Below are 144,179 nucleotides of genomic sequence, written 5' to 3'. Positions count from 1 at the left end.
GTATATAATCTATTATTCTCTTCTATTTTATGACTGAGCTCATCACATTCATGTTCACAATAATGATTGTTATTTATTTCTCTCCATCTTATTCTATTACATATATTCTCTTTTTTTTTACCCTGTCCCTCCCATTATTTTACTTCTGAATATTTCCTCTTGATATACTTTATCTCTTCCCCTCCCCTTTCTCTTAGCCCTTTACTATTAAGATGAATTTCTGTACTCAATTGCATGTTTATAGGTTTTATTTTTCTCCTTGAGTGAGGACAAATGAGAGCAAGATTCAAATATCTTCCACCCTGCCTATACATTTTCCCTTCCATTATTTTAACTTCCATTGTATAAACTCTTCCTTGTACATCTCTTATATGTGAAATAATTTCCCAGTTTTTCTATTCACCATATTTATCCATCTTTCTCACCCTTCCAGTCTTTTAAAATCATCCTAACAGAAAAACCTCAAAAACTACCTCTGTCTAAGTAGTCTGTTTCTAATGGCCCTAATGATGATAAACTTCTTAGGGCATCATGTGTATTATCTTCCCATATAAGAACATAAATAGTGTAACTTTGTTTTGTCCCTTATGACTTCTCTTTCATTTTTACCTTTTTATGCTTCTCTTGACTGTTATATTTGAATGCTAAATTTTCTACTCATTTCTTATCTTTTTATTAAGAATGTTTGAAAGTTCTCTATTTCATTAAATTTCAATTTTTCCCTCTGAATTATTATACTCAATTTTTCTTGGTAGGTTATTCTTGCTTGTAATCCTAGCTCTTTTGTTTTTTGGAATGACTAGCCTTGGCTTTAGTCGGTCTGCTATTTTTATAACTCAGCACTGTAAGTTTTCAGTGTTTCCAAAGTGGTATGATTTGGGGAAAAGATTTTCACTGCCCTCCTGATCTGCCTTCTGGGTCTTACAAAGGTAGAACCTTTTTTTCTCTTGTAATTGCTACTTCTCTCTGCGATGGAACTGCAACACAGAACTGATAATAGGTAAAATATCTACTAAATAGACATTTATGCTACACCCAGTGCTAGTATAGGGGGGTGCTGGGAGCTCTTTCTTTCCAACGTTTCAATGTCCTTACTATCCCTGAGCTCTTGTCTGTTCCCTAGTATTACTGTAGCCCAGTGCTCCAACTACCAACACTGTGGTGGTTCTTCCATCTTGATGCACTCCTGACCTGCTGCTAATCCAGTATCTACAAATCACTGTTTGTGTCTTCCACAGAGGACCTAGGTTGGAAAAAAATTACTCACTGTGACTTTTTCATGACTTTCCTGCTCCGAAGTCTGTTTGGCGCACATTTTGGAAGATGTTTTGGGAGAATTTTGGCACCTCTGACCTCTCAAATCACCATCTTAACTCTACTTGAGAACAAGTTTTAAAGTACTTGTTATCATTTTCTTTCCTTCTCATACCCTATCACTTTAATCTAATATTCTTCCCTCACATATCCAGTTCTTCAACAAATGGTTGTAATGATTAAATCTCTACAGGTCTCATCATTCTTTTCTGAGTATTCACCAATCTGTTGATGACCTCATTGAAATGTGTTTATTCTGTACTTCATATGTAATCTGACTAAGGTAGCATATAGATTAACTTCCTTGTTCCAGATGCAGTTCCTTAAGAAGCTTGAATTTTGTGGCTATCATTTCAGGTTGACTTTTTGAATTAACAGTTTTCTAAACCATAAGTTCTTTCTCTCTTCTTTTTCCTCCAGATATATTTGTGTAGTCACATTCTATACTTGTAGAGAAGATCATACTTGGAACTTTATTAGATTTCTTATTCAATATAGTCCATTCTTCTGGTTCTATCATTCAAAATCTTAACCACAAGATCTCAGATTACGTAATTCTAACTATTTTGGGAAAAGGTGTGACACAGTTTCAATTATGTCACTAATATTAACTGATTATTCTTGAGTAATTGAACCATTATTGTGAATTTTGTGATAAGCAACAATGTCAAAGTGAGGGTGGATGGTAGGGAATTAAAGGACTTATTGTTTAGAATGAAGCCAAGAAAGAAGGTATCAGAAAAAGAAAATGGAGCAGAGTTTCATGGGGTCAGTGCTGGTGCAAGAGTCAACAACACTTGGATTGAAAACATGTCTCTGTCACATATGAGCTATGTGACTGAGAAAATCATTTTACTATTCTGAGCCTCAGCTTTCTCATCTACATAGGACACCTCATAGATGATAAGCATCAAATAAGCTAATATACGTAAATACTTTGTATACTTTAAAACACTGTATAAATATCCTTTCAAAGTAACAACTTAAATTATACAATGCACAGTTTACAAAACATTTTAAAGCATCTCTCTATATTTACCTTTATTTCCAAAATTCATAACTTTTAAATAATTTTATTTTTCCTTTGAAATATGTGATCGCTTTTCTTCATAATGTAAAACAGAGATTAAGGAAATTCACAATGTTGTGTTCAATAGTATATTCTTCTGTCCAGAAGCAGTATGTGTTACCTTTGTTATCAGGAGGCTGCTTTTGCTACAAGCTAGGTGGTGTAGTTCTGGATCAAGAGTTAGGAAGATTTGAGTTCAAATTTGGCATCAAGCACTTACTGTGTGACCATGGACAATTCATTTACCCTTTGGTTACTTCCGTATCTTTAAAATTTAGGTAATAATAATAACTAGCTTACAGGATCATTGCATCAGTGAGTTTTTTGTAAAGTATTTTTTAAACGTTAATGTGCCATATAAATGTTGTTATTATTTGCTTCTGTTATCATTATTGTTATTTCAGTGCATAAAATGTATATCATTCGTATTAGATCTGAGCACTCAGAGTTATAATCCCCCATCATTATCTTAGGCTCCAATCCTCTCCGGGTGTTTTTATAGGTCATAAGAGTATATTTGAAACTTATAGGTCAAGATCAGGTCTCTAGACCAATAGTTTTCTAAGTGTGGTTTTAAAAATTGTAATTGTTAGGCAATTAACTTTTCTGACAACTTTTTCAAGAGGTGACTAATTTCTTAAATCTATGTGTTGACCATATTGGCTAAGTTTATCAGGATTGAACATCTCAATAGCCATGTATATTCTGGAGCAATTTTATTCAAAAATATTTTTCATTTGGTAAAAATGAAGTGATGATCATGATAACAGTAACAACAACCATAATAATTACAACAAAAAAAAAACATTAAATATATTTACTTTAAGCCTGAAGTTTCCAAACTCTTCTTGTCAGAAGCCTAGGGAACCAAAGGAAACTCCTAGGATATTTTAAATTTTTGGAAGAAGCAGAGTGATACTCTGACATTTCAATACCTTTCCAACTAAGCTTAAAGTAGTACATAGTGTCAACATTAAGTTTTTAGAATCTTTTAGATGGTGTTGTCTTTGAAATATTTGAGATATGTTTTTGTTCGTTGTACTTTAGGCTACCCTAGAAACATTGTGAATTTTCTCTTTTACAATGTCATGGTTTTGCAAAGCTAGGTTTTCAGTTGTCAATGTGATATTGCAAAAATTAATGTGGAAGAGAAAATGAGGGTCTGATTCTAGTGTTTGAGAAGTAGTTCAGTGTCCTAAAGGAGCATACATCCAATTAATAAGTCATTTTAAGTATTGAAAATGTAGAAAATATTATTTTATTTCAATTTGTGTGCATTATTTTTGTCAAATGTTGCTAAGCTGTTAGTACATACATATTTATTGATTTGCTTTAACCCTTCTGCTTAACCAAAAGAGATTTTTGATATTTCTTTTGAACTAAGGGAGCTCAGCCAATAATCTTACTGAGACTCTAAGGATGCAATGAACCAACAATGTTTGGGAATCACTTTTAAAATGCATTCCTTTCTTTCAGGATATAAGCCATTCTTACAAAGCAGAATTTCATAATTCACACATACAAACACACACATAGACACACATTTCAAAATAAAAGGATCTTTTATCTACATAGGTTCTATTTTCTGCATTTAAAAGCATCATTCTGAGGAGTGCATAGATTTCACCAGAATTTTAAAGGAGTTAAAGGCATAACCACAAAAATTGTTGCTTTTTAGTTAGGTGTGTGCTACGGTTTTTTTTTTTTTTGTACAACACACTTTCAATGAAAATATAACCATGGTACACTTCAAAGATTAATGTGCATCATCACTATTTTCTCTATCGCTTTCTCAAGACTAGACAATCAATAAAGCAATAAATGAAGCTCTTGCTTGTGACCATTTGACAATTTGCATATTGAAAATTTAATAATGGATTCTTGCAAGCCAGTTGGAGTCAGCTTTTGAATTTCTGTTTCCAGCCCTAATTCCTATTATATAATAAGCTGTATCTTACAAGAAACCAGTACATTATAACTTCTCCAGTTTACTAATAAATAGACAAATGAATATCAAAATAATTCTGGGGGTCTAATTTTTCTCTATCAGACTGGTAAAGAAGACACACACAAAATGAAAATTATAAATTTTGGAGGGGCTTTGTGAAAATAGATACATTGATCTACTATTGGTGGAACTGTGAAATGGATTACAACCCTTCTGGCAATTAATTTGGAATTATACTAAAAAAAAAAAAAAAAGCTTCTAAGCAGTGCACATCCTTTCATCCAGCTGTGTCACTACTAGGCCTATATCCCAAATGATCCAAGGAGAAAAGTTGCTATTTAAACAAAAATATTTAAAACAGTTATTTTTGTGGTGGTAAGAAAAAAAATTTTAAGGTATCATATCAATTGGGAATGATTGGACAAATCTGTGGTTCATAATAATGTGATGTAATACTATTTTGCTTTAAGAAATTAGGGGAAAACATAATTTCAAAGGGATGTACAAAAACTTGTATGAACTGCTGAGAAGAGAGGGAAGTGAACAGAACTAGAAAAATAAGTTATAAATTAACAACAATATTGTGAAAATGAGCTATTTTGAAGATTTATAAATTCTACATGAGCAAAACTAATAGAATATATTATATAATAACAACAGTGATGTAAAGACAAACAATGTTCAAAGTTAGAGCTCTGATCATTGCAATAACAATTAATAATTCTAGAGGACTTTTGATGAAACATGCAATCCACCTCTAGATTAAAAAAAAGTTGTGGACTAAGAGAACAAAATGAGACATCTTTTCAAATTTGTCCAATAATGGGATTTATTTTATTTGACTATGCTTTTTTACTACAACTCTTTAATTCTTTTTTTTTCTTTCCAGTGGGGTGTAGAAAAGAAGAGAACATGATTCTGTTGATTAAAACATAAAATATAACTAAAAAGAAACAACTCATACAAGTCTAATTTTTCATTAAAATTGTTTTTTTACAAATGTCACTTCACTATTTCATATTTAATAGAGGAGAAGACATTAAATTAAAAAACAACTCCTTCTAAATTTTATCATCTTTATACTCAGTATGGTGGCCCATCATTTATTTTTTCTCCTGATTTACTAACAATCAATTGCAATGGTGTAGATTGAGATAGAATTGGATAAAACTCATCATTGTAAAATTTCATCAGTAATAGAGAACATTTGAAAAATAGTTGTAGGATCTCTTTCCATGATTTTTTTTTCCCACACAAGTAGTAATGCAAAGCCTTCTTGAGCAAAGAAATGCCAAGGAGCAGAGTTGGCCTTATATGTGAAGAAAGTGGCTTCTCAGATTCTGTGTTGTGAAGAAAACTAGGAACTGCTCTTTGTCCCTAAATATCTCCCTCACCAAGTGCAATGGTGCCACATACATACATACATACATACATACATACATACATACATACACAGGTTCATGTGTGTATGTATGTGTGTGTGTTTAAGTCTTTAAATAGTCCCTAATTAAAACACTCTTAGGAGGGTGTTCATATCATAACTATTACCAGTCCTTAATAACATGCAAGGTTTTTCTTGGCAAGGAACTAAGACCATGTGGTTTCAACACAATACTCATAACAGCCACTATGGATATGCATGTGTATTTATATTTTAAGTTCACAAAATATAAACTTTCTTCCTCAAAGATAAAACCAAAATATTTATTCAGATACCAGAAAGCCAATTTTACTATGGTAACAAGGAACTTTGTATATATTATCAATAAAAGGAGGATGGCCATCCACACACCTTCCCTCAAACAGGCCTCCCCACAGACAAACTCCCTTAGAGAAAAATCACTCCCTCTCTTATGCTAGCTGTTCTACTCTGCTCTGCCTGCTCTCTCAGCTCTGCCTCAACTCTCTCTTCCTGCTCCACCCATTCGGCAAGCGCTTCCTACCATGGACTTCATGTGACTCAAGATGTTATCTGGGCCAAAGCTCAAAGCAGGTCACATGGGTCTATTAAGAGTCAGGGAAGATCTTCAAATTCCCTTACCATAACAGACAAAGGCATCTTTGAAATGGGACTCAGTTGATATAGGTTAGCCTGGGGGATGTAAGGGAGTGTAGAGTCTGGAGATGGTAACCAAAAGGTAAGTATGTCTCATAAGATATATATTTGTTTTTCACCTTAGAGTTGACCAGGATGAGGAAGACTCTTGATTTCCCTTCTAAAACTTAGGAATATCAAAATGTTTTGAAGTAGTAAGTACGTAGGAAAATTTGGTAGATTGTAAAGTAAAAAAACAAGAAATAACAATTATAATCCTATACACTAATCACTATGAGTCTAAAGATTCTAGACAACCATCCTGTATGCAAAGTAAATTGTCATTTAGAAATGTTATCAAAGCCTCAGGGGATTTCTTTACTAAATTGATTAGATGTTATTATGTAAAAGTGAATAATTTCACCATTTCCTCTATTTAAATCAGCCATTTTTTGCATCATTATTTAGAATCATGTTTCTATATAGTAGTTTTAATCTGCAAGCATCTTATCCACTTTACAGAATCTGTACACAAATAACTAGCTTTAGACAAGAATCAGTTCAACTTTCCTTGAAATGGACCTGGCTCTGGTACTAAAATGTAAGAGCAAATCTCAACAATCCAAAGCAGGATGAATATAACAATATGACAACTACCACCCACAAATAGCAACAACAATGATAATAATGATATTTCATTAAAATATTGCTCCCTTTTCTCCTCATGGAGATAAAAATATGTAATCCTGTTAAAATGAGATTGAGGCAACATTCAATTTTCAAATGTTGTGTTAACTAATCACCTGATTTTGTCAGATTCTCCCAAGCTAGGAAAAACAAAATAAAACAACATTTTGGTCATGTGTCCATCAATGTCTGGTGTACCTTTCATTTAAGAATACGCATGACTAAGTTTAATGAAGCCCATGACCAGAAGACTAACCGTCAGGAAAGGACATTTTCTCCATAGGAACTCATTAAGAATGATCTGTAAAGACATGGATAAACCAGTTCCTCGAAATCTTCACTGGTAAAAGAAGTAAACACTTGTAAAACATACTCCATGGATCACTGCTCTCCTCATTGTAAATACTCCTCTAAACAAAGCAAACCACAGCCCATCCATTTCTGTCTGTCTTGTGCAGTTTCATCCTTCCTCACTTTCTCCTTAGGGCATATGGAGGCTAATGGGTTCCCCCAGCTGCCTACTGTCTGCTTCAAGCTCTTGCTACATCACTGAGTGAATAAGTATTTATTAAACTCTTACTATGGCCTAGGAGCTTTGTTAAGTACTGGTAATACAAAGAAAAAACAAAAAAATAGTCCCTGCCCTCAAGGAGCTTGTGATTCCTATAGGGAAGGCTACATGCAGAAAAGTAGATATTTTTCTTGTTGGTCAGTTGTTTTTCAATCATGTCCAACTCTTCATGACCCCATTTGGTTTTCTTGACAAAGATACTGGAGTGTTTTACATTTTCTTTTCTTGCTCGTTTTATAGATTTGCCTCAGTCAAATAAGATTAAGTTACTTGCTCAGTATCATACAGCTAGTAATTGTCTGAAGTCAGATTTGAACTCAAGAAGAGAAGTCTTCCTGACTCCAGGCCTGGCAGTCTATCTATTGTGCCACCTAGCTGACCAAGTAGATATATAGAACATATATAATCAATCAATAAACATTTATTATCTACTATATGCCAGGTACTTTGCTAAGACACTTCCTACTCTCAAGGAATTATATCTAATGAGGGATATAGCATGACAATAAATGTATTCAAATAAAGCTATATGTAGGACAAATAGAAGATAATTAACCCTAATGAGGCACCGGAATGGACAGGGATTGAAGAAGGCTTCCTGCATAAGGTGAGATTTTTAGATATGATTTGAAGAAAGCTAATGGGGTCAGTAGTCAGAGACGATGGGGAAGAACATTCCAGGTTTGGAAGACGGGTAGGAAAAATACCAAGATCTCAGAGATGCAGAATCTGTGGAATATCCAAGAGAGCAGTGTCACTGGATCAAAGAGTACCTGTCTGGGAATAAGGTGTCAATAGCCTGGAAAGATGAGAGGGGGCTAGGTTATGAAAGGCTTTGAATACCAAGCAGAGCATTTTGTCTTTGATCTTAGAGAGTAATGCTTACTTTTCCCTAGTCATATCATTCTTTCTCTGATGACATTTTTCATACCACTTCACATAATTCTTCATCAGTTATTCATTGCAACCTACTGTTATCGGCTATATGGCTCTCCATTGTTATTTGAGAGATTCTCAACTTCGATTCTTTAGCTATTGTCATAGTCCATGACTCATAGCTTTAAATCATAATTTTCATGCCTATCTCCTAAGGTGCTCATAACTATAATAGAAATATTCATAGCAAAGTTAATGCCTGGGGTAAGAAATCTATGGAATAATAATATAATCCAATAATATTGTATCATGAGAAATAATGAATAATGATTAATACGATGAATTTAGAGTATCATTTAAGCAGGATGACATATTTTTAGCTGAAAGGAACTTCAGAAGTGATCTAGTTAATCTATCCTTACACTTTAAAGTTAAAGAAAACTGATATCCATGAAGGTTAAGTCATTTGCCTAGTGTCACTAAAGTAGTAATAATTAGAACTAGGATTTGAATTCCTAGTCCTTTGATTGCAAAGTTCTTGTTTTCCCATGGCACTAGGTTTCTTCCATTAACTGGTGCATAAAAATGTAACAAAAAATTCCCCCATAACATATATAAAAATAGCACTAATATAATTTAAAAATCATTAAATTAGTTGAAGTGTGAGCAAATGAAAAAATGAATATCTTTGAAAATACGTAATGAAACATTTCTCTCTCCCCTGCATAAGTGAATGGATATGCTGTAAACATATTATATACTTTTGCTCAATTTTGAATCTTTTGAACACAGGAGAGTGGTCATTCAATGGCTGGGGAGGTGAGTTGTCCCAACTAAGAAATTTATATGATATAGAGATAAAAGCATCAAATTATTTTTAAAAGCTAAAATATTAACATACAAAATATTGCATATACTATTTGTGATTTCACAAATGGGTGTATTTTTCTTACTCTCTGCAACCCAGTATAAAATAGAAGAAGTAGAATACATAGTTTGCTAAGTTCATGGAGTCAAGAAGATTTGATTTAGAATCTATCTCAAATATACCCTAGTTTTACCCTAGTTTTGCCAGGTTTTACCTTAAGCAAGTTTCTTAATCTACCTCAGTTTCCTCATATAGAAAATTTGAGTGATTGACTCCACACAACTGAATATTCCTTCTAGTTCTAAAATAATGATCATATGATTAAATCACCAATATTTTTATGTAACATGATGTCAAAGCCTAATTATTTCTATTGCTCCCCAAAGCCATCATTTCAGGTAGTTTACAGTAGTGGGAGGAGAGGGAAAGTGTATTATACAAAAACTAAGACAAGAAAACTTGACTCAGAGACTTGCCCAAGATGGCCTAGCTAGGATTCAATGGAAATAAAAGTTAAGTTGAGGTCTTTAAACTCTGTGTTCTAGTGTTCTATTATTTGCTATTCTGATGGCCTTTAAATGGCCAAATGTAGTTAATTTCTAATCTTTCAGGATTTAAAAAAAATGATTTCAGGTAAAAATTGCTTCAAAACAAAAAAAAAACTAAATGATCTCTCAAGGTTTCTTTTCTATCTCTAAATTTTCTCCTTTCTTCCTCTTCCCCTTCTTCCTGCTGTTCTTCCTCTTCTTGTTGCTACTTCTGCTCCTCCTGTAAATGTTTTAAGGTTTAAAGGCTCAAAATGGATGACTTAACACTAAAGAAATCATTAGAAATCTCTCTATTCCTGTACTACTCAATTATCAGCCACCTAGAACTACAGTTATCGCTTTCACATCACAGCTTGCCCCATTGTGGTTTCAATGTTTCGTGTGCCAGCATAAGAAATTAAATGGGAATTTGCAGGGGGCAGTTTTGTGGAAACCACAGATGACACACAAAGGTCAGGAGATGATGCAGAAAATGTTTAGAAACTCAAAAATGCATTAAATATATGTACAGTATTGTATAATATCAACATATTTTGTCTTTTAACATGATAATTTAGATTTCTTCTCTGTTACAAAAAGGACCAAAAATTCGTATGAAGATTTATCAGATTGTGGGGGCATTGTGCTCCTAAACCCCATGCTATAGGAAGGATATTTATAGTCTAGCTTCAGTACCTGCACCCTATTCTCATCCCCATCTTCCCCACTCTACTCCATGCGTGTCAGACAGGGGTGGAGAACCTGTAGCCTCCAGGTCACATGTGGAAGTCCTCAAGTACAGCCCTCTGACTGAATCCAAACTTCACAGAACAAATTTCTTAAGTAAAATTTTTTATCCTATGCAAAACATTGTGCCCATTGTTTTCCAACCCCTTCAACATCTTGCCCACTATCTTCATCTTCCCAAGTCTACTCTTTTCTTAGGAGAAATCAATGTTATGTTGATGATCTCTCATATTTGCTAACCTTCCAACTCTTTAATTTCCTTATGCGACATTTGTACCTCTTTGGGTATGAGGTTGTGAGTAAAGTCAAATAGTAATATCCATTTGGTTTCTGTTCTTTCTGAAACTTCAAATGTAGGCCTGCTTACAGTTGGTGAGTTGCCTCCCTGTTTGGCATGTTTCTAGAAATGGACAGGACAGGCCTGTGTTATAGCTCCCATCATGAGCTGAGAAATTAAAAAAAAAAATGTTTTTCTACCAAGAATAGTCATTGTACCTACTAAGTTTCCTACTATCTGACCCTAAGACTCACCCCCTTTGTTTTTCTCCTAAAACCCAAAATGTAAAGAATGATTTGGGAAGTCTCCACCCTCACACTGTTGTCTCTAGGTTCCGTCTGTGTTTGTGTTTCATGGTATTGACTGCATTAATAATAAGCTATTTACTCTACTCACAAAATTCTTAATTCTATTTTTCTATCAGAGCGTCTCCTTTGCCCCATTTTGACTTTATTCATTACTTCTTTGCATTATAATCTGCTTTGGTCTCCAGTGTGTAAAGTTTTGAAAGTCAAACCTTTTGTTTTGGGGGGGGAGGTGGAATTTTTGGGTGCTTTTCTTAAAACCCTTTCCCTTTTGCCAGCTACCTGTATCATTATGGCACAGACTCATATCCTTATCTCCATACAATCCCCTTGTTTTTAGTGGTGAATTGGATATCTAAGCCCTGGAATTCCACCTTGATCCCCCCTGTCTCTTATTGATACTTACATTAGGGACATCCCCTTCTATCACCTTTGCCTTGAGAACCTAGGTTCTATACTAAAGAAAGGAACTGTGTCTCCTTTTCACTTGATGAAATGAAAGGAAAATCTGAGGATGCGATAATGATCAACTGTTCCCCCAACAAAAAATATAGGCCTGTTAGGTGGTGCAATGGGTAGAATTCTGGACTCCCAACTTTGGCTCCCACTTTTATAATGTGGCTACTGACACGTACACCTTCTAATCTCCCTGAACACTGCACTGTTTATCTTTATGCAGAAAGTCTTATCAACACCCACATGGGTAAAAAGGGGTAAATGAGTGTAGTCACAATGAACCTGGTAGTCTAGTTTGTTTCAGACAGAATAAATAGTACTTTGATTAGTTTTCACCTGGGAGGCAGAAGACAAGCTACAGGTTAATTTTGCCTTTTCAAAATTTTATCCAAAAATCAGTAAATAAAATGAATATGATCCTCTTGACTTATCTCTTAGATTTTTTCACTTAAAGAAGGCATAGCAGTTTGGATCCTTGATCTAATCCTTTGTCTTCCCATTATACATAAGTGTTCCATTTCCTTTGCCAACAGCTATGATATTATTTGACCTGGCTATAATTTTTTATCATTCCACTTTTCTTCTCCCTTCCTAAACCTATATTTCACTTTCATCATGACCTCCAATCTATCCACCTATCAATACTTTCTCAGGAGATTGACTCTGTTCTAAATTCATTTTTCTCCCTTCTCAAAATCAAAAATATAATCTATGAATTCAATTTTAAATTGCCATCAGTTTTTCTCCCTTTCTTTTATCTCTGCTCATCTTTTCCCAAGTCACTGCCCTGGATTACTTTCACCATCCTCTTCTGGGTCTGCTCACATTCTGGTGACTGAGGTTGGATGTTGGTACTTGCTGACCAGGTACAGTATAAATACCTAATTATCCAATATCATCTGGGACCTCAGTCAGCAAGACAACTCTTTCATTCATAATTCATTCCCTCATCTCACTCTCATTAGTGGCTAAATGGTGCAATCAGTAGAGTACCAGATCTGCAGTCTGAAAGGCTTGAACTCAAATCCAGCAATAGGCATTTACTAATTATCTGATGCAAGGCAAGTCATTTAAGCTCTGTTTGCCTCAATTTCCTCAATTGTAGAATTGTAGTCTTGTTGTAAGACAAAGTACAATATTTGTAAAGTGCACAGCATAGTGCCTGGCACGTAATAGACATACAAATGGTTATTTCCTTTTTTTCTTTCCCCATTGAAGCCTCTCTTATGTACTGAAGCTTCCTATTACCACCAATCCCCTTCACTGTCTCCTGAAAGAAGACTTTGCATCTTACTTTACTGATAAAATTAAGCCTATTCACCGTGAACCCAATACTCCCATCTTGTCCTCATATCAAAACCCTTGATAACATGTCCCACTCTATTCTTCTTCCTTAGCTCTTGATAATGAGTTCTACATCCTCCTTGCCAATACCAGAGTGTCTGAGGCAGGATTTTGACTCAGATTTCCTGACTCTAGTTGGAATACATGTATCATTGCCTGACCTAGATGCTTAACCACTAGCTAACATTATTACCTCAAGTTACCATTTTGTACATATCTCTCTTTCTGAGCCAAACCTTGAAAATGCTGCTCTTTTTTAAACTATTTCCTCTGCCCTCAGTGACTTCACAAATTTTGTTTTCTGTCCTCAAATTTCACCATGTAATTGAAACTAACTCCAAAGTTACCAATAATCTTTTAATTTTCAAATCTAATGGTATGTTGTTTGGTCTAATTCTTCTTTTCCAGTTTTTTTGTACTAGACATTTGAATAATTTATCTCCTTTCTGAATTTTTGTGACTCTGCCCTTACCTGGTATTCCTTCTACATGACTGCCTGTGCTTTTTCAGCCACTTTATGCATATCATACTCTCTAATTGTGTCTTCTCCTAAAGTTCTATCCTGAGTCCTTGTCACTTCTCACTATTCTCTCACTATTCTCTCTCTCTCTCTCTCTCTCTCTCTCTCTCTCTCTCTCTCTCTCTCTCTCTCTCTCTCTCTCTCTCTCTCGCACACACACACACACACACACACACACACACAGTTTACACATACTACCAGATCTCCTCAATTCAAATGTCACATTTATAAATGTAGATTATAGAACTCTATATCCATGTCGAAGCTCAATCATGACATTCAGTCTCAAATGACAAAGTCCCACCCAGACATTTCAAACACAGAGGTGTTGCAGAATAAACACGTGCAAAACTGACTATATCTTTCTCACCATATCTGTCTTACTTCTAGACTTCTTTATTTATTCCAATGTACTGCTTTTTCTCATCATATATTCAATAAGCTGCCACATCTTTTTACCACCACTTTTCTTGCACCCCTTTACTCTATTCTCACCACCAGAATCTTAGTTCAAACCCTCATCACTTGTCTCCTCTATTATTGTAATAATCTTATAATTGGTATCTCTGTCTCAAATCTCCCTTCATGCCAATGTCTACTCTATAAAAGTACTAAAAATTATTTTCCATAAGGGAAGGTCTGACTATGTCCCTTCCTCATTCAATAAGCTCCAAAGTCTGCCTATGACCTCTAAGATGAAACAGCAACCTTTTTTTTTTTACTTTAAATGTTTATCATAACCTGCCACCTTCTTACTTCACTGTATCTTACTCTATCTCCTATACTCTTTTATATAGGAAAACTACTTTTCAACTCCTTGATGGAGCCCCTATCATTTAATGTCTGCCCAAGAAATCTCTTAATGGTGGCAAAAGAAGGGAGTGTTAAAGCTGGATGGAAGCTTAACGTAAACAACAAAAACAACAAAAAACAAAACTTAAGATCTAGGCAACTGATTCTATCACCTCCTGGCAAATAAAGGGAGAAGAAATGGAAGCAGTGGCAGATTTTATATTATTGGGCTTTAAGCTCACTGCAGATAGCATCTGCAGTTATGAAATTAAAAGATGCTTATCCTTGGCATGCAAGCTTTAAAAAATCTCTACAGTATAGTAAAAAGCAGAGGCATCACCATATTGACAATAATCTGTACAATCCAACTATGATTTTTTCCAGCAACAATGTATGACTGTGAGATTTGGACTGTAAGAAATACTGAGCACAATACAATCAATGATTTTGAACTGTGGTGCTGAAGAATACTTTTGTGAGTTCCTTGGACAACGAGGAGGTCAAATCAGTCAATACTTACATAATTTCATGGAAGATCAAATACTGAAGTTAAAGCTTAAATACTTTGACCATAAAATGAGAACATAGGACTTATTGGAAAACACCTTGATGTTGAGAACAATTGAAGGCAAAAAGAAAAGAGGATAGCTGAAGACAAGGTATTTCCCTCCATTCTACTTTCCCCCACCTCCATTATCCTTCCCTCTCCATTCACCCTGTTCTTTCTAAAAACTGCTCTGCTTCTGACCACTGCCTCCCCCAATCCAGTCTTCTTTTTCTTATCCCCCCTTTTCACATTCCCCTACATTTTTACTTCCCTGTAGAGTAAGACAGATGTCTGTACTCAACTGTGTGTATATATTATTCCTTCTTTGAGCCACTTTTGATGACAGAAGTTTCAAGAATCAATGCTCACATCTACCCATTTACTGTAAAAGTTTTTTTATGCCTCTCCCCCTGTCTCCCAGTGTATCTCCTTTTCTCACATCTTAATTTTATTATTTGGATATCATTATATCATAGCATGAATTTAGCTATGTCCTCTGCCTATGTATACTCTTTCTAACTGCCCAATAATGATAAAAGTTCTTAGGAGTTACAAATATCATCTTCTCATGTAGGAATGCAAATAGTTTTACCTTTTCGTATCCGTTCTGATTTCTCTTTTTTGTTTATCTTTTTATGCTTCCCTTTATTCTTGTACTTTAAAATCAATTTTTCTATTCAGCTGTGGTCTCATCAGAAATGCTTCAATTGCCTCAATTTCGTTAAATATCCTTTTTTTCCTGAAAAAAAAATGTTTTGCCTAATAAGTGATTCTAATTTGTAGGCCTAGCTCCTTTGCTTTTTGGAATATCATATTCCAAACTCTTCAGTACTTTAATGTAGAAGTTGTTAAAATTTTGTGTTATCCTGAGTATAGTTCCACAATATTTGAATTGTTCTTTATGGCTACTTGCAATATTTTTCTTCACCTGGTAGCACTGGAATTTGGCTATAGTATTACTGAAAATTTTCATTTTGTGATCTCTTTCAGGAGGTGATTGTTGAATTCTTTCAATGTCCATTTGACCCTATGAATCTGGGATATCAGAGAAGTTTTTTTTTTTTTGGATAATTTCTTGAAAGATGATAGGATTCAGTTGATGAACTACTTTGACATTTTTATTATTGCATCTTGGAGAAACTAAGAATGTCAAGAAAAATCACGGAATCAGTATACTTTTATTTCCTCAAAAGCAAGCATTTTACTGGAGATTGCTAAAAGAATAAGACGGACTTACATTAATAAGAATAAAAATTGGTTTGGGGAAGGATATAAATAGAAATTTACAGCATGGTAGTAAAAGGAGTTGGAAGTGGGTTGCTTTTGTTTTCTATATGTGCTTAGTGCTAATTTATGCCAGCAGGTATTTCCAATCATTGGTTTTGTTCTATATTCTGATAATTCAATTTTGCTTTTTCCTTTGGTCTGATTAGCCAACTGAAAAATGTAAAAAATGAACCTCTGAAAAGATGTTCTCTTTTCTCTCTATTCTCCCAACATTGGCCATGTTGGAGATCATAGAGATGATCAAGAGAGATTAAAAATAATTAAAAATTAACTTGTTATAAAAAGGGTAATTTATTAGAAATTTCTAAATTATTATTTGAACACTATAAGTATTTTGATGGGGTTTGAGGGGTACCAATAAAGTTTGTAAAGTTTGATGACAACAAAAATTGATAGCCTAGGTTACATAGAAAATATTACATTTGCCATTTAACATCAATTTAATATGATGGAGAATTAAAGAGTGAAATTAGATCTCCACTCAAGTCCACTTTCCCAAAGTAGTTTCAGTTTTTCAGATATACTTCAAAACTGTAGTTAAAGAGAATGACAACTTTATTGCAAAATGGAAAGATGATTTTTTAAAATTAATAGACTGAACAGGAAAATTCAAAAGAACAGTAGTAAGTAATATTGGAATTTATTTACCCTTATGCTGCTTGCTGATGTATAAAAAATAACATCCTGAAGACATCAAAGAAGACCTGTTCTTAGCCCCTACATAGGATTCCCAGATTGAAGGTGAATCCCATAATATTCTCAGAAGGAGAAAAATCTTGTTTTAAAATCAGAAAGCAATGGAAAAGTGAATAATATTTGATGTTTTTCTATGAAGGCTACAACAAATTAGGGTAAGAGTTACTGAGGAGTGATTTAGAAGGAAACAGAGAAAAAAGTTTCACCTTGAGTCCTTTAGAAAGTCTCCATCAGAATTTTTTTTTCCTTTTAAGTGCAAATCCTTCTAACTTTACCTTATGAATCATAATTGTGGGGTTTTTAAAAATAAAAAGTAGATACTTTAGATCAAGAAATTATGTTAAAAATCAGGAGATATTCCTAATGCAAATCACTGATGATCATTTGTCAGAGGCAAATTTTATTAAATGCATATAATCTGCTTTACTATTAAAGAACTGGTGAGAGTGGCATGAAGTCATTAGGGAATATATATCAAAACTATATCAGTCTCTTAAAATGTCAAAGAATTTGTATGTTTACTGTCAAAAGATATAGTTGTTTAATTTACATTTAGTTATTTTGACTAGAACCAATTTGATGCTCACAATTACATCTCAACAATTGTAGTGTCACCATCACTTTTCAACATGAATTGATTTTCTTTTTAAAATCAAAACAAACACTGATTACTAATCATGGGCTTTAAAATTTGAGATCTTGGAAGTTAATGGTCCTTGTGAAAAATGAGATGTTAAATTGTTAACATTACTGATTATACAGTTATTTTTGATTTATTGAAATTCAATATTAAATTAGTTTGATAAAGATTTCTTTTATTTTGCAATTATTAGATAATTAACTCCCTTTTTATGAAAGACAAACCTAAAACCTCCATCAGCTTAATCATATACAATAATTTCATAATCCAGAGTATTAGAAAATGCCACAAACTTAGTAAAAAGGAGGAAACAATTAAGAACTAACATCTTTCACAGTTAAAGAAAAAATGCTTATGGATTTTAATACACATTTAAGTACCAGCACCAAAATGAAAGTTTTTTTTATACAATTGCTTATAAATGGAGTAAAGAAAACATTTTAAATGTAAACACACCTGTTAAACATATTATTTAGAGTATGTAATAAAGTAAAGAGAAATAAATACTTACTGTTGTGAGAGGGGTAGCAGAGAGCCTTTAAGTTACTAATTTCTGTGAGGCTCCTGTGCCATAACTGGACTCTTGCCAATTCCTCTGATCATTGCTAAGTTTTGACACAGGTGGATGAATGCTACTCTAGCATAACTCTGAGAAGAGAGACTACATTTTCTCTGAAGTCATCATACTTAGTGAAATCTATGACACTCTACAGTTACAAAGTAGGAGGGATCTTAAACTTTGCATTCGTGCTAGATATATTGGTCTATCTATTAGACTGTCAATTATTAAAAACAATGTGATTGTAACCAGTTCTAATGGCCCCAAAGAACAGTTTAACTCCTAAACACACTAAACATTGCAAGTATTAAAAAAAAAAAGTTCCTCCCAAAAGGATGAGAAAACATGTACTTTTACTTGGTTATTAACTTTATCACCTAAAGTTTTCACTATTTCATTTTGTAGAAATGATTCTCCAGGTCCTTCTTGTATCTTTCTTATTTAAAAATAGAGAACAGATGCTGAAAGGTTTTGTTGGAATCCTAAAAGAGGGATTCAGACAGATAGTGCTTTCCCCTTCCTATAAGTATAAAATATTATAATGGGAATTTTAAATGGAAAGATCTTTTCCATTTGTTAATAGGCCCATGTGATGGGCTTAAATCACATGGAAGCCTAAGTCACATGTGGTGGGAGGAGCTTGCTGAATAGGTGGAACAATAAAGGTGGAACAGTATTGGGAGGAAGTTGGTGAGAGTGGTTGGGGGAAGAGGGGAGAGGACCCAGGCAGACAGGCACAGCAAAATCTTGTGAGTGTTTGTTTGTGGGAAGGCCTCAGCGGGGGATGGGAATGGCTTTGTCCCCTGCAGTGCTAATGTGTACTGACTTTTTGGTTACTATGACGAATTTGGCTTTCTGGTATTGGGATTGGGTTTTCTAGTATCTGAATAATTTGGTTCTGTCTTTCATGTGGAGCATTTGTTGTATTTTGTGATTCAGAATTGTGCCAGCCTCTTCATAGGTGCTGTAAGTGCAATAAATACAGCACTAGTGCTACAAATGGTGATGAGTATGGGATTGTGAAAGAACAGATATCTATTTGGAAACAGAAAGTCTTTAGAGGAAGAAATGGATATCCTGTGGTGAGAAGATTTACTTTATTCCTCCTTAGCAAGCATATAGGCTAAAAGCACAGGGATTTGTGAAAATTGAGAACCAAGGCTACAGAAGAGAGGATCCAGAGATTTAGAAAGATGTTTGAAAGGACTACCAATGGAATCAGAGAATGAACTGGCAGGAGTATGTAGGAGACAATGGGTCTTGCTAACAAGTTATTGACTTATGTGTTAAAGCAGAGACAAGCTGCTGGAAGAGAAAGTTCAAGATGGAATGGGAGTTAGCTGGTTTGCATTAGAAGCTTTTTATACTTCAGCATTCAAACTCTCCTTTAGAAGAGCAAGCTAGAAAGCCTCAGGTGGCAGGAAAAAAAGTAGTTAGTTTAGCTCACAAAAAGATGCAAAAGGTGAATGCAACCCTTGCACAGGCTGGGCTTGATTAGGGCCCAAACACCTGCCAGGAGGATGTTTGAGATGAGAATGAAACAAAGTTAAATGAGGAAGCTGAATTTCACCCAATAGAGCAGGAGAATTGGGGGTGGGGGCACACAGTGTTTGGGAAGGTAATTGGGTATTTTACTCAGCAGATAGTCACAGATATTTTGAGTCAGTTCACTCAAAGAATGGGGGAATCACTGGTGTTTTGGATGGTGAGAATCAGTGAAAGATAAAATTCAAGAGAGAAGAGTAAATAGCAGATTCAAAGTCAGAATAGACTGACAAAAAAAGAATTATTTTCTGCTCTATTGAGAATAGGCATAGATTTTGGAAAGAATAGATAGCATTCCAACTAATGAACCATACAGAAATGTATTGAGAAAAGGGGCTTGATATTAGACTAATCAGAGAAATAAGAATGACCCCTACAGTTCTTCCTGAAACATTGCATTCAAGTTCATCACACCTGCAGTGAGAATTGGAAACTGGCCAGGCCCCAGTTCAGATTAAAGAAGGTATACCTCTAAGTCAGAGTAGTGACCCCAAAATAGCAAATTAGAGTACAGTAAACAACAGTTAATGAGGCTATGATAGTGAGTTCATAGACTCCAGAAGCATGGTTGACCCTATACCTATGCTGTTTCTGGTTATTCTTTCCTTGTTTCTTTTTGTCTGTTCACCTTGTTTATCAGATATATTTTCTGCAGGCTTAGTATCCTCCTGCAGATGCCTGATCACTTATGCTGGATGTCACTCTCTGTCCAATGTGCTCTGTCACCCCTGGACTTTGGTGATGACCAAGCTCTAGATGCCAGTTAAAGAACTGACCTTTCAAATGGAAACTCTTTGGGCAGGGACAGTTCTATGTCCAATTTCAGCAGAATGTAGCTATGGAAGAATAGAACTTTGCCCCTTACTCCAAGGGATTTTGAGCTACATTTGTGCAAGAGGGGAAAGACAGGGTCCTTTTGCTCAAGCCCTACCCTAAGATATTATTTTGTGTGTTCATTTTTTGTGATACCTCATATTGTTGTAAAGTTCTATTGACAACAGTTGCCTAAGATATTGTTTTGTATGCATATTTTCTGTTATCCCTATGACAGTTCTGTTGACAACAGTTGCCCAACCAACTTATGTAATGGATACAAAAGATCTTGAGGCCACATGTAATGGTAATTTAAATTTGAAGATATTTCCCATCCATTTCCCATCCCATGTAACCTGCTTAAATCAAATGGAAGACTAAGTCACATGTGATGGGAGGAGCTTGCTGAAGGGGTAGAACAGAAAGAGGTGGAGCTGGATCAGAGCTGAGAGGAAATCCATCAGATCAGTCAGAACTGAAGAGAGAAATGCAGACAGCTAGGCCTGTGAGTGTTTGTGGGAAGGTCTGATTATCTATATAGACTTATTCATTACTCTGACGGATTTCTTTGATACTATGATGTATTTGGCTTTCTGGTGTCTGAATAAATGCTTTGGTTCTGTCTTACATGTGAAGAATCTGCTGTGTTTCATGAATCAAAATTGTGCCAACATATTAATGGCAGCTGTACGTGCTGTGAATAGCATTTTGTTACTACAAGTACTTAACAGTATCTGTCATGTGATGAGGATTACATAATTGTTACCTTGTTACTGAGTTACTTTAAGGTTCTAAAATTAATTAACTTTTAGTAGAGCAATGTGGAAATGTGTTCATTTGAAACTGATGTCACCCAAATTTAAGACATCGTTTCATGTTTCACAATACATGGGGTTACATAAAATTTTCTCTAAAGTATTGAGCAATACTACTGGAGAGGCAACTTATCTTTTCATTATGCATCGGGCTGTCCAGTTTTTTCTAAACAATTTGTGCTAATTATTGAATGATATGTTCATTATTTAAAATGATTAATTATGATAAATTGTTGTGGGCATGCAAACTGTATACAGGTTTTAAGCCCCTTAGACTTTCTACTCAACAAACGTTATGAGATCTTATCAGTCCTACCGCTAAAGTAAAACTGGATTCTAAGAAACTAAATCAAGATGGAAAACCTTATTTAAAAAAAAAAAGTTTCATCTGGCAAGATCTTTGCCCATCACTTCTGAAAATTATTGAAGTGACATCTTTAAGCCTACCTAATAACAACAGACCTTAAATTTAAAGATTTTATTTTCCCCTTAGGAGCTAATAAACCATAAAAATGTCTGTCAATTTAGAAATCCTTTGTGGAGTTATTCAAGTCTTGATAATATGATGACAATAACCTAGTCCAAAGCAGTAATTAGTGAAATTTGACTGTTTGAGGAAAAGTCTCTTGAGACTTTAATCAGATGCTTTTCTCAGTTTTGATTTCAGGTATAAGTGCCTGACCTCTCAACAGGCCATTAGTTCATTATTCAAGGGAAATGCCCTGTACTCTTCAAGTTTGAGGACTGCTACAGGTGCATGTCTGTCTCTGGGAAAGCTGAGGAATGATCTTGCAAAGGTGACAGTAAGACTGTCTTGGTTTATTTTCCCCAACATGGCAAACAAGACATTTTCTCACTAGGTATACCTGAATCTGGCTCTGATAGCCTGTGGCTCATGGTGAGACTTTCTGTGTGACAAGCTATTGATTATGACTCACATCCAAAATTAAATTGAACTAAGCAAGAGTACTGATATTGCAATGCCTTTCTCTTTTTCCATGTATAGCAAATTTAATTGATAAGGATGAAAGAACAATGATAGCTAACTTTTTTTTTTCATTTTAGTAAATATGAGAAAAACTGTTTGATGACTTTTGACTGAATAACACATGGTATTATAGTATCACTGTTGTATAGTGAGAATTCATTTTAAGTTGTCATTTGAATTACAAATAATAGTGACCATGAGGTCTTAAAATTGACAGGGTGTTTAGGTTATAGGAGATTAATGCTACAACAATCCTTCATTATATTAAAAATAATGGCACCTACCCCTAAAGGATGTTGTGAGGATCAAATGAAATAATATTTGCAAAGTGCTTAGCAGGTGTCTGGCACAGAAGGAGCTTAATAAATGCTTGTTCTTTTCCATCTTTGACTCTGGCCACAGAGCCCCCTTTCCCTCTATGGAGTAGGATCTACTGGGTCCTGAAGTCTTGAATCAAGCTTGGTGATGGACTGTTTCTTCTCTAGGAGCTACATCCTAGGCTGAAATACCTGCAATTGTGTCTTTGGTGGTGGTGGTGATGATACCTCACCAGGGCCTTGGGCTTGATTATATTCTCTTTTTAAAATTAATTTATTTGTTTTCAGTTTTCTACAATCATTTCCACATATCTTAGATTTTTACCCCTCACTTCCCATACTTCTCCTCTTCCCTTCACCCTCCCTCCCTGAGACAGTGTGCAATCTTATATAGGTTTTACACATACATTCTTATTAGTCCTGTTGCATAGAAGAATTAAAATGAATGGGAGAAACCATGGAAACAAAACAAAGCATAACACAAGAGAAAATGGTCTGCTTCATTCCATGATCCAGTTCCATAGTTCTTTCTCTGGATGTGGAAGGCATTTTGCCCCAAGAGTCCTTTGGGGATATTTTTAGGTCCTTGCATTGCTGTGAAGTGCTAAGTCCACCAGAAAAATCCCTTGCACACTGTGGTTGTTCCTGTGTACAAAGTTCTCCTGGTTCTGCTCCTTTACTCAGCATCAGTTCCTATAAGTCCTTCTAGGCCTCTCTGAAGTGTCCCTGTTCCTCATTTATTATGTCATAATAGTATTCCATTACATTCATGTATTACAACTTGTTCAGCCATTCCCCATTTGATGAGCATCCCCTTGATTTCCAATTTTTGGCCACCACAAAAAGAGCTGCTATAAAAATTTTTGTACATATGTTACCTTTTTGCCTTTTTAGATCTCTGTGGAATACAGTCTTAGAAGCAATATAGCTGGGTCAAAGGATATGCACATTTTTGTAACCCTTTGGGCATAGTTCCAAATTGCTTTCCAGATCAGCTCACAGTCCACCAACACTGAATTACTGTTCCAACTCTCCCACATCCTCTCCAACATTTATCATCTTTCTGTTTTGTCATGTTAGCCAATCTGATGGGTGTGATGTGGTACCTCAGAGTTGTTTTGATATGAATCTCTCTAATCAGTAGTGATTTAGAGCATTTTTCATGACTATAGATAGTTTTAATTTCTTCCTCTGAAAAACTCCCTATTCATATCCTTTGACCATTTATCAATGGGGTAATGACTTGTATTGCTCTACATTTGACTAAGTTCTCCATATATTTTAGAAATGAAGACTCTATCACAGAAACTAGTTGCAAAAATTCTTTCCCAGTTTTCTGCTTCCTTCTTAATGTTGGTTGCATTGGGGTAGTGTGTGTAAAAACTTTCCAATTTAATGTAATCAAAATTATTCATTTCGTACTTCATAATATTCTCTATCTCTTGTTTATTAACATAAATCTGACAAATACAGTCTTCCTTGCTCCCCTAATTTTTTTATAGTATCAGTCTTTATACCTTGATCATGTATCCATTTGGACTGTATTCTGGGACACATTATCAATGTGTCAGGCATTGGTCTATGGGCAGTTTCCATCACACTGTTATCCAGCTTTTCCTAGCAATTTTTAACAAACAGTGAGTTCTTATCCCAGAGACTGAAGTCCTTGGGTTTATCAAACTGTAGATTGCTATATTCATGAACTATTGTCTCTAGAGTACCTAACCTATTCCACTGGTCTACCACCTCTATTTCTTAGCAAACATCAAGTGTTTTTCATGATTGCTGCTTTATAATGTGATTTGAGACCTCATCGGGCTAGGCCACCTTCCCTAGCATTACATTTCATTAGTTCCCTTGATATTCTGGACCTTTTGTCCTTCCAGATATATTGTGATATTTTTCTAGCTCTAGAAAATAATTATCTGGTAGTTTGATTGGTATCTCACTGAATAAATAAATTAATTTAGGTGGAATTGTCATTTTTATATTATATTTTGAATTATTTATTATATATTAAATTAATATGTAATCAATTTCATATTATTAAATTTTATATTTATTAATCTCTTCATTGGTTTTCAATATTTCTAATTTGGTATTTACTTGAGAATTTTCAATCAGTTCTTTCTCTAGCTTTTTCAGCTGCATGCCCAATTCATTGATCTTGTCTTTCTCTTATTTTCTTCATGTAGATATTCAATGACACAAAATTTCCCTTAAAAACTGCTTTTGCAATATCCCATAAATTTTGGTAGTTGTCTCATTTTTGTCATTCTCTTGAATGAAGTTGTTGATTGTTTCTATGGTTTCTTGCCTAACCCACTCATTCTTTAGAATTGGATGATTTAGTTTCCAGTTAATTTTAGTTTATCTTTCCATGACCTTTTATTACATATAATTTTTATTGCATTATGATCAGAGAAGGGTATATTGACTATCTCAGCCTTTCTGCATTAGATTGTGAGGCTTTTTTCCCCTAGTACATGGTCAATTTTTGTATATGTGCCATGAATCACTTATAAAAAGGTATATTTCTTTGTATCCCCATTCAATTTTCTCCATATATCTAGTATATCTACCTTATGTAGAGTTTTAGTCACCTTCTTAACTTCTTTTTTGCTTACTTTGAGGTTAGATTTATCAAGTTCAGAGAGGGGGAGATTGAGGTCCCCCATTCATATAGTTTTGTTGTCTCTTTCTGTAACTCTTTTAACTTCTCCTCTAAGAATTTGGATGCTATACTACTTGAAGCATATATGTTTAGTAATCATATTGTTTCATTTTCTACAGTATCTTTTAACTGGATGTAGTTCCCTTCCTTATCTCTTTTGATTAGATCTATTTCTGCCTTTTCTTTGTCTCAGATTAGGATTGCTATTCTTGCTTTTTTTTTTTTTTTTTGCATCAGCTGAAGCTCAATATATTCTCCTCCAACCTTTTACCTTTACCCTGTGTGTATCCCCATTTCAAATGTGTTTCTTGTAAACAGCATATTATTGGATTATGGTTTTTAATCCATTTTGCTATCCACCTCCATTTTATGGGAGAGTTCATCCAATTCATAGTTATGATTACTATCTGTGTCTTTCCCTCCATCCTTCTTTCCTCCATTTATGCTTTCAGCTCTCCCTTCTCCCTTTCCCTCCATAATAGTTTTAATTTTTGACTATTGTCTCCCTCAGTTTTCCCTCTCATCTTTCAGCACCCCTCCCCTTTACTCTCTTTTTTCTTTACTATTTCCCTCCCTTTTAGCCTCCCCTCCCTTTTCTTTTCCCTTTCTTGTCCTCCTGCATATAGAGCTAGTTAGATTTCTACACTTAACTGAGTTTGTTGTTCCCTCCTTGAACGAAGTCACATGAGAGTTAATCTCAAATAATCCTCATCTCCCTCTCCTGTTTCGCTCTGCTTTAATATGTTTTTTGTCTCATCCTGTGATGTAATTTACCTTTTTCTGCCTCCTCCTTTTCACATCTTCCGTTACAGTCTCTTTGCACCCTTAAATCACATTTTTATCATCACATCATTTAATTTATACTCTCCCTCTATCTATGTATATCCCATTTATGTATCATAATAAATATACAATTCTCAAGATTAACAAGTATATCTTCCCTTATGGATATAAATAATTTGTCCCTATTGAATAATATATTTTTCCCCTGTTTTCCTTTTTATGCTTCTCTCGAGACTTGTGTTTGAAGATCAAATTTTCTATCAAGCCCTGGCCTTTTCGTTAGGAAGGTCTGTATATCCCTTATTTCACTGAATGTCACTCTCCTTGTCTGAAATATTATGCTCAATTTTGCTGGGTAACTCATCCTTGGTTGTAGTCCCAGTTTCTTTTCCTTAAGGAATATCATATTCTAATCCCTCAGATATTCTAATATAGAACCTGCAAGATCCTGTGTGATCCTGACTGTAGCTCCTTGATATTTGAATTGCTTCTTTCTGGCTGCAGTATTTTCTCCTTCACTAGATGCTTCTGGAATTTGGCAACAATACTCCTTGGTGTTTTTTCAGGAAGTGAAGAGTGGATTCTTTCCATGATTATTTTTCCTTCTGAATCTAGGACCTCTAGGCAGTTTTCCATGGTGATTTCTTGAAAGATTTGTCCAGGCTCTTTTTTTTATCCTGGTTTTCTGGTATGCAATAATTCTTAGATTGTCACTCCTGAATCTGTTTTCCAGGTCAGTTGTTTTTCCAACGAGATGTTTATATTTTCATTCTTTAGATTGTATTTGACTTGTTCTTGATGTCTTATAGAGTCATTAGGTTCTACTTACCAAATTTTAATTTTTAATTGATTGTTTTCTTCTGTTAACTTTTGCATTTCCTTTTCCATCTGTCTAATTGTTCCTTTTAAGGAGTTATTTCTTCCTGTTAGTTTTTGTACTTCCTTTTCAATTTGTCTAATTTTCCCAGTTACATTTTATGCTTCTTTTTCCATTTATCCAATCTTCCTTGGAGGGTAGAGCCAAGATGGTGCTGTAGAAAGATGCACATACTCGATCTCTTCCCCCACAGCCCATAAAATACCTGTAAAGAGAGACTGTCAACAAATTCTAGAGCAGCAGAAGCCACAGAACGATGGAGTAAAGGAAGTTTCCAGCCCAGGGTGACCTGAAAGATGGATGGGAAAGGTCTGTTGCACAGAGACATGGAGCAGAGCCCAGCCCAACCTTGGCAGTGTAGCACCAGGAGGAGAATGGGTGCAGGCCTCAGGGGCAGAATCCCCAGGAGCAGCTGCATTTCACAGATCCTTCAACCCACAGGCACCAAAGGCAGCTTCAAAGGTCAGGGAAAGAGCTTTTATACCTTGGTGACAAGGGAGCAGGGTTCTCCCCCAGCCCAGGCTCTAGGCAGTGGCCCCAGTGGTGGCAGCAGCAGCAAGTCATGACTACACTGGCCAGGGCAGGCAGAGGAAGGCTTCCATTGTTGGATAAAGCCCCAGAGGAAATTGAGCTGCTGATCTGAATCTCACAGTGAGTGGGGGCTTTGCCCCCACCTAAATCCCCTGAAGCTTTAGCTGATTTGAATCTCAGCCACTAGCCAAACCAGGGATTAAATTCCTCTCCCTTGATTGTACCACTTTGGAGGAACTGAGAACTTATAGGCTCCCAGAATATATCCTATTCTTGACAAAGGATCCAAAAGTCAAGTAACTGGTTGGGAAAACGCCCTCCAAAAAGGAAAAAAAAAAACTCTATAGAAGGTTACTTTCTTGGTGAACAGGTATTCTCTCTCATCCTTTCAGATGAGGAAGAACAATGTTTACCATCAGGGGATGACGTAAAAGTCAAGGCTTCTGCATTCAAAACTTCCAAAATAAATATGCAATGATCCTAGGCCATGGAAGAGCTCAAAAAAGACTTTGAAAATCAAGTAAGAGAGGTGGAGGGAAAACTGGGAAGAGAAATGAGAGCCATGCAAGAAAATCATGAAAAACGAGGCAACAGCTTGCAAAAGGAGACCCAAAAAATGCTGAAGGAAATAACACCTTTTAAAATAGGCTAATTCAATTGATAAAAAGGTCTAACAAAAAAACAATGAGGAGACAAATGATTTAAAAAGCAGAATTAGCCAAATGGAAAAGGAGGCTCAAAAGCTCACTGAAGAAAACAGTTCTTTAGAAATTAGAATGGAACAGATGGAAGCTAATGACTTTATGAGAAACCAAGAAATTACAAAACAAAACCAAAAGAATGAAAAAATAGAAGATACTGTGAAATATGTCACTGGAAAAACAACTGACCTGGAAAATAGATCCAGGAGAGACAATTTAAAAATTATGAGACTACCTGAAAGCCATGATCAACAAAACAGCTTAGACATCCTCTTTCATGAAAATTATCAAGGAAAACTTCCCTGATATTCTAGAACTAGAGGGTAAAATATTGAAAGAATCCACTGATCACCTCCTGAAAGAGACACAAAAAGACAAGTTCCTAGGAATATTGTAGCCAAATTCTAGTTCCCAGGTCAAGGAGAAAATGTTACAAGCAGCTAGAAAGAAACAATTCAAGTATTGTGGAAATACAATCAGGATAGCAAAAGGCCTAGCAGCATCTCCATTAAGGGATTGAAAGACTTACCTAATTTGGCTTTTAAAATCCTTCTTCAACTCTTCCATGAATGCTTTTTGGGTTTGAGACCAGTTCATATTCTCTTCTGAAGTTTCAGATAGGAGTAGAATCTCAATGCTGACTTCTTCAGTATTCATGTATCCTTGTCCCCATAGAAAAATTCCATGGTCTTTTCTTTTCTGATTTGCTTTTTGCTCATGATGATCAGCCTTTTCCTGGATTTTAAAATGGATCTCTGCTTCTGGGGCACAGGGGGCTGTGTCCCACAGTTCCTGTACTTAGAACTTGAGACTTTGTGTATTGTGGCCTTTGTTTTTTTCAAAAGAAGCTAAAATGCTACAGCTTACTTGATACTGAGCTCCCTGCTGTGCCAAAGCATAAGCTAAGTTAAATCTTTCTGAGTTTTCCACAGTAACCCTGGAGGTATCTGTGTTAAGTGTGGGGAAGGGGTGGTCTGGCTAAAGTGTGTTCTGGCCACAAGAGGTCCAATCTCTTGAGGTAGTGCTTAGGCAAACTCCCTATCTGTGCTAGTGTCTTCCAGATTCTCCTTACTGAGGTGAGGCACACTTGGGGTCCTACTATTGGAGACTATGGACTCCACACCCCCCTGGGTCTCAGGACCTCCTCCTGCTTTGCTAAAGTGGGGCTTTATGGGACAATTCTGGTCTTGCACTGGTTCCCCTCAGCCACAGCAAGAGGAACTCACCTTTGCAATTTTCCTAGCCTCACTGGTGAAGAGATTGTTTACCCCATCAGCCAATCCCACTGCTCCAGGATTTTTCCTGGGAAAATATTCTCTGGGTTTTTCAAGGTGAATAAGGGGAGGGGGACAGCATTTACCAATCACTCTGCCATCTTGATTCCTGGAAGTTTAAGTAGATGACTTACAGACATTTAATCTGTGGGTGGATAATATCAGGACAGGTTCCTGCATTTCTCTAGGGTTATGCAGTTCTCTCTCATTCACTTTCACTGGACTCCTATTCTGGGCTGATATATAACTTGCCAAATTTCTAAGTTAACTCGGTCTGGAAAATTGTTTTACACCATTCTTATGTTGGCACTCCTATTTCAAAATTAGCTTTTAGATGCTACTTTAACATTGTTTGGAGGGGGATTTGGGACAGTTCAGGAGAAGTCAAGTCTTTACTCTGCCATCTTGTCTCCACCCCCCTTTTTTCCCTTCTCTGTATATGAAGCAGTTACTACAGTGCCTGGCACAGATTAAATACATAATACTTTATGACTGGCTGTTTTCAAGTTGAAAGAGACTTGAGAAATTATCTATTCCAATTCTCACATTCCAATTTGTGGCAGACAATGATCTGTTAAGTCTTATCTCAGACCATGACCAGGGTCTTATCCCAGAAATGCTGACATCAGTTGGAGGCATAGCAGGGGTGATCACAGATTTCATTTCCAAAATGAGATTCTGTTCTTTCTCCCAGGAATGTTGTGATTAGGTCACAATATGCAGATGACTTTCCTTAATGAATACACTCATTATGAAAGAGTTCATGTGGCTAAACAATCACAGGCAGTTATTAATGTTTTAATTTGAGACACTGAGCTAAGTTGCATAAAATGAAATCCCAACTGAAAGAAAATTAAAAAAAATCAGGACAGAATTATTTTTATAATGTTATTACATAAAGGTTCTCCATTAGGCTAAAACTGCTTGGTTTTAAGTGGTATGTTTTTTAGACTTTTTAATAACTAACATACGATAATATGCATTCATATAAATTACAATTTTATTGGAAATGAATACAGTGATTGATAATGGTTGATAGGTACCAGTGGAGTAGTGATTGGGAACAGATATGTACAGGAATTGAATCAAGGTGAAAGGGTGGTAGAAATTACATGTTTTTCATTAGGGAATATCAAAAACAGCTTAAATTTATGTTGCATCTAAATAATGTAAAGGTATCCTAGTATAGTGTAAAGAACATGGGGGCTCCCTGAAAAGATGGCTACCTGAAAGGGAGGCAGGCTGCCCAACTCCCTTATTTCTCTTCTACTAAAACACAATTCTCACAAAATTCAGTAACAAAAAATCTAATTAGAAACAATAGCAGTCAACTTTATCCACTCCTGAAATGTACAAAAATCATCTTGCAACCCAGAGAAAAGGAGAGAGCCCTCAAAAAATACTAATGCCAACATGACTAGCAACAGGGCACATATAGGTTGAAAGGTTCTGCATGGAGGGAGCAAAACACAGTAATCCCTTGAGAGTGCCCTGGAATATTCAGAAAGCCAAAGGGTTGGGATTGTGGAAGCCTAGGGGAAGAACAGTGGGCAGTGATTACATAGGGCCAGTAGCAACCAGCATGGTGCTGGATGTTGCAGAACTTATATCAAGACAGATCTGGGCTAAGGGACTCTGCAGTCTGCAATACTCTTCACCTGATTTGTGAATTTGAACCAAAATGTACATCTGAGTAAGCCCTCAATTCAACCAACTTCACTCAAAGTCAGTTCAGCCCATGACTCCTGGGACTACGTATAGATCATAACCCTTCAAAGGTCAGGTCTTCTTTACTGCCAAGATTTTTTAGCTCCATTTTATGGAGTCTCTTCTACACTAAAATATATGATTCTTGAGGGCAAGGACCACCTATCATTTGTTTTTATTTTTATTATGAGTGCTTAGCAAAATTCATGGAGAATTGTAAATCCTTAATATCTCTCTCTCTCTCTCTCTCTCTCTCTCTCTCTCTCTCTCTCTCTCTCTCTCTCTCTCTCTCTCTCTCTCTCTCTCTCTCTCTCAATGCTCTCTCATGATATGCCAGAGAGAGCCTTAAAGATCCAGTACTCTAAACTTCAAAAATCAAAGGGAGTGCCTAATTTAGGGAGCCAGAAGCCAGTGTAATAAACCCAGAGGATTCCTGGGGATATGAAGCAGGTTCAATCACCCCACCCAAAAGTGCAGCAGGGGACAGAATCTGACCTTTACAGAAACCAAAATTCAGACATTAGAGCTTGAGAGATGAGTGCATGAAAAAAAAGAAATATAAAGCAGTTTTAAATAATTGCAAATCTAAAAATCCCTCAAAAAGATCAAGCTAGTGACTCTGTAATATTCCTAACAGAGATTCCAAAGGGGGAAAATATTTTCCATCAGAACTACAAGAACACTTGAAAGAAATGAAGTAGATATAAATGAAATAAAATTTCACGAGCAAAGATTTGGAAATGGAACAAATGACATAAAGGAGAAAATGCTAAACCTTAACTAAGAAAGCAGTACCCTGAAAACTAGGATAAGCTAAATAAAATCAATGACTCCAACAGACAACAAGAAATATTAGAAGAAAATTAAAAGAACGAAGTCATAGAAAAAATGTAAAATATCAAGTATTAAAAAATAAATTGTCCCGGAAAATAGGTTCAAGGAAAATAAATTGAGAATACTGGACTCCCTGAAAACCATGATATAAAAAAAAAGAAACTCATTGATACCTTATTTCAAGAAATCATAAATAAAAATTACACAGATTTTTAGAATTAGGGTATAGGCCAAAGGAACCCAACCAGAAGATTAAAATATTAGGGATTCATACTCCAAATTCAAAGCTCTCACATCAGAAGAATTACAAAGAAGTAGGAGAGAGAAAACTAAATATTTACTAACTTATGATGTAGTAGGCAGTGACTTACTAGTTGATGAGCAGATTTTAGGACAGTCATCCCATAAACAGGCAAGACATTGGGTGTAAATATGAAACATTTGAAGAGGGAGAGAAAGGAGCACAAAAGGCCTGGCAAATTCTATCACAAACCAAAGTACATCTTGGCATAAAAGCAAGATCTAAGAGAGAAAAGAACCAGGTTTATAGTCAGAAATATGTATCCTCAAAGCTAAACATCATCCTATAAACAAAAGGAAAAAAAAACAATAACAATAATAGACTTTTCGTAAAATTGAAAATTTCCGTGTTTCTTTTAAATATAATATGAATAAATATCAGCTTTTAAATGCAAACACAAGCTTACCACAAGTTTGTTTAAGCAATTGTAAGGAGCTGTGTGATGACCTTGAGAAAATTAAATATTGATTTACTACTTTATATTTGGTCCCATTCTGTAATTGATTTTATTCTGTTAACTGCCTTAGCCATGTTTATTTTTCTTTAAGTTAAGTGAAGAAATCCAGGAGTTCAGAAATTTAGTTTTCTTTTCTGAAACAGTGATACCTGTTATTTTACTAATGAGCCTTGCATACCCATGTATAATAAATAGAAATCTGTTATCTCATTAATAGGTCTTGTTTGACTGTATTGATAACACATTTTTGGTTATTCTCAATGTAATTTTGCTTCTTAATGAGAAAATCTTTACCATTCTTTAATAAGCCCATGTGACCTACTTGAGTCATATGGAAGCCTGAGGTACATGAGTCTGTGGTGGGAAAAAACTTTCTGAATAGGTGGTGTAGGAAGGGTGGAGCAGGAAGTGTGGAGCTCAGCTGACAAGAAGTTGGTCAGAGAGTCATCAGAGCTGGAAAAGGCAGCAACTAGAGTGAGAGGGAAAGGTTGTCTGCAATTTTGCTTAAGGGAGCCTGTTTTTTATTTGTTTATGGGAGCTGGTATATGGGAAGTCTAATAGAGGCAAGACTTGGAGCTAGTGTTGCCATCTGTATTGTTATTGTATGTAGATGTCCTTGTTACTATGATGGATTTGGCTGTCTGGTGTTGGGATCTGGCTTTCTGGTGTTTGAATAAATGTTTTGATTCTGTCTTCCATGTAGAGGGTCAGTTGTATTTCATTATTAAGAACTGTGCTGGAATATTCATGGCCATCGTAGGCATTGTGAATACTGCATTTGTGCTACAAAGACACAGGTAGGCTCCAGGAAGTCTGCTACTTCAACACTGGCTGTCTTTCAAAAAAAAAATCTGTTTTTTGTGTTATTATTGTGTTGTTGTGTTATTACTGTGACACTCACCAGCCATGCAGGTGGACACCACCAATGAACTTTCCATAGTAAGGAGATGGAAACACGAATTGTTGCTAGACTTGAATTCCAGACTTCCATCCAGTTATATTGTTCTCAATTTGTGAGGCTTCCTATTGTTCTTTAGTCTCTTGCATTTCTCAAAGCCATATGAAGGATATAGTAGACCTTACCTCTTGGTCTTTTAAGTGAAGATCCAAGAGAACTATTATTGAGTAATTGGCTATCCTTACCACTAAATTGAATGTTCTCAGAACTTTGTACCTCTATTTATCTTAATTTCAATTTTGGCAGCCTAATACAAACACTCCACTATGGAGAGAATAAATAAGTATTAAGAGGGAGGATAACCCCAAGAAAAGAGTGTTGTTGTTGTTATTGTTCAGTCATTTCAGTCATGTATAACTCTTTATGACCCAATTTGGCATTTTCTTCCGAAGATACTGGAGTGGTTTGCCATTTCCTTCTCTAGCTTATTTTGACACATGAGAAAACTGAGACAAGCAGGATTAAATGACTTGCCCAAGGTCACAAAGATAGTAAGTGTCTGAGGCCTGATGTGAACCCAGGTCTCCCTGACTTGAGGCCTGATGCTCTATCAAACTGCAGTAGTCACCAGCAAAATAAAATTTAAGTTGTGAAGAGGGAATTAAAAGGAAATAAAGTGATCAAGTAACTAAGGCAATGTTTTTCAGTTGCCTTTTAGAAGATTTGAGATAGTTGAAGAAATTTTGGTATGTGAATATTGTTGTTGCTGTCATTGTTGTGTTCATCCTTCATTTCCAAAGAAGATCATGCCATCAGAGAAATGATGACGTGACTTGCACTTGACTTTGTTCTGAGTGAGAGAGGGCTGTGCAAGGTCACCAGCCTCACTTTTTCCTCCTGAGTCATCTGCATCCAGTGACTAGAATAATGACATACCATAAGAAATAACGTGTTTAAAATGGCAAAAGAAGGCTGAAATAGAAGTCCACTCTAGTACTTCTACATCTACATATTATGATCATCTACAAAAAACATGTGAATGAAATGTCAGAATAGCTGGAATGATTTGATGGTTAACAAGCTGATCTGGAAATATCTTGTAGAACACTAGAGTTCAAATAACTCATCAATTTATTGAAATTCTTTAAAAAAAACTCTTAGAAGTTAACGCCACTCGTATACCATTTCACAACTGTTTAATTTTGTGAAGATTATTTTTTCTATTATTTATTTATTTATTAAAGGAATAGACAATCCCTTCTATTGGTAGACACCTAAAAGAAGGCTTGAAACTCCATGTATGGGCATGGTTTTCTAACATTGCTTCTTTCCCCATTTCAACAATCTATTTCATTTCTTTATTACATCCTTCAGAGTTGAAGTGTAAGTCAGGTGATTTTAAATCACAGTACTTTGTGGAGCTGCTTTCAACTCAAGTTCATATGCACAGGATCTACTTTGAACAAGTAGTATTCAAGCATTTAAGTATAAACTTAAGGAACGTTATTATTTCCTGCTTAAATCTGTATTGTTAATCTTTATCTGCTTTATAGAAGCCAGTAGGGAATGCGTAGAGAGTGATTGGAAGTCTGGAAGAGTTCCTGAATAGAACTCTGTGCTGTCTACCTCTGAAGCAATAATAAACATTTACCTTTTAGAAAGAGTTGAAGTCTTGGGAGGAAAATGAAGCTATAATGAGCTCTTGTTGGTGATGGAGGGTCTAATGATACATAATAGCAATCATGAAGACAATAATAATGATAAATCCTGATCCGATGAAGGGTTAGAAATAGAAAGTGATGGGCTTTAGATGAAAAAATGAGACAGTTTAGAATGTTCTGAGAAACGCAGGTGCTCTGTGCTTCCGTCTGTTTCCTGGGCCTATATTGAAACATCAAGTAAAAAGTGACAGATGTTGCCTTTTTCCTGCTGCTTTTTGAGAACTCACTTTTTCTCTATTATGCAATGATGAGCTGAGGCACTTGCCCAGAATAATGGAGACCTTCTATTAAAACTCAATTTAAAAATAAAATGCTGACAAAGTTATCTCTAGAAATTTTACTGTCCCAGCCACTATGTTACTGTCAATGGTCTTGACCCTGAATCACCCTTAAATTTTACTTCCATCATACCATCAAACCATGTCAAGAATCCTGGCCTTTTTGCTTTTGTCTTTCTTCGTTATTCTTATTCTTATTCTCTCTCTCTTTCTCTCTCCCCCTCTCTCCTTCTCTCTCTTTCCTTTCCTCTGTCTATTTTTATTAAAATGGCTTTGTATCCTCTCCTACTGTTTTATTTTTCTGCTTTCATACTCATGAATCCCTTCTTGGTAATCTCTGTATCTAGGAGAGTTTTCTGTGAAGTATATCCAAAAATTTCCTCACTACTGAATGGCTCAGTACTCACTTTTGGACAGCCCTGCACCATTCATATTTGGTTTTCCAGAAAATATTTTATTCAATATTAGTAAACATTTTCAAGGTACTACTTGTCTCCTCTCTCAAGTTCAAAGTTCAATAATCCTCAATTGTGATTATGTCTGTTTTTGTATAACTCTTAGGATACCATGTATACTCCAGAATTGTGAATGAGTAAAAATAAATTCTTCTGTTTTACTTACAGCCATGTTAAACAGAAGCACAAAATCTTCCATGGAGAAGCTGTCCTTTGATCTCTTTCTAACTTGGTCACAGATGGCTCTGGAGAAGAGGACAACAACATTTTTTCTTTCCATTTTTATTTTGTAACCTTTCAAACAATTTTGAGCAAGAGGAGATAATATTGTGGAGAATCTTGTAATGAGAGACAATAATTTACTTATAAAATATTTTGTGGAATTTAAGATTTCAAATACTTAATCATTCATATTCACAATTAGTTGAGAAAAGTGTTCAGTGAACAGTGGATCCAGCAAAAAAGTTTTTGGAAAACAGATGTGATATAATGTAGACCAATATCCCAGATGTACAAAAATAAAATGAAATCTAGGTGGAGGCTGATTCAAAAGAATAAGCTTTTGTCATTTTTGATGTCATAAACATAGAAAAATGAACATAATATCATTATCAAAAGCAAGTTGGAAATAACTTTATAGGCTTATTTTTTCTTTTACATAAAATAGCATGAATCCAAGGCAACTAGGTGACACAGTGAATAGAACACTAGTCCTGGAGTCAGGAAGACCTGAGTTCAAAATTGACCTCAGACACTTACTATGTATGCAACTCTGGGCTCATCACTTTATCCTTTTTCCCTCAATTTTCATTCATAAAATGAGCTGGAGAAAGACTTGGCAAACCAGTATCTTTGCCAAGAAAAAGCCAAATAAGGTCACGAGGAATTGGACACAACTGAAATAACTCAACAAACAATCATAAATCCAAAGGATCATTAATGAAGGCTATGAAGATATCCACACCATGTTTCAAATAAAGAGAATTAGAAAGAGAGCTTGTATGTCACTAGTATATAAAATAGCACTTAGAATGGCTTAAATGATTGACATGTAACCACTGCAAACACAAAAAAAGTGAGGACTGGCTTATAGGTGACTGGGTAAATACTCAATATACTCAAGGTCCTTGATTAGTCTATTTCTAAACATACAGTATCTTAGAAATAAAAGTGGCATAAGGTACATTATTTATTGCCATTCTCTTATTTAAGATACAGGAAAACATGATGCCTGCAGAGTTTACATAATTTGCCCAAGGTTGCAAAGCATACATAGGTGGCTATTTTTCAATAGAGTGCTGGCCATGGAGCCAGGAAGACCTAAGTTCAAAACAGGCTTTCATTTGCTGTGTGATTCTGGACAAGTCACTTAAACTTTCCTTTTCTCCTCAACTGAAAAGTAGGATCAATAATAGCAAATGACATAATATTTATAAAATACTTAGCACAGTGGCTAGTATATATTCTGCTGCTCAATAATTTTCATTTGTGTTCAACTCTTCATAACTAAATTTGAGGTTTTCTTGCCAAAGGTACTTGAGTGCTTTACCAGTTCCATCTCCAGTTCATTTTACAGATGAGGAAATTAGACAAATAGGGTTAAGGGACTTGCCCAGGGTCACACAGCAGGAAGATGAGTCTTTCTGACTTCAGGCCTGGTAACTATGGTAACACCACCGTCCTGTCTGGTATGTTTTCTTTCTTCTTTCTTTCCTTCCTTCCTTCCTTCTTTCCTTCCTTCCTTCCCTCCTCTTTTAACAATGGGTCATTCCTTCTGATTTAATCGTTGTAAGGGAATACAAACATGCACATGTACATTCCTTTATACATGTATATATGTGTATTTATACTGCACATACATACATACAGGTGTCTGCTAATGCCTGAGTGTTTTACATATAAACTAATGGTAAAACCAATTTGTTCTCTCCTTAGTTGTTTGATGGATATGGGGTTATATTGATATAGGTATATTTACTAGGAGTGTATATATGAAAACCACCCATGTTTTCTCATTCCATGTTGCTCTTGTTCATATCCTCTTTATATTTCCTAAATTTGTGGGGGAAGCTGTCCACTCAATGGGACCTCTTCCTCTAGATCATTTTCTTGGATATCAACATATCATACTGTTCCTCTTCCCAATTTACTAACAGCCCATTTCTTTCTTTGTCATATAGCTTCTTTATGTTTATCCCTGATGAAATAGAGTTCTTCATATAGCTCCTACTCTCTAATTCTTTGTTAGTGAGTATAGAATTCCTGGATTTCTTAAAAATTCATATGAAGCTTCAACTTCTTCAGGAGTCCCTTTTTATTCCTCCAGGATGCTAATGCCATCTCTTCTAGTTTTATCTTGATAGATTTGTATATATTTTGTCTTTGCCATTAGAATGGAAATGCCTTGAAGGCAGAGATTATTTTTACTCTAATTTTGTATCCCTAGTCCTTAGCATGGTAACTGGTTCATAGTATGAACTTTCTAAATGATTGTTGATTAATTAATTGCGTGATCTGGTACAAATTATTTTGTTCTAAAATATGAAATGTTTAGAGCAGATGATAGCTAAGTTTTCATTCTGATGTATATATTATTTTTCTATGCAGCCAGGTCTTTTGACTAATAGTCTATATTTCTTTCAATTTTATTATAGCTAATACTATCTACTCCAAGAAATACAAAGGAAACTATATCACTTTTCCCTTTGTATAAACATATGAACCTGATTATTTTCACATTTGCCATATGTTATTATTATAGCTTGCAAACACAGCTGCCTATAGGAAAACATGATTCCCTCTACTGATTTTATCTTAAAAGAAGAAGAAATGGGAGGAAAGAAGGGAAACAGAGGGAGAGAGAGAAAGAAAGGAGATAGACAGAGAAAGACAGAGAGAGAAAAAAATAGCAAGATTTGGGGTCTTTAAAATCAATTTTTAATAGAAGACATACCAAGCAGATGAATTATTCTACTCTTATTGTTAATTCAGGATGCTTTAAAGAGATAGAATCGTGATATTTGGCAGAGACAGATATCTCTAGCTTGTAGTTTATTCATTAACCAATTCATAGTACATAAATTGTCTTAAAATATCTAACACAAGTAAAGAAGAAGATACAGGGACCTTTACTTAAAGCGTTTCACAAATCTATGTCATGACCATTGCACTTCCCAAAAACAATGATCTGAATCAACTACTGAGAGGTATATCAGACACCAGGGACTACATTACTTCAGTGTAAAATAGCATAGAATGATTTCCACACCCAAAAGTTTCAATTTAAGCTTTTTAAATCATGTACTTTAAGATATTGAATGAAAAGAAGAAGATATGAAAGCTTTCCTTTTCTTTCCTACTGTGTGCTCCTTCATAGTTCTGGGTCACCAAAGGTGTGGAAAAATAAAAGAGGAACAGAAAATAAACCTGAGTTGTTTTGAGTAGTTTATATTCAGTAGTACTGAAAAGCCTTTTTAAGGTGTATTTCTCACCTTCCTTGCACCCACCAAGAAAGCAAAAGCAATAAAAAAGGTAAAAATAGCACCAATAAGTTAATCTTTTGCACTTAAACATAACCTTTTGTCCCAATTTTAGAGGCATTAATTACACCTTATAATGACTCTGGGTGGTATTTAGCAGGACTATCATTAAGTCTGCTTCAGCGACAAGGAAATGGAACTATAATGCCCCATGTTCCTTACTTTACCAGTTCAAAGGACAGCACTAATATTGAAGTGAAACAGAGAATCCAATAATCAATATGCCCACAGGTAGCAGACATTGGATTTTCTAAATCTAGTTACAAAGAAAGTTGGTTTAAAGTTAAGACAAATAAAAATGTGTTTTTTATGATTATGAAGAGTCACAAATTCACTCAGTTGCAATGTAGCTTTCTTTTCTCTTAAATATCTGTGAAAGACCTCAATATATATTATTAAGTGGTCTCCAGGTTAAAACAAATAGACTGAAAAGAGATATAAACTTGTTCCTTTAGATTTTTTGAATCAAGGTAATTGTGTTTATTAATAAACAATATACTCAGAAGATCATTCTGGATCTAGATGGCATACCAGAGTTCAGCCATCCAACAACCTCATTTTACAGATGAACTGAGGCCAAATTAAGTAATCTACTCAAAATCACAGAAGTAGCATTTAAATTCAGATCCCATGCCTCCCAGTTAAATATTCTTTTCATGATAGCATGTCTCTTTTTGATACAATTTAATATTTAGAAGGTAGTTGGTGGCACAGTAGATACAGCACTATGTCTAGAAGCATGAAGACCTCAATTAAATCTTGGTTTTAGACAGCTAGGGCAGGTAAGTAGCTTAGTGAATAGAGCCTCAGATCTGGAGTCAGTAAAGACTCATCTTCATGAGTTAAAATCTTTTCTCAGACACTTACTAGCTGGGTGACCCTGGCCAAGTCACTTAACCCCTGTTTGGCTTAGTTCCTCATCTATAAAATGAGGTGGAGAAAGAAATGGCAAACCCCTCCAGTGTCTCTGCCCAAATGCAGTCAAAGAGTTGGGCATGACTGAAAATGACTCAACAACAACTCAGAGACTTAATAGCTGTGTGTACCTGAAGCAGTTATGTAACCTCTTGTTCTCTCAGATTTCTCAACTGTTAAATGGGGATAATAATAGCACCTAACTCACAAGGTTGTGGTAAGAGATCAAATAAGATAATTAGCTACTCACACTTCAGTCAACTACAAAGTCCCAGGCATAAATACATCGTTGACATTCTTTCTATCATCCCAATCATTTTATATCTCTTTACAGGCTGAAAAAAAATTTAGTGAAATTTTATTTATAAATTAAAATAAAATACAATAAAAAGTAAGTTATCGACAAATTCCTCACTTAACCTAGAGACCTACTTGCCTAGTCTGAGCTATTTTTAATGAATTCACAAGCAGTTCTAAGTGATGTCTTTACAGAGCTCATTCACTTATTCAACAAGCATTTCTTAATTATCTATCAGGTGTAAGGTACCATATTAGGTACTAGAGATATAAATGTAAAATTAATGAGTCCTTTTGGAAACATCATGAGCATAAAAAGATCAATGTAAAATGAATACAAAATTATGTTTTAAAAGGTTTTTCTTAGGGGTGGTGACTAAAAAAAAGAACATCAACTTAGTCCTCTTATAGGAAATGGTTCTTAAGTCTTGAGGGAATTTGGGGATTATAGAAAGGTAGAGCAATTTTCCAGTTTGGAGAACAAATTCCTTAGCAAAGGCACTGGAATGGGATATCAAATGCCATTTTGTAGGGAAGAACAAGAAGTCACATTTGTCTGAAATGTAGAATGTGTGAGGGGGTATAATAAGAATTAACCTGGAAAGATAGGTTGAATTTGAGGTTGTGATGGGTTTTATAGATAGGGTTCTATGTTTTATCTAAGAGTCAAAAAGAGAAAAATTGAAGATGATATTGTGCTATATCAATGTGGCTACTGAGAATAGAGAGGTCTTCAGAGAGGGGGAGCATTTAGAGGTTAAGAAACAGTGTTGGAGGCTATTGCAGTAGTAGAGGAGAGAAATAATGACAGACTGAATTAAGGAGGTAGCCATGTGGATATTTTGAAGCAGAGAGATTTGATAGTCATAGCAAAATCCCTCAAATGTCTTCTCCCTCTTCCTTGGTTACTGCCATCACCCTGTTACAGGCCCTCATCCCCTCATGCCTGGGGAATTGTGATGGCCTGCTCATTTTGCTGCCTGTCATATGTCTCTCCCTACTGCAATCCATCCTATATTCAACCACCAAAGTGATTTTTTCAAAATATAGGTCTGCCAATGTTACTCGTTCACTTAGTAAACTCCAGTGACTCCCAATCACCTCCAGCATCAAATATGAAATTCTCTAGTGTTCAAAGCCCTTCACAAACTAGTTCCTCCTACCTCCTTATCTCCCTAAGCCTCTTATACCTTATACTTTACCTACATATTCTTTGATCCAGAGACAGTGTCGTCCTTGCTATTTGTTTCCATAGGATTCTTTCTCTCTGACTCAGGCATTTTCCTTGTCTGTCTCCCATGCTTGGAATTCTTCCCTTCTCACTTCTGCCTCCAGGCTTCCCTGGCTTCCTCTAAGTATTAGCTAAAATTTAACTCTCTCCTGGAAGCTTTCTCATTTTTTTTTCTGAATTCCAGCCACTTCCGTCTGTTAAATATTTCCTGTTTATCTTGTACATAGCTTGTTTGTACATTGTTTATATACTGTCTTCCATTGGTCAGGATTTTCTTGGCTTTCTTTATATCTCCATTACTTAGCACAGTAATAGTTCATTGACTGAATGAGGTAAAGAGTCAAAAAGTATTTACTAAATATCTGCTATGTGCCATGCACTATGCTCTATGCTAAGGCTTACAGAAACAAAAAAGGGAGTAAAAAATAGGTCCTACTCTCATCAGACTCACCATGTAATAGGGCATATAATATGTAAACAATGTATGAACAATCAAGATTTAGACAGGCTATACTGGACATAATCACAAGAGGGAAAGCAAAGGGTTTGAGAAAAACGTCTTCCTTGTAACAGGTAAGATTTTATTGAGGATTTAAAGGAAGCCAATGAAATCAGGAGGTAAAAATGGAGAATTGGATAATCTCAGTGGACATTTCAGTAAAATTGCCAAGGTTAGGAGATAATGTCTCAGAAGAGAACATTGCCACAAAGACCTAGAGATAAGGAATATCAGTGAGAAAGAGGATGCTGTCAGACTAAAAGGTTACAGAGAACTCAGGGATTACTCAACTGAGGAAAGTGGTTATGGGATATTCAATAACTTTGGAGAGAGCAGTCTGAGTAGAATGGCGAGATTGAAAGTCAAACTGCAGAAAGAATGAGAGGGGGAGAGAAAAGAAATTCGAGGCATCGGTTATAAATGGCTTTCTCAAGGAGTTTGACTTTATCATGAAAGGAAGGAGAGCTACAGGATGATAGCTAGTGGGGACAGATCAAATGAAGGTTTTTTTTGAAAATGGGAAATACATGGGCATGGTAGGCAGCAAAGAAGCAGCCAGTACATAGGGAAATGGAAGACTGGTGAGAAAATGGGGATGATAGAGGGAGCAATCAATTAGAGAAGACAAGGTAGAGTGGTACCACTTGTTTGTGATAAGAAGTAGAGCTACCTCTTCAGATAAGCCAAAGATGAAGGGACATGTAGTGGAAGAAAGAATCTGGATGAAATTACATGAGGTAAAAGGAATTCTAGGGGAATAGCCTGATTTTTTCAGTGAAATATGAGACAAAGTTCCCAGATGAATAGGGTTAGGGAGGGGGCACCTTTTGAGAAGGGGAGAAAAGATTTGGAAAAGTGATTGTGGTGAGTTAATTATTGTTTGTCAGTTGTTTCAGTAGTTTCTGACTATTCATGCCCCATTTTGGGTAGGCTCAGCAAAGTTACTGGTATTCATTGCTATGTCCTTCTCCAGCTTATTTTCCAGGTAAAGAAACTAGGAGAAACAGCTTTAAATGACTTGCCTAGGGTAACACAGCTAATAAGTGTCTGAGGCTGGATTTGAATTCAGGTCTTCTTCTCTTCTAGACCTGGTACTCTATCTACTCTGATACCTACTGTCCAAGGTGGATTGATTAGGGAAGTGTAAAAGAATTGTTTCAACACTTTGAGGACCAAGGTGAGACAAAGGTTTGGAAATTGATTGGATATGAGAGATGAGTAAGAGTAAGAAGGACATGTCAGAGATAATTTTGAGGTTGTAAACCTGGATGACTTAAGGAATGATGGCGTCTTTCATAGGAAAAAATGAGTTTAAGTAGTAGTGTGGGCTTAGAATGGAAAATTATGTGTTGTGTTTTGTTTGTGTTGAGTTTAAGATTCTTGTGAACTTTCAGTCAAAATCTAGGAAATGACTAAACAAGCTATTATGAATAAACATAATGGAACAATATTATTAGGCATGCATATGCATGTATATATATGTATATATATATATATATATATATATATATATACACACACACAAATAAAATCAAGGTATAGAAGTCAAGTCATTTGATGACATGTTAGAAGTAATAGGCAAAGCAAATAAAGCAGAGCTTCAAGAACAACATATGAATTGCTCTGTGGTTATCTGCATCCTATTACACTATAGGCATTCCAAAATACTGGATAAGGAAGAAGCATCACAAACACACAAGCTTGGTGAGGTAAATCATGTACCACCATTTTGCCACTACCCACTATTGTTTTTGTCATGGATTCCCCTGAGGTACAGCACTAATTTCCCCATTTGAAAGTTAAGCTTTTTGTGCTTTCTTCTCTGATGGTTTTTGTCTGGTTTCAAGGATTTGACATTCCTTGTCACGGATTTTACCTAACATAGCTTCTAGGTTGCCCTCTCTAGGTTGACACTTCTTGACTTGATTTGACATTATGGGCATCTCTTTTCCTCAGCTGTAATCTTCTCTAACTCCCTGGTGATTAATTGTCCTTAGTTAATGGTACTTTGGAGCTATACCCTGCCTATCCCTTAGTAGAATCAGGAATAATAATAACTGATAGAAGTATAAAACTTTAAGTTTTGCAAAGCATTTCACTTATTATATTGTGTAAGTAGATACTAAAGTTATTTTGTATTCACATTTTACTGCAAAGGAAACTGAGATTCAGAGACATTAAGTGATTTCCTCATGGAAGCAGGACAAAGTGTGGAAAGAAGGGATCAAAGTCTGGTGCTTTATGATCCCAGTTCCAGGAATCCTTTCCCTACACTTTCCCTACACTTCATCCCTCAAATGTATACACAGAAACAGAGATGGATGAGCAAAAACACAATTGTTAAGAGCATAAAGAATAACTGATATGTTTGTATGAGCTGCTGTACATTTATCTTAAGTTTAAAAAATGAGCAGGACATTCCCAGTATCAGTCATGTCCTGAGCTTGAGACACCATGGCCAAGGAACGTATACCCCTCCCTACCAAAGTATGGCTTTCTTTCAAATTCAATGCACTAAGAAAGGCTGAGGACACAGAAGAGCCTCCAGCTGGTGCACTTAACCACTGTGTGTTTTGGGTTTTGGTTTATTTGCTTTTATATATGTTTATTTTATTTTTTTATTTTTTTTACCATCTCACATCTCAAAGGAATTTAGCTGATTATTTTCTCTCTTTCTCTAATGTACTCTCACCTCAGTTAAATATGTGACTTGGGAATCCTCAGCTAGATTGCTCTGGCACTGTTAAGTTAGATTTACAAATGCAGAATAATTTAAATCTGCTTACCTTTGAGTTTCTTATTTTTTTTCTCAGGCTCCTGAATGTATCCCAGTAAGCAGAATTGGCACATATCCAAATGGTGCTAACTTTTAATATAAAGTCACATACATAAAATTAAAACCCTAAACAATACTGCTTAAAGAAACAACTGTTCCAAAGAGGCTCCTCAATCGTCCTTTAAACAGGGAGCTGAGGCAGAGGAAAAGAGCTGGAGACAAAAAACAGTGGGAACTCTTCAAGAATACCTGTTCTTATTCATCAGTTATGAAAAGGAAAGCTGTAGACTGCTTGCTCTGTATCACAATGACCTCTGGTCTTAATTGAGGAACCACAAGCCAATTGTAACATAGCTTAAACTGGGAAAGTAGAGTATAAGAACCCTAGCTGGGTATGATGTCCTAGATCCACCTTGAAAATTCCCCACAGACTTCAAATTCAATGACTTTCATCCTCCTTCATCTTTGGGGGGATTGTAAAGTTGTATCACTGTGCCCCAAGGCCTGTGTGAACCTGAGAACTGGCCCAGACAAAATGTCCATGTATATCCAACTCCCAGATGCCTAGCATCCTCAATGACCAGTAGTATTACTTAAAGCTAAACTCATCATTTTCTTTTTGCTTAAAGCTAAGCTAATAATTCTTTAAAAAACATGTCTGAAATCATAGATTTTTTTTGTAGAAAAGTGGTAACATAGAGATCAACCAATCCCGTTTTGTTATTTTTGTCAATGGCATGCTTGGTGAAAGTTTTGTGAGCTGTCTTGACTACTTTTCAGCTTGATTTAAAATATATATATATGTATATATATATATATGTAAAATGAATTGTATTAAAAAGGAAACATAATTATCAAAATGAGGGAGAAAAGTTCACTTAGCAAAGATAAAGAACCCTTGATTTAGGACAACTGACATTTAATATAATAATATTCTGACATAATTGATTTTCTTGAGTTAATACAGCTAGTTAATGCCAGGACAGAGATAACAAGGTTTGGGGTGCCTGGACACCAGGATTCCTCATTCCCAGTCTAGTTCTTTTTATACTATACCAGATGGCTTCCTAAATACCTTAATATACTTAAAACAACTCTCTTGTTTTTCAGCTGCTACTTCACTGATCTAGCATACATTCTTGAGCTGCATTGGGCACGTGACAGTCTCAGAAATAAATAATACATTGCTGTGTTATGCATTATTGAATCCTCAATGAGCCTATACACGTGCATGGGAAGGTATAAATTTAAAATTTACTGCAGTGCTTGAAACCAGCACGTCTTGAAGCTTAAAGCAGCAAACTCATCAGCTATCCAGAGGGCCAGCCCAAGGCAAAGTGGTAAAGTTGCCAAAAGTTCCAGCTTCCAAATTTAATCCTCTCTTCATGGCTCCTTCCTCACAGGCAAGAATATTTACTTTCATACCGAGATCTGGTACCTTAGCCCCCCATGGTGGTGACTCATTCTTGCTATGTGAGGAGCCTAAAGAAAGGAATGGAACCTGGCTTAAAAAATAAAGTTAACAATTCAACGGGAAGTTGATGTTGATGTCAATATGATAACAACCGAACTTCATACACTTGAAAGTTTGTAAGGCACTTGACATATGTCATCTCGTTTAATTCTCAGCTCACTGTACCTCTATGATTTTAAGTCCTGGATTGACTATTAATTAGTTATGTACTTGTGAGTCTTTTTGAGTCTCAGTTTCCTCACCTGGAAAATATGAATCAAGTCACTTTGCAACTAGAAGGAAACTCAGAGATCATCTTGGATAATCCACTTATTTAATAGGTGAAGGAAGGGAGACTTATTGTACCCTCACAAGTAAAAAAAAAAAAACATTAGAGATGTAACTTGAATGTTTAGATTTTCTGACTCAAAATTAGGTCCTTTCCCCTACACTATGTTGCCTTTTCTAATAGTACTTGCAGTTCCAAAACTACAGATATAGTTGTTTTATGTTTTTGCATTATTTTCAGGTCTTTTATCATTAAGGTCCCAATCTAGTTCATCTTTCATTCCCATACAAAAACTTACATCTTTTTCAGTGAGTTCCTCAGGGAACTCAAAATTCTTAGAATTCCTTTCTTAAAACTGAATTTGTCTACTTTGAATTCTAGGGAAAAAACCTTAGTGTATAACATCCTTAAACATTCACACATATTCGAAGAATGCGGTATTACAGAAAGCACTCCTTATTGTTTACTTTTTTGAAATATGACCAGGCAGACCCTTAAAATCCTGAAACAAATTTAAGCTTTATGATGTGGACTTCTCCTGCCTTAGGAGGTAGGTAGATTTATGTCTTTCTTCTTCATGGGAAAGCTGAGGAACAGAACTTACTATAAGATAACCATTCTAGACCTCCAAGTGAGAGGTGTCAAGCTCATCCTTTGTGGCTAGAGTCAGATTAAAATGTTTAACAACGTATATAAAACAGAATACAATAAGATGTTAATTTGTTGTTTTTCTATGTTGTTACGTTCCTGCCAGTATTTATTTCTATGAGTTTGACATAACTAGTCTAAGTGTCTCCAGAGTTTGTTTCCTGCAACTCCTACATTTTAAAGATGCAGGAAGTAAAGCTTAAGGAAGGTAAGTGATTTGTCCAAGATCATGTAGGTGATAAATGCCAGAAATTCAATTTGAACCTAGGTTTTTGGATTCCAGAGGCAACGTTCTTTCCTTAAATGGTATATTCTATTATTTAAAAAGGTTTTGACTAATGAAAGTGCCTACCTGAAAAAACAAGTGGTAGTCAGGAGAGTTTAGAATGCATATTTGAACCAAAGTAAAAATTGATCTAAATACTTGAGGAAATATTTTACAGAAATCATTTGAAATTCTTAGTGAGGCTGACCTTAAAAAAGAAGAAAGCTAGAAGATTTAGTCTCAGAAAAAAATGCAAAAGTCACTACTTAGAAAGAAGGAAGAAAGGTCTTGACTGAGAAATCTTTGATTGGATTAGAGTCTGTTGTTACTTTTGGGAGTCATGCATTGGGATATCCAATCCACCAATCATTTATTATGTGCCTATTATTGGGAAGACATGGTGTTAGACAGAAGATAGAAAAAAAAAAAAGATAACAAAAACTTTCCCTGCCTTCAGAACATTTTGAAATACTGTGAGGAAGTAATATGCATATTGATGTGATCAGAATAATTACATCAGAAAAATGTATAGTGTATCCCCCTGCAAAATTTTCATATTTGTAACCAAATAGAGATGTGTTTACTTGGAGGAGAAAGCAAAAATAATCAAATGAATAAAAAGCAATATAAACCCAATTTGTATACTAACAAGTGTTACACTAACAAGTTGCCCTTAAAGTGACAGAAAACAAAATGATGGGTGTTGGAGAAGATGTGGGAAAATTGGAACACTAATGCATTATTGTTGGAGTAGTGCACTGACTCAAACATTCTGAAGAGCAATTTGGAACTATGCTCATAGGGTTATACAATTGTGCATACCCTTTGATCCAGCAATAACTATTACTAAGTGTATTTTCTAAAGTGATCAATAAGAAAGGAAAAAGGACCCACCTGTAAATAAAAATATTTCTAGCAGCTTTTTGTGGTGGCCAAGAATTGAAAACAGAGGGAGGCCTCCATCAATTGGGGATAGCCTGAACAAATTGTGGTACATGAATATAGTGGAATACTATTATGCTATAAGAAAAGATGATCAGGCAGATTTCAGAAAAAATTTGGAAAGACATACATGAACTGATGTTGAGTGAGGTGAACAGAACCAGGATAATATTGTACACAGTAACAGCCACATTATGTGATGATCAATTTTCATAGACTCAACTTTTCTCAGCAATACAGTGATCTAAGACAAGTCCCAAAGCCTCATGATGGAAAATACTATCCACATCCAATGAAAGAACAATTAAATCTGAATACGGATCAAAGCATACTTTTTTTCACCTTTTTGTTGTTTTTTTCTTTCTCTTGGTTTTTCCCTTGTGTTCTGATTCTTCTTTCACAACATGACTAATGTGGCAATATGTTTAATATGATTACATATATATAACCTATATCAGATTGCTTGCTGTCTTGAGGAGCGTGGAGGGAAGGAAAGAAAGAAGAAAAATGTTTGGAATTCAAAATCTTATAAAAATGAATGTTGAAAACTTTTTTACATGTAATTGAAAAAATACTATTAAAAATATAGAGTTGTCCTATAGTAATCCATTGATTCATCAAACACCAGCCTGTCATAGCAGCTTGGATTAAACCTGGAAGATTAGACCATCGCACATCAACCCTTCACCAAACACACTGAGATTGAAGGAAACCAAGATGAGTTTTGATCCCTTTGAAAACACATACACCCCCCCCCATATATATTTATGGGGGTATCTATATTTGTAAAATGACAACTGAATTACCTCCCTGTTTATAGAGTTGTGATGAGATGGTTTCTTTTAGGGGCCGAGACCCCTTTTACATTTGGATAGAAATACATATTCATTCCATGTGTTTGTATACTTGACATCCGCTTTGTCTCTGGCTCCACAAAGAAAGGGAACAGCCATAAGAATTATAAATACCTAATGAGGAGGTTTCCCTGGCCCCTAGCTTGAGTGATTTATTGTGTCAATATAGCAGAAGGTGATGCCTGGAGAAGGGAGACTTCATTTCCTTTCCAAAGTCCAAATTCCTTTCTTCAAAATGTAAATGGAGTCAAAATGCAATCATTAAAATGCTAAGCACATTTCAACAATTGTCTTTCAAAATGGATATTAAGTAAAGTATTGCTACATGAGCTCTATCATCTTCCTGCTGTCAAAGTTAATATTTTATCTTCTCCCTGCCTCTCAGTCTATTGGATGAATATAATCTATTGAAAGATAACAGATTCATCTTAATTATTATTGATTTGTGGTGAAACAACTCAACTATGCCACCAGCAATGTTGTCTTATTGGATTTGTTAACACATACAATGAGCTGTAAATAATGTATACATAAAACACTTGAAAGAAATGAATAGCCAGTATCCCATTAAGCTTCAGCTTGTCAGAATCTGTTTCTAGAAGGGTTACAAATGTTACCAATAAGAAAGCTAAGCATTGCTATATATGGAGGAAGGCAGCCTCCTCTATCATACAACATATGAGAGTAGGATCACTAGAGATGGATGATAAATGATCAAATTAACGTCCTTCCCACTCCAAAAACAAGATTTCTTCTCCCATGACTATATATCTGTTTATTAGCTTTTCAGAAAGCCTTAATGCATGGAAGAAACTCAAATTTTAAATTCAAATATATTCTTTTAATTATTTAAACCTTCCTTTCTTTCCAACAGTGATGATCTAGGATCTGAAACAAAATGAGCAATTGTCTTTAGCGTCAAATATTTAAAAGTCATCTATATTTTTTCTGGTGTCAGATATTTGCTAAATACAGCACATCTCCTGGCAGCTGACTTTCACTTTGTGAGCAATGGGCAGTAGGTGTGAGCATGTGGATGACTCAGCTCAATTCATTCCTATAAGTGAAAAAAAGAACCCAAATGTAACAGTGGGATTTCCAAAAGTACTTTGGGAGTAGGAAGCCAAATCACAGACATATTATTGAGGATGTCATGTGCAGTAGAATAAAAGCTACGACCAGCTTATTTTTCTTCATTTCTTTTTCTTACTGTCACCTGCCTTACCCTACTTTCTTCTCCTTTAGTTTTCTTCCAGTCTTTTCCCTTCCCTTCTTCCTTTCTTCCTCCTTTCCTTTCCTCACTCTCTTTTTCTTCCTTCCTTCCTTCCTTCTTCCTTTCCTTCTTTCCTCACTCTTTCTTTCTTGCTTTTGAAACTCACAAATAATTGAAACTGAATGTTCAAAATGATAAAGAATAAAATAGCCTGAAAGAGAAAATATGAGGAGATATTTCCCTTTGCTCCTTTGCAACGGTGGGAATTCAGAGGTTTGGAATATTGTATCAAGTACCACATTTTTCTATATATTGGTTGATTTTTTCCATGTTCCTCTTTATAAAAAAAGTATGGGATGGTTCTCTATGAGCAGGGAGAATTTAGCCTATAGGAGAAAATGAAGATACCAAAACCACACATTTAAATACAGTGTATTTAACGTAGAAGGAAAATAAAACAAGAATAAAACTGGATCTAGCATCTCCATAGTTTTTTTTTTTTTGGGGGGGGGGAACTTTAATGATGTAGAAAACTCCCTGATAGATGATCAAAACAGTTCTTTTTCCAGAGAAGAATCTCTTCCAGAACACCAGTAAAACAAAACAAAGCAACTCTTTTTCAAGCAAACAAGAACCAATCTCAAGGCTGCCAAGTTAAACAATGAACATATATAACCTTTTGATAACCATATATTTATTCTTCAGGCAAACATACAGAACAACCCATATCAATTCTTTTATTTGTACCTGAATAAATCACCCACAAAGAGTAAATGAGACACACATCTTAAAGTATCCCAGAAGATTCCAAAGATTTCATAAGAATGCCACTGATATATGGGAGCTGAAGGGATTGAAGAAACAACATCACTGCTCACGGCATTGGAATACTGACCAGAAATACCTATCATCTATCACTCTCTTAATTAGTCATAACTGCTTTGGGACTCAGTTTCCTCATCTTTAAAATCAAGAGATTTGACTTGATCACCTTTAAAGGTCCCTATGTTCTCTAAATTCATGACCCTCTAACACCATTAAAAGACCACAATCATCAATAGTATCTTTAACCTATTAGGAATAAAATAAAGGCAAGTATACTGAAAAACTAAACCATGATCCCTTGTTAATGGTAACATGATATGTGAGCACCATTATATTATTTTAATTTTGTTTACCACAGTGACAATTTTCTCAAGGATTAGTGATTTCACAGCTCTGACCACTCACTTTGACAAGGCAGTTTTCCATCTCTATATCTAAGTGAATATTTCTGTTTGAATTATTTTGTCTACACCCAATGTTTAAACATTGATATTGATCTCTTTGAAATTCACCTACTTTGAGCCTTTGGGGAGTAAATATAATCTACTTTCAGGACTGAATTTGAAGTTTTCACAAGCTATAGAACCTGCCAGAACTCTTGATCCACTGACTAAATCTTCAAGACAAAATTAACAATCCTGCTATTCGGATTTATCTGAGAATTTTCAGTACAGACTATTAGTAATAAAGATGATATGAATAAATTTAATTTTATAAGATTTTCTACTTTTCAAAGTACTTCATAAACATTACTTAATTTGAGGTATTCATGTATCATAGCATTATCTCCATTTTATAGAAAAAGCACTGAGACATCAGTTATCCAAAGTAAAACAACTGAATATTGATGAAGCCCAGAAAAGAACCAAAACATCATGACATCTGATGTCTAATAACCACAGCATTTTTCCACTAAAAACATACACAGAAATACGTACAATACATCCATATGTGTATGTACATACAGACATACATGTGTGCTATGCAGAACAAAACCAGATACTTTTCCCTACTCCTATAATGTATAATATAATCATTTATCTTCATTGTCCTCAGAAAATCTTTGCAAAAATTAGCAAATTTGTTTTCTGGAAATCAGTTACTTTAACTACCTGGAGAAATTCAGTAAGATTCTGTTATCTACTCAGTAACTACATCTCTTCCATGTATATTCATTTTTTATCACAAAATCTCCAATGCTTTCACCTTGTGTATAAGAAACAGCTCAAATTCCTTACTCTGGCATTTACAGTTCTCAAAAACCATTGATTCTAGTCTTATCTCCCATGGTTATTCAACAGTGATCTCTCTGAGCCAAACTAATCAATTTCCTGAAAATACTTTATATATTCCTATTAGTGTTTGCTCACATTGTTTTTTCCTAGAGGATGTCCTTTGGCCAGCTATTTAAATCATACTCACACTACATACCTATTTCAATTTTAGCTTCCTTTGTAAAGTTTGCCTTACAGAGATATACCCTATTCCACTCATATCTCTTACTTTCTACTCATCTTTGCAGTATTCTTCTGATATTTAACAGAAATATAGCCAAATGTCTTAAGGCACTGAATGTTAATGGCAGAGGTGGTGTGAAATGATGAAATGTTTTGTATTTTGATTTTCAAAAATAGCCTAGTCTCCATAATTTATGGTCATACCTCAAGTACAGACCCCTTAGCATATTACATTGTATATAGTAGATACTTTGAAATATATCTATTGGTAAGTTTAGTGGAAAGTCTTGAAGTGAGAAGACCTAGATTCATATAGTGCTTTGCTTCATATTATCTGTCTTACCCAGGGCATGTTAGTTATTGTATTTTTCCAAGTATAGTTTGCTCACCTACAAAATGGATGCTGAATTAGATCTTCTTTACAGTATCTTCCAGATCTAACATTCTATTATTTGCGTCCTCAGAGAGCTATGGCCTGAAGTAATCATAGGGAAAGTAAGAAACAACTACAAACTTGTCATTGAAATGAAAAATGTAATTGTGAAGTAAGACTTAGGACATTTTGCTATTATCTTTTCTGTGCAAACACCAGTAAATGTCAAAGACTAGAACTAGGAAATTTGGAAGAGAAATGAAAATTTTACAAATAACTGTGAAGCCTCCATAGTCATATGGTCCTTGCTGGTGGTAGTTGGTAGATCACATCTTCTCTATGTTTAATTAGTAAAAAAATGTATTTTCCATTCCTTCCCCAACTTAGGGTGAACCACTGTGATCATTGCATACACTGTAATCAAAGATGCCGCAGGATCTAAAGGGTGACTTTCTATTATTACTATGGTTTTATTCATTGTTGTTTAATCTATAAGTTGTGTCCAACTCTTTATGACATCATTCGTGGTTTTCTTTGCAAAGATATTGGAGTCATTTGCCGTTTCCTTCTCCAGCATATTTTTCAGGTGAGGAAACTGAGGCAAATAGAATTAAGTGACTTGTCCAGGGTCACATAGCTAGTAAGTGTCTGATGTCAGATTTGAACTCCAGACTCCAGACTCAGCACTCTATCCACTCAGTTACCTAACTATGGTAGCTATCTCTATTAAAAAAATAACGGTATTGAATAAATCAGGACCCAAAAGGGAGATTTCTTTAAGGAATAGTTCTTATTTAGAACTCACATCTTGACTAGAAGAAGTTGGAATGTTGAGAAGGTATTGACTCACCATAGGAGTAGACAGTACAAGATAAGGAATTTTGTGAAGTAATCTAATTGGAGATAGTGGAAGAGCACAAGACAGCTCTTCTAAAATCTTTAACATTGAACTTGATGTAGCTAGGTGGTTCTGTAGATAGAGCTATGAGCCTAGAGGTAGGAAGACCTGAGTTAAAATCTTCAGATATGTCATAACTGTGTAAATTTGTATAAGCTTCTTAACCTCTGCCTCAGTTCCTCAATTATAAAATTGGGATAATAATAACCTCTAACTTCTGAGATTGTGAAGATCAAATGGGACAATATTGATATAGCTCTTAGGACAATGCTTGGCATATTGTTCTCACTATATAAATGCTAGCTATTATTAGTCCATTTTTGCCCTTTTTCTCAGTCATAATAATAGAATCAGATTCTTGGGAATATTATGAAGAATGTTACATATACTATGATATATATGATATGTAATCTTATATGATATGGAAGATTCTTTTGTAATATGGCCTTTGTCCTCTTCTGAAAGACACAATATAGAGAAGCCCTAATTTCAATAATGAATAATAGTGGATAAAAGCTTACTCTTCTGATAAAGAAGCAATAAGTAGTTTTATTTTTTGATGCTTTTCTTTTTCTCTCTCCCTAAGAGGCATTCAGAATTCTCTGTAGGTATCTAGGTATGCCCTCATTGGGTCTAGGAAAGGTATTAAACAATTGAATTCTTTCCAGGAACAATTTTGAATCTTACATCCTTTAATGAATCTATATTTGTTGTATGGCAATAATTGTGAATGAAATTGTATACCCATTTGTTATGTAATAGTCTTTCCTGATAGTTCATATGCTAGGTAGTTCAATTTCTATTAATTTTTTTTGTTTTTAATACTGATTAATTTCCCCTAAATTTTATATTTCTGAGTCTTCATTAAATATCCTTCTTAAATAACTATTTTGTGGGTGCTGTCTAGGTACTCTATGCAAAATGTGTAGAAGATTCTAAAACTAATGCAACCTAGGAAAGTAGAGATGCAAGCAGAATAGATAAGAGTAATAGAGAGAATAGGCAATGTCATTTTCAAAATCTTTCTTCTTGGAACCTCAGTAACATAGGTACCTGAAAAAAATTGAAAGCTGGATAAGGATAAAATACTCCAGTTATGATATAGTGTAGAATAAATGTAAATTTATATTTATATAGCACTTTGCAAATGTTAAAATTCTAATTGATTATCATGATGATGATGATGATGATGACGATGATGACCATTGGTTTTGTTTTGACCTTTACCCACAAACCACCAACATGATAAAGGAGCTAAAGTAGACATCTGGAGTAGGAATAAAGGTTGTACAATTGCCTAGACAATATTTTATGCAGTTTTCAGAAATGGAATTCAGAAAGTGAAAAAGAAGGCAGTACTTCCGGTTATTATAAACCTTGAGTTTTACTTCCTCTTTAGAATTAAAAGTATTTTTTTTAAACTGATAATGCCTTGGGATATTTTTTAGCTTGTTGGATCCTATTTAAAGAAGAAGAAACTATTCATAGAAGAAAGTAAGAAATATAACAATTATTATGAGACTTTCCACTGTCAATCTCTAGCAAATTGGGAATGTATTAAGCCTTGTTCTACTCCTTTAAATACATATTAGCTGGAATAAAGCTGCATCTTTATTTCACTGAGTTCTTATTTTGTATGGGCAGCACCTGGTTCTGACAGAAAAGGAAGCTGTCACTAATCAGGAAAGGAGAGGGGAGGAGAAAAAGAAATCCCTTGTTTTTCAACTCCTGTTTCATTCCTTTTCCTCATAGCCTGCCAGCTTGTGACAATAGCAAACAGTGGCCTAGGAACAGGAAATTGATCTGTGAAACTCTGGCAAGGAAGGAAGTTTTTGTTTTTGTTTTTATCTTGTGTGTGTGTTTGTGTCTGTGTTTTGTTTCACACACACACACACACACACACAGAGCAAAAAATAATTGCAATAATATATATGCTGTCATGCTTCTATGGTTCCTCAGTAAACTCAGTTTTGTTTTCTTTTTTGCCTGAATGAATATGTTGTTTCATTTAGGCAAACGGCCAAGTCATGGAGGTGAACAACAAGCATGCTGTTTCAAATGGATTCTGGTACTTAATTGTTTAGTTTCACCAACCAGTAAGTTCCTTTAGAGATTCCTTTATTCACGTTGCTAAGGGTGGAAGTAAAATGTTATACATCAGTCTTCATGATATTATTATTGCTAGGAAATATCAGAGGAGAAGAGTCAAACATGTTGTATAGATGTTAACATACAGCTACATCAGTGGCTTGTAGAATCAGACCATTAATATGTGTATATTGGAATGACATTGCAGACAGGCAATAATTTGGGATGTCAGTTGGGATGAACAAATAATTGGTACCCCCAAGGTACTAAAAGAACTAAAGAAAAAGGTCTTTCATGTTGGGAAGATCTTCCACAGTTAACTAATTTGTAAACAACAACAAAGACTACATATAACATAATGTCAAGAGGAGTTAAGTACTATCTGAATTAACCGAAGAACTAGCTACAAAAGGAAATCATTAATCAAGTGCCACAAAAGGGTGGGTCATTAGGTAGGGTGAGGGGAAACATAGCATGGGTGGGATATAGTGAATGGATATTAATCTCGCCTGTCATTTTTTTCATATCTATGACCGACTTTCATATTATTTATCATCTTTTGGTCTCAGTTTCCTTATCTACATGATATTAAGATCTTCTTCCAGAGGCAATTAGGTGGCAATTGAATATTAGACATGGAGTTAAGAAAACCTTAGTTAAAATCTAGCTTGAAACTCTTGTTGTTTGACCAGAAGCAATTTCTTAAACTCTGCCTCAGTCTTCAAAAACTCTAAAACGAGTATAGCAGTAGCAATTGTATATTATATTAATATTATAATGGTAGTAATACATCTCTTTATGTGTATGTATTACACATATAAGTACTCAAATATGTATCAATATGTGTATATATGTGTGTGTGTATGTGTGTGTGTGACAGTAGAATGGCTGGTTCATGGTCAAAACTTAATAAATGCTTGTTTCCTTTCTTTCCAGCTCTAAGTTTATGAACTTATGATCTCATTTTATTGTAAGTACCACTACAAAGATTAGAGCCTTTATTAGATGCCAGCTTGGAATTCTCCTCTTTGGTGACATCTTTGAACCTGTTTTATTTTTTGACAGTTTTTTAGAGGCGTCCTGGGATACTGGACCTGAAATTATCTTCTTACTCAGAGAAATTTTTGGAGGGCAACTTTGAGCAATGTTTCTGATATCTAGGCTATGACTCCAGGATCCTTCCTTCATGAGCATGCAGGTAGAAAATAGGAATGGAAAGTTGATGGATGATCCTTCCTCCCGATGAGGTCTGATGAAGAATGGTGATGAAACTCTAGAGTACCTCTGGAAAGCTTTGCTTCCTCCATCTCCCAATTACATTGACCCTTTTTGGGCTGTTAAAGGGGAATTACCCCAGAGCCCTTATCTCTGCTAAACTGGCACACAGTTTCTTCCTGTTTTCCACATTGTGACTGACAGCAGAGTTTAGGGGAAGAAGCCAGCTCTATTCTATATCAGCTTAGGTGGGTGTTTCTTCATAAATGATTTGTTCTTTAATTGCTTTCCATTCTTGTTATTATTCGTGAATCTGTGTCCTTTACTTAGGTTATAGAAAAATAAGCTAGTCAATAAAAATATGTCTGATGGCAGCAGGTAGAAATCTGAAAAGAGATTTTGTTGTCTGTTGGGAAGATGAAGACGCATTCACACGGCAGGTGAGAGGAAAGAAGCTAGCTCTGGTACTTCTTTTCTTTCCCTTCTCTCTCCCTCTTCCTCTCTTTCCCTCCCTTGCTCCTTCCTTCCTTGCCTTTTTCGTTCCTTCTTTCCTAGGCAGGGAATAAAGGGGCTACTCACAAGCCTAATCCTACAGTTGATTAGAAGAGTTTTGTTCTGTGTAAATTCTACTCTGATGATCTTGATATTTCAAGAGTTCCACCAGTAAGAAAGGCAAACTAATAATAAGACCCCTAGGTAAAATTAGTTTTCACTAATGAAATATATAATTTTGAATATAATAATTTTGAATTTTGAAGTAAGCTAACTTTGAAATATATATAATTTTGAAGTAAGCTAAGAGAAGAACTTGATCTAACCCATGGTAGGACTAGGTCTCCTAAGTGATGACCATGATACATATGAGGCCCTTATTTCTTAATCTTGACACACAAAAGCTAACAAATGGGAAGCAAATAAATCCTTAAATGTGTAGGGGGATTTAACCTGTTGCACCATGAGCTCATGACCTTCTGACAACATGGGAAAGTAAAACACTGGAGAATTTAAGCCTAAAGTTTCCTCTCCATTACACAATCCCAAGATTTGCATTTTCCACTCCCCACTCAATCCTGGAAATCAGCCCGAATCACACAGGGCTGAAGGCAGTATTTGTATTGAGGCAAATGATTTTTAAGCCCTAATCAGAGTAGGTTATTTTGTAAACTAACATATCATCAACATAGCTTAACTATAATAATTCCTAAAAACCAAAACAAAAAAAAACCCACTAATTTATGTAGTTTGTAGTTCATTTTGTATATAGAGAGGTGGGGAGCATCACGGACCCTGCTAAGGACATTTTCATGCACTTGGGATAAATCCTCAAAACCTAGTATTCTTTTAGAGAAACTGCACCATTTCTTAGAGTTATCATTTATCAAATCTCTTTGTTTCCATACTATTGTGGCTTCATTCCAAAGGGTTTATTTGAATTACAGTGCCCTACTTGGAGGTGTGTTTACAAATTGAAGGCTTGCCAGACTGAGTCAAGTGAAATAACTACCTTACTTTTTGCAATAAAACTCAGGGTGGCACTTGTGAATGCTTTCCTAATGCCATGCTGTTGACACATTCAGTTTGTTACTCTTCTTTAACTCTACTTTATTTTGGTTGCCGTTAAGCCAGCCTGATTCCACTGTGCATTTGATTATGTTTACCTCAGTGAACCACTCTATGTATGATTATCTAAAATCTCTAACTACATGATTTGAGTTTATTTGTGGGAGGATTTTGTCATTGCTGATTTTCCTTATTTTTAATCTTCTTGACAAAAATTAGCAAAAACAAAGTCTAAAAGAAATTTTACAAGGTCAAATAGTAAAGCATCACATGTGGGCAAAAATGCAATCATAAAATTAATGCACAATATTGATGAACTTCTCTGGGCAACCAAATTTTGACATAATTTTCCATAAGCCCTCATGACTAACAGTGTTAAAGGCTTTGGTCAGGTCTACAAACGTTGTGTATAGACCTTTGTTCTGCTTCTGACATTTCTTCTGGAGTTGTTGGGCAGCAAACACCACAGACTGCTCCTCAGCCCTTTCTGAAGCCACACTGGCTCTCAGGTACATGACCATCTTCCAAGTGAAGGATCAGCCTACTAAGAAGCACTCTAGCAAGAATTTTGGCAGCAATGACTAAGAGAGAGTTGCCCCTGTGATTGTTTCTGGACAATCTATTCCCTTTACCCTTATGAAGATGGACAGTGGAGGCATCCTTGAACTCCTGGGGGATAACCTCCTCTTGCCATATAACCTGGAAAATTTCAGTCAGTTTTTGTGTGAGCAATGTCCCCCTACCTTATAAATCTCACCTGGAATAGAATCAGCACCAGGTGCTTTGCCACGTGAAAGGAACCTAATGGCCCTCAAAACCTCTTCTTCATTTGGAAGTTCAGTTATGGAGCAATTGACTTCAATCTTCAGGTTGAATACAAAGGAGTATAGAGTAGATAGACTATAAATTATTTCATTGATTAATTAATCAGATATATACAATCATAGGGAATTATGGTGAGCATCAGTACCTTCAAATAGTAATTGATCAAAAATATTCATTGAACTGGATTGACTTGAAAAGACCGGACTGAATAAATTTGAATTAAGACAAGGCAAAAAAAATGCAATATGTTGAGGATGAAATAGGTGGACCATCCTAGTTATTTTTACTAGCTAGGGAATAAAAAGTAATATCACTCCATAAAAGTGTCCTTCACTAAATTCTCCTTGAATATGAAAAATCAATAATATGATTGCATCATTATCTCTTCCTTTCTTCAAAAATAATAAATATGACATCCATGACTACTTTGTCATTCATGTCGATAAATTTTCAAACTATAGAGCTAAAACTTGTTTTAGGTTTTGTAGGCAGTTTGTCATTTAAGATGTTACTTGTGAGACAGAAAATGAAGGTATATGGTAATGGAAAAGAAGTATTGTGGGACTAAGGAGTAACTAAGGGACAGGCAAATTGGATTTGTAGTAATTTTCCTCCTCTTTCTTTTAAGTACTATTTTTCTGAAATTTAAGTAACAGTCAGATTAGGCATTCAACATATAAATAGGTAAAGCTGAGAGTAGAGAAGAAAAGAGTTGAGTTGAAACAATATGTAGAAGACCAGCCTGTTGCCCAATTTAAAGTAAAAGTTTGAAAAGGAAAAAAAAAATTAAAATCTAGCCTTTTTTTAAAAAAACCACTATTCTAAGGAAACTTGAACCTTAACAGGAAAAGGTTTTCTTCACAAAAATTGTTCCAAAAGCTGACAGGAGATTCAATATATTTGAAAGAAGGCAAGTAGGAAATTTAATGGCCCCAACTGCAAAGGAATAATGAGATTTTTCTTTGCATAATGTAATAAAAAGCCTTTTATAGAAAATCAGGAATTATCATTTTTGAAATAATACAGAGATGATTCTAAAACTTGACAGCACTGTCATTACCAAAGAAAAAACCACAGAGGAACTTCATTGAGAGTGGTGACATGTAAAAACCATGGAGACTAGACTTCTCAAACTTTGATGATATAATGTATTGATTTGAAGATGATTACAAGTTGCTGCATGACAGAATTTCTTCTGCCCAATCACATCATCATATCTGAGCCCACAGAGCTGAGTTAGTAATTCTTTAATTGAACTGAGAATAATAAAAATCTATGGTGAGAAGAATAAGCTGATTACTCTTTCACAAGGGTTTGGTTGTTAACTGACTATTTACTCTAGTTAATGAAGTGCATCCACCACTTTGTTCATCTGAGACCTTTTCCATTAGTTTTAACTGAAAGGACTCAGTCAGGAACTCAAAGATAATTCATTTATACTGATACTGGCCAATCATTTCTCAGTATTATGGAGAAGGTTATTCAGAGTAACAACTCTGGATGCTGGAAGAGTTAAGGACTTCTTAATAAAACCTTAAATGATCAATCCCCAAGTATTATGAATAAACTTGCTCTGTATTTCATGTCTGCTATATCTCAGGAAAGTGATATTCCTCTACAGGGCTTTTTTTCTCAATAGATCTCCGGAGCTGGAGTATGAAGGTAATTTGTAGATCCAGAAGTAGCTTCTGGGTAAATATGGTGATGGAGCTTTTTGCTTAGATCTCATTATTAATATTGAGAACATCAATTGTGTTCATCCAACTACTGGCCCCAGAGTAGAAAAATCAGTCCTATAAAATATAGTCTTCAGTAAACCATGTGATTATACTGAAGGAATGGCTTTCTTTTCTTCACTGAAGTTCCTTGATTCAAATCCAGCTCATCCATCATTTTCTGAGTGAGCAGTGTTTGCAATGACCAAACTTCTTTCCTTCTTTCTTTTCCTTCCTCCTTCCCTCCCTCCCTCCTTTCCTCTCTTTCTTCCTTCCTTCCTTCTTCCTTCCTTCCTTCCTTCCTTCCTTCCTTCCTTCCTTCCTTCCTTCCTTCCTTCCTTCCTTCCTTCTTTCCTTCCTTCCTTCCTTCTTCTTTCCCACAGACATATTTACATATATGTATACATATATAAAAGTATATACACATATATTTAAAATGAAAATATATGCACACACATATACATATATGTATATAATATACATAGGCAAGTACACATGTGTAATATATACACATATGCTTATGCATACATATAAAGTATACATTTATATAACACATATATGTACATACCTATATACAATATATTTAAAGTGAAAATACATATGTAAGTATGTGTACACATACACACATTACAGGTATAATATGTATACATGCATATATAGATGAAGTATATGTTTATTCACATATCACATATTTAAATATAAAAAGATGAAATATATATTTATTCAGATATGATACACTTAAAATGCATGTGTGTGTACATTGCCTCCAAATTCTCTCCAAATCTTTGTAGAAGTTGAGCAGCAATTATTTGCCAATTATTTAAATATTTGTAGTCAGAAAAAGGAGTTACTTGTGCTCCTCTAACCAGGGGAGGCTATCTTTAATCTAACATATGGTCTCCAAGAACTGAAGTCATTAACATTCTTATGGCTCTCTGGAATTATCTTGGGGCAAAGCTGAATTACATCAAACACTTCAAGCTTTGCCTGTAATCATTAAATGGTTCAATGTGACAAGACTGAAAGCAACAATGGAGATCTTATAGCACAAAACTTTTCTTTTGGGGTGGGGTAGGACTGCTGAGTTCTGAAGCTAGGAAAGCTCAAGCAACTTGAAAAATATTGTACAGTTCTTAAAAATAATAACTGGGATTTGAATGCATGTTAAATTATAAATCCGTTATTTTTACTAAATGAATGAAAGTGCTCTTCCTAGGTTCAAAGACTCCATTTAAGTTTACTACATATGAATTTCAATTAAATTTAAATATTTCTACCTATTAAAAAGAGATCTGCTATGATGACTGAGTGACTAATTATGTCTAAATCAAAATCCCCTTCCTACCTTCAAAATACCATGGTGAGGGTGGAGCCAAGATGGTGGAATAGAAGGACAGACCTGTAGAAGCTCTCCCCCACACAGCCCATAAAATATCTGTAAAAAAAAATGACTCTAAACAAATTCTAGAGCAGGAGAAGCCACAAAAAGACAGAGTGAAAGAGATTTCTAGCCCAAGACACGCTGGAAGGCCAGCAGAAAAGGTCTATCACTCCAGGTGTAGAGCACAGTTCAACCTTAGCCATGTGGCATGGCTCAATTAGGACTTGAGCAGGCCTCAGGGGGCAGGATCTTTAGGCAGCAGCTATGGTTCCCAGATTTCTCAACCCACAAAACGCCACAGACAGCTTCAAATGTCAGTGAGAAAGCTCTTTCACTTGGGTGAGAAGGCAAAGTCTGGCCCCAGCCCCAGGCAGTGGCAGCATCCATTTGGAGGGCTTGGCCTGAAGACCCTGGGAGAATCGAGCAGACAATCTGAATCTCAGCCCTGAGTGGGGGCCCTGAGGTAGGGAGGACTGCTGACTGGTGTGGTGGAGTTGGGAAAGGCTCTGGAGAGGGAATTCTACTCTCAGATACTGGGCAAAAAAGCTTGTGGTTGGTTCCAGACCAGAGCCCAGGCCAAGAGAGGAGTAAACTCCTCCACAATGGAGGAACTGAGAAATTACAGGTCCCTAGAGTATACCCTCCACTTGAAAAAGGATGGAAAAGTCAAGTAACTGGCTGGGAAAATGCCCCCAAAATGGAAAAAAGTAAGACTATAGAAGGTTACTTTTTGGTAAACAGGTGTTTTCTTCCATCCTTTCAGATAAGGAAGAACAATATGCACCATCAGAGGAAGACCTAAAAGTCAAGGCTTCTGCATCCAAAACCTCCAAAATAAATATGCAATGGTCTCAGGTCATGGAAGAGCTCAAAAAGGATTTTGAAAATCAAGTAATAGAGGTGGAGGAAAAATTGGGAAGAGAAATGAGAGTGATGCAAGAAAATAATGAAAAACAAGTCAATAGCTTCCTAAAGGAGACCCAAATAATGCTGAAGAAATACCACCTTTAAAATTGATTAACTCAAATGGCCAAAGAGGTTCAAAAAGTCAATGATAAGAATGCTTTAAAAAGCAGAATTAGCCAAATGGAAAGGGAGGTTCAAAAGCTCACAGAAGAAAAGAGTTCTTTAAAAATTAGAATGGAGCAGATGAAAGCTATTGACTTTATCAGAAACCAAGAAATTGCAAAACAAAACCTTAACAATGAAAAAAATAGAAGACAATGTGAAATATCTCATTGGAAAAACAACAGACCTGGAAAACAGATCCAGGAGAGACAATTCAATAATTATGGGATTACCTGAAAGCCATGATGAAAAAAAGAGCCTAGACATCACCTTTCATGAAATTATCAAGAAAATCTCTCCTGATATGTTAGAACCAGAGGGTAAAATCAATATTGAAAAATCCCCTGATTACCTCCTGAAAGAGATCCTAAAAGAAAAAACTCCTAGGAATGTTGTAGCCAAATTCCAGAGGTACTACATCAAGGAAAAAAATATTTCAAGCAGACAGAAACAAAAAATTCAAGTATTGTGGAAATTAAATTGGGATAACACAAGATCTAACAGCTTCTACGTTAAGGGATTGAAGGGCTTGGAATATGGTATTCCACAAGTCAAAGGAGCTAGGATTAAAACCAAGAATCACTTACCCAGCAAAGCTGAGTATAATACTTCAGGAGAAAAAAATGGTCATTCAATGAAATAGAGGATTTTCAAACATTTTTGATGAAAAGACCAGAACTGAATAGAAAATTTGACTTTCAAACACAAGAATCAAGAGAAGTATGAAAAGGGGAAAATACCCAAGAATGATGGGATAATCAGAAAGTGACTCTATTGTCAAGACAATATTCAGAGCACTGACAGCGACTATGAATATCCCAGCATAGTTCTCAATTGCAAAGTGTAACAGACTCTCTATATAGGAGGCAGAAGAAAAATATTTATTCACACACCAGATAGTCAAATCTCAACACCAGAAAGCCAAATCCATCATAGTAACTAAGAAGTCATTGCACATTATCACTGTAGGGATAATATCATTCCCAAAATTTCCCCTCCTACTCCCACCCCCATCCTGGCTAAGTGCCTGTATCTCCCCACAAGCAAACAATCCTAATCCTAGTTGGCTTCCTACCTGTGTCTTCTCTGTCCTCCACTCTAACTGCTTTCATTCCCCCCTGGTTCTGCCCCACCCTTCCTGTTCTGCTTGTTCAGAAAGCTCCTTCCACCACATGTGACTTAGGCTTCCTCATAATTTGAGCAGGTCTCATGGGCCTATTCATGGGTGGAAAAGGTCTTCAAATTAAGCAAAAATACATTATCAATATACTGATCTAAACTTTTTTGTGCGAAATCACAAGCAGTGACTTATAAAAACATTTGCCTGAGAGATGAATTTGTACTTGCTCTCTTCCACATCTGTAATACTCTCCTTCTTTAACTCCATACCTTATCTTCTCCAGCATCCTTCAAGACTCAGTTTAAATACTACCAAGAGTAATTTCCCAGTATCTGCTCCTCTTCCCCCAGCTACTGACCTTCCTCTGTTATTAATTTCCATTTGCATGAGATAGAAAATTTTGGTGATTTTTTTTGTTATCTGCACATTAGAATATGTACTCCATAAGGTCAAGGTTTAGGTTTTTGCTTTTCTTTATGTCCCCAGTGCCTGCCACAGAGTGAGAACTTAATAATGTTTATTGACAATCTAAAAACAAAATACCAAAATGAGTATTAAACAAAGCCAAACATCAATAGGAGTAAATCAGAGTGAAATCCTCATAAACTAAATCCATCAAAAATACCGCAGAGACTGAGGACATAAGTAAGCAAAGACAAAGTCATGATATTATGAAGAAATATTATGAAATAAAATAATTCAAGTATAAATTTCCATAAAAGTGAATAATGATGGCATAATTACTAAAATTACATAATTCTAGTAATTATGCATATATTACATATGTACTAATTACATAGTAATTATATTTAATATATATAAATAATATAAAAATATAAATAAATAATATATAAATAATATAAATAAATATAATTTAATATATATAAATAATAAAATAAATGATCAATAATAATATATAAATAAGATACATAATATAATATAAATAATACATAAATAATATAAATAATTCAAGGAATGAGATGGGAAAAACTTGCTAGAAATACCAAAATGGTTGAAATATTAATAAAAGAATCAAGAGAAAAGTTAAGAAATGGAATTAGAGCTTTAAAATACCACGTAAAGGGAAATGATCATTTAGTACAAGAAATGGAGAATATTAATACATCAACTTTTATTCCAGAGTAGGCCATGAGAGAGACAGAGTGAGACAACGTAGGGAAGAAATGTAGTGAAGAAATATTAGGAAGGGTTAGAAGAAAAAAAAATCACACAAACAACACTTTAGATGTATACAAAACAGCAACAATGACTACTAAACATTCTTTCATACTACATGATAATCTGAAAATTGAAAGTTTCTCAGTGGGAAAAGCACAAAAAGAAATAAACATAAATCTTGAATATCATACTTCAGCAAAACATAGAAATAACGTCAGAGAAAATGAGCAAAAGTATAGATATCTTTAATGCACAGAGGTCTAAGAGACAAAACCGCCAATTTTAAGTCACTAAGGAAGACTGTTAAATAATTGTAGATTTCCGGGAATTTCAACTTTAAATAATTAATATTATAGGAAATGATGAAAAATCTTCTCAAATAGCAATGAAAATTGTATGTATCATGAAAGACTATTTCTCACCTATGAGACAAAAAGTATTCTGATGTGAAATTTCATAAAGAAAATAAAAGTTTGTTTTTCTCCTAATACAAAATGTTATTGTTGACATCATCATCATTATAGCTATGATCATCACCACATTAACATGTATTTCATGTTTTCTGTTATTGGTACAGCATAATTTTAGAATGTATTTATAATATAAGTTGAGCGTAGTAATCAATGAAAAACTATAGTTTTACCATTGGTACCAATTTGTACTATTCCTTCATGAAAAATCAAAGGTCATAAGAGTCTTTGGTGTACAGTTGATGTATTCTTTAATTCTGCTCTTATTGGAAAATGAAGATATGCTTGTTAATTTATATTAAAATTCAATGGATTTGGAAGCAACTGGTAGTACTTGACCTAAAAAGCAATCATTAAAGTTTTTAGGTCAGCTAAGAAGTGGACTCCAGTGGAGTCCCATAGGGTTTGTACTTTCCTGAGTACTATTTTAAAAATGTCTTAATGACCTGGAAAATGATCAAAGTTGCTTACTAATCTAATTTTCCATTATCACAAGGTTGGAAGGGATACCTAACACATTGGATAACAGTTACAATTTTAAATGGCACTGACAAGGTTGAATTTGGGGCCAAATTGATTTGAGGTTTATCAATTTTGATTGGAGCAGATGTGATTTATATGTGGATTTTAAAAATATACTTCACCAGTGTAAGATGAATAAAGCATAAATATACACTAGCTTGCCAGAAAAAAAAATTGAAATTTTAGTGAATATAAGGGAAACAAGAGTAAGAAGTATTATATAATAGCCAAGAAGGAACCCAAATTCTTTGGCTACATTGATGGAGGCATATATTCCAACATTATGGAAGCTATACTCTTATTGAATTCTGTCTGTACTCAGACTATATCTGGAACATTTTGTTCAGTTATGGATGTCTCATTTCAGGAAGGTAACCTGAAGAAGATCTAAAAGAAAAAAGATAAAATTAAATGACTAAGACACTCAAGAATATTATTTTTCAGAGAGGCCAGATAAAGAAAGTAGGATTTTTAGCTGGCTAAAGAGAGTGGATGATAGATGATGGTACAGTTGCTATGTTCAAATATCTGAAGTGGTATGTTAAGGGAGGATTACAAATGTCCTATTTGTCTTTAGCAGAAAGAACTAGAAAGAGTTTGGCTTGATGTAAAGAAAGACTTAATTAAAGTTATGCAAAGATGAAATGAGCTTCTTCTCAAGGTAAAAGGTTTTTCTTCAGTGGAGATCTTCAAGAAAAATCTTGATTACTCATGGTTTTGCTGAAAATAATGTTTTTCATGTATAAGTTGAATTAGATTTCTACAAATGAACTTTCTCATTCTGAAATTCTGTGAATCAGTGATCCTATGCAGAGTTATAAAATATAGTGAGAGATAAATAATAAGATCTATGTGAATGAGTTGAAATAAAATTGCAGATCATGGAAATTTATAAAATTAATAAAAGAAAAATAGAATTGGTCAAATAGAAAAGGAGATAGAAGAGCTCAATGAAAAAAATAATTTCTTGAAACTTAGAATTGGGCAAGTGGAAACATCAAGAAACAATCAAACAAAATCAAAAGAATGATATGACAGTTAAAAGGAACTTACATAGATAGAGGGCATGGATGGAAATTGATCATGTCGGAATGATCTACAAAAATAAAATAGAAATGGAAAGAATCAAACAATTACCTCTGAAAAAGGTCCCAAAATGAAAGCTCCCATGAATTTCACAGACAAAATTCAGAGCTCCCAAGACAAAGAGAATGCTTCTAGAAGCCAGAAAGGGACAGTTCAAATTACTGAGAAGTCACAGTCAGGATCACACAAGATTAAGCAACTTCCATGTTAATGGAGTGGCAGATTTGGAATATGATATTGTGGAAGGCAAAGGAACTAAAATTACAACCAATAATAACTTACTCAGTAAAAATAAGTACAGCTTTTCTAGAGAAAAATGAATATTTAACAAAACAGAGAACTTTCAAGCATTCTGATGAAGAGACCAGAGCTGAATAGAAAATTTGACATTAAAATATGAGAGGCAAGAGAAGTATAAAAAAGTAAACATGAAAAAGTAATTGTAAAGGTCTCAATAAATTTAAACTGCTTATATTCCTATACAAGAAGATGATACATATGAATCTTAAGAACTTTATCATTGCTATGATAGTTAAAAGGAATTTACATAGATAGAGGGCATGGATGGAAATTGATTATGTAGGAACGATCTACAAAAAGTTAAATTAGCAAGATAGAGGAATGCACTGGAAAAAAGGGAAAGGAAGAGACAGAATGTGAATATTTTCTCACATACAAGCACACAAGGAAGAACTTCTGCAGTGTAGTGGAAAACAGTGGGGATGGACAATGCTTTAACTTCATTCTTGTTAAAATTGGTTCAACAGGAAAGAATACAAACACATATCAGTTGAGTATAGAAATGTAACTTTTCAAACAGGGAAATAAGGAAGAGAAAAATGAAAAGGGAAAGGGAATGATAAAAGGGAGGGCAGATTAAGGGAAATACTGATTAAAAGCAGGGTGGATTTAATATTTTTTTTTAATTGTAGAGCTCAGTTAATTTACATTCAGCTTTGTAATTGCCAGGTTTGTCTTTTCATCCATCAGCCACATGATTACTTGGGGAATAGAAATTTTCTTAATCTTAATGTTTTTTTAATTTTTTAAAATTTTTTTATCTATTTAATTGATTTTGGTGTTCTGCAATCACAACCATATAACTTAGATTTTTTTCCCCCTACTTCCTCCCTCCCTCTCTGAGATGGCATACAATTTCACATAGATTTTTCACGTACATTCCTATTAAATACATTTTCACTATATTCATGCTGTGTAAAAGAATTAAAATGGATGGGAGAAGTCATATAACAAACCAAAATGTCATAGTGACATTTTGATCTGGTGCATTCTGTAGTTGAATTCCATAGTTCTTTCTCTGGACGTGGAAGGCACTTTGCCTTAAAAGATCATTGGGAATTTTTTTAAGTCCTTGCATTACAATTAAGTTCCAAGTCAATCAAAAAAACTCTCACATACTATAGTCATTGCTGTGCACAAAGTTACCCTGGTTCTGCCCCTTTCACTCACCATCATATCATATAAGTCTTTCCAGGCCTCTCTGAAATCTTTCTGTTCATCTTTTCTTATAGCACAACAGTATTCCATTACATTCATATACCATATTCAGCCACTGCCGATTGATGGGAATCCCTTTGATTTCCAGTTTTTGGCCACCACAAAGAGTGTTTCTATAAATATTTTTGTATATGTGAGACCCTTTCTCATTTTTTGATATCTTGGGGATACAGTCCTAGAAGCGATATTACTGAGTCAAAGGGTATGCATATTTTTGTAGCCCTTTAGTCATAGTTCCAAATACAGTCTTTAATACTGACACTAACTGCAAAATTCTTTTCCAGTTTTCTGCTTCTCTCTGAATCTTGGATGCACTGGGTTTGGTTGTGCAAAAACTTTTCAGTTTAATGTAATCAAAATTATCCATCTTATGCTTCATAATGCTTTCTATCTCTTTCTGGTTGTGCAAAAACTTTTAAGTTTAATGTAATCAAAATTATCCATCTTATGCTTCATAATGCTTTCTATCTCTTCTTTAGTCAGAAATTCTTCCCTTCTCCATAAATCTGATAAATACACTATTCCTTGCTCCACCAATTTCTTCGTAGTATCAACCTTTATCCCTAGATCATGTACCCATTTGGACTTCATTCTTGTATACAGTTTCAGGCATTGGTCTATGCCTAGTTCTGCCACACTATTACCCAGTTTTCCAAGCAATTCTTGTGAAATAGTGAGTTCTTATCCCAGAAGTTAAGGTCCTTGGGTTTATCAAACAGGACATTGCTACATTCATTGCCTACTATATCTTGAGTACCAAGCTTATTCCACTTGTCTACCCTTCTGTTTCTTAAGCAATACCAAGCACTTTTCATAATTGATGCTTTATAACACAATGTGAGATCTGGTAGAGCTAGATCACCTTCTCTAGTATTTCTTTTCATTAATTTCCTTTCTATTCTGGACCTTTTGTCCTTCTGGATGAATTATGATATTATTTTTTCCAGCTCCAGGAAATAATTGTCAGATACTTTGATTGGTATGGCACTAAATAAGTAAATTAATTTAAGTAGAATTGGCTTGGCCTACCCACGAGCAACTGATGTTTCTCCACTTACTTAGATCTGACTTTATTTGTGCAAAAGGTGTCTTGTAATTGTGTTCATATAGTCCCTGGATTTGTTTTGGCAGGTAGAATCGTAAATATTTTATAGTGTCTACCATAGCTTTAAATGGGGTTTCTTTTTCTTTTGCTATTGGACTTTGTTAGTAATATATAGAAATGCAGATTTGTGTGGGTTTATTTTGTAACCTGTAACTTTGCCAAAGTTCTTTATTATATCAAGTAGTTTTTAGCTTGATTTTCTGGGATTATCTAAGTATATCATCATATGATCTGCAAAGAGTGATAACTTAGTTTCTTCTTTGCCTATTTTAATTCCTTCAATTTCTTTATCTTCTCTAATTGGTATAGCTAACATTTCTAGCACCATATTGAACAATAATGGTGATAATGGATGTCCTTGTTTCTCCCCTGATCTTATGGAAAATGCATCTAGCTTATTTCCATTGCATATAATGTTTGCTCAAGGTTTTAGATAGATACTGATTATTATTTAGTGGAAAATTCCCTTTATTCCTGTGCTCTCCAGTGTTTTTAATAGGAATGGATGTCACATTTTGTCAGAAGTTTTTTCTGCATCTATTGAGATAATCATGTGCTTTCTGTTAGGTTTGTTGTTGATATGATCAATAATACTAATAGTTTTCCTAATATTGAACCAGCCCTGTATTCCTAGTATGAATGCTACCTGATAATATTGTATTATTCTCATGATAATCTGCTGTATTCTTTTTGATAAAATCTTATTTAAAATTTTAGCATCTATATTCATTAGAGAAATGGGTCTATAATTTTCTTTCTCTGTTTTGTCTCTACCTGGTTTAGGTATCAAAACCATAATTGTATCATAAAAAGAGTTTGGGAGGACTTCTTCTTCCCCAATTTTCCCAAACAGTCTATACAGCATTAGAATTAACTGTTCTTTAAATATTTTATAGAATTTGTAAATCCATCTGGCCCTGGAGATTTTTTCCTAGGGAGTTCATCAATGGCTTGTTAAACTTCTTTTTCTGAGATGGTGTTGTTTAAGTATTCAACTTCCTCTTGTCTTAATCTGGGTAGTTATATTTTTCAAAATAATCTTCCATCTCATTTAGATTGTGGAATTTGTGGGCATAAAGTTGAGTAAGGTAATTTCTAATTATTGTTTTAATTTTCTCCTCATTGGAAGTGAGTTCACCCCTTTCATTTTTGATATTGGTAATTTGGTTTTCTTCCTTAATTTTTTAATAAAATTGACGAAAGGTTTATCAATTTTATTGGTTTTTTCATAAAGCAAGCTCTATGCTTTATTTATTATTTCAATAGTTATCTTAATTTCAATTTTATTAATCTCTCCTTTGGTTTTCCGTATTTCTAATTTGGTGTTACCTTGGGAATTTTCAATTTGTTCTTTTTCAAGCTTTTTCAGCTGCATGCCCAATTTATCGATCTCCTCTTTCTCTATTCAATTCATGTAGGCATTCAAAGATACAAAGCTTCCCCTAAGAACTGCTTTTGCAGTATCCCAAAAGATTTAGTAAGTTGTCTCATTACTGTCTTCCTCTTGAATGAAGTTGTTGATTGTTTCTAAAATTTGCTGTTTAACCCTCTCCTTCTTTGGTATTAGATTATTTAGTTTCCAATTAATTTTTGGTCTATCATTACATGACCTTTTATTACATACAATGTTTATTGCATTATGATGTGAGAATAATGCATTGACTATCTCTGCCTTTCTGCACTGGATTGTGAGGTTTTTATGCCCTAGTACATGGTCAATTTTTGTATATGTGCCATGTACTGCTGAGAAAAAGGTATATTCCTTTCTATCCCCATTCAAATCTCCCCATATCTACCTTATCCAGAATTTTATTCACCTCCTTTGCTTCTTCCTTGTTTATTTTAAGGTTAGATTTTTCAAGTTCTGAGAAGGGGAGATGAGGTCCCCCACTAATGTAGTTGTGCTGTCTCTTTCTTCTTGTAACTCCCTTAACTTCTCCTCTAAGAATTTGAATGCTATACCACTTAGAGCATATATTTTAGTAATGAAATTGCTTTGTTGTCTATGGTGTTCTTTAGCAGAATATAGTTTCCTTCCTTATCTCTTTTGATTAGATCTATTTCTGTTTTTGCTTTGTCTGAGATTAGGCTTGCTAGCCCTGCTTTTCTTACATCAGCTGAAGCAGAATATATTCTGCTCCAACCTTTTACTTTTACCCTGTGGGTATCCCCTCATTTCAAATGTGTTTCTTGTAAACAACATAGTTAGATTATGGCTTTTAATCCATTCTGCTTTCCATCTCCATTTTCTGGGATTATTTATCCCTTTCACACTCACAATTATGATTACTATATGTGTCTTTCTGTCTCTCCTCTTTCCCCCCAATCGTGCTTTTACTTCTCCCTTAATTTTTTATTGCCACCTCCCGCAGTCTTCCCTTCCTTCTTTCAGCCTCCCTTCCTTTTACGGCCCTTTACCCTTACTGTTTCTTCCCTCCATTTTAGCCACCCCTCCCCTTTCTTTCCCTTTTCACCTCCTACTGTTTATAGAGATAGTTAGATTTATATACTTATTTAAGTTTGTTGTTCCCTCCTTGAACCAGATCAGATGAGAGTACCTCTCAAACAATGCTCATCTCTCTCCCCTCTTTCTGTCTACTGTAATATAATTTTGTGCTTCTTCATGTGATGTTATTTACCATTTTCTTCTTCCTCCTTTTCACATTTTCTGTTATAATCCTTTCCCATGCTTAAGGCACATTTTTATCATCACATAGTTTACTTTGTACCTCTTCCCTCTGCCTCTGCATATCCCTTTTATATTTCATGATAGATATACAATTCTCAAGATTAATGAGTACCATCTTCCCTTATAGGGAGTTAAACAGTTTCCCAAATTGAGTAATAAGTTTTCTTTTCCCTTGTATGCCTTTTTATGCCTCTCTGGAAACCTGCATTTGAAGATCAAATTTTCTATTGAGTTCTGCCCTTTTTATCAGGAAGGTCTGGAAATTCCTTATTTCATTGAATGTCCATCTTCTTTCCTGAAATGTTATACTGAATTTTGCTGGATAATTGATCCTTGCTTTTAGTCCCAGCTCCTTTGCCTTGTGGAATATAATATTCCAATTACTTTCATCTTTTAATGTGGAATCTGTGAGATTCTGTGAGATCCTGTGCGACCCTGACTGTAACTCCTCGATATTTGAATGGTTTCTTTCTAGTTGCCTGTAGTACTTTCTCCTTCGCTTGATAGTTTTGGAATTTGGCAACAATATTTCTTGGTGTTTTTAGTTTGGAATCCCTTTTTGGGAGGTAAACGGCAGATTCTTTCGATGACTATTTTGCTTTCTGGATCTAGCACTTCTGGGTAGTTTTCCTTGATGATTTCTTGGAAGGTATTTTCCAGACTCTTTTTTTCATCATGGCTTTGTGGTGGGCCAATAATTCTTCAATTTTCTCTCCTGAATCTATTTTCCATGTCAGTTGTTTTTCAAGTTTGATCTTTTACATCTTTTTATTTTTTAGATTTTGTTTGACTGATTCTTGATGTCTCATAGAGTCATTAGCTTCTACTTGTCCAATTCTAATTTTCATCAAATTGTTTTCTTCAATTAACTTTTACATCTCCTTTTCCATCTGTCCATCTATTCCTTTTAAGGACTTATTTTCTCCAGTTAATTTTTGTACTTCCTTTTCCACTTATCCAATTTTCCCAGGTATGTTTTATGCTTCCTTTACCATGTGTTCAATTTTTCTTTTCAAAGATATGTTCTCTTCAGTGAATTCTTTTTTCATACTTTTAAAATCATTGACCATTTTTGCTTCTATTTCCTTCTTCAGCTGTACCAGGAGTGTTCTTTGTGCATACAAGCAGTTCATAGTCCCTTCTGAAGTTTCAGATGGCACTACTGTCTCAATACTTACCTCTTTGTATTCATGTTTTGGTCCTTGTCCTGATAGAAAGATTATATTGTCTTTTCCTTCCTCCTTTGCTTCTTGCTCATGATGGTGAGGTTTTGTGTATTATGGCCTCTGGTTCTTTCAGCTAAGACACTGAAGAACTTGGTGCTGAGCTGACTGATGTGGGAAAGCAAAGGCAGGTGAATTTTGTTTGTGTTTCCCTCGATAAGCCCTGTAGCTAGCTTGTTACATGTTGGGGAGATGTGATCTGGTCATGGGAGATCTCCTCAGCTGAGCTAGAGGAAAAGCAAGCTTATTACTTGGAGATCTTTGCTGCCTTGTTATCTTCCTGTTTCCCCTGCAGTGCTGAGGCATGCCTGAGTCCTACTGCAAGGCTCCACTCCCATGGAGCTCTGGCTGTGTGGGGCAGCTCGGTCCTCTGCCACAGTAAAAGGAATCCCCCTTGGCTATTTTCCTAGCCTCAGGTGCTACAAGACTGTTTGCCCTTTCTTCTTATTTCACTAATCCATGATTTTTCTGGGGAAATATTTTATTTTTCTTTCAAGGTCAACAAGGAGAAGGGGAGAGAACATTTAGCAATCATTCCACCATTTTGGCTCCCAGAAGTTCCAGTAGGTGACCCATAGATGTTTGATCTGTGGGCTGAAAGTTTCAGGCACAGCTGCTGCAGGTACCTGGGCTTCCTTCCATGGCTGTCACTTGCTCAGCTCTGCTGGTCTCTTGCCCTGAGTTGCTATCCTGCTGTGCCTCAGCTTCCTCAGACTGCTCTGAGGCTTTCCTGCTCAGCCCTGCCACAGCTGACCAGTAGGCACTGTATTGTGCTCTGTATGCTCCTCCACCCTTGTGGAACCCAAGGTGTACTTTCAAGGAGGAAAAATATAAAGAGATAGAAGTAAGAAACTGAAGAAAAAAGGATAGAGGAAAAACTCAGTAATCATAACTGCATGTAAATAGGATATACCCATGAAATGGAAGTAGACAGCAGAGTTGATTAGAAATCAGAATCCAACAATGTTATTTGTAAAAGACACACTTGAAGTGCCATACCAAACAAACTAACAGAAAATTATTTTCTAGAGCTAGAAAATTAATATCCAAATTCATCTGGAAGAAGAAAGCGTTCAGAATGTCAAGTTAATTACTTAAAAGAAATGCTAGGGAAGGTGGCCCAGCCCTACCAGATTTCAAATTGTATTATAAAGCAGCAATCATCAAAACCACTTGGTACTAATCAACAGAGGGGTAGATCAGTGGAAAATGTTAGTTACTCAAGATACAGTAGTCATTGAATATAGCAATCTATTGTTTGATAAATGCAAGGACCTCAGCTTTTGGGACAATAACTTAGTGGTTCACAAAATGTGCTGCGAAAAGTAGATAATAGTGTGGTGGAAACTGGTCATAGACCAATGCCTGACACTGTACACAAGAATAAAGTCCAAATGAGTACATGATCTATGTATAAAAGCTGATATTATAAACAATTTAGGGGAGCAAGGAATAGTGTACTTGCCAGCTTTATGGAAAATGGAGAAATTTATGACCAAAAAAGAGATAGAGACCATTATGAAGTGCAAAATGGATAATTTTGATTATATTAAATTGAAAATTTTTGCACAAACAAACCCAATGCAACCAAGATTAGGAGGGAAGCAGAAAACTGGGAAAGAATTTTTACAACCAGTGTCTGTGATAAAGACTTCATTTCTAAAATATATAGAGAACTGAGACAACTTTAAAAGAATGCACTTCATTCCCCAATTGACAAATGGTCAAATGATATGAACAGAGAGTTTTCAAAGGAAGAAATTAAAGCTATCTATAGTCAAGAAAAAGTTCTCTAAATCATTATTAATTAGAGAGATGCAAATCAAAACTCTGACGTACCACGTCACATCTATCAAATTGTCTAACATGACAAAACAGGAAGAAGATAAATGTTGGAGAAGATGTGGGAGAGTTGGAACACTAATTCTTTGTTGGTGGAGCTCTGAGCAGATCCAACCAGTCTGGAGAGCAGTTTGGAACTGTCCCTAGAGGGCTATAAAAATGTGCATACTTTTTGACCTAGTGATATTGCTTCTAAGACTGTATCTTAAAGAGAACATAAAAATGGGAAAAAGTCCCACAAGTACAAAAATATTTAGAACAACTCTTTTTGTGGTGGCCAAGAACTGGAATTCGAGACGTTGCCCATCCATTGGGGAATGACTGAACACGTTGTGGTATATGAATATAGTGGAATACTATTGTGGTATAAGAAGTGATGAACAGGAGGACTTCAGAGATTCCTGGAAGGACTTATATTAACTAATGCTGAGGAAAATCAGCAGATCCAGGAAAATATTGTACACAGTAACAACCACAGTGTACAACGACTTATTCTGTTAGACTTAGCCCTTCACAGCAACTCAAGGACCTAAAACATTCCCTAAGGACCCTTGAGGCAAAATGCCATTCACATGCAGACAAAGAACCATGGAATTGGAACAGAGAATGAAGCAGACTATTTTCTCTTGTGTTATGTTTTGTTTTGTTTTTCCTCATGGTTTCTCCCATTCATTTTAATTCTTCTATGCAACATGACTGATGTGAAAATATGTTTAATAAGAATGTATGTGTAGAACCATGTAAGACTTTATGTCATCTCATAGAGGGAAGTTGAGAAAATTTAGGACTTATGGAAATGATTGTTGAAAACTGAAAACAAATAAATTAATTTAAGAAAAGGAAAAATACCATCTGCATCCAGAGAAGGAACTTTGGAGTCTGAATGCACATGGAAAAATACTACTTACTCTCCTTTTCTTTCTTTCTTTCTTTCTTCCTTTCTTTCTTTCCTTCTTTCTTTCTTTCTTTCTTTCTTTCTTTCTTTCTTTCTTTCTTTCTTTTTATTTTGCTTAGTTTCTTCTTTCTGGTGGGTCATTCCATTATTTCTAATTATTCTTTAATCATGAATAATATGAAAATATTTTTAATATCAATGTATAAGTATAACCTACATCAGATTGGATTCAATTTTGGGGAGGGGAAGGAGATGCAGGGGGAATATGAAATTCAACATCTTGTGGAAGTGAATGTTGAAATCAAAAATTAAATAATTATAAAAAATTTAAAATGACAAAAAAAGATTTCAGGGTCATGTGAAGGATATTTTAAAAACATATAATGCAGTTTCATGGGCAATCATCCTTTTACTATACTATGTCATGGAAATGCTTATTTTATTCCATGAATTAAAAATAAAACAATTTTTAAAAAGTATCACCAATATCCTGAGGACAAATGAGAAAAGGGTAGGCAGAAGTTTAGACAGACTAAAGATGAGGTTTAATGACTGATTCAACAGATCCTAGAAAGAACTATGATATTAGAACTTAGAATGAAGTAGATTGTTTTCTTTTTTGCTACATTTAGTTTTGTTTTGGTTTTTCTCCTGGTTTCACCCATTCGTTTTAATTCTTCTATGGAACATGACCAATGTGAAAATGTGTTTAATAAGGATGTGTAGAACCCATATAAGATTGAATGCCATCTTGGAGAGGGAAGACAGAGAGAGGGGGAGAAAATTTAAGACTTATGGAAGTGATTGTTGAAAACTGAAAACAAATAAATTAATTTAAAAAAGACACACTTGAAAGACAAGGACATATACACAGTTAAAAATAAAGGACTAGAGCAGAATTTAATATGCTTTGGCTGAAATGAATAAAGAAGGGACAGCAATCAGGATTTCAGACAGAGCAGAAGTAGAAATAGACCTAATCAAAAGAAATAATCAACAAAAATACATTTTCCTTAAAGGTACTATAAGTAATGAAGTAATATAAAAAAAACAAAGTAAAATTCTCTGATAAAGACCTCATTTCTCAAATATATCCTGGATCTAGAATTGAGTCAAATTTATAAAAGTCATAACCATTCTCCAATTGATAAATGTTCAAAGGATATAAGCAGGCAGTTTCAGAAGAAGAAATCAAATCTATCTGTGGTAATATGGACAACTACTATAAATCACTGTTGATTTGAGAAAAGCAAATTAAAAATATACTGATGTATCACCTCACATCTATCAGAAATAAAAAATGCTTGAAGGATAAATTGGGGCAGCTAGGTGGTATAGTGGTAAAAGTGTCAGGCCTAGAGTCAAGAAGACCTAAGTTAAAACTTGGTCTCAGGAATTTACTCACTGTTTGACTCTAGCAAAGTCATATAACCCTCTTTGTCTCAGTTTCCTTATCTGTAAGATGAGCTTGAGAAGGAAATAGAAAACTGTAATACCAATGTAATATTTACAGTGCCCACAGCAGCCATAAATATCATGACCCAATTTAGAATTGTGAAATACCACAGACTCTCCACGTGGAAGGTACAACTAAAACATTTATTCAGACCCAAATGTATCACAGCAAAGAAAATTCTATACTCAATAACAATGCATAGAACAACACCATCCACAAGCCTTCCCCCTGGTAAGCTTCCCACAAACCAGGTCCATTACACTCATCACAAGCAGCCTCTCTTAAACAAAAATCACAAATAATCACAAAATCACTCAAGCTACCCAGGAGCCTATATATGTGCTAGCTCTGACTGCTCTCAAGACAAAGCTCCTCTCAGCTTTGCTCTAGCTCTTCCTCTTCATGCTCCACTCATTCAGGAAACTCCTCCCACCACAAACTCCATATGACTTAATGGACCTATTAATGAACAGGAAAGATTTTCCAATTCAAATTAACATTACACCAACGAATCCAGTACCTTTACCAAGAAAACACAAAAATGGTACTATAAGGAGTGGGACATGACTGAAACTGAAAAAGTACAGCAACACTAAGGAGAGGTTGAGGGGCTATACTAATAGACTGTTGGTGGATTACTAAACTGGTCTGATTATTCTGAAGAATGTTTTGGAAGTAGGCTGAAAGGACTACAAAACTGTGCATACTCTTTTTTTCAGCAATAGCATTACTACATCTGTAACCCAACAAGGTCAAAGAAAAAATAATAGTACAAAGTAAGTTTAAGTACAAAAATGTTTATAACAACCTTTTGTTGTTGACAAAGAATTCAAAATTGAGGGGATGCTTATCAGCTGGGGAAAGGCTGAAAAAGTTGTGGAATATGGTTGTAATAGGGTATTATTTTGCTATGGGAAATGAAGAGGGGATTGGTTTCAGAAAAAAAAAGAAAAAATATGGTGACATCCATATGAATTGATGTAAAATGAAGTGATAAGAACAAGGAGATCATTGTGCAAAATAATAGCCATGCTGTAATGATGAATACTACAATGATCTGAAACAATTCTAAAGAATGTTGGTTAAATAATGCCATCCATCCCCAGAGAAAGAACTGATAAACTCTTAATGCAAATTGAATTATAATCTTTCCACATTTAATTTTTTCTTTCTTTATTTGAAATATGGCTAATACAGATATTTGTTTTGCATGATTTCATATGTATAATAGATACCATATCACTTTTCTTCTCAATGTTTGGGGAAGAGTGTGGGAGGAAGGGAAAGAATTTAGAACTCAAAATTTAAAGAAAAAGAATAGTGGTTAAAATAAATAAATAACAAAGTAAAAAGAAAAAGAATTCCAAAGGTAAGAAAGTCTGCCAAAATATTAAATATTGTGATTTTAAGCATTAGAAGAAAACTTATAGCCCCCTTTTCTTTACACGCACACACACACACACACACACACACACACACACACACACACACAGATTGAGGAAAAACTAAAGGCTTGATTGTGTGACTACAACAAAAGGATAGAAAATCAAGATAACAATCTTAACAGAAGTACAAAAGAACTAGAGAAAATTTAAAAACAAGAAGTAATCAAACTGGGAACCAAAATATTGAGCTGATAATGTTAATTAAAAATAATAACATTGTTATTGTTATTTTTCCTTTTTATTTTAACATTCCTTTTTTTAAATTAATTAATTTTTTTCAACATTCATTTCCCTAAATTTTAAATTTTCTCCACTTCTATCCCTTCACTTCTACAATATGGTATGCAATCCAATATAGACTCTACCTATACATTCCTATTATACTTACTTTTTCAAGTCATGTTGCACAGAATTAGAATGAATGGGAGGAACCATGAGAAAAACAAAACAAAACAAAAAAAAAAAAAAAGAGAGCAAATAGTATGCTTTGATCTTCATTCAGACTCCAGAGTTCCTTCTCTGGATGCGGATAGTATTTTCTATCATGAGTCTTCTGGAATTGTTTTAGGAACTTCATTGCTAAAAAGAGCTAAGTCCATCAAAGTCAGTCATCACACATTGTCGCTGTTACTGTGTACAATGTTCTCCTGGTTCTCACTTCACTCAACGTCAGCTCATATAAGCGTTTCCAGGTTTTTCTAAAGTCTACCTGTTCATCATTCCTTATACATCTGCGGTACTTCATTACATTTATAAACCACAACTTGTTCAGTCATTGCTCAAATGATGGACATGTCCTTGATTTCCAGTTCTTGGCCACCACTAAAAGAGCTGCTCTAAATATTTTTGTACATGTAGGTCCTTTTCCTATTTCTATGATCTCTTTAGGATACAGCCCTGCTATTGCTGGGTCAAAGGGTATGCACATTTTTATAGCTCTTTCAGCATAATTCCAAAAGGCTCTCTACCAATAATGCCTTAATGTCCCAATTTTCCCACATCTTCTCCAACATTTATAGTTTTCCTGTTCTATCATGCTAGCCAATCCAATAGGTGCAATGTGGTGCCTCAGAGTTGTTTTGATTTGTATCTAATGAATAGTGATTTGGAGCATTTTTTCATATGACTATAGATATATTTAATTTCTTCTGAAAATTGCTTGTTCATATCCTTTGACAATTTATGAATTGGGGAATGATATGTATTCTTATAAATTTGACAAAGTTTGCTATATATTCTAGAAATGAGGCCTTTATCAGAGACAATGGTTGTAAAAATGCTTTCTCAGTTTTCTGCTTCCCTTCAAATCTTAGTTGCATTGCCTATGTTTGTGCAAAACGTTTTATATTTAATATGATAAAAATTATCTGTTTTATATTTCTTCATGTTAACTCTGTCATTTTGTTATAAATCCCTCTGTTCTCCAATAATCTGACAGATAAACTACTCACTTCCTCTCCCAATTTGCTTATCAGCCTTATCAGCCTTTATATCTAATCATGTACCCATTTAAATTTTATTTTTGTATACAGTGTTAGTTGTTGGTTGATGCCCAGTTTCCTACCATACTATTTTCCAGTTTTCCTAGCAGTTTTTGTCAAATAATGAGATCTTATCTGAGTTTGGAGTCTTTGAGTTTATCAAACAGTAGATTATAATAGTCATTGACTTCTGTGACTTATGTTTCACTGATCTGCCCCGTGTCTTAGCCAGTACCATGTAGTTTTGATGATTGCTGCTTTATGATACAAAGTAAGATATGACATAAATAGGCCACTGTCTCTAGCATCTTTTTTTTTCTTTAATTCCCTTGATATATTGAATCTTTTGTTCTTCTGGAAGAATTTTGTTATCATTTTTCTAGCTCTATAAAATAATTTTTGTTAGTTTGATTGGTATGACACTAAATGAGTAAATAAACTTAGGTAGAATTGTCATTTTTATTATATTAGCTCAGCCTACCCATGACAACTGATATTTTTCCAGTTTTTGAGACCTGACTTTATTTGTATGAAAAGTATTCTGCAAGTGTGTCCTTGGGTTTCTTTCAGCAGGTAGACTCCCAAATATTTTATAATGTCTACAGTTACTTTAAATGGAATTTCTCTTTCTATTTCTTGTTGTTGGGCTTTGTTGGTAATATATAGAAATGCCTAAGATTTACGTGGGCTTCTTTCATATCTAGCCACTTTGCTAAATTTGCTTATTATTATAAGTAGTTACTTTTTTTGACTTGATTACCTAGGATTCCCTAACTATATCTTCATATTGTCTGCAAGGAGTGATAACTTAGTTTTTTTCTTTGCCTATTCTAATTCCTTCAACTTATTTTTCTTCCCTTATCACTAAAGCTAACGTTTCTAGTATCATATTGAATAACAGTGGTGATAATGAGCATCCTTGTTTCATCCCTTCTTCTAGTTTATTCCCATTGCATATAATGCTTACTGATGATTTTAGGTACATGATACTCATCATTTTAAGGAAATCTCTGTTTATTCCTTTTCTCTCAAGTTTTTTTTTTAATATAAATGGGTGTTGCATTCTGTCAAAAGCTTTTTCTCCATCTATTGAGATAATCATATGATTTCTGCTAGTTTTGTTGTTGATACAATCAATTATACTCATAGATTTCCTAATATTGAGTCAGCCCTGCATTCCTGGTATAAATACCACCTGATCAAAGTGTATTATTCCTGTGATAATTTGTTGTAATCTTTTTGCTAATATTTTATTTAAAGTTTTTGCATCTATATTCATTTGGGAAATTAGTTTATAATTTTCTTTCTCTGCTTTGACTTTTCCTGATTATTATTATTATTTTTTCCTGATATCATTACCATGTTTGTATCATAAAAAGAATTTAGTAGGAGTTACATTTTTAAAGGAAGAAAATTCTCTAAGAAAGAGAAGATGAGAATAATTTTACGTGGAATATAGAAGAAATGAAGAAATTTATGGAAATTATTATGCTGAATAATATACTACTTTAAGCAAGGAATTCAAAGAAATATATTAATATCAAAAATATAAAATGAATAACATAGCAAAGCAGGAAATAAAATTTCAATCAATCCAAAGATAAAAATAGAAATTGTGCAACTTTTCTTCTTAAATAGTATTTCAACAGACAGAAGGACAAAAATCTTCTTTCTACAGGATGATTTACAATTAAATTTGCTAATTATTCATGAAAAATGCACAACTAAGCCCCAAAACAGAGAAATAAAATCCTTTCACCAAAACATATGGTTTTGATAACAAAAAAAAGGAGAGATGAAGTAAAAAAATAAGACAAATGTCAAGCATGAATACTTCTATGGATACATGACTTATTCAATATACGTATTCCTTCCAGTGATGGAGATTGCAACAAATCCATACTTTGTTCACCAGTGAAATATTTATCCATATCTTTCAATAAATTCCAGGAAAGTTTCTGTTTCAACTAAGATTTGGTGTTTCTTTCTTTCTTTCTTCATTCATTCATTCATTCATTCATTCATTCATTTAACTTTTAACATTCATTTTCACAAAATTTTGGGTTCCAAATTTTCTCCCCATTTCTCCCCTCCTCCCACCCCAAAACGCTGAGCATTCTAATTGCCCCTATCACTGATCTGCCCTCCCTTCTAACATCCTGCCCTTTCCTTGTCCCCATCTTCTCTTTTGTCCTGTAGGGCCAGATAACTTTCTATACCCATTACCAGTATTTCTTATTTCCTAGTACTAAGAACAATACTCGATAGTTGTTCCTAAAACTTTGAGTTCCAACTTCTCTTCATCCCTCCCTCCCCACCCATTCCATTTGGGAAGCAAGCAATTCAATATAGGCCATATCTGTGTAGTTTTGCAGGTGACTTCCATAATAGTCATGTTGTGTAAGACTAACTATATTTCCCTCCATCCTATCCTGTCCCCCATTGCTTCTGTTCTCTCTTTGGATCCTGTCCCTCTCCAAGAGTGTTGACTTCAAATTTCTCCCTCCTCCCACTGCCCTCCCTTCCATCCTCCCCCCTACCCTGCTTATCCCCTTCTTCCCCACTTTCTTGTATTGTAAGATGGGTTTTCATACCAAAATGAGTGTTCATTTTATTCCTTCCTTTAGTCAAATTGATGAGAGTGAGCTTCATGTTTTTCTCTCACCTCTCCTCTTTTTCCCTCCACAGAAAAGTCTTTTGCTTGCTTCTTTTATGAGAGAAAATTTGCCCCATTCCATTTCTCCATTTCTCCTCCCAATATATTTCTCACTCACCACTTAATTTCATTTTTTTAAGATATGATCCCATCCTATTCAATTCACTCTGCGCACTCTGTCTGTATGAGTGTGTGCGTGTGCATGTGTGTGTGTGTAATCCCACCAACTACCCAGATACTGAAAAGTTTCAAGAGTTACAAATATTGTCTTTCCATGTAGGAATGTAAACAGTTCAACTTTAGTAAGTGCCTTGTGACTTCTCTTTACTGTTTACCTTTTCATGCTTCTCTTCATTCTTGTGTTTGAAAGTCAAATTTTCTTTTCAGCTCTGGTCTTTTCATCAAGAATACTTGAAAGTCCTCTGTTTCATTGAAAGACAGTTTTTTCCCCTGAAGTATTATACTCAGTTTTGCTGGGTAGGTGATTCTTGGTTTTAGTCCTAGTTCCTTTGACTTCTGGAATATCCTATTCCATGCCCTTCGATCCCTTAATATAGAAGCTGATAGATCTTATGTTATCCTGATATTATTTTCACAATACTTCAATTGTTTCGTTCTAGCTGCTTGCAATATTTTCTGCTTGACCTGGGAACTCTGGAATTTGACTACAATGTTCTTAGGAGTTTCTCTTTTTGGATCTCTTTCAGGCAGTGTTCTGTGGATTCCTTGAATATTTATTTTGCCCTCTGGTTCTAGAATATCAGGGGAGTTTTCCTTGATAATTTCATGAAAGATGAGGTTTGGGCTCTTTTTTTGATCATGGCTTTCAGGTAGTCCCATAATTTTTAAATTGTCTCTCTTGGATCTATTTTCCAGGTCAGTTGTTTTTCTAATGAGATATTTCACATTATCTTCCATTTTTTCATACTTTTGCCCTTTTTTGGTGATTTCTTCAGAATTTTTTGGGTCTCCTTTAGCAAGTTGTGGACCTGCTTTTCATGCTTTTCTTTCATCTCTCTCATTTCTCTTCCTAGTTTTTCTTCCACCTCTCTAACTTGATTTTCAAAATCCTTTTTGAGCTCTTTCATGGCCTGAGCCCACTGAGTACTTCTTTTGGATATTTGGCATACAGAAGCCTTGGCTTTTATGTCTTTCCCTGATGGTAAGCATTGTTCTTCCTCATCTAAAAGGATAGGAGGAGATATCTGTTCACCAAGAAAGTAACCTTCTATTGTCTTATTTTTTTCCCCTTTTTTGAGCATTTTCCCAACCAGTTACTTGACTTTTGGGTCCTTTGTCAAGAGTAGGGTATACTCTGGGAATTTGTGAGATCTCAGTTCCTCCAAGGTGGTACAATCAAACACGTACTGGTCTGGATGGAGAGAGGGATTTTTATGCCCAGAATCTTAGCAGATGCCTCTCCACAGCCACCTTGCCTCCAGTTCCGAAGTCAGCACTGAGGGCTGATTTTCAGATAAGCTCGGTGGGCAGGGCCACCATTCAGTGTGAGACAAATACCACCTTGGCGAAGGACTCCACCCAGGGTGGAGGCAAGACTCAGCTCTTCAGTGCCCCCACGGGTTTTTATGCTCCTACAATGGAGCTTCCCTACTGGCTGCTGTGCAGGCAGTGTGGCAGCTGCCTGCTTCTGGAGCTGTGGGAAAGCCCTTCTCCTTTCCTGGCCTGCTGATTAAACCCTGTCACTGACCTTGGCGCCTGTGGGCCAAGAGTTCTGAGGACCTGCTACTGCGACTGGAGATTCCAGGCCTCAGGTGTCCTCCTCCCAGAGTCTCTTTACACTGTGCCACCACTTGGCCAAGGCTGGGCTGGGCTCTGCACTTGGCTCCACGTCTGCTGCAACCAACATTTCTGTGGGCCTTTCAGGTCCCTGTGGGCTGGAAATCTCCTCCACTCTGTTGTTCTCCACTTCTGCTGCTCCAGAATTTGTTGAAAGTCCCTCTCTATAGGTATTTTATGGGTTGTGGGGAGGACCTTGTATAAGTGTGTCTTTCTACTGTGCCATCTTCACTCCTCCCCCAGATTTGGTGTTTCTTAAGAATTCATGGGATTTGGGAGAGTGATGGTATAAATTCCTCCTTGCTTACCTTTTCCCCTCTCCCTTTCTAAATCATGAATCACTTTGGATCACTTTTCTTGAGCAATTCTTTATTTTTTAATATGTTGTAAATTCCTCACATATACTATGTACCTCTTCATTGACCTTTGAATGGATCTTTGTTGAAGGGCTATCATGTGGAAGAATTCCGAAGAACTATATACATTGTAATCGATACAACTTACAGAGAAGTAAGTTTATGCTAGATATGAAAGACAAAGCAAAAATTCTAAAAACATTAACAAGATGCAAGCTTTCCCTTGATGCATTTCCCCTTTATGTTAGAACATTAATAAAAAAAGCTTCTTTGTTGAGAATACTGCAGAGCAGATCATTTTTCATATATGAGTTGGGCTAGCTTGCCATTTGATTACCTATCAACTCTGGAATTCTGTGATTTTTCTGACGGAGTTAATTCAATAAACAATTATTACATCCTACATTATGAATGATGTTGTTATAGATCCTGTGAATATAAAAAGAAAGATAAGCAAACACAAAGTTCCTCTCATTTGCATCTATGTTAGTGGTGATGGTGGTGGGCAGAGATCAGAGTTCATCCAAATTATGGTTATTTTGACCTAAACTGATGAGAGAGCAAGGCCCTCTCCTGGAACACTATTACCACAGATTCAAGAAATGGTCCTGAGGATGTTTATTTTTCTTCTTTTTGTTGTGTCTTTCTCGGTTTTTGGTGCAGAATTCTGAACCCTGCTGGATCCAGGGATCAAGTAATGATGACCTGAGAATCAGGATTCTTGGCAAGACAGTACAATTAACCAGCCCAGCTATGAAGTTTGAGAAGCCCACAACCCTTAACCTTGAGATCTTAGGAAATCCTGGAGTTTGGAACTATCCTCTATTGGAACTTAATTATGATATGAACCTAATCTCACTCCCCTCCTCAGAGTATGAGATGGTTCAAAATGAGGGATAAACCTCACTTTCTAGGGAAGAAAATATGTATATTTGTGATTGTACCTTTTGAAGTAAATATTCCTTTATAAAATCTAAAAAAAAATGTAAAGTATGCGATATTTGAACAACAGTGTCAAAAAATGAATGATAGGTAGAGGATAAAGTATTACTTATTCCCTTGCATTTGATTCCATAACCAACTCTGGTAATAGAAAATTGACTTGTGGATGTCCAAACTAAATTTGAAAACTAACTGTTAGCAAAGTGATGAGTGCAAGAGGATATACAAATGTTTTTATACATATGCTTCTCCAAGTGTGGTCACTGCATGATCTCCCAGTGAGATACGGGTCAATTATATTAAAAGTAAAATGGTGTCTATGATTTCATTTTGGGCTACGTTAATAATACTTTTCATCATTCCCTCCCACCTCCCTCCATCTTTAAGTCCAAATTGAACACTTAACTTTTCTATTTAGAAATGAAGCAGATAAAAGAAAGACATCTGGTTGTGCAGTAGATAGAGCACTGGGCTTGGAAACAGGAAGATTTATCTTCAGGTATTCAAATTTCTTCTCAGACAATTATGAGTTTTGTGACCCTGGACAAAAAACTTAATCTTATTTGTCTCAGTTCCTCATCTGAAGAACTCAGCAAACCACTCCACCGTTTCTGGCAAGAGAAACCCAAATGAGATCTTAAAGAGTTGGACAAGAGTGAACAACAACAATAACAATGAGATGAGAAAAGTATATAACATGCTTTATAGACTTCAAAATACTACAAATGTGAGATACATTATTTTTTTCTCTTTTTTCATAGATTCTAAATTGTTCTTGTCCCAGGACAAGTCAGAATCCTATTATTATCTTTTAAAGTAATTGTACTTATTTATATTAATATTCATTTAGAAAAGATGTTGAGTTCACATTTCTCTCCCTCCAGTTCTTTCATCACACACTGAGAAGACAAGCAATATATTTTATCAGTTATGCATGTGGAATCATGTAAAATATATCTCCTTGGCTCAGATTCAATCCAGCTCAGACTCTGTCTAATTGAGATTCTGTCTGGCCCACTTGTGAATACAAGTGTCACAAATGCTTAGGCTCCTTAAGAGGAAACCCAGTTTGGTGAATCTTTAATAAACTTTGTTTTCTTTGGCTTTAAGAGGGCTTGAGTCGAATTCATTTGAGCATGACCCAGACTATTGGTATCTTGGGGTCCCCATCACTCCTCAACCTCATCAAACATTTGATCCTCACAACAACCCTGTGAGGTGGCAGTCTATTACCATGAACATAGATTTCCATACTGAATCCAAAACCTGAAGCCATTTTCAAGAGTTGTTGCTGTTTGTCCTTCATTCTTGAAGAGGATCAAGACATGGAGGTAATGTCATTGACAAGGGGGACAGAAAGCATGCTGATCTCCAGGCTGCTTGAAAGGTATTGAAGGGCATAGAGCCAAGATGGCAGAATGAGAGCAACTACTCACCTAAGGTCTTAGACAAACTCCTTCAGATATCTCTAAAAAGAGAATCTGATCAGATTTTGGAGGTGCAGAATCCAATAGGAGAGAGACTGTGGCAGATTCACAGACCATGACAGACTGGAAGGTCCAAGGAAGGAGCTGTTCCAAGGGGATGAGCCCACACCACACAGAACAGTGCATCCAGCTCAAATAAGCAGGAAACCCATGGGGCAACCTGAGGCAGCGGCAGCTCAGTGGAATGGCAGAGTGGCAGCCCAGGGTGGGAGACCAACAGAGCTGAGCAGTGACAGCTGCTGAGCACCAGGTATCAGCTTCAGCAGCTCCTGAGACTATCAACCCACAGATTAAACGTTTGTAAGTCACCTACTTGAACCTCTGGGAGCCAAAATGGCAGAGTGATTGGTAAATCCTCTCTCCCTCTCCCCTAGTTGACCTTGAAAGAACCATAAAATATTTCCCCTGAAAAAATTCTGGATCAGTGGGATCAACAGAAAGGGCAAACAGCCTCGTAGCACCTCAGGCTAGGAAAATCGCCAAGGGGGATTCTTCTTTCTGTGGCAGAGGTAAACTGGAAGGGCAGGAGCCCCAGGGGAGGGGGGTGGGGTGAGGTAGGGTGGAAACACCCTAGGACCAGGTGTGCTCACAGCCAGGTGTGAGCAGTGGGATCATCAAGCACTGAGCTTGCCTTTGCTCTAGCTCAGCTGAGGAGATCTCCTATGACCAGACCACCCCTCCCCCACATTTAACAAGCTAGCCGCAGGGCTAATCCAGGGAAACAAAAAACAAAAATAAAGATACCTGCCCTTTGCTTTCTCACACCAGCCAGCTCAACACCAGGTTGTCTAGCTTCTAGCTGAAAGAACCAGAGGCCATAATACACAAAGCATCATCATCATGAGTCAGAAGAAGCAAAGCAAGAGGAAAAGATCATAGAATCTTTATATGAGGACAAGGACAAAAACACAAATACCAAAGAGGTCAGTATTGAAACTGTACTCCTGTCTGAAAATTCAGAAGGGACTATGAACTGCTCGCATGCACAAACAGCTCTCCTGGAACAGCTGAAGAAGGAAATAGAAGAAAAACTCACCAATGATTTTGAAAGTTTGAAAAAAGAATTCACAGAAGAGAACAGCTCTTTGAAAAGGAAAACTGAACAAAGGAAAAGGAAGCACAAAACCTAACTGGGAAAATTGGACAAATGGAAAAAGAACTACAAAAACTAACCAGAGAAAATAATTCCTTAAAAGGAATAATTGGGCAGATGGAAAAGGAGATACAAAAGTTAACTGAAGAAAACAATTTGATAAAAATTGAAAGATATTGAAGAGACACCATTCCATCATGTGCCAATTTCCTAAGCTGGTCTTTTTCTACTCTGATGTGACCCTTCCTGCTTATAGAGGACAGAGAGATATCATTCTATTCTGCCTCATCCACTCATCTCCTCATCAGGCCTGCCACCCAGGAAAAGAGAAAATGCCCTTCTATAAGTTCCCTTGCCACTGTTCTCCTCAGCTGCCCAATACTCTGAGAGGACACCATACTGAAGCTGAATCCCTAGTGAAACTCATCACTTTCCTGAACTCATTTGGCAATAATTGACACATTCTCACTGAGTTCTACCTTTCTTGTTCCAGTGATTCTGAACCTTTCCTCAGCTGCCATTATTCAAATGCTTTTCTTCATTCTTTACTACCCCTTCTTTATTCTCATCCTCCACACCCTAATAATAGCCTACTCTAAAGCTACCCAACCCTTCCACTGTGCCCTCTGGAATGCCTGCTCCATAGTTAACACACTGAATTTCATCTTAAATCTCTTCCTTTCTCACCTCCTCCATCTTCTGACTGTCCTTGAATTTTGGCTCTCTCTTGATGACACAGCCTTTATGGTCACCCTAGCTAGTACTGGTTGTACTTTTACTCACTCTCTTTCCTCCTCCCCTCCCCCAAACCTCTCCTTACTGGTTCTGGTAGGGGAGTTGGAATAGTCTTTATTTCCCATCTCTACTTCAAAACTCACCTTCTACCACCATCAATCATAATTTATCCTTCTTTGAGGTTCACTCAATTCATATCTTCCATCCAATCAAAATTTTGGTAGCTCTTTTCTACTGACCTTCAGGACATTCCTCCTTTCCTCAAAGAATTCAGTGCCTGGTTCAATTCCTGCCCTAATACTAGTGGACTTCAACTTCATATTGATATACCCTTAAACACTCTAACTTCCAAGTTTCTCAACTTACTCATTTCCCATGACCTACTCCTCCACCTGTCTCCTATAGTCAGAAATGGTTATACCTTTGATTATGTCATCGGTCACAAAGTTACTGCTTCCATGTTCATGAATTCTGAAATTCTCTTATCTAATCAAAATCTATTGTCATTCTACTTCTCCCTCTGCCTTGCAAACCCAATCCTTGTTCTTTATTCTTACCATGATTTCCAGTTCCTTGATCTCTTAGCTCTTTCACAGGCCATCACCCCCGTACTGGCTATACTATCCTCCTTTCCCCATCATGACCCTTTGATAAACCAATTCAACTCTATACTATCCTATTCTCATGTGTCCCTTGTTCCTCTATTCTATTTCCAATCTTGCCCTGCCAAGTCTCTTCTCTTAAGTTACTGCTATCATCCATTGTCTTTGGTTGTACCCACATGCCACTAAAATAAAGCTGGAAAAAATAATAAAATAAAGTAAAATATATCTCCATATTAGCAACACAGGATAAAAACACAGGAAAAATAAATTAAGTAAAAATATACTTCCATCTATACTTAAAGTTCATCAGTTTTCTCTTTGGAAGTGGATAATATTTTCCATAATAGGGTCTTTTTACTTGTCATGGAATATGATATTTGTCAGAGAGGCTAAGTCTATTACAGTTGATCATTGTTATGATATTGCTCTTAGGGTGTACAAGGTTCTTCTAGTTCTACTCTCTCCACTTGGCATCAGTCTTCCCCAGTTTTTCTGAAACTCTCTGCTTTGTGATTTCTTCCTGCACAACAATATTCCATAACAACCTCATGCTACAACTTGTTCAGCCATTTCTCAATGGAATACCATCCTCTCAATTCTAATTCTTTGACAACACAAAGAGATAGTGTAAATATTTGTTGTGCATAAAGGTCTTTTACTTTTGTTTTGATCTTTTTGGGGGGTACGGAACTAACAGAGATATTTCTGGGTCAAAGGGTATGCACAGTTGTATAACCCATTGATCATAGTTCCAGTTTGTTCTTGAGAATGATTAGACCAGTTCACAAAAGCAAAAAACAATCCAAAATGGCTATCTGATGAAGCATTAGAAATAGTTGAAGAAAGAAAGGGAAAGGGAAAGAAGAAAAGGAAAGATATACACAACTGCTTGTAGAATTCTAGAGAATAATATAGATAAATAAAAAAAAGGTTTTTCTCAAATGAGCAATGAAAAGAAATAAAATAAAATAATACATTTTGAAATACAAGAAATTTCTTAAAAATTAGAGATTTAAGGTAATGATTCATGCACAAATGGATATAATAAAAGACAAAAATGGTAGGGACTTAGCAGAAGTAGAAAGGATTAAGAAATCTGGCAATAGCATACAGAAGAACTTTTCAAGAAAGATCTTAAAATCACAGATAACCATGATGGTGTGGTTGCTGGTTTAGACCCAGACATATTAGAGAATGAAATCAAATGGGCCTTCCAAAACATTGTTAACAATAAGGGTGGTTGTGGTAAGGGAATTCCAACTGAGATATTTAAAATTCTAAAAGATAATACCTTTAAAAGGTTTTGTTCAGAATGTCAACAAATTTGGAAAACTCAACAATAGTCACCATATTAGAAATGATCAATTTATTTCCCAATTCTAAAGAAGGACAATTCCAAAGAAAGATCGATTTAGTGAAGAATTTTGCTCATTTCATAAATCATCAAAGTTATGCTTAAGATTCTTCAAGCTAGACTTCAGTAATATGTGAAGAGAGATTTACCAGAAATGTTTTCAGGTTTTCAGAGGTGTAGGCACTGGACCAAATTGTCCACATTGATTGGATTATGGAGAAAGCAAGGGAGTTACAGAAAAAAATAATTACTGTAAGTAGAACCAATATAGTGGAGTAAAGTCAGGAACTCACCTGAGGTCTCCCTGAAACTTCTCCAAATATTGAGTCTAAACAAATTCTAGAGTGGCAGAACTCACAAAAAAAGATAAAGTGAAACCATTTTCCAGCCCAAGATGACTTAGAAGGTCTTAGAAGGACAGGTCTCTTGTGCTAGTGTAAGAGAGGAACACAGTCCAGTGCAGACCACACCAGCACCTATCAGGCCTCAGCAAACCAGGAGTAGGCCTTGGATCAACTGAATCATTGATAGTAGTGATAGTTTTCAGACCTCTCAACCCACAAAGGTTAAGGAGATCAGATAATGGATCAGAAGGAGATTTATAGGGCTCCTTTTATTGGCACCAGGTGCATGATACTTTTGCATTGCCTAAACCTGGTTCTGGGTCACAGTCTTAACTATCAGTGCAAGTGTGAAAAGAAGCACTTGCACAACAGAGTTTGTGGCCACAGGGAAGCAGGGACTCTGGCCATAGTTCTAAGGTTGAAAAGTATGCTTGTGGTAGCTCCTAAATCAGTGCACAGTGCAGGTGAGTAGTAAACACCTCTCCCTAGATAATACCACCTTAAGAGCCAACAATTATAGATCCCAAGAATTACCTCTGGAAGCAGCTGCATAAAAAATCCCTCAGGTTTAGGAGACTGACTCTTTCACTTGAGAAACAGAGTCCTATTTTAGCATAGAGTTAAAAATCAAGAAACAGGATGGAAAATGAGTGCACCACAGGAAAAAAAATTCTGATCATGGAAAGTTAATATGATGATGAGGAAGATCAAAACACATACTTAGAAGAAGGTAGCAGAGTTAAAGATCTTATATCTAAATTCTCAAAGAAAAAATATGCATTGGTCTCAGGCCATGGAAGAGATAAAAAAGGATTTTAAGATCACATAGAAGAAGTAGAGGAAAAATTGAGAAGAGGAAGGAGAGCAATACAATAAAATTATGAAAAAAACAATCAATGGCTTGGTAAAGGAAGCACAAAAAAAAAAAATGAAAGCAAATAATATCTTAAAACATAGGCCAAATGGTAAAAAAAAAAAAAAAAAAGTCATGCAAATTCAGTGAAGAAAAGAATGTCTTGAAAAGATGAATTGATAAAATGGAACAAACTATATAAAAATTCATTGTAGAAGAAATCAAAAATAAAAGTAATAAATAAAAGAATACAAATAAATAAAATAAAAAGAAATTTAAATTAAAAAATTAAAGACAAATTAAAAATTTAGAATTTGGCAAATAGAAAACATGGTGTAAGAATTCATTGAAGAAAATAATTCCTTAAAAGTTAGAATTGGGCAAGTTGAAGCTAATGACTTTATGAAATATTGAGAAAAATCAAATAAAATTGAGTAAAAAAATAGAAGAAATTGTGAAATATCTCAACTGAAAAAAACTGACTTGGAAAATATCAGGAGAGATAGTCTAAGAACTTTTGGACTATCTATAAGTTATGATTTAAAAAAAAGTCTTGACTTCATCTTTCAAGAATTTATCAAAGAAAAAATATCATTGCATCTAGAACTAGAGGGTAAAATAGAAATTGAAAAAGATCCACCAATTACACCCTTAAAGAGATTCCAAAATGACAGTCAGGAATATTTTAACAAAATCCCAAACCTCCCAGATCAAGGAGAAAATATTTCAAGTAGCCAAAAGAAATAATTCAAATATTTTCAAGTCACAGTCAGGATACACAAGACTTAATAGCTTCTACATAAAATTTGAAAGCCTTGGAAAATGATATTCCAGAAGGCAAAAATTAGAGGAATGCAACTAAGTAGGGACAACCTACCAATCAAAACTGATTATAGTCCTTCAGGGGAAAAAATGGACATTCAATTAAATAGAGGAATTTCAAGCAACCTTGATGAGATACAAGAACTGAATAGAATATTTGACTTTCAAATACAAGATGGAAAGAAGCATAAAAAGATAAACAGGAAGGAGAAATAATAAGGAATTCATTAAGGTTAAACTCTTTTTACTTCTACACAGGAAAATGATATTAATAACTTCCCCCAACTCGCTCATTATTAGTGCAGTTAAAAGGAGTATACAATGACAGAAAGCAGAGGTGTGAGTTAAATGTGATGGTATGATTAGCTTAAAAAAATAAATTGATGAAAAAGGAAAATACACAGTAATAAAGTGAAAGCAAGAGGCAGAATTGGATAAATTATCTGACATAAGACAGTTCTGAAAGAGATTTTGTAGTGGAGAGTATAATGGGGGAAGTGGGGAGGGAGCAGATGAAACGTACTCTCATTGGAATTGACTCAAAGAGAGAATAATATACGCATTCACTTGAGTGTAGAAATTTATCTTACCATGCAGGAAAGTAGAAAAGGAAGGGAATACAAGAAGGAGGGTCTTGGGCGAAGCTGATAGAAAGGAAGGCAGTTTGGGGGAGCTATAACTCAGAAGTGAATGGACTTTTTAGAATGCACAGCATAAAAAGAGAGGGAGAGTAGGATAAATGAGAAATACATAGTAATCATGAAAACAATTTTTACAGTGAGTTTCTCTTATGAAGACTTCATTTCTCAAACATATAGATAACTGAATCTAATTTATAGAAATAAGAGCCATTCTTCAATTGATAAATGGCCAAAGGATTCAAACAGGCAGTTTTCAAAGTAATCCAACTATCTATAGTCATATAAAAATTCTCTAAATCACTAGTTATGAGAGAAATGCAAATTAAAACACCTCTGAGCTACTAACCTAATGCTTGTTAGATTGGTTAATGTGACAGAAAAGGAAAATGAAAAATTGCTGAAGGAGCTGATATGGAAAAATTAAAACACTAATGTACTATTGGTATACTGTTGTAACTGTTGTGGAGAGCAATTTGAAACTATGCCCAAAGGGCTATAAAACCATGCATAACCTTTTTACCAAGCAAGACCACTCCTAGCTCTGTATCCCAAATAGATAAAAAAATAAGGAAAAAGACCTGTGTATATAAAATTATTTATAGCAGCTTTTAGTGGTGGTAAAGATTTGGAAATTGATGGGATATCATCAATTAGGAACTACTTAACAACTTGTGTATGATTGTGAGAGAATATTATTGTACTTTTAGAAATGATAAACAGGATTTTCTCAGAAAACCGTGGAAAGATTTTCATGAACTGATGCAACATGAAATGAGAAGAGCCAGAACATTGTACATGGTAATTGCAAAGCTGATGATGATCTGCTATGAATAACTTAAGTCTTCTCAGCAATATAATGATCCAAGACAATTCTGTAGGACTTTTGATGAATAATGCTGTCCATGTCCAGAGAAAGAACTAGTAGAGCCTGAATACAAATCAAAGATACTTTTTATTTTCTCTATTTTTCTTAGGATTATCTTTGTCTTGTTTTCTTTCACAGAATGACTCACGTAAAAATGTTTTTCCATGGATACACATGTAGAACCTATATCAAATTGCTTGCCTTTTCAATGGGGGGGGGGGATTGATGGAAATAGAGAATTTGGGACTAAAAATTTGAAAGAAAAGGAATGTCCAAACAGTTTTACATATAATTAGAAAAAAGTAAAATATTAACTAAGAATAAAGGAAAAAAATTCTACTTCTTCATTGACTGTACTAAAGCCTTTGACTGTGGGGATCACAAGAAAATGTCCAAAGTCTTAAAAGAGATGGGAGTACCACATTATCCTTATCTGTCTCCCTAATAAACTGTATGTGGATCAAGAATCAACAGGTTGAACTAAACATGGAATAACTGATTAGTCTAAGAGTAAGAAAGGAGTAGGGCAAAGTACTATATTGTCACCTTGTATGTGTAATGGCAAGAAAAGTAGAATGTTTTGCTGTTTTTGTTTTAACATAATCAAGTGCTTCTGTTTGAATAATGTGATTAAAGAAGATCTTCCCCATCCATTAATGGGCCTAAGAAGATTTGTAGGAAGGCAGTTTTGCTAATGAGGCACTGCTTCTCAAAGGTTGTGATGTCCTCTGGCTCTAAAAAGTATATAAAGACTCTGAAGTGTTGTTTTATTTTGGGGCTTACTCATTGGAAGTGTTTGTTTGGCCTAACAAGACTCTGGGCAGTACCTAAGGAAACCCATAGCTTTGAAAACTAAGATGTTAGTGCTTCCCTCTTTGGTAACTATGTATGTATGGTCAGGCAGTTGCATCTCTCTGTTAATTTGTGATATATGTATTACTTACTGTCAGACAGTTTAGAAACTCTGTCTGTTGACTTATATTTCTCTATATTTTCTCTGAATTTCAGGGTGCTGACTTTTTACCCTGAATTAAGTGAATGATACATGTTCTTGATTTAAGAGATTGTTGACTCCTCAAAAGTTGTTTTCCTTTCAGAAAAGCAGATCAAAGAACCTGTGACAGCAAACCATCCTCTTTATGTTGGCATGCTTACTGGTATAGTGTGCAAGGTCCATAATGTTAAACACAAGACAGGCTGGATGAATTAAAAGCTGGAATAAAGGGTTCAAAGAGAAATATCCACAGTCTTAGGTACACAAATGATATCACTCTTATGGCAGAAAGTGAAGGATTAAAAAGCCTCTTGATAAGGGTGGAAGAGGTCAGTATAAAATCTGGATAGAAATTTAACATTTAAAAAATATGTTAATGGCAACCAGTCCTATAACTTCCTGGAAAATGGAGGGAAAAGAAATGGAAGGAGTGTGAAATTTTATATACTTAGTCTCAAAGAACATTGCAGACAACGGTTACTACAGTCATAGAATTAAAAGATGCTAGCTCCTTGGAAGGAAAGCTATGGAAAAGCTCGACAGCATACTAAAAAGCAGAGACATAACCTTGCTGACAAAGGCCCATACAGTCAGAGCTGTGTTTTTTCCAGTAGTAATGTATAGTTATGAGAGTTGGACAATAAGAAAACTTTAAATCACCACACTTTAGAATTATAATGGTAGGAGGCGGAGCCAAGATGGCGGAGTGAAAGCAAAGACTCACCTAAGCTCCTGGAAAAACTCCTCTGGATATATCTGGGGGGAGAGTCTGACCAGACTTTGGAGGTGTAGAATCCAGTGGGAGACGGACTTTGACAGATTCGGAGCCCAGGCTGGACTGGAAGGTCCACGGGAGGGATCTGTTCCGCGGGGGTAAGAGCCCGGCGCACAGCGCAGCGCGCGGCAGGGCGGAGGCGACCCGAGGGGCCCGAGAGTGGCGGGCGAGACCAGCGGAGCAGGAGATAAGCCAGGCCGAGCCAACAATATCAGCGCAACAGCCTTTGAAATCTTCAGCCTAAAGACGGGACTTCAGTGGGTCACTACTTGAACATCCAGGAGCTGGGATGACGGAGTGATCAGTAAGTGCTCTCCCCTCCCCCCCGATGACCGTGAGGAAACCATAAAATTCTTCCCCAGATTGATCCTGGATCAGTGGGAGCAGCAGAAGGGGGCGGGTGGTCTCATAACACCAGAGGCTGGAGAGGTGGCAAAGGGGGATTCTTCCCACCGTGGTGGAGGCTATCTGGAGGGACAGACGACCCAGGGCAGAGAAAAATTCGCACTGAAACCCAAGCAAGCCTCAGCCCGGGAGACGAGCCCCAGGAGGGGCGGGAACACGCATTAGCCTCTAGGCGTGCCCCAGCCCTCCAGGGGAAAAGGGAAGACAATAGGGAAGCTGGGATCACCATCCCCCGGACCTTGCCTTTGCCTCAGGCCAGCTGAGGAGATAGCCTGAGACCAGACCACACCTCCCACACACCTATCAAGCTAAGCCCAGGGTTGATCTGGGAAACAACAACAACAACAACAAAAAAAAGCCTGCTTTTAGCCTAGACAAACATCAACTCAACTTAAAAGATCTGTATCTTCTGACTGAAAGAACCAAAAGCTACAACACTCAGCCAACATCATGAATCGGAAAAAGCAGACGAAAAGTGAAAAAACCATAGAATCTTTCTATGGGGATAAGGACCAAAACACAAACACCAAAGAGGTCAGAGCTGAGACTGTACTTCCATCTGAAACCTCAGATGGGACTATGAATTTCTCGCAAGCACAACTAGATTACCTGGAACGTCTGAAGAAGGATATAAAAGAAAAACTGGCCAATGATTTTAAAACCATAAAAAAAGAATTCACTGATGAGAACATCAATCTGAAAAAGAAAATTGAAGAAATGGAAAAGGAAGTTCAAAAATTAACTGGAGAGAATAATTCCCTAAAAGGAAGAGTTAATCAAACGGAAAAGGAAACTCAAAACCTAATAGGGAAAATTGATCAGATGGAAAAGGAAACCCAAAACCTAACTGGGAAAATTGGTCGAATGGAAAAAGAAGTACAAAAATTAAATGGAGAAAATAGCTCCTTAAAGGGAAAAATTGGCCAGATGGAAAAGGAGATGCGAAAGCTAACTGAAGAAAACAATACGATCAAGATTAGAATTGGGCAAGTAGAAACTAATGACTCAATGAGGCAACAAGAATCAGTCAAACAAAATCTAAAGAATGAAAAGATAGAAGAAAATCTAAAATATTTAATTGGAAAAACAACTGACCTGGAAAATAGATCCAGGAGAGAAAATCTAAGAATTATTGGCCTGCCAGAAACCCATGATGAAGAAAAGAGTCTGGACAATATCTTCCAGGAAATCATCAAGGAAAACTGCCCAGAAGTACTAGACTCAGAGGGCAAAATAGTCATCGAAAGAATCCACCGTTCCCCACCGGAAAGGGATCCCAAACTCAAAACCCCAAGAAATATAGTTGCCAAATTCCAGAGCTATCAAGTGAAGGAGAAAATACTACAAGCAGCCAGAAAGAAACAATTTAAATATCAAGGTCACACAGTCAGGATCACACAGGACCTTGCAGCTTCTACATTAAAAGATCGAAAGAATTGGAACCCAATATTCCATAAGGCAAAGGAGTTGGGACTCCAACCGAGGATCAACTACCCAGCAAAGTTCAGCATAACATTTCAGGCAAGGAGAAAGTCATTCAACGAAATAAGGGATTTCCAGAGCTTCCTGACCAAAACACCAGAACTCAATAGACAATTTGATCTTCAAATGCAGGTCTCCAGAGAATCATAAAAAGGTAAACAGAGGGGAAAAAACAAAAACAAAAACTTGCAACTCAATTAGGGCAATCTGTTTACCTCCCTGTAAGGGAAGATGATACCTGTTAATCTTGAGAACTGTGCAGCTATTATGATAAAAGGGATATATGTAGAGGGAACGGGCATAAAGTAAATGATGTCATGGCAAAAATATGATTTAAGTATGAGAAGGGAATGTAATAGGAGGTGTGTAAAGGGGGAAGCAGAAAATGGCAAATTATATCACAGGAAGAAGTACAAAACCATAGTAGAGGGAAGGAGGGGAGGGAGATGAGCATTGTTTGAGAGGTACTCTCATCTGATTTGTTCAAAGGAGGGAACAATAACCTTAAGCAGATAATCCTAACTAGCTCTATAGGTAGTAGGAGGGGAAGGGGGAAGAAAGGGGAGGGTGGCTAAAAGGGAGGAAAGAAGCAATAAGAGTAAAGGGGACTAAAAGGGAGGGGGGCTAAAAGAAGGAGGGGAAGGCTGCAGGAGGAGGGGGAGAAAAGTGAATACTATTGAGGAGGGGAAGGGAGACGGGAGAGTTAAAAGCACAAATGGTGGGAAAGAGGGTGGAGGGAAATACACAGATTGTAATCATAACTGTGAATGTGAATGGGATGAACTCTCCCATAAAACGGAGACGGATAGCAGAATGGATTAAAAGCCATAATCCAACAATATGCTGCTTACAAGAAACACATTTGAAACGGGGGGATACACATAGGATAAAGGTCAAAGGATGGAGCAGAATATATTGTGCTTCAGCTCATGTAAGAAAGGCAGGAGTAGCAATCCTAATCTCAGACAAAGCAAAAGCAGAAATAGATCTAATCAAAAGGGATAAGGATGGAAACTATATCCTACTAAAAGGCACCATAGACAATGAAGCAATATCATTACTAAACATGTATGCTCCAAGTGGTATAGCATCCAGATTCTTAGAGGAGAGGTTGGGGGAGTTGAAGGAAGAAATTGATAGCAAAACTATACTAGTGGGGGACCTCAACCTCCCCCTCTCTGAACTAGATAAATCCAACCTTAAAATAAACAAGAAAGAGGTTAAGGAGGTAAATAAAACTCTGGATAAGGTAGATATGATAGATCTTTGGAGAAAATTAAATGGGAATAGAAAGGAATATACCTTTTCCTCAGCGGTACATGGAACATTTACAAAAATTGACCATGTACTAGGAAATAAAAATCTCACAATCCAGTGCAGAAAGGTAGAGATAATCAATGCATCCTTTTCAGATCATAATGCATTAAAAATTACATGTAATAAAAGGCCATGGAAAGAGAAACCAAAAATCAATTGGAAACTAAATAATCTAATTCTAAAGAAGGATTGGGTTAAAGAAGAAATCATAGAAACAATCAACAACTTCATTCAAGAGAATGACAATAGTGAGACAACGTACCAAAACTTATGGGACACTGCAAAAGCAGTTATTAGGGGAAGTTTTATATCTCTGAATGCTTACATAAATAAAATAGAGAAAGAGGAGATCAATGACTTAGGCTTGCAGTTGAAAAAGCTAGAAAAAGAACAAATTGAAAATCCCCAAGTAAATACCAAATTAGAAATACTGAAAACCAAAGGAGAGATTAATAAAATTGAAATAAAGAAAACTATTGAATTAATAAATAAAACCAATAGTTGGTTTTATGAAAAAACTAATAAAATTGATAAACCTTTGGTTAATCTGATCAAAAAAAAGAAAGAAGAAAACCAAATTACTAACATTAAAAATGAAAGGGGTGAACTCACCTCCAATGAGGAGGAAATTAAAACAATAATTAGAAACTACTTTGCCCAACTTTATGCCCACAAATTCGACAATCTAAACGAGATGGATGAATATTTTAAAAAATACAAATTGCCCAGATTAACAGAAGAGGAAGTTGAATACTTAAACAACCCCATCTCAGAAAAAGAAATTGAACAAGCCATCAATGAACTCCCTAGGAAAAAATCTCCAGGGCCAGATGGATTCACAAGTGAATTCTATCAAACATTTAAAGAACAGTTAATTCCAATACTACATACACTATTCTTGAAAATTGGGGAAGAAGGAGTCCTCCCAAATTCTTTCTATGATACAAATATGGTTTTGATACCCAAACCAGGAAGAGACAAAACAGAGAAAGAAAATTATAGACCAATTTCCCTAATGAATATAGATGCAAAAATTTTAAATAAGATTTTAGCAAAACGAATACAGCATCTTATCACGAGATTAATACATTATGATCAGGTAGGATTCATACCAGGACTACAGGGCTGGTTCAATATTAGGAAAACTATTAGCATTATCGACCACATCAACAACAAAGCTAACAAAAACCACATGATTATCTCAATAGATGCAGAAAAAGCTTTTGACAAAATACAACATCCATTCCTACTAAAAACATTGGAGAACGTAGGAATAAAGGGAACTTTCCATAAAATAATAAGCAGTATCTATCTAAAACCTTCAGCAAGCATTATATGCAATGGGGATAAGCTAGATGCATTCCCAATAAGATCAGGGGTGAAACAAGGTTGTCCATTATCACCACTATTATTCAATATGGTACTAGAAATGTTAGCTGTAGCAATTAGACAAGATAAAGATATTCAAGGAATTAGAATAGCCAAAGAAGAAACTAAGTTATCACTCTTTGCAGATGATATGATGATTTACCTAGAGAATCCCAGAGATTCAAGTAAAAAATTACTTGAATTAATAAACAACTTTGGCAAAGTTGCAGGGTACAAAATAAACCCACACAAATCCTCTGCATTCCTATATATTAGCAACAAAGTTCAACAGCAAGAGATAGAAAGAGAAATCCCATTTAAAGTTAGGGTAGACAGTATAAAATACTTAGGAGTCTACCTGCCAAAACAAACCCAGGGACTATATGAACACAATTACAAGACACTTTTTGCACAAATAAAGTCAGATTTAAGTAAGTGGAAAAACATTAGTTGCTCATGGGTAGGCCGTGCTAATATAATAAAAATGACAATTCTACCCAAATTAATATACTTATTTAGTGCCATACCAATTAAACTATCAGACAATTACTTTCTAGAGCTGGATAAAATAATATCAAAATTCATTTGGAAAAACAAAAGGTCCAGAATATCAAAGGGACTAATGAAAAGAAATGCTTGGGAAGGTGGCCTAGCGCTACCAGACCTTAAACTGTACTATAAAGCAGCAATTATCAAAACCACTTGGTATTGGCTAAGAAACAGAGAGGTAGACAAGTGGAATAGACTTGGCACTCAAGATGCAGTAGGCAAGGAATATAGCAACCTTCTGTTTGATAAACCCAAGGACCCCAGCTTCTGGGATAAGAACTCATTGTTTGACAAAAATTGCTGGGAAAACTGGACAACAGTGTGGCGGAAATTAGGCATAGACCCATACCTGACACCGTACACAAGAATAAAGTCCAAATGGGTACATGATTTAGGTATAAAGATTGATACCATGAATAAACTGGAGAAGCAAGGAATAGTGTATTTATCAGATCTATGGAGAAGGGAAGAATTCTTTACTAAAGGAGAGATAGAATGCATTATGAAATGCAAAATGGATAACTTTGAGTACATTAAACTGAGAAGTTTTTGCACAACCAAACCCAATGCAACCAAAATCCGGAGGGATGTAGTAAATTGGGAAAAAATTTTTACAGCTAAGCTCGGGGATAAAGGCCTCATTTCTAGAATATATAGAGAACTGACCCAAATGTATAATCATACAAGTCATTCCCCAATTGATAAATGGTCAAAGGATATGAACAGGCAATTTTCAGAGGAAGAAATTAAAGCTATCTATAATCATATGAAAAAATGCTCTAAATCACTATTGGTTAGAGAGATGCAAATCAAAACAACTCTGAGGTACCACATCACACCTATAAGATTGGCAAACATGACAGAACAAGAAAATGATAAATGCTGGAGAGGATGTGGGAGAGTTGGAACACTAATTCATTGTTGGTGGAGCTGTGAGCGCATCCAACCATTCTGGAGAGCAATTTGGAACTATGCCCAAAGGGCTACAAAAATGTGCATACCCTTTGACCCAGCAATATCGCTACTAGGACTATATCCCCAAGAGATCATAAAAATGGGAAAGGGTCCCACATGTACAAAAATATTTATAGCAGCACTCTATGTAGTTGCCCAAAACTGGAAGTCAAGGGGATGTCCATCAATTGGGGAATGGCTGAATAAATTATGGTATATGAATGTAATGGAGTACTATTGTGCCATAAGAAATGATGAACAAGAAGACTTCAGAGAGGCCTGGAAGGACTTATATGACCTGATGCTGAGTGAAAGGAGCAGAACCAGGAGAACTTTATGCACAGCAACAACCACAGTGTGTGAGAGTTTTTTCTGGTAGACTTAGATTTTTGTAATAACACAAGAACTTCTGAAAAAAAAAAAAAATCCCAATGGCGGACCTCAAGGCAAAATGCCTTCCACACTCAGAGAGAGAAATATGGAAGTCACTCACATAATGTAGCAGATCATGTTTGTGTATGTGTATCTGTTTGTGTATCATGTTCTGATTTGTTATACGGATTCTTTCATTTATCTTAGTCTGACTACATAGCATGACTATAGTGAAAATATACTCAATAGGAAAGTATATGTAGAATCTATACAGAATTGTATGCAGTCGTGGGGAGGGAGGGAGGTAGTGGGGGGTGGGTGGGGAGGGATAAAATCGCAATTGTATGGCAGTGATTGTTAAACATTAAAAAAAATTAAAAAATTAAAAAAAAAAAAAAAAGAATTATAATGGTAGAGAAATCTTTTGAGAGTCCCTTGGACAGCAAGGAGATCATATCAATCAGTACTCAAAGAGATTAGAATACTCTTCAGAAGATCAAATACTGAAACTGAAGCTTAAATGCTTTGGCCAAATGATGAGAAGGCATGACCCATTGGAAGAGACTCTGATGTTGAGAAAGATTAAAGGCAAAAAGAGAAGGGGACAGCAAAGGACAACATGAATAGATGGTATCAAGGAAGTAATGGACATGAATGTATACCGACTTTGGAAGCTAGTGGAAGATAGAAGGGCCTGGCATGCCATGGTCCATAAGTTCACAAAGAGTTGGATGGGATGAACAAATGGACAATTACATATCTGATACAATATTGAATACTAGTGATAATAATATATATTTTTGCTTTATTCCTGATTTTATTGGGAAATTTTGAAGTTTATCATTGTTAAAGATAATGCTTTCTCTCAGTTTTAGATAGATACTACCTATACTTTAAGAAAAGCTACATTGATTCATATGCTTTCTAGAGTTTTTTTATTCCCTCTTTAAGTCAAATTTGATGAGAGTAAGGTTCACCCTTTCTGTCTCAAATTCCCCTTTATCTCCTCCATTGGAAAAAGATCTTTCTTGCCTTTTTTTGTGAGATAATTTGCCCCATTCTGTTTCTGCCTTTCTCCTTGCAATATATTCATCTCTCATACTTTAATTTTATATTTTTAGATATCATCCCTACCAATTCAACACACCTTGTGCCCTGTCTGTATGTATATGTCTGTATGTATATGATCCCTCCAACTACCCTAATACTGAAAAAAGTCTCAAGAGTTACAAATACGATATTTCCATGTATGAATGTGAATAGTTCAACTTTAGTAAGTCCTTCCTGTTTACTTTTTCATGTTTCTCTTGATTCTTGTGTTTAAAAGTCAAATCTTTTATTCTTCTCTGATTGTTTCAACAAAAATGCTTGAAAGCCCTCTATTGCTTTGAATGATCATTTCCCCCTGAAGTATTACACACAGTTTTTCTGGGTAGATGATTCTTGGTTTTAATCTTAGCTCCTTAGACCTCTGGAATATCATATTCCAAGTCCTGTGATACCTTAATGCATAAGATGCTAGATTTTGTACTTTTTTTATTGTGTTTCCACAATACTTGAATTGTTTCTTTCTGGCTGCCTGTAATATTTTCTCCTTCACCTGGGAGCTCTGGAATTTGGCTACAGTATTCCTAGGAGTTTTCCTTTTGAGATCACTTTTAGGAGGTGATCAGTGTATTCTTTTAATATGAATTTTACCTTCTGATTCTACAATATCAGGGCAGTTTTCCTTCATAATTTCTTGAAAGATAACTAGGCTCTTTTTTTTCATCATGACTTTCAGGAAGTTCCATAATTTTTAAATTGTCTCTCCTTGGTCTGATATCCAGGCCAATTGTATTTCCCATGAGATATTTCATATTGTCTGCTATTTTTTCATTCCTTCAATTTTGTTTTATAATTTCTTCATTTTTTCAGTCATTAACTTCCCTCTGCTCCATTCTAATCATTAAGGAATTATTTTCTTCAGTGAGCTTTTGGACCTCTTTTTCCATCTGGCCAATTCTGCTTTTTAGACTACACTTCTCCTCATTGGCCTTTTGAATCTCTTTAGCCATTTGGGTTAGCCTCTTTTTAAGTGTTATTTTCATCAGCAGTTTTTTTGGGTCTTCTTTCTCAAGCAGTTGACACGTTTTTCATGATTTTCTTGCACCACTCTCATTTCTCTTCCCAATTTTTCCTCTACTTCTCTTAGTTGATTTTCAAAATCCTTTTTGAGTTCTTCCATGCCTTGAGACCAATTCATATTTTTTGGAGACTTTCGATGTAGGAGCTTTGATTTTGTTGTCTTCTGTTTGTATATTTTGTCCTTCCTTGTCACCAAAGCAGGATGCTAGAGTCTGATTCTTTTTCCAGTTTGTGCTCATTTTCCCATCAATTTACTTGACTTTTGAGCTCTTTGTCAAGGTAGTTCTCTTCTTCCAGGGGTGGTGGTGGTGAGTGTACTGTCATCGCCTCAATCTCCCCACAATCTGTGGGCCTAGAGCCCCAGAAACAGTCACTGCTGCTGCACCTGCTGCTGCTGCAGGCTTCTCCTCTGCTGGCTTCTCTACCCACTCCACTGCCCTGGGGTTGGAGCCTGTCCCCTCTACTCTCTCACTCAGGTCCCACAGGTTTTTTCCACTGACCTTCCAATTTGTTCTCAGCGTCTTGATGTTTGGAAGTCTGGAAACCACCACAGGCACCCTCAAGGCCTTCCAAAATCCCATCTGTGCTGTAGTGGCCAATATTGAATTGTATTCTGCTCCCAGTGTTGCATGATAGACACTTCCTGGTGACCTTCCAGGCTTTCTTGGGATGGAGATTTGCTTCACTCCATCATTATATGGATTCTGCAGCTTCAGGCTTGGTTTAGATTAATTTTTTAAAGGTATTTGACTGGGATTAAAAGGGAGAGCACTAGCAAGTCCTTGTTGTTACTCTGCCATCTTGATTTCTCCTCCTAGAGTTTTTAATAAAAATATTTTGTTTTGTTTTGTTTTTGTCAAAACCTTTTCCTGTAGTCATTAATATAATTTTTATTGTTTTTGTTATTGATATGGCCAATCATGCCAATAATTTTCGTAATAATGAACCTGCATTCTTAGGATAAATCCCACTCAGTCATAATTCATGATTTTTTTGGTATATTGTTGTAATCTCCATGCTAGTATTTTATTTAAACTTTTTTCGTAAATATCCATTAAGGAAACTGGTTTAGTGTTTCTCTTTTTTTTGGTTCTATCTTGTTTGAGTATCAATATCTTAATTATGTCATAGAAGGAATTTGATAGTATTCCTTCTTTGACTATATTTTCAATTCACTTTTTTAGCATTGAATTAATTATTTTCATGTGTGGAAAAATCTCGTGTAAAATCATCTGGTTCTAGGAAATTTTTGCTTGAGGGAGCTCATTGTTCAATTTCTTTTTCTAAGGTAGAGTTTTTTAAATGTTTTCATACTTCTCCTGTTATTCTGTGAAATTTATATTTTTGTAAGTATTCATCCATTTCACTTACATTGTCAACTTTACTGACATATAATAGCTTCTAATATGTGCTTTGATTTTATCTTCATTGATGATGCAACCCTTTTCATGTTTGATACTGGCATTTGCCCAATTGTAATATTTTTTCTTCACTGAACTTTTGTGTTTCTTTTTTGTTTCATATTACTAATTTTTCTGCTTATGGAACTTTCTTCATCATTGAGATTTTGTTTCTCATTTCTCATTTGGACAATTCCATTTCTTAAGGTGTTATTTTTTTTCAGTATTTTGTGCTTGTTTTTTTTTTTACTTTTACCAAGCTCTTAATTTTCTTTTCATAATTTTCATGCACTGATATAATTTGTTAACCCAATTTTTCCACTACCAATCTCAATTTTTTAATTTTATTTTGCTCTTTTTTCAGTTCTTCCTGGAATTCTTTTTGGGCCTGTGTCAAATTTGCATTTTTCTTTCAAGCTTTCTTTTTGGGTAACTGTTTTTGCACTTATGTCTTCTGACTTGCTGTTGCTGTTGTTGTTGTTGTTGTTGTTGTTTTGATCCTCCTAGTTATAATTCATCATGGAACCTCATTTTGGTCAATTTCTTTTTTTGTTTTTTGCTCATATTTTCAGACTATTTCTTGACTTTAACTTTGTATTAAGATTGTGCCCTGCTCACATAAGGGTGGAGGAAAGTTTTCTAACCTTCAAGATTTTGGTACTGTTGTTTTCCCAGCTATTTCTTGATGTTTTTAAATTTTTGGTACTTCCAAGGTGGTATGATCTGGAGAAAGAAGTGTGGTCACTGCTCTCCTGTCCTGTACTCCAGTCTTTCCCCAGGAAAAGTCCTCGATCCTCCATAACAGCAAATATTTTTTTTCTTCTCATGGTCACTACTCCTTTGGGATGACAAGTACTAGCACTCCTCTATGTCTTGAAATTTCAAAACAGAAGTTCATAGAGGCACTGGAATTGACAAAGAACATCTTGTTCTATACCTAGTCCTAGCAGAAGTGTTGCCCATAAACTGTTTCTACTCTCTTGTCTAATGTCCTTACTGTGTCGGGTTAGAAAGCTCCTAAATTTCTTCTGTTGCTGTCACTGTCATAACCACTTCTAAGGTCCATCACTGACATTACCACCGTGTTCATTCCAGATATGACTTCCATTGTAGAATCTCAAATATCTTCTTTGATATCCTAACTTGTATTGGGATGGAAAAATGTCTCATTATGAAGTCCAAAAATTGATTTGAGGATTTATTATAAAGTGTTTGGAAGTGAATATTAAGAGAACTTGGCTGCCATGATTTATCTACGATGCCATCATGGCTCCTCACCTCTGCAGCCAATTCTTTATTATTCTTTTATATTTAATGCTCTTTCTTATGACCAGGTTTTATAAACATATCATTATTTAAATTCTTCTCCCATGAGCTTCTCAAAATCATCTTTACGTCAACTCTTATAGTGAGTGTGATGACAAAGATTAATGATTGGAAGAATGAATAAATATGGCTTTAATAAGTATTTTGATATTCCATACATTATGCCAAATCCTGAGGAACAAAGGGAAAAATCCCCAAGAGAATCTCTGATCTTTAGAGTGTTGTACGATATTTATGGTAGACATAATATGATATAGGCATGATATGATACATCACTGTTTTCCCAGTTGTTTCAATTTCTTAAACTAAGGTTCATATCTAGCAAGATTTCTTCCAAATAATTTGTAGAGTTTTAATATTTCTGATGGCAACATCAATTAAATGCATTGTTCTTAATTTTTCTTTTTTTTTTATAGGTAACTAATTTGTCTGGTTAGTTGTGGACAAAAACTTGGCCCATTCTAACTCTCTGGTTCTAACATAATTTGTAGAATTGTCAAGGATTGTGGTGGGGGAGGGGAGAGATGGGGAGCAAATCTGAAACTCAAAATCTTGTGGAAGGGAATGTTGATAACTAAAAATCAATTTAAAAAAGAAAGATAGAATTTTCAAGGTTACCTTGGGATATGTAAGTGTCAGCTGTTAGTTTCATGAAAAATAATAAGGAATTCTTATTTTCTCTTATTTTAATCCTTTCTAATGATTATTCTCAGGACAGTTAGAGTTATGTGTTCTAACTGTAGTATGAGGTCATCCCAATATTCCTCTTTAGATGTCTGTCAATCCAGATGGATCTTAAATCAACATTGTCTAATAACCAGTTTTTGTTTGTTTTCTTCATTGCTTCCTCCATTCTTCCACCTTCCTTGAAGGGATTTTACTTGCTTAGGAGGACATCTTAGAGAGAATGTACAAGGGCAGGCAAAGAAAAAAATGCAATTGGTTAATTTAGCTAACTCTTTTTTGTTTTGATCAAGAGGTCCTATTGGGAGGGAAGGGAGGAAAGAATAACACTGAATGCCTAAAATGAGTGTTGGGAGAGCAAAAGGCCTGTTTGAAAAAGAAAGTTGGCAGTAGGATGACTAAAGAGAGAGGCTTTGAATTTTTATAGCCCAGGAACAAAAATGAAACTAAACTAAATCATCATAATATTTTAAAATGACTTAATTGGTAAAGCCCAAGGCAAGATGACCTGTATAAAAGGAATCCAGCTAGAGAGTGTAAGCTCAATGCAAAGGTAAAAATCTAAGCTTAGCAAAAATGTAGAAACTGGACAACTCTCTTTTTACAATAGGCTGATATTAAACAAGAAGTGCTTATTTATTTAAGGCACACTGCAAGAAGCTATCAAAAGATTACATTAAGGTTTGCAAAGACTGAAATACTAAAAAAAAAAAAAACATAATAATATCAAATCACCATATTGGATGAACCTGAAATGTATGACAATGGAATGTCCATGTGATGTTAACTAGTATATAAAAGGATATCACAATGTAGAAAATGAAAGAATCTGGCTCTGAGTGCTTTGAGAGTTATTCAATGTATTTGAATATTTAAGATTTCATTTACAATAAACCATCCTTAGAAGATAATCCTGGGATTGGAGAAACAAATGAAGTTTAATCAAATTTAAGAAAATTTTCAAATCTTAATGAGTTATGGGAATTTGCTGTGAATTTATATGAACTGAGCTATAGGTATTCATTATCATTACATAAACAAGATTCAGGTATATATTGAACTTCATCCCTGTTTTTCAAAATTCCAATTGAAATAGGATCAAGGTAACTTCTGTTGTCAAATTGCAAAATTTTCCCATAATAAGTGCTTTTGCAGGGGTACATGACATCTGGCCATAGGAATTGGAGTATAAAAGAACTTCACAAGATTACTAGTTGTGTCAATCTGGGATAGTCCTTTAAAGTCTCTCATAATCAGCTTCTTCATCTGTAAAATAAGGGAGTTGGAGTTGATCCCTAAGTTCCTTCTAACCTCTAATATTATGATTTTATAAATTGCAGAACTTCATTGAATAGATTATTGTGAAGATAAAATAATATATATAACATTGTTTACAAACATTCAAACTCTATATAAATGTCACTCATTACCTGTAAAACTACTGTGTCATTACTATGCATATTATGAAAAAAACTATGACTTAAAAAACATAGGTATATACTACGAATGCAGCAACAGAAAGAATTCAGCTTGTCTATAGGTGGTATATTATACTAAAACTGATGTCAGATTCCATAGAAAAACCATGTTCAGACATTAAACTAATAAATTTGCAAAGCATCAACTATGTACTAGCCATTATAATAAACACTACAGTTACAAAAAGAGGCAAAAGATAGTCCTTGCCCTCAAGGTGTTCACAGTCTAAGGGGAAAGACAATATGATAACAAACATACACAAGCAAGGTATATGCAGGACAAAAAGTGAACAATGAACAAAATAAAGGCATTAAAATCAAAAGGAGTTCAAAAAGACTTCTTCTATTTCCACAGATGTTGAGATTTGGTGAATAGAGGGGGAAAAATAAGGGTTTCCATCAGAGATTGTTAAACCTTAGCAAGAATATTCAGATAAATTAAAAAATACTTGTGTTTGTCTTTCATTTTCAAAGAGCACTATGACATCAGGCTAATGATGATATGACTTGCAATTGACTTTGATTTCAGTGAGTGAGGGTTGTGCAAAGTCATCAGTCTCACTTTCTCTTCCTGAGCCATCTGGATCCAGTGACCATCTAGATATTCATCAGGATGACTGGAGATGGCCCAGGATGCAATGGGAGACCCACTCCCTTTTAGGCTAGGTCTTTTTCAGGTACTCACTTAAAGTGAGATAATGCCCATTCAGGTAATAGCCCTCACCTCTGTAAGAAGTGAGTTAAGGATTGGCTCCTTTAATTGAAAAGAAAACTGAACAAAAATCAAGCTGGGAAGGGAACACCCTCAGAGTTGTTTTTCCAAAGAGAAACAGTTACCATTGAAATTTATTCTAAATTCCCTCAAAGCCAGGAGGGCCCAAAATAGAGCCATTAAGTGGAGCTTGGCCAGGGACGCATTGTGGTAGAATTCATGAGCTTCAGAATGAACTAGTAAGAAGGAAGGAAGTAAATTACCAGTCATATTGGAGTTTAGATTCCTTCCTTCCTTCCTTCCTTCCTTCCTTCCTTCCTTCCTTCCTTCCTTCCTTCCCTTTCTTTAATTCACTTCTTTCCTTAATTCACTTCTTAAAGAGGTGAGGACTATTCCATGAATGGACATTACCTTACTTTAAGTGAGTACCTAAAAGAGCCTTAGTCTAAAAAGGCAAAGGTCTCCCATTACATTCTGTGCCACCTTCAGTCATCCTGATGAATTTCTAAATGATCACTGGATCCACATGGTTCAGGAGGAGAAAGTGAGATTGGTGACCTTGCACAGCCCCCTTTCTCACTCAAAAAAAAGTCAACTGAAAGTCATGTCATCAAAAAATAGTAAAATTAGAATGAATTAATTTCAAATAATCTCTTATTCTAACAGAATAAGAGTGGGAATTTGGAGCTTGGACTTTGAAACTCCTTGAAAAGCATGTTACATAGTAGTCTCCGGAAACATTTTGGATGTGTATTTTGGAAATATGTAATCATGTTAAATAAGATCATTAAGGTGAAAACCAAAGCCTTACTTTCATACCTTACTATGACTTGGCAATGATGCTGATTCTTAAAATTCTTATATGAGTAAAGTGTAAACTTTGATAGGCAATTGGAAGCAGTAGTGGTTTTGTGTATGGCCCCAGGGACAGATTGTATGTCTTTCCTCCAAGTAGAACAACTAATTCAAATTTGGACAGGCTTATTGCTAGGCTGAATGAATAGTAAGACATTATTATTTAATATTGTCATGCCTCAAGGATTGCTCTCTATGTTGGTGGAAGGGATGTCCACTCTCAAGAATTTACAGTTCATTGAAATATTAACATGAGTAACTCAGGACACAGGATTATGGAATTAGTATTTAAAATTTTTTCTCTACTTTATTTTGTCCTGTCAAGGTCAAAATTAAAAATGTCAGGAAATATGACATAATTAGATCTGAATTCCTCTCAAGATGAAGTTATCACAGCAAGAAATCATTTTTCCAGTGTGAGGAGTCTATCTGGACCAGTCAGAACATTTATTCACCCAGTGGAAATCAGTTAGACTCAGCCAACTACTATATATTCTTTTTGACTCATGGCTTCTTATTGAGTAAAAAGTTGGCCCAGAAACCAAGAACAAAGATCCATAGTCACTTTCATAATCCTCCCCCAGAGGCCAATTATCTGTCTAACAGTATAGCTCAAAAAAAGGTAAAAACCATATAAAAGTAAAGGAGTTGCAGAGGATAGCACCTTATTTCAAATCCACAGATTTCAATATATCAACACATGAACAAACCAAGTTTATTTTACCTATAGAACAATGCAAACAAATTAATTTATGTTACTCCTTAGATGGGATGAAACAAGGGATTGCATCCAGAGAAATCACTTATGTAAAGCTAACACTGATTCAACAATACAGTTCAAATTTTTCTATAGAATCATGGAGTAGAAAGGAATCTGAAGATGGCATATGGTCCAGCATCTTTCCCCAAAGAAATAACAAAAATGAAAAACAATTGCCAATTTCTAGTTTTAAGATGATTTGTTTTCTAAAAATCTTGAAAGTATTTTGCTATCCTGCTGAATTTTTAAAACTTAATGTTTCTGTTTCGATCCTGCTCCAATACAGGGGCTCCACTTTGTGGATCAGCACTTATCAACAATAAACACTTACCTGGCTCATTTGGTGTGTCCAAAATCTCCATTTCAGAAATAATCCTGCTTTGTAACAAGCAATCAATCACTAGCATTCATACCATCTGATTGCTTCCTTATACTTACTAACCATTAATTATTATCTGTAGGTAATAAATTGGTAAGTCACTTCACTTTCTGGGCTTCCATTTGTTCACCTTGAAAAAAAAATATGTTAGAGGATCTCATCTTTGAGTTTCATTGCAGCTCTAACAATCTGTAATTCTATCCTATTATCTTTAAAAACAATCATATTTTAGTTGTTAAGATGAAGGGTGCCAAGAATTAAAAATAATACCTGAAGGATTACAATAAAGAGTATAACTGCTAGGGAATGAAGTGGCAAAGAGGGTAACAATCCTTGCACAAAGATTTAGAAATTAATGTGGCAAAACAGGAAGATGATAAATGTTGGAGAAGATGTGAGAGAATTGGAACACTAATTCATTGTTGGAGCTGTGAGCTAATCCAACCATTCTGGAGAGCAATTTGGAACTATGCCCAAAGGGCTACAAAAATATGCATACCCTTTGACCCAGCAATATTGCATCTAAGACTGTATCCCAAAGAGATTATAAAAATGGGAAAAGGTCCCACTTTCACAAAAATATTTACAGCAGCTCTCTTTGTGGTGACCAAGAACTGGAAATCAAGGGCATGACCATCAATTGAGAAATGGCTGAACAAGTTGTGGCATATGAATGTAATGGAATAATATTATGCTATAAAAATGATGAACAGAAAGACTTCAGAGAGACCTGGAAGGACTTATATGACCTGATGCTGAGTGAAAGGAGAAGAACCAGGAGGACATTGTACATTATAAGAATCACAGCACGTGAAGAATTTTTCTGATAGACTTAGACCTTCACAACAATGCAAGGACCTAAAACATTCCCAAAGGACTCTTGAGGCAAAATGACATCCACATCCAGAGACAGAACTATGGAATTGGAACACAAAATGTAGGAGAACATTTTCTAATTTGTTATGGTTTGTTTTGTTTTGGTTTTTCTCATACTTTCTCCCATTCAGTTTAATTCTTCTATTCAACATGACTAGTATGAACATGTTTTTAATAAGAATGTATGTGTAGAACCCATTTAAGACTGCATACTGTCTTGAGAAGGGAAGGTGAAGAAGGAGGAGAAAATCTAAGACGTATGAAGTGATCGTAGAAAACTGAAAACAAATAAATTAAGAATTAAAAAGGTTTAGCAATATTAGAAGGCTGCAGTACCCTATCAAACCAGAATTAGGAGATTTGGGAAAGGAGGAATGCCAATGAAATTTCTCTGTCTCATCTCAAAACCCAGTGTAACAAAGTAATGAGGAGGGACTGTCCACTGACTGCAAAACTAAATTTCTGTATCCTCTTTGAGAGCACATCTGGTGATAAGGCCCATATGTATACAAGACACACATGTAATATATATATATATATATATATATATATATATATATATATATATATATATATATATATATATACACATATATATATGTATATATATATAGAGAGAGATACATATATATACATACATACACACATATGTATATATATATTATATATGTATATATAGTATGTGTGTATACACATATACATGTAGAAATGCATATATATTATACATGTACATATGTGTGTTTATTTGTTGTGATTCAGTCATTTCAGGTGTGTCTGACTCTCTGTTATCTCAATGAGGTTTCCTTGGCAAATATAATGGAGTAGTTTAACATTATCTTTGTCAGCTCACTTTAGAGATGAGAAAACTGAGACAGACAGGGTTAAGTGACTTGCCCAGGGTAGCACTAGTATCTGAGGTCAGATTTGAACTGCAAGATACTTTCCTGACTCCTAATCACTGAGCCACCTAGCTGTCACATTATATATGTGCATCTGCACACATGCATATATATGGAAATTATTTTAGTATCATTGCTTTATTTTGTAATCCTATATATTTATGTACATTTAAAACATTTTTTTCTGAGAAGGTATCCATTGTCCAATGACACACAAAAAAAGCATCACTGAAATAAAACAAATAGTTCTTGTATGTCAGTGCTGTGAGACACACTGTTAACCATAGGACTCAAAAGTCTCTTAAAACTATAAAGTCATTTTTTGGTTGAGGCATTTACCCTAGGGGAGTGAGCCTTATTTCAGTAAACTTTAGAAGCAATCTCATTCAAGTTTTTTTCTTGTTTGTTTTTTAGCATTCCTTACTTTTCAATTCTAGTTCATTAAACAAGCATTTTACTAAGGGCTTGTGATATGTAAGGTAACAGGAAAAGCACAATTCTGAGCACTGAGGATAAAATAATGCACAAGAAGGTTGATCACAGCTCTCAAGGAACTTGTATTCAACTGAGAGGGGCAGGAGACCCACATAAATAAATATCTATATATGTAATTACATCATGAGGGAATATGGTATTGATGTAAGTGAAAGATCTAGATGAAGGAAGTTAGATCATGGAGAGAACCATTCCATCTATGGGCTTCAGGGAAGATTTCAAGCAACCAGTGAGCAAATAGAGTTAGGATTATTTCAGAGTTTGAAATACTCTCGGCAACCATATTTTCCCATCCATATCTGAGGAAGGAGCTCTTCAAGCATCCATGCTGCCTTTGTTTGAAGACTTAAAAAAGTGAGAGGGAACATATATGAATGGAGATTGTATTTACTTAAAAGAATTTTTTTTCCACTAGAGGCTGGTAAAAATGGGAGTGGAGATAAGAGGACAAATTTGAGTGATGTTACAAGTTTCAAATAGCACTGTGTAATGTATTACACAGAAAGAATGACAGAGAAAGGGAGAAGGATAAATCAAGATTACTCTAAGGCTAACATGGTTTATAGGAGAAAAGTGAGGTTATCAAGTTTTTGTTTCCTTTATAAGAGGAAGTGATGAGTTCAGTTATGAATATATTGAATCATGACGCCAGGTGAATTCCCTGTGAACAGTTGAAGATAAAGGATGAGAATTCAGGGCAAAGATTATAATAATTGAGTTTCACACAGCTCTTTAAAATTTTCAAAATATCCAGCACAGATGGTGGAGCCAAGATGGTGGAGTAGAAAGATGCACACACACTAGCTCTTACCCTCACATCCCATAAAATACCTGTAAAGAAGAACTTTCAACAAATTCAAGAGCATCAGAAACCACAGAACAATGGATTGGAGGTGATTTCTAGCCCAGAGTGACCTGAAAGACCAACAGGAAAGGTCTGTCGCATGAGACATGGAGCAGAGCCCAGCCCAGCCTTGGCCACATGGCACTGAGAGGAACAGAGCCGAGGAGGCTTCAGGGACAGAATCTCCAGCAGCAGAGCAGATCCCTCAACCCACAAGTGCTAACAGTCAGGGAGAGGGTTTTTATGGCTGGCCGAGAATGGAGCAGGGTGTTCCCATAACTCAGGCCTCCTCAGGAGGCAGCAGCAAAGGAAGCAACAGAAGGGGGCTCACAAGGCAGACAGCAGCCTGCATCCACTGTTGAAGGTCTCATCATAAAGCCCCTGAGGGAAATGGCACCACTGCCCCCACCTGAGCAGCTGATCTTAATCTCACACTGAATAGTGGCCCTGCTGCTGCCTAAAGCCCCTGAGGGATTGGAGCACTTTATCTGAATCTCACCCCCTAGTGTTGACTTGATGAAACTGGAGTGGAGGTGGTTGTAGAGAGGAAACTCAGAAATCAAGTAACTAGCTGGGAAAATGTCCACAAAAGGGAAAAAAAAAGACCATAGAAGGTTACTTTCTTGGTGAACAGGTGTCTCCCCTCATCCTTTCAGATGAGGAAGAACAAGGCATAGTATCAGAGGAAGTCAAGGCCCCTGCCTCCATGGCCTCACTGAACAAAATAGTTCTTTGAAAGAGAGAATTAAGTTCAGAGAAATGAATGACTATGAGATAAACCAAGCAGTTAGAAAAAAGACCCAACAGTTTGTAAACATAGAAGATAATATGCAACATCTCAGTGGAAAAACCAATTGACCTGGAAAATAGATCCAGGAGAGACAATTTAAAAATTATGGGACTACCTAAAAGTCATAATCAAAAAAAGAGCCTAGACATTATCTTCCATGAAATTATCAAGGAAAACTGCCCTGATATTCTAGAACCAGAGGGCAAAATAAATATCAAAAGAATCCACTGATTACCTCCTGAAAGAGACACGAACAGAGAAACTCCTAGGAATACTGTGGCCAAATTTCAGAGTTCCCAGATCAATTTGAGTATTATGAAAATATAATCAGGATAACACAGGATCTGGCAGTTTCAACATTAAGGGATCAAAGGGCTTGGAATGGGATATTCCAGAGGTCAAAGGAACTGGGATTGAAACCAAGAATTACCTAAGGAAAAGACCAGATCTGTATAGAAAATTTGACTTTCCAATACAAGAATCAAGAGAAGCATGAAAAAACTAAGGATATATATCATAAAAGGATTCATTTGGTACATTTCTCAATTTTTAAAAACAATTTGTGATACTGTTTTTTTTTTCTTTAGTTTGATAGAATTTTCCTGTATATCCTTCAGGACCAGCGATTCTTCTTTCTTTGGTAGTTTCTTTACAACTAAATTTACTTCCTAATTTGATATTGGGTTATTTAAGATCTTTAACTGGTCTTCTGATAGTTAGGGTATTATATATTTTTGAAGGTATTCCTCTATTTTTTTTTTTGTGGTTTTAGTTTTATCAGCATATAACTGTATATAATGTCCTGATTATTGTTCTTTATTTCTTCTGGTGTTGCTGTGGTTTTTCCTTGTTCATTTTCTATTTCATTGATTCATTTTTCTGATTTCTTTTTAAAAATTTAGATTAGGTAAGGTTTATTAATTTGTTAGCATTTTCACAAAGCTACCTTTTAGATTTATTAATCATTTCTATGGGATTTTTATTTCTAATGTATCTATCTTACCTCTAAATTTTAATATCTCCTCTTTTGTGATTATTTATATTTATTTGTTGGATTTCTATTTTTTTGAACATACATATCTAGTTAGTTTATTTTGTTTTTTTCCATTTTGTTTAATGTATATTTGTAAAGATATATTTCTCCCAAGGACTGCTTTAGCTGCATCTCAGAAATTTTGGTATGTTTTTTCATCATGATCATTTTATTTTGCATTGCTATTGATTGTTTTTAGGATTTGTTCTTTGATTCACTAATTATTTAGGATTTCATTTTCAAGCCTTCATTTTGATTTGTATTTTTTGTTTATGGTTCCTAAACCAATGACTATTTTTATTATGTTATAGTGTATAAAGGATAGATTAGCTATCTCTGCCTTTTCATATTTGTTTTAATATCTCTATGCCCTTGTACATGACCAATTTTTGTAAAAGTTTTTTGTGATACTAGGGAGTATGTGTATTCTTTTACATTACCATTTGGAAGATGCCAAAACTATTTAGCCTCTAAATTTCTGTAGCAATTTTTTCAGTTCCATATTTTCCCTTCTGATTATCTTTCTGTTAGACTTATCTAAAACTGATAGAGTGCTCTCATCACTATGGTGTTACTATCTATGTCTTCTTATAACTTGGATTTCCTTTACAAATTTGGATGCTAAGTGATTTGAAGTGAATAAATGTATTATTTAGAGTGAAATAAATAATATAAATAAATGCTAAATTAGCAGGGAAGCAGTTAACTTGGGGAAAAATTAATCTTTTGTTTATCAATTCAATTGTTCCTTCCTTTTCATTCTATTTGTTTCTGCTCTTAACTTTCAAAAATCTTTTTTTGCACATTATTCTAGAAAGTGATTTTAAGTGTAACCTTCATTCATTTCTCTTTTTCTATCACAACTGTAAACATTCAGTGATATAATTTCATCTCTGAGAACAGCTGTGGTTGCATCATCTAACTTTTGATACGTGGCATAATTGTAGGCATTGTCCTTTAAATAACCTGATTTCTTCTTAGACCCAATCATAATATGATAGATTGTTTTGAGTTTTCATGTAAATTTATAACTTTTGCGGTTATTGTTATTTAATTCTAGTTGTATTACATAGTAACCTGAAAATATAGTAAATAAAATTGCCACCTTTTGGGAAAAAAAATATCCAGCATACACTCTTGGTTTGATTTATTCTCTGATTGACTTGTTCCTGGCAGATGTCAGGTAACAGAAAATACTCTGAGAGAAGAAGTCACAGGCTTCTCCCTATCCGTTGTTAGCAATTGAACCATTTATTACAGGTCTCATTCTATGTCTGTTTTTGTATTTGTTCTTTAATTTTAGGTGAAAATATTTGATATTATGACTTTACAACTTTTCAAACTTCAGGAAATTGAACCACCTGAGTTCTGGGATACAGGTTACTCATCTATGATAGGTTTTGTGTGTTGCCACCCGTCAGCTTTCAGACCCTATCTTTCACTAGTTGAGATGAGGATTCATTCAGCAGTGATTTCACATTGGAATACAAACTTAGTGGTGCAAATATTATATAGAAATCATTAAGTGTGAACCTATTGTCCCAGACAGATAGGTGGTACAGAGGAGAGTATACTCTCAATATACTCAGCAATGGAATGGTTGTACTTTTCTTCCAGATGTATCTTCTACTATTCTTTTGTAAAAGCTTTTTTTTTTTAACAAGCACTTTGAATAATTTGAGCCTCACAACAATCCTGTAAGGTACATACCGTCATTATGCTTATTTTAAATATTTGATAATGGAACTGATATGAAGAAATATTAAATTATTGTCCATATGATCATACAGCTTAAATGGAGTCTGGATTTCTAACCAGCTCTTTCCTAACTGAAAATGTTTCTACCTTTCTGGTCACTTATTGCAACTATCCCACATTGCCATTTGCAGATTATACCAGCCTATAAAGATTTGTAAATCATCTGTATAAAGATGATTGCTGAACATAAGGAAGTAGATGATATAACCAACAGAGAACAGATAGAGAAAGGAGAAGAAGCCACTAAAGGAAGAGATTTTGGGGTATGGGATACCCATAGTTAAGCAGTGGGAAGTGGATGAACCAGTGCTGGTGACAAAGAAGGAGTCATCAAATTGTTACAACAAGAACCAAGAGAGATCTTCGTCATACACACCAAGGAAGAAGACAGAGTTCAGGAAAAAGAGTCAATAAATAGTAGCAAATGTTGTGTATTTCAGGAGCAGAAAGACTTGGGGAAGATAACAACGTCGCAAGTAGAAAGTGATTGAATAGTGACTTTTGAGAGAACAAGATTAATCCTCAACCTGGCAACTTACCAGAAAGGTAGGGTCAGAAGTCAAATTCAAGAGTTTGAAAAAAGGTATTAAAAAAATTGAGGTTTAAATTCCATCCTCTATAGAAGGTGTTTCCTGGTTCTCCATACTCTTAGTACTTTGTCCTCTGAGTTACCTTCTATTCTGCCTCTGTCTCTATTATTTTGTCTCTCTATCTCTATCTGTTTGTCTGTCTCTATCTCTTTCTTTTTCTCTGTTTCTGTGTCTCTCTCTACATATATACTTATAGACACAAATATATTTATATACATATATGATCACAATGTATATATGCACACATACACACATGTATACATGAATATATAAATACAAAGACATGTACATATATGTATACATATATGTGTATACATACATACATATATACATATGGTAGTGAATAGTTATTTTCACATTGTATCCCATTGGGATTTGAAATCCATGTTTTTATGTTTCTTTGTATACCAGTGCTTAACACAAGTCCTGTTAACATAGTAAACATTTAATAAGTATTTATTGACTGAGAAAACAAGCTTGATTAGGGGAGTTGTTTCATAAGAGGGTCTCAAGTACCTTTTTTTTTGAATGCAGAAGAAAAACGTTTATTTAGACACTGGAAAGCCAAATTCCAGAACCAGAAAGCCAGTTCTGTCATGGTGACCAAGAAGTTCATAAACATGATCACCACAGTAAGCAAAGCATTCCGAAACCTTCCCCTGTAGATGTGTTGGTTTTCTCAGAGCCAGAGAGGGAAATTTTGAATGCCTTCAGGAAAAGATGGAGAACAAGTGTTTGTAAACCATTTCACTTTTATGGATTGATTTTGCTTGTCATTGCAGAATGAAATGAAAAGCCATGATCCAATGCTATGAGTGCCATAGAATAATACATCCTTGTCCTTACCTCATTAAATATTTCAAGGAAGAAGCATATTCCAGAAAGAAGCATATTCCAAGAAAAGACTGACATTTGTTGAAATGAAGCACTTTACCCTCTTGTCACACATCCCTTGAAAACTGCAAAATGGCTTTCACTGAAGATTATTCAGAAATTACAAGAATGCATTTTTTTGGAAGCATGTACTCTAGTGCTTCCCCCACAGCCCACAAAATACCTGTAAAAAATGACTTTCAACGAATTCTAGAGCAGCAGAAGCCACAGAATTACAGAGTGAAAGTGGTTTCCAGCCAAAAGTGACCTGGAAGGCTGACAGGAAAGGTCTATCTCATGGGATGCAGAGCAGAGCTGAGTCCAGCCCTTGCCTCACTGCACTGGAAGGAACAGGACCTGAACAGACCTCCAGGGCAAAGTTCTCAGCAGGGAGGGTCCCAGATACCTCAACCCACAAGCAAAAAAGAAAGCTCCAAAGGTCAGTGTGGGAGGGCTTTCCCAGCTGGGTGACAGGGCAACAGAATTCCTCCAGCAAGAGCCCGAGGCAATGGCAGAGGCAGCTGCAGCAGAATGCAGGCAGCTACGGTGGCCAAGGAGCAAGCTGGGTGCATAGTCCAAGGAGCTCAGCTTAAAACCTCTGGTGGTAGGGAGAAGGTAATCTAAACCTCAGCCCTGAGTGACGGCTCTGCCCTCACCCAAAGCCCCAGGGAATCAAGCAGATGAGACCAATCTCAGCTTTGAACATGATACTGGGGAGAGAAGGGGCAATGGGACCATCCTCTTGACATAGGATTCAGAAGTAACTGGCTAGGAAAATGCTCAAAAAAGGGGAAAAAAATAAGACCATAGAAGGTTACTTTCTTGGTGAACAAGTGTCTCCTCCTATCCTTTCAAATGAGGAAGAATAAGGCATAATGTCACAGGAAGTCAAGGTCCCTGCCTCCAGGGCCTCCAAAGGGAACTTGAATTAGGCTCAAGCAATTGAAGAGCTTGAAAAGTAAGTTAGCAGCTTACTAAAGGAGAACCAAAAAATGCTGAGGAAAATAAAACCTTTAAAAAGAGACTAACTCAATTGGAAGGAGGATTTAAAAAGCAGAATTAGCCAAATGGAGGAGAAAGTTCAAAAGATCACTGAACAAAAGAGTTCTTTGAAAGGGAGAACTGAGTTCAGGGAAATGAATGACCATGACATAAACCAAGCAGTTAAAAAACAAAATCAAAAGTTTGAAATTATAGAAGATAATGTGAAACATCACATTGGAAAAAACAAAAAACAAAAAAAAAACAACTGATTTAGAAAATAGATCCAGGAGAGAGAACTTAAAAATCATGGTACTAACTGAAAGCCATAATCAAAAAAAGCTAGACATTATCTTTTTGAAATTATCAAGGAAAACTGTCCTGATATTTTAGAACTAGAGGGCAAAATAAATATTGAAAGAATCCACCAATCACTTCCTGAAAGAGATTCAAAAATAGAAACTCTTAGGAATATTGTGGCCAAATTTCAGAGTTCCCAGATCAAGAAGAAAGTACTGCAAGCAGCTAGAAAGAAACAATTTGAATTTTGCAGAAACACAATCAGGATAACACAGAATCTGGCAGCTTCAACATTAAGGAATTGAAGGGCTTGGAACAGGATATTCCAGAAGTCAAAGGAACTGGGATTGAAACCAAGAATCACCTACCCAGCAAAACTGAGTATAATACTTCAAGGGAATAAATGGTCATTCAATGAAATACAGGACTTCTAAGTATTCTTGATGAAAAGAAGAGAACTGAAGAGAAAATTTGACTTTTGAACACAAGAATCAAGAGAAGCTTGAAAAGGTAAACAGGAAAGACAAACCATAAAAGACTTTGTAAAGTTGAACTGTTTACATTCCTACACGGAAAGAAAATATTTATAACTCTTGAGACTTTTCTCAGTATTTGGGTAGGTGGAGGGATTGTGCATACACACACACACACATATAGACAGAGAGTACAGACTGTGTTGAGTCAGAAGAGTTGATACTCACAAAAAAATTAAAAATTGAGGGATGAGGGAGGAAAATGCTAAGAGGAGAAAGGGAGAAATGGAATGGGGCAGGCTATAACTCATAAAAGAGATAAAAAAAAGTCTTGTTCAATGGAGGAGAAAAGGGAGAAGGGGATAGGGCAAAAGTGAAGCTACTCTCTCCACATATGGCTTAAGGAGGGAATAACATGCTCATAAATTTGATATGAAAATCTATCTTACACTACAGGAAAGTAGGGGAGGAGGTGACAAGTGTGGTGAGGGTAATGGTAGAAGGGAGCACAAATGGGAGAAGAGAATAACTAGAAATAAACACTTTTGAGAAGGGACAAGATCAAATGAGGGAATAAAAAAATAAGAGGGGATAGAGTAGGATGGAGGGTAATATAGTTAGTATTACACAACATGATTATTATGGAAGTCTTTTGCAAAACGACAAGTATTTAGTCTGTATTGAATTACTTGCCTTCTCAGTGGGGATGGGTAGGAAGGGAGGAAAGGAAAGAAATTGGAATTTAAAATATTAGAAACAAATGTTAAGAATTATTATTGCACATAACCAGGAAATAAGAAACACAGGTAATGGGGTATAGCAATTTATATTGCCCTACAAGAAAAGAGAAAAGATGGGGATAAGGGAAGGGTGGGGTGTGATGGAAGGGCAGGCTCATTGATGGAAGGGATAATCAGAATGCAAGGTGTTAGGGGGTGGGTATTAGGGAGGGATAGGGAGAAAAATTGAACATGTTACAATGTGATGTAAAAGCAATTAGTATTAAAACAGTTGACTGAATTAATTCCTGCGAATAAATCAGAGATAGCTTTAATTTGGGGAAAAGAATTTTAGTGTAAGTTTCCTAGAGGCAGGTAACTTTGGGTAAAATTTGGCATTGATGGAAAAGCTATGATTTTAATGGTTAATTCGATTTTATGATTATTATTTAATCAGGAACTGGATCATATATAGAAAGGCATATAAGCCACTTAAGACTTGCTTCAAAAGATGTTCCTTAGCCAATGTGAAACTACAGTCATATCTGAAACCTGGTTATTGAAACTTGTTATTTTAAGATGCTATGGATAAGTTATTAACTGACTGTTCTTCTGAGTCTAACTCTGGGTATGGATAGCAAGAAAGGTAGTCTGAGCCTCCAATTCATGATGCCAGCAAGATTGTGAGATGCTGGTATGAACTGCAAAAGGTGATTTCATGGTAAGGATAGGAGACTGGCTGTTCAGCCTGGACTGAGGTAGAATTCTCCTGACTCAATTTCCCCACTGACACCAGGCAGACTTTAAGCTTGACTGAATGCAAGTGGATAATCTAATCCTGCCTGGAAGTGACATATTGTTGGGGAGATATTGTTTCCCTGCAATGTCCCTACTCTTAGTCACAATTTCCTGTAGTCAAAAGGTTTGTAAGCCTAATACCAGATCTATTAAATTATAGATTGTTGATAGAGGAATATCTAAGGTTATGACTAAAATTAAGCTATTTGACTTAGGACTTTAGACCAACAACGATAAGTTAGGGTCTTTCAATTCTTAGTAATAGTGTGGAGACAATTAGGTCAAGGGCATATGAAGTTAACATACATAGTTATTATTTGTGTTTCAGTTGGTTAATGTGAAAAAAAATTCATTTGTGGTATATATTGTGAATGCTTTAAAAGAAGCATCACCTGACCAAAAGTTGGAATTGTTCTATGTGATATGAACTGTGTTAAACATGAAAAATAAAAAAAAAGAGAATATTAGAGTGACATTTTAGTAAGTTCATTGTACTATAGATAAGTGAACTTTTGAAACAGTGAGGATTTTAGTGCTTTAGAGTTAACAATATGAATATCATTTCTAAGAGTTTAAGGCCTAATAGGGAGGTGTCAGCATGGCACCCAAAAAGAACAGTAGTTTCGAAATCAAAGTTCAGAATCTAGCTTCATTGTATTAAAAACTTTTCAAACATCTTTTCCTTAAAAACATCATTTCTTCTCCCTAGCCCTCAATTTCCTTGTCTATACACTGTCCCTTCCAGTTGTAAACTCAATGACTGAACCAGCAGAATTTACTCTTCTCAGAACACAATATTGAAATTGCTTTAAAAAATTCCCAGTGTTGAAGATGGTGAAGTAAAAGCAGGGACTTGCCTGAGTTCTCCCCCAAACCTTGCCAAAAACCTTGAAAAATGACCCCAACAAATTCTAGAGCAGCAGAAAACCCACAAAGAGATAGGGTAAAACAAATTTCCACCCCAAGACAACTTAGAGGGTCAGCAGGAAAAGTCTTTTGCACCAACTGAGAGAGAAGTGCAGTTAAGTACAAGCCTTGCTAGTGCAGACTTGGAACCAGCAATGCTAGAGCAGGCCTTGGGGCAATTGAGTCATTTGAAGCAGTGGTGGTTTTCAGACATCTGAACCTACAGACCACCAAAACAACCTAGAAGGTCAGTAGAAAAGGTCCCTAAAATCTGGATAAGAGAGGACCACAGTTCAGCTTAGACTGTGCCAGCACAGCCCTGGCCATAGCAAACCAGGAGCAGGTCTTAGGAGTGATTGAATCATCATCAGCAGCAGCTACTTCCAAAGTTCTTAGCCCATAGACATTAAGGGGGTTGAACAGCTGGTCAGAAATGGTCATTTCGCTATGACTGGGGCAGAACTCTGTTGCTTTGCCTATGATCAGATCCAGGTCTGGGGTAGCCATCTCAGAGTGAGGAAGAGAACTAGTACAGCAATACTTGTAGTCACAATGGAAGGGGGGATACTCCTCAGAGTCCCAGGGCAGGAAAGAGAACTTTTGGTCTCTCCTAAACCACAGCATAGGCCTGTAGGGTAAAAAACACATTTCCTTAGATCATACCATTTTGGAAGAACTGAAAACTTACAGGTCCCTAGGAATATCTCTGAAAACAGCTGTACAAATACTTTGAAACTTGAGACAGTTTACCTTCCACACTGGAAGCAGAACCCCACATTAACAAAGACTTCTAAATCACCTAATAAGCTGAGAAAATGATCAAACAAAAACAACAACAAAAAAACACCTTTGACTATTAAAAGTTACTATGGTGACAAAGAAGATCAAAACACACTCAGAAGACAACAAAGTCAAAGCTCCTATATCCAAAGTCTCCAAGAGAAATATGAATTAGGTTTAGGCTATGGAAAAGTTCAAAATGGGTTTTGAAAATCAAGTAAAAGAAGTAGAGGGACAATTGGAAAGAGAAATGAGAGTAATGCAAGAAAATCCTGAAAAACAAGTCAGCAGCTTGGTAAAGGAGACATACAAAAATACTGAAGAAAATAATACTTTAAAAAAACAGACTAGGTGAAATGGCAAAAGAAGGCCAAAAAGGCAAGGAGGAGAAGAATGCTTTAAAAAGCAGAACTGGTCAAATGAAAAAAGAAATCTAAAAGCTTATTGAACAAAATAATTGCTTGAAAATTCGAATGGAGCAGATGGAAGCTAATGACTTTATGAAAAATCAAGAAATTATTAAACAAACTAAAAAAATTAAAACAAGAAGACAATGTGAAACATCTCGTTGGAAAAAACACTGACCTGGAAAATAGATACAAGAGAGATAGTTTAAAAATTTTTGGACTACCTGAAAGCCATGATAAAAAAAAAGTCTAGATATCATCTTTCAAGAAATTAGCCAGGAAAATGCTCTGATATTCTAGAACCAGAAGGTAAAATAGAAATCAAAAGAATCCATCAATCACCTCCCAAAAGAGATCTCAAAATGAAAATTGTCAGGAATTTTATAGCTGAATTACAGAGTTCCCAGATCAAGGAGAAAATATTGCAAGGAGCCAGAAAGAAACAATTCAAGTGTGGTGGATAATACATGATTTAGCAGCTTCAGCATTAAAGAATCAATGCGATAAGATATTCTGGAGAGCAAAAGAACTAGGATTACAACCAAGAATCATCTACTCAGCAAAACTCAATATAATCCTTCAGGGGAAAAAATAGGCATTCAGTGTGATAGAGGACTTTCCAACATTTTTAATAGGAAGACCACAGCTGAATAGAAAATCTGACTTTCAAAATACAAGAATCAAGAGAAGCATCAAAAAGTTAACAGGGGCAATCTTTTCTAATCATTTCAACCTTTTTTTAACCTTTTTCATCCTTTAATAAGATTAATCTGCTTACATTTCAACATGGGAAGATGATATTTGGAACTCTTAAGATCTTTTTCATTATTAGGGTAGTTGGAAGGAACATTTATAGAGAGAGGACACAAGTGTGAGTTGAATATGAAAGGATGATATTTGAAAATTAAAATTTGTGGTGCAAGAGGAATGTACTGGGAGAAAGAGAAAGGGAGAAGTAGAATTGGGTGAATTATCTCACATGAAAGAAGCCAGAAAAAGCTTTAGCGTGGAGGGGAAGAAAAAGGAGGTGAGGGGGAGTGAGTGAATCTTAGTCTCATCAGAATTGACTCAAAGAGGGACATATACACACTCACATGCACTCAATTGGATGTAGAAATCTATGCATGTAAGAGGGAAAGGGAATAAAGAAAGGTCTATGAAGGGGGTGATAGAAGGGAGGGCAGATTGAGGGGTAATCAGAAGCAAAACACTTTTGAGGAGGAACAGGGTGAAAGGAGAGAGAGAATTAAATAAATAGGGGACCTAGTATGCAGGGAAATACTGTTAGCAATAGTAACTGAAAAAAATTTAAGCAAATTTCTCAGATATAGTCCTCATTTTTCAAATATATAGAGACCTGAGTCGAAATTTGTAAAAAAAAAATAAAGTCGTTCCCCTGTTGACAAATGATATGAACAGTTTTCACGTGAAGTAATCAAAGTTGTCCATAGCCATATGAAAAAACATACTCTACTTTGTTATTAATTGAAAAAATGTAATTAAAACAATTCCAATGTGCTACTACCTCACAGCTATTAGTTTGGCTGATAGGAAAGAAAAGGTAAAATAAAAATGTTGGAGGGGACTTGAGAAAAATGAGACTTTAATACACTGTTGGTGGAGTTGCAAATAGATTCAACCATTCTGGAAATATGTCCACTGGGCTATAATACCCTGCATACCCTTTGAACTAACAATAGCACTACTAGGTCTGTATCCCAAAAGAGATAAAAAAACAAAAAAAGGAAAAGGATCTATATGTATAAAATATTTATAATAACTCTTTACAGGAGATAAAAAATTAGAAGTTGAGGGGAAGTCTTTCAATGGAGGCTGGCTGAACAAGTTCTAGTATGTGATTATAATGGAACACCATTGTACTATAAGAAATGATAAACATGATCCTCCCAAAGAAACCTGGAAAGACTCACACGAGCAGATGGAAAGTTAATGTGTATAAAATAACAACAATATTGTAAGATGATCAGCCATGAATGACTTAGCTATTCTTAACAACACAATGATCCAAAACAACTCTGAAGGACTTAAGATGAAAAATGCTATCTGTTCCCAGAGAAAAAAACTGATGTTCTGAATACTGAATGAAGTATAATTTTTAAACATTATTGTATTTATTTTTCTTGAGTTTTTTATTGCCTATGTTTTCTTTCACAACATGATTATTATGAAAATGTTTTGCATGACTACAAATGTATAACCTATATGGAATTGCTTGCCTTCTCAGTTGGAGGTGCGGAAGGAAGGGAGAGAATTTGGAATGCAAAGTTTTAAAAACAAATGTTCAAAGTTGTTTTTACATGTAACTGGGGGAAAATAAAATACTAAATAAAAGTTAAAATAATTGCAGCAAATCAAAAAGTCCACTACATAATTACCAGGCAAAAACTAAATACAGAATGTGTGTGTATGTTTGTGTGTGTGTATGTGTGTAAATAATGTTATTGATAAAATGTCTGGGTCACTTGAATGTAGAGCAGCCACAAAGGAGTTCAAAAGGCACATGATATTATGCTATACTTAATTCAGCAAAGGAGTTTCATTCAGCTGAATGAAATTGAGATGTCCTCAATACCTATCCTGGCTGAATATCCCTCTCCAGCTGTTACTAAATAAATGTTTTTTATTAATTATTTTAAAACAAAATTCTCCAATGTCAATTTTCACTCTTATCATTTGTCTCTCACAAACTGATTCCAGAAAACAATTGCAGTTCAATAATACTTTAAGTTAGTTGAATTCTGATTAATCAATGTTTCACAAAGGAATTCTCATAGAAGGAGGGTCTGATATAGAAGTCGACCTATGGCAATCTCCTCACATCTGACATAATTCAGGTTGATCTTTCCATTCAACAAGGAATAATAAGAATATGAGCCAGTACCAACATGGTAGCTCAAATGTCCAGCCAATGAGGGAGACAGCCATTAATGTACCAGGTACACTTATAAATCATAGCAGCAATTAGGAGGAGTAATAAGAATTTTACATTGTCAAAGAACAAGAGTTAACATCAACATTTTATCAGTGAGGAATTGCACAGGAGAAGCAGAATGGTTCATAAAATAGAAAGTGGATTTGAATTAAGACAAATTTTTTATATAAGAGAAATATAATTTATATACTACTGCTGAATGCTTGATTATATTGTGAGCTCCTTGAAGTCAGGAGTGTGTTTTGCCTTTCTTTGTATTAACAATGATTAACACAACGGCAGGCAAAAAATAGATACTTAACAAAGGCTTTTTGACTATATGAGGTGACTTTCAGGATTTGGGGAGTAATTGAAATGATATGAAGATAGTAGACTAATATATCTTTATTTTAAAAATTCAAAAATAGAAAAATACCATCTCTGAAATTTGACTCCCTGTGTGATTCTGGGTGAGCCTCAGCTTCTGTTTGGCTCCAGTTTTCTTATTTGAAGAATGAGGCTGTTACACTACATATTCCCTGTTTCCCTTTCAGTTTTAGATTTGTGACTGTCTCATTCTAAAGGATCTCCTCAGACAAATTTATCCTGAGAAAAGGAGCAAACTGGTTGTTTTATAAGACTGAGGGATAGTGTAAGTACTCAATCTGTGTCCAAACTGTGCCAACTGACCTAGCTGAAGGCCCTTGGTGTTTTGAAGTGATAATTTTTTAACCGATTTATAGTTAGTCATGGACAATAATTAAATAGTATAAGAAGTGATAGATAGGTTTTACTCTGCTCCTTTGATGGTTCCCTATAAGATACCAGGGATGTTGTTGTTTTAAATCATAGAGCAACTTACAATTGCCAAATTACTTCCACATATTTGATGCACTGGGTCCTCATTATATGTGTCTATAGAATGTTGGCATTCTGGTAACATCAGGCTCCATGTATACCTGAGCTGGAAAAGCACTAACAGAGAAGGGAGGGCAGATATGATGCTCCTCATTTGATATATGAACAAAGTGAAGCTCAAAGAGGCTAAAATAATTTGTTCAATGTTGCACAACTAGTGAGTTACAGAAAAGCATTCAAAACTGAGACCAACCATAATTCCTTTTCTGGCCACAATTTCCATATATGTGTTATTCTCCTCTTTACAATACAATTCCTTGGGGTCAGGAATTTTCATTTCTAATTCAAATTTCATTTTCTATTTGAATCACGGTACTTACAACAATGTTGGCCATATAGTAATCTTAATAAATGATTTTCATTCATTCATTAATTTATTTATTCTAGCTTAAAATTCTATGCTTTTTTTCACTTTAGTGTATTGAAAAACAAAATCTATGAAAACCAGTGGTATGATCTACATGATACTGTCTCATTCAACAGATTTTTGAGGGCATTGGTCTACTTAATACATTATAGCTTCTAGTAACCATAACAAAATTATAATTTCACATAGCATAAACACGTGATAGCTATGTTAAGAACTTAAAACAATGGGTATCATCCTTTGTAGGCATGAGATATCAAATTAGGTCTTCTATCTAACCCTATAGACTTTCTTTAAGAAACAACAGTAGCTTAAGGGCACACATGTGCAAATATTTAAAGACATTGGGTAATAAATTTGGAGAACCCAGGAATGCTTTATCAATGATGAGATTTCCTAAAATTTCCCCATTGATATCTTTAAGAAGTGATGAATCCAAAATCTTGGAAGAAGAAAGTTCACCATCAACCCTTACTTCCGTATTTCTTCCTTAGCATGACTTACTCATGCAAAAGAAGAGAGTTACTTCTCATTTTCTAGGAACTTCTCTGAAACCAGAAACAAGGAAAAATATTTGCATATATTGTTTCTGAATCATCCAGTATATCTTCTATTTTTATTCCCTCTCACAATCTAGGGGAAGAAAATATAAAACTTTTAAAAATTGAAATCCTCGAAGTGAAAGATCAGAGGGAGAAAGAATGGGGTATTACACTTTAAAATTAATATCCATATATTTCTGTCCATAGCTGTTCTTGCTATATAGACTTAAAAGTACTGGTTTAATTTGATAGGTAAGGAAAAGTATTAAATCAAAACTTTCTCAGAAATTCTACAGAAGAAAATTCAAACAATTCTGAAAAGTTTGTAAATTTGCACTTTTCACTCATTATTTGAAAGTTCAGAATCTAAAAGTGTTCAGCCTTAAAAAAAAACCAAACAAACTACTTGTCAATTCAAAGAACATTAATTTTCTCAAGTTGGCTCCCTAATTATTATTTTATAAGTTGCATCTTTCATTGGCAGGATTCCACCAAAGGAAGCCTTTGAAATTTATCACCACTGTCACGACAATTCTGTTTGGAAATATTTAATTTTAAAGATTACAAGTGTACTTTATTTTTTAGTATGTGATGTCTTATCTAATATAAAACCTAAGTAGTGTATGTCTCAAGGCTCAACATCACAAATTTATATCCCTTTTTTTTCTGTAGCCCCCATTGCTAGGGGGAAGGAGAATTTTCCCATTGGCTTTTTAAAAAAATAATCATCATAGATCATTACATGGGGAACTAACCCTGGATAAAACAATTTCATAATAATCAAACTCATATTTTACATCAACATCAATTTCTGTTCTATGGAAAAATGATGTAGATATATGAAGACAGATGTTTTTCTTGCAAAATTCTAAGCTCATATACCAGAAAGACAAGGAATGCTAATTTTGGGGGAGGTGAAGGAAGAATTCATGGGTGTGGGAGTGTGGCAGGATATCTCCCTTTCTATAATTGAAATACCATTCTGTCAGAGAGGAATCAGATTTGTTCTGCTCAACTTTAGAGTTTAGGACTGGGATCAATGAGTTGAAGTCACAATGAATGTGTGTGTATCTATGCATGTGCGTATGTATGTATGTATGCATGTGTATACATATATATATAATTATTCAACATAAGGAAAGACTTCTAATAATTAGAACTTTCTTAAAGTGGAATGAACTTCCTAATTATTACAGATCTCCAAATTGAGACTGATGGACATTACATTTAGTAGGAACACACATATACATACATACCTGCCTGCATGCACATACATACATACATACATATGTGTGTAGAAATACTGGACAAAAGTCACAAAAGTTTATTTGGAAAGGATAAATTGTTCTATATGATGTTGGATTGAACACCTTTGTCAAAGAAAACGCAGATCTAATGATCAGTGGAACAAAGATTCCCTTGAATAGCTATGCATTTATGCGTATACATATATAAATGCATAAACCCTTTTTTGACTATGTTTATATTTACTTACATATATGTACATGCAATTTTCTCTTACAATATAAGATTCTTGATAGCAGAGATTGTATTGCTGTTTCTCTTTGCATCCCTGGCACGTAGCACAGTATTTAATATTAAAGGTTTTTTACTGATGAATGATTAATTGAGTGAATAAGGTTTATGAATGAATTACCTTACAAAAGTTCCATTATCATATTTATTGATGAGTGTCATCTCTGAGTAAACATTCAAAACCAAACCATTTTAGTTTGTCACAGACATTGTCTAGTGAGTCCAACACCTGCCTTTCTTTTACATCAAATAAACAGCTATGGCTGTTTTGAAGAACAGACTCCCAAAGGGCAGATGCATCCTAATGCACTATTGGAGGGGTGTGGGGAGAGTCACTGAAGCAATGTAAGTGCTATCATATTCAATTACCCTCCAGTTAGAGCTGTTTCTTAGCAGAATTTGATATTTCCTTTTTTAAAAGCCCAACTCCAGCACTTTGTATCATGGATGGACAGTCATGTCAGTCTATTTTCTTCATCTTCTCTGTTGGAATCCATTTGGTCAGTGTAAGCTGTCGGCTTAGATCTCACTCTTCCTGCATTTCTGTGCATGTAGAGTGGAAAACAAGCTCCCAGCATACCCTTCAAAGATAACAGGTTCAGCCTCAATATTTTAAAAGAAATATTTTTGGTTTTGCACAACATACAGAGCATTAGTGGTGGTAAATGTTTTTCTTCATTAGAATTCTATTCTGTCTGAAAGAAGAGATTCATGACCCTTAGCTGCTATAAAAGGCATTTGTTTACTAAAGAATTCTTAAAGTATTCTTGAAATTTGCATGCTCTCATATTGATGATTATGAAATTATTTCCCTGAAGACTATTAGATAAAGATAACTGATGGGAATTTTTTTCCTACTTTATTTGCTCTTAAGTGCCAAGCCTAGAGGCCTGTATTGGGCTACCTGAGTCTTTCTTACCTGTCCAGGTCTTCGGCTGGTCACGCCGGATGCACGTATGAGAGAAAGGACGTTCCAGAGTCAAACAGGGGTTGAGCTTTATTACAGGGTTTCGGTTACAAGTGCAGGGGGTCTTCTTTCTTAGGACAAAGAGGGGGAGATTTCCTAAGAAGGCTAAGCTTAAGGGAATGGAAGTAGAAGTACAAGCGGGGAGAGAGGGGGAGGGGAGAGAGGAAAGAAAAGAAGCGGAGCCCTACTTTTCTCTTTGGCTCCACACGTGCTAAGAGCTTTTAAGCTTCCTCAGTCCTACTTAATCTTCAGCCACACAGTTTGCATCTCAATACCGTGCTGTTAGGTAACTAGGTGTGCTCCAATCCGGGACGACCTCGAGGGCAGGGAGACTCCACCCATCAGGTATCTCCGGGGGAGAGGCGGAAATACCCGAGCTAGCCGAGCTAGCTCGGTCTGACCTTCTCGAACCCCCGCTGTTCATGGAGCGCCTCGTAAGACTCTAAGATTTAGAAGTCCCACTTTTACCTGCCCGAGACTGTCCACACGGAATTGAGCTTCCAGTCCCAACATATCCCCTTCTTTGTTATGCGCGGAGCGCACCTGGCTCTAGAGCAAACAGTGGCTGGAGGCTGAGTGGATTAAGGAAGGCCTTTAGCATATGAGTACCTTACAACAAGACTTCATTCACACAGAAATCTGCAGCTAGCACAACTGACAAAGGGAGGCATCAAATAAAACAAAGATGAAACTAAATGGCTGAGTTACAACAGGGGAAGTGCAATCAACTAAAATCCCAAAGCATATTTTAAGAGAAGCAGCTGGTGTAGGCGCCTTACACGTCACCACTCCCTTAATCTTGCAAATGGATCTATACAGGTGGAAAATTGGTCACCTCCTCCCCACCCAAGTGTCCTGGGTTTGTGATATCAAAGTCCTCATTCAGCTGGCGAAAAAAGGATGCCTAGATGGGAAGCTGTCAGCAGCAGTGTCTGCGGTTGTGATGAGGGCTGCTTCCTCTCTGGGCAGCAAGGTTAAAGCTGTCAGCAGCAGGCTCAGGTGGTGTATGATCCTTCTCAGGGGTCTCTGGGCTCTCCGGGGTCTCCGCCTCCTGCGTCTCCGTCGTCTCCGACCTCGGTTCCCACCTACGGATCCTTCTAATGGGAATCCACGCATCACCTTTTCCTGTGGAGACACAAACATACCCTGGACCCCATATTAGTATCTTAAAATGTCTCATAGCTGGAGTAGTATGTGCGCTCCTTGAGACAGCTGTATCAAGCTCTGATTGTATTAGGCCTCTTGATCTTAGCTCTGATTGTATTAGGCCTCTTAATCTTAGCTCTGATTGTATTAGGCGACCTTTTCCCCTTCTTTGTTTAGCGAGGATCGCCTTTAAGGTAAAGATGATAAGAATGCATAGTGGCTCTTTACTTAGGTATAGCTGCTGCCAGGTGCTTACAAATGCTTCATTAACATCTGTAAGGAACCTGACTTTCCCAGATTTTTTCTTTTTAACAAACACAGGAGCATTCCAGGGTGCTAATTGCTCCTTAACCAGTATTTGTAATGCCTGGAGTTTTTCTGAAGTCAGAGACCATTGCTCCACCCAAATCGGGGTGTCTGACTTCCAATTCAAGGGTGGGGACTCCAGTACAACAGCAAGGGCCCTTACTAAAAATTTGATAGCTTCATCCCGAGGCGGCTAATAGCCATTCCGGCAATCAAAACATAATCGGAGGCTGAGTACTGTAATTGATTTCCTGTAGCCTCAAACTGCCCTGTTCCTGTAAATTGCTGATAAGCCTTGGGGGCCTAAGCCCCTAGCCCACCGGTAGTGCTCTTTACCCTCTGAGAAAATTCTGATACCCAAATCACATTCTGCCCAGGGGTAAGGCAGGCTCTGGCTAAGCTCTTCCAGTCATTAGGAGTCAGAATGAACTGACCGCTGAGAGTTTCAAGCATGGCTATAACAAAGGGTGAATTAGGGCCATGCTTGGTACAAGCCTCTTTAAGAGTCGCCACTCTCTTCCACTCTACAGGTATGTGGTTCCTCCGAACCCCACCGGGGACACTGGGGTCCGCTATTTCTAACACAGGAAATGTCCCTACATCTTCTCCATTCTCTATAGCCTTTCTTATTCCTTTTTCCAAACTGGACTGTGGCCCTGAACTGTCTGACCAATGGAGCAGGTTATAAGGAGGCGCGGAGGGAAGGCACGGCGTATTCTCCCCTGCCTCGCCTTTTCCATCCACTAGATGGAGCTCCGAGTCTATTTTTTCTTTACGCTCCTTAACTTTCCGCTTAACTTTCTGCTTGCCTGGACTCTCCCCTCCCCTCTCTCCGCTTCCACTCTTATTCCAATCCCGCCCTGGCCTCTCCGGCCCTTCCTTACAAAATTCTCGGAGGTCGTTTAACTCTATTGTGACCCCCGCCTCCCTGCCTTCCCTGTGAAGTTTCTCAGCCCAGACCTCCTGTTCCTCTGGCTTTATTACTGGCAATTGATTCCTCATCCCTGCCCTTTTCCCAGGGGTTTGGGAAGCTTCTCTCCCCTTTCTCTCCTTCCGAATCTAGGATTCGGGGCTCGCTTCTTTCACAGCCCCTTCCGGGTGTACCCCAAAAGCACCCAGGATTATCTACGCTCCCAATCCCTGTTGGGGCGACAACTGCCAAGCCTAGAGGCCTGTATTGGGCTACCCGAGTCTTTCTTACCTGTCCAGGTCTTCGGCTGGCCACGCCGGATGCACGTATGAGAGAAAGGACGTTCCAGAGTCAAACAGGGGTTGAGCTTTATTACAGGGTTTCGGTTACAAGTGCAGGGGGTCTTCTTTCTTAGGACGAAGAGGGGGAGATTTCCTAAGAAGGCTAAGCTTAAGGGAATGGAAGTAGAAGTACAAGCGGGGAGAGAGGGGGAGGGGAGAGAGGAAAGAAAAGAAGCGGAGCCCTACTTTTCTCTTTGGCTCCACACGTGCTAAGAGCTTTTAAGCTTCCTCAGTCCTACTTAATCTTCAGCCACACAGTTTGCATCTCAATACCGTGCTGTTAGGTAACTAGGTGTGCTCCAATCCGGGACGACCTCGAGGGCAGGGAGACTCCACCCATCAGGTATCTCCGGGGGAGAGGCGGAAATACCCGAGCTAGCCGAGCTAGCTCGGTCTGACCTTCTCGAACCCCCGCTGTTCATGGAGGGCCTCGTAAGACTCTAAGATTTAGAAGTCCCACTTTTACCTGCCCGAGACTGTCCACACGGAATTGAGCTTCCAGTCCCAACACTTAAGAAAGATAAGGTGACCAGTTGAAATTCATTATTAAGAAATGTAAAATCATTTGTCAACTAGATTTTGTCTCTTCTGAGCACTGATTTGATCAAGATATAATTGATATTTTTGGAAGCTGAGGACCATTAAAATGACTGAAAGGATTGTAACCAATTGCCTTCCTGATCAATTGATTTAATAAAATTCAAATAGACAGTGTAAAAAGACCAACATTCTTCTTGTTCATAGTTTGGTAATGACTGAATGAAATTTAGAAATTTGTAATTAAGTGATTCTGTAGTCTGAAAATAGTAAGCCAAATACTACATATAAAGTTGACCATATTTTTAGTTACAATTAGTGGGAGAAACATTTTAAGTGGAATGCATTTATTATGCAAAATGATGGAAAAAATTGTTTTTTTCAACATTGTATCGACAATATTCAGTCAGTCAATAAATAATTTTTTAAGCACCTACTATGTTCTATGCACTGTGCTTTATAAACACGGAATACAAAGAAAGGCAAAAGCTTCTGCCTTCTGGGAGCTTATAATCTAAAGGGAGAAATGACATGTAATCAGGTATAGATGACATGTAATCAGGTATGTGTAACCAGACTACATACAGTTAGCAATTTAATTAACATTTATTAAGCATTTACTATATGCTAGAAGCTGTTCTTGGAGCTGAGGGAAACAGAAAGGCAAAATAGTGCCTGCCCTCAAAAAGCTTACTCTGAAGAGGGAGGTTAACATACACATAACTAATTATATATTAGATACACACAGTGTAAATGGAAGTTGTTTTTAGGAGGGAAAGTAATAGCAACTGGAGGAGCTGGGAAAGGCCTATTACAGAAGTTGGAACATGGAGTGAGTCTTGAGTGACTCAGAGGAACTAAGAACTGGAAGTGAAGGGTGCATCAGTAAGCACCCCAACATACTCTAGAGGGTCTGCCATCACAGGTTCTTAGATTTGCATTCATAAGAGGAAAGGCAACTTATGAGGTGTTAAGAATCACTTTAATCAAGCACATGTATCATTCCTTTAATCACATACACATATCATACAGAATTTCAAAGAAAATACAGAGAAATAAAAAACTAACAGATATGGCTTCCTCTGCCTGAATTCCTCAGACAATTGAAACACAACTTCCTCACCATAGAAGGAAGCATGATATTTGAGTTCTCAACTCCCGGGGACTTCTTACTGGCTTCCCAGAGTCCTGATATGGTCAAATAAAAACTTCCAGTCAGTAAGCCCCAAAGTAATCAACAGACTTGGTTTCCTCTGTCTGACTGTAATTCAACTGACAGGTACAACTGTCTTACCATATCAGAGAGGGAAGCATATCGGGTTCCTCAAAGCCAGGGGACTCCATAACAACTTCCCAGAGTCCTCATGTGGCCAAACAAACATTCTTTTTTTTTTTAATGTTTAACAATCACTGCCATACAATTGAGATTTTATCCCCCCATACCTACCCCCCACTACCCCCCTCCCTCCCCACGACTGCATACAATTCTGTATAGGTTCTACATATACTTTCCTATTGAGTACATTTTCACTATAGTCATGATACATAGTCAGACTAAAATAAATGGAAGAAATCATATAACAGATCAAAACATGATACACAAAAAAATACACATACACAAACATGATCTGCTACATCCTGCGAATGACTTCCCTATTTCTTTCTATGAGTGTGGAAGTCATTTTGCCTTACAGAACAACCAATGGGATTTTCTTTTTTTAAGAAGTTCTTGTGTTATTACAAAAATCTAAGTCTACCAGAAAAAACTCTCGCACACTGTGGTCGTTGCTGTGCACAAAGTTCTCCTGGTTCTGCTCCTTTCACTCAGCATCAGGTCATATAAGTCCTTCCAGGCCTCTCTGAAGTCTTCTTGTTCATCATTTCTTATGGCACAATAGTACTCCATTACATTCATATACCATAATTTATTCAGCCATTCCCCAATTGATGGACATCCCCTTGACTTCCAGTTTTTGGCAACTACAAAGAGTGCTGCTACAAATATTTTTGTACATGTGGGACACTTTCCCATTTTTATGATCTCTTGGGGATATAGTCCTAGTAGCGATATTGCTGGGTCAAAGGGTATGCACGTTTTTGTAGCCCTTTGGGCATAGTTCCAAATTGCTCTCCAGAATGGTTGGATGTGCTCGCAGCTCCACCAACAATGAATTAGTGTTCCAACTCTCCCACATCCTCTCCAGCATTTATCATTTTCTTGTTCTGTCATGTTTGCCAATCTTATAGGTGTGATGTGGTACCTCAGAGTTGTTTTGATTTGCATCTCTCTAATCAATAGTGATTTACAGCATTTTTTCATATGATTATAGATGTCTTTAATTTCTTCCTCTGAAAATTGCCTGTTCATATCCTTTGACCATTTATCAATTGGGGAATGACTTGTATGATTATACATTTGAGTCAGTTCTCTATATATTCTAGAAATGAGGCCTTTATCCCCGAGCTTAGCTATAAAAATTCTTTCCCAATTTACTACATCCCTCCGGATTTTGGTTGCATTGGGTTTGGTTGTGCAAAAACTTCTCAGTTTAATGTAATCAAAATTATCCCTCTTGCATTTCATAATGCTTTCTATGTCTTCTTTAGTAAAAAATTCTTCCCTTCTCCATAAATCTGATAAATACACTATTCCTTGCTTCTCCAGTTTATTCATTGTATCAATCTTTATACCTAAATCATGTACCCATTTGGACTTTATTCTTGTGTAAGGTGTCAGGTATGGATCTATGCCTAATTTCCGCCACAGTGTTATCCAGTTTTCCCAGCAATTTTTGTCAAACAGTGATTTCTTATCCCAGAAGCTGGGGTCCTTGGGTTTATCAAACAGAAGGTTGCTATATTCCTTGCCTACTGCGTCTTGAGTGCCAAGTCTATTCCACTTGTCTACTTCTCTGTTTCTTAGCCAATACCAAGTGGTTTTGATAATTGCTGCTTTATAGTACAATTTGAGGTCTGGTAGCACTAGGCCACCTTCCCAAGCATTTCTTTTCATTAGTCCCTTTGATATTCTGGACCTTTTGTTTTTCCAAATGAATTTTGATATTATTTTATCCAGCTCTAGAAAATAATTGTCTGATAGTTTAATTGGTATGGCACTAAATAAGTATATTAATTTAGGTAGAATTGTCATTTTTATTATATTAGCACAGCCTACCCATGAGCAACTAATGTTTTTCCACTTACTTAATCTGACTTTATTTGTGCAAAAAGTGTCTTGTAATTGTGTTGATATAATCCCTGGGTTTGTTTTGGCAGGTAAACTCCTAAGTATTTTATACTGTCTACCCTAGTTTTAAATGGGATTTCTCTTTCTGTCTCTTGCTGTTGGACTTTGTTGCTAATATATAGGAATGCAGAAGATTTGTGTGGGTTTATTTTGTAACCTGCAACTTTGCCAAAGTTGTTTATTATTTCAAGTAATTTTTTACTTGAATCTCTGGGATTCTCTAAGTAAATCATCATATCATCTGCAAAGAGTGATAACTTAGTTTCTTCTTTGGCTATTCTTATTCCTTCAATATCTTTATCTTGTCTAATTGCTACAGCTAACATTTCTAGTACCATATTGAATAATAGTGGTGATAATGGACATCCTTGTTTCACCCTTGATCTTATTGGGAATGCATCTAGCTTATCCCCATTGCATATAATGCTTGCTGAAGGTTTTAGATAGATACTGCTTATTATTTTTATGGAAAATTCCCTTTATTCCTACATTCTCCAGTGTTTTTTAGTAGGAATGGGTGTTGTATTTTGTCAAAAGCTTTTTCTGCATCTATTAAGATAATCATGTGGTTTTTGTTAGCTTTGTTGTTGATGTGATCAATAATGCTAATAGTTTTCCTAATATTATACCAGTCCTGTAATCCGGGTATGAATCCTACCTGATCATAATGTATTAATCTCGTGATAAGATGCTGTATTTGTTTTGCTAAAATCTTATTTAAAATTTTTGCATCTATATTCATTAGGGAAATTGGTCTATAATTTTCTTTCTCTGTTTTATCTCTTCCTGGTTTGGGTATCAAAACCATATTTGTATCATAGAAAGAATTTGGGAGGACTCCTCTTCCCCAATTTTCAAAAATAGTCTATATAGTATTGCAATTAACTGTTCTTTAAATGTTTGATAGAATTCACTTGTGAATCCATCTGGCCCTGGAGATTTTTTCCTAGGGAGTTCATTGATGGCTTCTTCAATTCTTTTTCTGAGATGGGGTTGTTTAAGTATTCAACTTCCTCTTCTGTTAATCTGGGCAATTTGTATTTTTTAAAATATTCATCCATCTCGTTTAGATTATCGAATTTGTAGGCATAAAGTTGGGCAAAGTAGTTTCTAATTATTGTTTTAATTTCCTCCTCATTGGAGGTGAGTTCACCCCATTCATTTTTAATACTAGTAATTTGATTTTCTTCTTTCTTTTTCTAAATCAGATTGACCAAAGGTTTATCAATTTTATTAGTTTTTTCATAAAACCAACTATTGGTTTTATTTGTTAATTCAACAGTTTTCTTAATTTCAATTTTATTAATCTCTCCTTTGGTTTTCAGTATTTCTAGTTTGGTATTTACTTGGGGATTTTCAATTTGTTCTTTTTCTAGCTTTTTCAACTGCAAGCCCAAGTCATTGATCTCCTCTTTCTCTATTTTAGTTACGTAAGCATTCAAAGATATAAAACTGCCCCTAATAACTACTTTTGCAGTATCCCATAAGATTTGGTATGTTGTCTCACTATTGTCATTCTCTTGAATGAAATTTTTGATTGTTTTTATGATTTCTTCTTTAACCCAACCCTTCTGTAGAATTAGATTATTTTGTTTCCAATTGATTTTTAGTTTATCTTTCCATGGTCTTTTATTTGATGTAATTTTTAATGCATTATGATCTGAGAAGGATGCATTGATTATCTCTACCTTTCTGCACTGGATTGTGAGATTTTTATGTCCTAGTACATGGTCAATTTTTGTAAATGTTCCATGTACCGCTGAGAAAAAGGTATATTCCTTTCTATTCCCATTTAATTTTCTCCAAAGATCTATCATATCTACCTTATCCAGAGTTTTATTTACCTCCTTAACCTCTTTCTTGTTTATTTTGAGGTTACATTTATCAAGTTCAGAGAGGGGGAGGTTGAGGTCCCCCACTAGTATAGTTTTGCTGTCGATTTCTTCCTTCAACTCCCCCAACCTCTCCTCTAAGAATCTGGATGCTATACCAGTTGGAGCATACATGTTTAGTAATGATATTGCTTCATT

The sequence above is a fragment of the Notamacropus eugenii genome, chromosome 1 (genome assembly GCF_028372415.1).
Source record: "Notamacropus eugenii isolate mMacEug1 chromosome 1, mMacEug1.pri_v2, whole genome shotgun sequence".
NCBI lineage: Eukaryota > Metazoa > Chordata > Mammalia > Diprotodontia > Macropodidae > Notamacropus > Notamacropus eugenii.
Note: the sequence above shows the minus strand (reverse complement) of the source record.